Source organism: Euleptes europaea, chromosome 4 (genome assembly GCF_029931775.1).
Source record: "Euleptes europaea isolate rEulEur1 chromosome 4, rEulEur1.hap1, whole genome shotgun sequence".
Classification (NCBI taxonomy): Eukaryota; Metazoa; Chordata; class Lepidosauria; order Squamata; family Sphaerodactylidae; genus Euleptes; species Euleptes europaea.
Genome location: NC_079315.1, coordinates 49,957,986 through 50,102,164, shown reverse-complemented (window position 1 = coordinate 50,102,164; position 144,179 = coordinate 49,957,986). Strand labels below are relative to the sequence as shown.

Genomic DNA, 144,179 nt, shown 5'->3' with positions numbered 1-144,179 from the left:
AAGCGAAGCCACTTTTGCTGCACTCAGAGCCGACTCTGAGGCTTTACCCGCCCCCGTCCAATTTGCCCAAATGGACGGAAGCCATTTCCAGGGGGGTCCAGTTGATCACCGCACCATAGGGGTGGCAATGGGAATTGGTTCCCACTGGGAACAAATAGACTTCACTATAGCCCCTATCCGATTTGAAGTGGTCTTGGGAATTAACTGGATTAAAGGACATAGTCCCAGTATTGATTGGGAAACAAACACTATCTCCTTCGCTAGTCCCACCTGCGACCAGCATCGGCAAAACTTTGCTCTGCTATATCCGCCCGTTCCAGCATTAACCTCTACCGCCCCAACACCACCGGCTCTACCCACTGTATACCGGGACTTTGAAGATGTCTTCGACCTTAGGGAATGTGATGCCTTACCCCCCCACCGGGCCTCAGACTGTGCGATTGAAGTGGTAAAGGACTGTACATTGACCAAGAGTAAGATTTACCCTATGAGCGCTTCCGAGCGCACTGTCCTCCGGGACTTTTTGGACAAAAACCTCGCCAGAGGGTTCATTCGCCCTTCGAATGCCCCAAACTCGGCCCCCGCGTTTTTCGTCCGGAAAAAAGAGGGCGACCTTCGCCTGTGCATTGACTTCAGAAAGCTCAATGCGGTTACCCAGACCAACGCCTATCCTATCCCATTAATATCAGATATTTTGGGACAATTACAGGAAGGCCGTGTGTTCTCTAAATTAGACTTGGTGGAAGCTTACTACCGAGTCCGTATCCGCGAAGGGGATGAGCACCTCACTGCCTTCTCTAGCTGTTTCGGAATGTATGAATTCCTTGTGATGCCGTTCGGATTAAAAGGGGCCCCGGGGGTCTTCATGCAACTCATCAATGAAATCCTACATGACCTTCTATATCGTGGGGTGGTGGTCTACTTAGATGACATTCTCATTTATTCGAAAACTATGGACGAGCATGTGGCTCTGGTCAGGGAAGTTCTGCAACGCCTGCGTAACCATCAACTTTTCGCAAAACTAGCTAAGTGCGAATTTCACCAAAGCAAACTCACGTTTTTGGGATACATCATCTCCCACCAAGGTCTGCGCATGGACCCCGCCAAAGTCCAAGCCGTCCTCGATTGGACTCCCCCCACCAACCGTAAGCAAGTACAGCAATTTCTGGGATTTGCAAACTTCTATCGAGGATTCATCCCTAACTTCGCCCAGGTGGCTCTACCCATTACGGACCTACTGAAAACTAAGGGAAAAGTAAGCTCGGCTGCCTTGCCCTCCGCAAAAATCCTATGGACTGAGCAATGCCAAGCCGCCTTTCTGGCCCTCAAACGCCTCTTCACTTCGGAGCCGGTGCTACAGCACCCAGACCCAAATCAAATGTTCATTGTGCAAGTCGATGCTTCCGATGTAGCCATGGGAGGGGCTCTCCTCCAGCAAGGACCGGATGGTCTTCTTCACCCTTGCGCTTACTTTTCAAAAAAATTTGCGCACGCTCAATTAAACTGGCCCATCTGGGAGAAAGAGGCCTCAGCAGTTCATCATGCACTGACTCTATGGCGACAATTCTTGGAAGGGTCTAAAGTCCCCTTTGAGGTTTGGACCGATCACAAAAATCTAGCTGCCCTCACGGGGTCCCATAAGCTATCGGCGAAACAACAACGGTGGGCGGAGTTCTTTGCTCAGTTCCGTTTCACCCTGAAGCACGTCCCTGGGAAACAGAACGTTCTCGCGGATGCCCTCTCCCGTTTACCACAATATCCGGTAAAACTCGAGAGACCCACCAACTCTCTGTTCACCCCTATGCAACGTGGGGCCCTACCTATGCTGGCTGTGCAAACTCGATCCCAGCATCAGCACACCTTACCCAACTTACAAGCTCCGCCAGCTCAACCGGCTGCCCAGCCGCCACCGCAACAAACCGGAGTTCCCGCCCTTCCTACCCCTCCGACCGCCCAGCCGCCTGCAGTCTGCGCGCCGCCGCACGTAAGCACTAGCCCCATAACTGTTTCTAAGATCTCCACGGCCGACGGGGGGGCCCCCTCCAAAATCCCCATCTCCGAGTCCTTTTTAACTGTCCTTCGGGACCAGTGCCTTTTAGAACGTTCCGCTCATACCCTACCTCCTGGTGTTTTGGAACAAGGAGGATCCTGGTACAAGGACTCGAAATTGTATGTCCCCAAGGCTCTCCGGAAGGACGTTTTACATTTAGCCCATGGAGCCAAAACAGCTGGGCACTTTGGGTTTCTGAAAACCCTTCACTTATTGCGCAGACAGTTCTGGTGGGGGGGAATGCGTTCCGACATTGACTCCTTCATCCGCAGCTGTCCCGTTTGTGCCGCTGCGAAACGATCGCAGGGCAAACCCCCGGGACTGCTACAACCTCTTGAAACGCCCAGCAAACCTTGGGAAGTGATTGCTATGGACTTCATGACTGATCTCCCTCTCAGTGGGGGTAAAACTGTGTTGTGGGTTGTTACTGATTTGTTTTCTAAGCAAATACATTTGATTCCATGCGCAGGGATCCCCTCTGCTCAGAAACTGGCCCGCCTCTTCGTGACGCATATCTTTCGTTTACATTCGTTTCCGCGTAAGATAATTTGTGACCGCGGAAGTGGTTTCGTTTCTAAGTTTTGGAAAGCTTTCCTCAAGTTGGTGGGAGTGGAACAAGGGTTGTCTAGTGCATACCATCCTCAAACTGATGGTCAAACTGAACGTGTCAATGCTGTACTTGAATGTTATTTACGCTGTTATGTTAACTACCACCAGGATAACTGGGTGGAACTGTTACCTTTAGCAGAATATGCCTACAATAATGCCATGCATCAATCCACAGGTTTTAGCCCATTTTTTGCTGTGTATGGGCAAGATTTCAGTCCCATCGCTCCTGCAGATGATGTGGAGGGGGAGGGGAACCCCGACATTGCCTCCTGGGCACACGCCCTCCGTACCACTTGGCCCTGGCTCGTTAGCAACCTCGACCGGGCCAAACGTAAATACAAAGCACAAGCTGACAAACATCGCTCCCCCGGGGGTGATCTGCAAGTGGGTGCTTTGGTTTACCTTTCCACCAAAAATCTCCGTTCCACCCAACCGTGCCATAAGCTCAGTGCTAAATTCATTGGCCCTTTCCCCATCACCCGGGTCATAAACCCTGTCACGGTGGAACTGGCTCTCCCCAAATCCTTGAGGCGTGTGCATCCTGTCTTCCACATTAGCCTCCTCAAACCCCATGTTGCTTCTCCACAGTGGCATCCGGATCCACCTCCTGCGCAACCCATCATGGTGGGGGGGGAGGAACACTTCGAAGTCTCCAAGATCCTTGACTCCCGTGTTCACCATGGCAACCTGCAATATTTAGTCCGTTGGAAACATTTCCCCCCTGCCTATGACGAATGGGTGCGCGCACGGGACGTCTCCGCCCCCGACCTCGTCGACGCCTTTCACATTGCTTACCCGGATAGGCCAGCCCCCTTGCGAACTGGGAGGGGGCCTTAAGGGGAGCAGAATGTCAGGCTGCTATCTCGGTTTCGTTATTGCCTCTGTCTCTGCGCTGTATTGTCTGCCCCCCAAGGTCGCATACCTAGGCCTGGGAACTCAGCTCCTGGGAAACTGTATTCAGCCTATGCGTGTAATCTCCCGCCTTTCCTGCCTTATAATATCTCCCAGCTAGTGAGTCTCTCATAGCTGTCATTTTATTCGTTTGCACTGTATGCCTATTTGACCAGTAAAAGCCATCTGTTTGGACTCTATATGACTTTGTGGTGATTTCTGGTTCTGTGGGCCAAGGGCTGACACCAATGCCCTTACAGAGAGTAATTATGAAATACAAGACAGAAAGAATATACCACCTACTTGGCAAGAAGCAAATATGACTTTAATATATAAAGAAGTGAATGACCCATTATTACCACAATCATATAGACCAATCTCATTACTAAACATGGATTATAAAACCTTCACAACAATCATGGCTGAAAGACTTACAGCCCATTCCTGAGAAAAGGGGCTGCGCTGGTGGCTGGAGGCAGCGCAGCCTCCAAAGGAGGATTCACCTCCCAATGAAGCCAAATCTGTGGAACCGATCCATTGGGTTGCATAGCGATACGCCACCTAAAAAGGTGGCGTTTCTCCAGATAAGGGCAAAGGGGACGTTCCCGGCCGGAAAGGGCTAAGGAGGCTGCCTAAAGGCGGCCCCTCCCCTGGCCTGGTACAGGAAAGTTCCGGGAGCGCCCCTGGGAGGCTATGCCGGTGTCCCGGGGCTGCGCTGCCATGTCAGTGCTAGGAGGCTGGCGTCTGAATCCCAACGTCAGCATCCGTGCCAGCAGAAGTGGCCCGGACGAAGGCGTGGGCCCTTCCTGCCCTCCTAAGGAGTTTCAGCCACTCAGCTCAGGAATGGGCTGTAAGAAAATGTATTACAGACTTAATTCATGAAGATCAAATGAGTCTTCCCAGAGAGATACATGAAGGATAATATTAGACATTTATTGAATGCAATTAAATATTCAAAGGAGAAGAAATGGCATTTATGTTTTTGGATGCAGAGAAAGCTTTTGACAACATACCTTGGTTATTTCTAATCAAAAGGCTTACAAAATATGAAATGTGGAACAGAATTTTTAAACTAGATGCAAAGTATTTATACAGTGAGGGGGAAAAAGTATTTGATCCCCTGCTAAATTTGCCCGTTTGCCCTCTGACGAAGAAATGACAAGTCCATAATTTTAATGGTAGGTTTATTGTAGCTGTGAGAGACAGAATAACAGGAAAACCCCCAGAAACCCAGAAGACAAAAGTCAGAGATTGATGTGCATTATAATGAGTGAAATAAGTATTTGATCCCCTATCAACCAGCCGGGTTAGGGTTAGGGTTCTGCTGTCGACAGAAACAATCAATCCATCAGATTCCAAACTAGCCACCATGACCAAGACCAAAGAGCTGTCCAAGGATGTCAGGGACAAGATTGTAGACCTGCACAAGGCTGGACTGGGCTACAAGACTATTGCCAAGCAGCTTGGTGAGAAGGTGACAACCCTAACCCTGTCAGCCTCCCTCCATCTGGGGCTCCATGCAAGATCTCATCTTGTGGAGTTGCAATGATCATGAGAACGGTGATGAAGCAGCCCAGAACTACACGGGGGGAACTTGTCAATGATCTCAGGGCAGCTGGGACCATAGTCACTATGAAAACAGTTGGTAACACACTACGCCGTGAAGGACTGAGATCTTGCAGAGCCCGCAAGGTCCCCTTGCTCAAGACAGCACATGTACAGGCCCGTCTGCAGTTTGCCAATGCACATCTGAATGACCCAGAGGAGAACTGGGTGAAAGTGTTGTGGTCAGATAAGACCAAAATCGATCTCTTTGGCATCAACTCAACTTGCCGTGTTTGGAGGAGGAGGAATGCTGCCTACGAACCCAAGAACACCATCCCCACCGTCAAACATGGAGGGGGACATATTATGCTTTGGGGGTGTTTTTCTGCTAAGGGGACAGGACACCTTCACCGCATCGAAGGGACGATGGATGGGACCATGTATCGTCAAATCTTGGGTGAGCACTTCCTTCCCTCAGCCAGGGCATTGAAAATGGTCGAGGATGGGTATTCCAGCATGACAATGACCCAAAACACACGGCCAAGGCAACAAAAGAGTGGCTCAAGAAGAAGCACATTAAGGTCCTGGAGTGGCCTAGCCAGTCTCCAGACCTTAACCCCATCAAAAATCTGTGGAGGGAGCTGAAGGTTTGAGTAGCTACACATCAGCCTCGAAATCTTACTGACTTGGAAAGGATCTGCAAAGAGGAGTGGGACAAAATACCTCCTGAGATGTGTGCAAACCTGGTGGCCACCTACAAGAAACGTCTGACCTCTGTAATTGCCAACAAGGGTTTTGCCACCAAGTACTAAGTCATCTTTTGCAAAGGGATCAAATACTTATTTCACTCATTATAATGCACATCAATCTCTGACTTTGTCTTCTGGGTTTCTGGGGGTTTTCTTAATACGGTCACTGACGAGCAAAAAACAACAACCACAACAGATAATAAGAGAACCACAGCTACTACTGCTACAACAAATAATCTAAGCCTTAAAAATACATATTACATGTATGAATAGCATTTATATAAATATTGCATGACTTGGTGTGACCCCCTTAATATTTTGAGTAATAAAGTATTTCTGTTACTCTTATCCTGTCAGGGTACAACGTATTTTAATAGCTGCAGGACATAATTTAGAAGTCAAAAGTGTTAACTCAGATTTTTCTTCATTAGCTTCTTAGCCAGAAACTCATCTGGTTGGTCAGGGAAAGCGTTAAGCAAAGGGGAAAGAACCTTTGTGCAGACTTCTTGGTAGCAGCTATCACATCAAAGAAGCAAATAGCATTTTTTGTTTCCTATCCCCCCCCAAATCATGCTAGTAGTTACAAACTTTACAAGGGGTGGACTATTAATGACGCCCCAATCAAAGCTTAGCTATGCAACTGTCTTGCTAGTGACAATAAAGTTTGAAAGCTTGCACTTTCTTTAACCAAGGCCGAAAATTATCATCAAACAGATGTACTATAAAACTGTGTTTACAATCTATTAGTCTCAAATGCCACATAGTTACAAAGTTGATGCTTAGTTTGTGATTCTTTCCTATGTGGAATTATTTGCAGTTTCCTGATGCGATGTAACTCCCCACCCCATGTGCCACCTTTCCTAGGGCACATAAGAGATTGGCTAGTCTTCTTTTTCTCGGGTGTGTAGGTGTAGCTATTGCACAGAGAGTGGCACTGGTATGTGTTTGTTGCAGTAAAATTAAGCAGGAATTCAGAGGTACTTCAATGAATAACCATTTTATTCCTACATATGCTTTCTTAATTAAACTTGTGTTTTACAAAATTATATTTCACCCAATGCTTCCTGCATTTCATGCCCACTTGGCTCTGTTATTTTTTTATCTCTCCCCCCGCACTCCCGTAAAAGGTTGTGTAGTAGTGAGCCAGTTCAATGCATATAAAGAAGTGGACTTTAGTTCAGGAAAACTTGTGCTCAAATAAAATATGCTAGGTCATCTGAGATGTTCAAGGGTTTTTTTTAGTATTCTTCACATTCATGGATGTAATTTGTAGGACTGGAATGCAGATCGGTCAATGAGGAAAACTACTTGGTTTCACATCCTTTTCAGAAGGACCTTATGTCCATAAGCTAAGGGGTATGCAACTGAGCACTATTAGGGGTATTTGGGAATTTGAAAGAACATGTGTACTGCTTGTGCTTGTTTTAAGTTAGCCAGAGAAAGTATAAAGTCATGGTGTTGTGGTTGCTTTTAATGGTACACATTTATGCAGAAGTAAATCCTAGTGAGTGATTTATTTCTAAGAACGTATTTCAGGATTGCGTCCTAAGGCTCTGAACATGCTTTATGCAATCATGGGGTGATTTTCTCCAACGTCACACATTTTTGTGCAATTTGAAAAAAAAATTCATTGGCCATGTAGAGGAGGATAAAGCAAATCACCACTGCTCATGTCTTGACTTGAATGGTTGGGGTTGCCATGAGTTGGTTGTGATTCAACAGCACATTCTTCCTCTTCCCTGCAGACACAAAAGTGATACCACCTGGGTTCTTCTGAAACACCTCCTGGCTTTCCAGTGAGGTAGAGAACAGCCAGATCAGGCTCTTTCATTTGGGAAAGTGAGGCATTGTCAAAGAAACAAATGGTTGCCAGGAAATGCATCAGTTCAGCCTACCTGAGCTGCTTCTCCCAGTCCCTTTGAAAATTTTCTCCAACTAAGCTTCACCTCCGAATTCTTAAATGTTACAAGCAAAGAAAAAAAGGAATAGCATATTCTGGAACCTGCCATCATACAGCCTCTGCATTCGATTTGATGGGAAAGAGATGTAAATGTTTTTCTTTCCAGTTTCTATCCAAAGTTGGCACATCATTTATGTTTTAGGCTGCAAAATAACAGCCAGGGAACTGAACTCTGCTCAGCCAAAATCAATGTCTGTCTGCTTTGCATCTGGATTCTTTCGCAAGAAGATTAAGCTTTTTAAAGCCAAGTTGTTCTTCTACTACTTCATTTCATTGGATTTTTTTACCGTGCCTTTCTACCACAGATACATGGTTTTTAAGGCAGGTATTCCAAGCCATCAGAATACTACACACAAGTCATACAACCTAGCAAAAACCAAAATTTAGAGTGCAGATGTTTCAGTTTTCTCTCCCATATCCCCAATATTTTGCTGCTGCCTATTGTTCCCTGTAGTCATGATGCCTGCAGAGTAACTCCGGCTGGTTGGGCCTACATTCAGAAGTTTCTGCAAGGGTGGGTGATTTCCCCCTGTTCTGCTGTTATTCCGCCAGGGAACTCTTCTGGCAACTGCAGTAGCCAAAAAGACACCAGGGAGCAGATGTTTGTGTCCTCTCCCAATTCAAGGATTTCCTGCCACTGCTGCTAAATGCAAATAAGAACCCTGTTAATGAATGGTTCCAGGTCTAAGTACAGTGGAGGGGTGCCTAGCTGCAGTATCCCTGCCCTTCCCTGCTCACAGCAATGGCAGCTGGCAGGTCAACTACAAGAGAGGATATTCTATATTCTAAGGGTAGAAAGGCAGGGTATAAATTTTGTACAATGAGCAGAATAAATATTCCCATAAAGAAAATATCCAATCAAGTTTTATTTTGATACAAAACCAGTTCTGGATAAAAATCGCTTTGGACTTCAAAGGGAGAAATGGTATTAAATTTGATCACTTATTTTTAAGCAGCTCCTTTCCTTTAGGATTTGCTGATGTTTGCAGTGGGTAACTGCAATTAGTTAATTAATTTTAAAAGTAACATTGCTGGGGAGGTAACCCAGCTCAGTTGGTAAACCCAAATTGCATGTGTGTCCATCCAAACATTTCTGGTTATTGGGGGTGGTGGTGGTACAGAAATCGAGTTCAGGTGCTGCTCTGACCCTGGTTCCCTCTGCGGCACCAGCAGTGGCACCAGCTCAGGGCCCTAACTCTTCGGACCATGGCACAGCCGGATCCGTACCCCTATCCAAGGGAACACCACAGGGCTTGACGGGCTCTAAGAGCCATAAGCGCCAAGCAGAGCCTAGGACTCCGAGAGTGCTTCCTCCAAGAAGTGCAAGCAAAAACTGAAGCACCTCGACTCTCCTGTTCCGGCATCGGTTCCACCGGTCGGTTCCATGAGGCCTCAGAGCCCCACCAGAACTCCCTCCATGGGGTCAGCCTCCCCCCTCCCTTTTTGGAGGAGAAGCTAGAGTCTCACCTTGCCAACTTCAGCCTGGGTCCGTTCGAGACGCAGAATCTCCCTCTCTGGCAACAATCCCCGGAGTTTCCTTTGTCTTACCTGGCACCCGAACAGCTATAAGGCTGGATCAACTTCTGCTAGGCTCACCAACTTGATCCAAAGGGCAGATGTGCCCTGCATCAGCCCCAGCCGTTTACTTCAAACCTGCCCTTCGAAGCATCTCAAGCTCTCCCCTCCACCTCGATTCCGTTTGTTTCCGCGCAGAAGATTTTTGATTCGGACCCGTCTGTCTACAATTCCAAGTGCTGGTCAGAGTCACCACCTGATGATAAGGTGGCAGGACCAGGCTCCATTTCTCCGGCAGAGGACTCTGAGCTGCACGTGGAGCAAATGCTTCGTATCACCCAGGCTTTAGAACTGGAAGTGACCACTTCACATGACAAGCCCCAGTACAAGATACTGAATTGGCTTTACCTGGACTCACCTGCATTTGTGTCATTTCCTTTGCTGGAAGGCTTGGCTGACTTGGCTCTTCCAATCTGGAAGAAACCAGCTTCTACACCCGCTTCATCCAAGAAACTGGAAAGCCTATATCGTATCAAGCATGAGCCTGCTGATTTTTTGGCTCTGCACCCCCTCCCTCTTCTATTGTGACCTCAGAGATGCAGGCCAAGCAGAGGTTCAGCCACCACATCACTCCATCCGGCAGAGAGAGTTGTAGAATCGATACCTTGGGCAGAAAGGTTTACACCTCCGCCTCTCTAAATTATAGGATCTCCAACTACTAAGTCATTATGGCTGGCTACCAGCTTCACCTGTGGGAGAAAATTGCCCCATTGCTGGATTCGTTTACAGAGGGGTCCTCAAGACAGATTCAACAGATTCTGATGGAGGCTCTGAAGGTCTCTAAACAAGAGATTGTGGCTGGAAAACATGCAGCTGAGACCTCTGCAAGACGGATTGCTACGCCTGTCACCCTCAGGCGTCATTCCTGGCTTTGAAACACGGGGCTCTCCATCGACATTAAATCCCAGGTTGAAGACCTACCCTTTGAGGGTTATACACTCTTTTCCACCAATACCACTGAGTTTCTTATGAATATAAAGAAGGACAAGCAAACGGCCAAGACCTTGGGAGTGTTCCCGCAACAGCAATAACAACCTCAGCCTAGAGGGCATTTTGGTCAGTGCCATCATGGCTTTGCCACACCGTTCTATCAACAGCAACGCCAGTACCGGCCGCAGTATCCTCCTAGGCACTTGAAATACCAGCCTTCGTTCCAGCAACCTTTTAAGAAAACTAAATCCCCCAATAGGCCCATGTCCCAACAACCCCCCCATACTTCTATATCTTACATTTCTGACTATCCCCTCCTCTATCTGAGGAATCTGTTCAATTTGGGGATAGTTTGGCTAGGTTTGCCCCTGCTTGGGCATCTATCTGTTCGGACACATGGGTTCTCAGCATCATTAGTTTCGGTTATGCTTTAAAGTTTAAACATTTACCTGTGTGCCCTTCCGAGCAAAGGACCAAAGAAAACCCCTTCCCTGAACTCTCCACTCAGTTGGAGGAGCTTCTGCATAAAGGGGCAGTGGAGAGGGTACCTCAGGCAGACTAGCACCGGGTTTTTTTCTCCAGACTATTTGTAGTCAACAAGAAGGATGGAGGCCGCAGGCCCATCTTGGACTTAAGGCAGTTGAATAAATGTTTAGTTGTTAATCGATTCAGAATGGTGTCTTTACCTTTTGTAATGGAACTTCTTCCACCTGGTGCCTGGATGGCCATCCTGGGCTTAAAGGACACGTATTTTCATATTTCTATTCTCAGGGACCATAGAAAGTTCCTGCGTTTCAGGCAGGGTACGTTTGTGTTTCATTATATGGTCCTCCCTTTCGGGTTTGCTACTGCCCCGCGTGTTTTTACTAAGTGCATGGCAGTGGTGGTATCCCACCTCCATACCAGGGGCTGTACTATTTTTCCATACCTGGATGACTGGCTGTTAGCCTCTCAGTCACCAGAGTTCTTATTGAGCCAAATTGATCTAGTAGTCACCACATGCCTTAATCTGGGACTAGTTATCAATTGGAAGAAATCTAAGCTGTTACCCTCCCAGCGGGTTCAATCTGTAGGAGCCATACTGGACTCTGTTAGGGTTGGGGGGCTCATTGTGGGACCCATACCATCCAGGGCCAATGGCAAAAAGAAGCCTCGTACCTTCATATCAATGTACTGGAGCTACGTGCAATCAGATTTGCCCTTATCTCATTTGCACTTATTCTGAGGGGATCGTGGATCTTAGTCCAGATGGACAATGCTACAACTGTGTTCTACCTCAACAAGCAGGGTGGTACGGGTTCAAGGGGTCTTTGCCAGGAGGCCATGGGTTTGTGGCGGGTAGCTATGGAGCAAGAAATATCCATCAAGGCCATTCACATTGCCGGGATAAGAAACATCTTGGCGGATTGTGTAAGTCGGTCCCTCCAGACCACGAATGGTCTCTCAATACAGAGGTTCTCATACCCATTTTCCGAGTATGGGGGCTTCCCCAGGTGGACCTATTTGCCATGTTCCAGAACAAAAAGACCGAACAGTTCTGTTCACTAGCGGGAGGGGATCCCTGTTCCCTAGGCGACGCCTTTCAACTATCATAGAGAGGGTGCCTGTTTTACATTTTTCCCCTTCCTCCTGCTCCAGAGAGTAGTGGGCAAGATAGAGGCCAACAACACAGATTGTATAGTAATTTCCCCTTTTTGGCCCAGACAGATCTGGTTCACGGCGTTACTTCACAGATCACGGGGTGTGTTTCTCCGCCTGCAGCAAAGGGCAGATTTGCTGGCTTGGGAAGGTGTCCTCCATCAGGACATAGAGCGCCTGCACCTGACGGTGTGGCACATCAGGCCGCAGATTTAGGTTTGTCAGATCAGGTCAAGGAGGTCATCCTACCGGCTAGGAAGCCCTCGACCAGATATTCTTACAGAAACAAGTGGGATAGGCTTCTGAGATGGCTGGAACCCAGGAGGTTGTCCCCCTTCTGCCCTCTCTTGGTGGTCTGGACTACCTCCTTCAGTTGGCCCAAGAGGGCCTAGCAGTGACATTGGTCAAGGTCCACTTGGCCGCTATTTCAGCATTTCATGACCCCTTAGAGGGCTTGACCCTGTTTTCCAGTCCTGTAATTAAGCGTTTTCTGAAGGGGCTGAATAATGTGTACCCCCCCAAACCCAAGTTAGTCCCACAGTGGTCCCTGTCATGGTCTCACCTGTGAGTGACTCAGAGGGGTAAGCAGAAGAGCTGGAACAGCTGACTGCTCCTCCTGGAAACATGGCACAGAAGCCATTGGATTATTTAAAAGGGCCAGTAGAGGCTTCTACATCTAGACAGTTTGATGGATTCCAGCCATCCTCGGAAGCCAGAGGGAGGGAGACAGCTGATGAGTTACAGCAAGAAACTGGCCCCATAGAGCTCCGGAGAAAGAAGCAGTGACAGCTGCTTAGTGAAAGATGGCACTCGACTAGATTACTCAGATGTAAAAAGATTACAACGGCTGAAGACAACAGTGAGTAATGGCAGGATCATGCTCACTCCGATAACTGGCCAGATTTAAGGTGCGGCAAAACCCAGCTGAAATGTGGATGCAACGTGCTGAACTCTGGCCTCAGTACGCCCCACTCCGGTACTCTCCTGCTTGCTTGTGACCTCGGACTGACTTCGGACCCCGCCCCGCTGACTTGCTAGTGACCCTGACCTCGGACTGCCTATTTGACGCCTCTGCTGTTTAGCCTCTGATAAGTACCAGCCCCCGGCCTGACCTTTGGATTGTTTATCAGACTTTGCTTTCTCTGCTATCTCCATTGTTTAGTGCAGCCATGAAGCTGCAGAAATCTTGGCTTCTGTGCTTCCCTCGGATCCTACTCCCTCCCTCAGCTCCCTCTGCACCATGTTGCAGGAGCAGCCTGGCCCACCTGCCTGGCCAGTACAGTCCCTGTCACTGGTGTTGTCCCAGCTATTGGGTAACCCGTTTGAGCCGTTGTCTAGTTGTGAGTTGCAGTCACTTTCCCAGAAGGTCGCATTTTTAGTGGCTGTCACTTCCACCAGGAGGGTGAGCGAGTTGGCAGCCCTCAGGATTGATTCCCCATATCTGAAGTTTTTCAAAGAGAAGGTGGTTTTACACCCTTGTTTAAGGTTTCTACCTAAGATAGTGTCTAGTTTTCACCTAGCACAAGATGTCACACTGCCTGTGTTCTCCCCGGAGCCTACTTCGGAAGCAGAGAGGGCACTACACCCATTAGATGTTAAAAGGGCCCTACTTTACTACATTGATAGGGCAAAACACTTTAGAAGGGATAAGAGATTGTTTATTTGTTACGGGGGCCCCAAGAAGGGTAAAGCCGCATCTCCTCAGACAATCACGAGATGGGTGGTGTCGGCAATTAGGACTGCTTATAAGGCAGCAGGTAGACCTTGTCCTCTGGAGGTGAAGGCCCATTCGGTGCGTGCCAGAGGAGCATCAGCTGCGTTCCCCAGGAGGGTCCCATTGTCGGAGATATGTCTAGCAGCGACGTGGTCCAGCGGAGAGACCTTCATCCGTCATTATGCATTGGACCTGCAATCGTGAAGGGAGTCAGAGGTTGGCATTGCAGTACTGCAGTCACTGTTCCAGTAGAGTCGCCACCCATCTCCTACAAGGTAACTGCTCGCTATAATCCCAAATGTGGGGCTGCACAAAACCAAAGATGAAGAATCAGTTGCACTTACCTGTAACTGTTGTTCATCGAGGTCTTCGTGCAGACATACATTCCCTCCCTCCTACCCCACTTGGCTCCTTGCCTGTAATCAGGTTGGGACGGCGGCAGTCAGGAACTGAGGGAAGGGGGAGGCGCCTCCCCAGAGCATGGGACGTTTGGACGGGAAAGACATCTCCGCCTCTGGAGGAGAGCGCCTCCTGGTGGCTAGAAGCTAAAAGTCTGTCCAGTGCTAGGCCTGCATGCAGGCGCAGTCCCAAATGTGTGTCTGCACGAAGACCTCGATGAACAACAGTTACAGGTAAGTGCAACTGATTCTTCCACTTCACAGGCCCTCTTTCCAATGGAGACCAGCACTGTGGATGTGAAGTATAGGGTTCCAAACCATGGTCACATCTTGGCTTTCCATGTGCCTACACTATCATAGGCAGCTTCTACACAGGGATTTTTGCTACGTGGGTAAGCAGGACACAGAGAGAGCATCCAGATGACATTGTGGCTAATATGTGCATGATTTGTTCCTCTTCCCCCTTCTTAAAAATAAGCACTAGGTCATTACTGACCCATGGGGTAATGTCACATCCCGACATTTACTAGGCAGACTATGTTTATGAGGTGGTTTGCCATTGCCTTCCCCAGTCGTCTACACTTTCCCCCCAGCAAGCTGGGTACTCATTTTACCGACCTCAGAAGGATGGAAGGCTGAGTCAACCTTTAGCCGGCTACCTGAAACCAACTTCCATCAGGATCAAACTCAGGTCGTGAGCAAAGTGGTGGAGCTGAGCTCTGCACACACACAGCACTTTAAAGGGCTTTTAAAAACTGACACACTTTTAAAAGGGAGCTGTAGACTGGGGGGGGCTCTACAATTCACAGGCATGACAAGGAGGAGCGGAGGGGGTATGAAGTAACAACAGAGCAAGTAGTACGGGAATGGGGTATGTTGTAACCATAAGTGCTTGGACAATTCTGTTCTCACATGCACTCCTGGACCTTAGGGCTGCCACCTCTGGCTTGGGAAATTCCTTGAGATCTGGGGAGAGTGGTTTGGAGAGGGGAAGGAGCTCATCAAGGATTTTCTCCAGGAGAACTGATCCCAGTAGTCTGGCGATCAGCTGCAATGCCAGGAGAACTCCAGGTGCAGCTGTAGGTCGGCAACCCTACTGGACCTCTCTGCCAAGAAGTCTTTTGTCTGGGCTTGGAACAAGCTATACCTTTGCAGGAGGGACTTAAAATAGTAGACATTGAGGGAGACAATACTTGATTTTTAGTCTGTGTTGAAATATAGAAGTAACTTGAGAAAAATCAGGAAAACAGGCAGATTTAAGAAGAGCAATAAAATACTAGGTTTGGGAAATTTTTGAACTACTAATAAAGTCACACTAGTATTCATGAAATAAGCAATAACAAGCATATCAGATTATTCCTGCTGGAAGCCATTCCAGTCATAGTAGTTGTTGGTCCAGAAAATCAGAATGCACCCTTAGTAGAAGAAGAGCTGGTTTTTATACCCTGCTTTTTCTGTACCTTTAAGGACTCTCAAAGCAGCTTACAATCACTTTCCCTCCCACCCTCAACAGGCACCTTGTGAGGTAGATAGGGCTGATAGAGTCCTGAGAGCACTGTGACTAGCCCACGGTCACCCGAGCAGGCTTTCTGTGGAGGAGTGGGGAATCAAACCTGGTTCTCCAGATTAGAGTCCACTGCTCTTAACCACTGCACTACGCTGGCTCTTAATACAAGGAGCATACAGAATCTCCAGAGGCAGGAAGAATGGGTAGGGCAGGAGAGCAAAGGATGCAGGTTCTCTCTGAGCAGCACTTTGAGTGGAGTGATGGGACATGAGAACGCGGGAAAGAAGCTCAAAGCAGAGCTGGAAGTTTGATGAATCACCTGATCCTGCAGTCCAACACAGTTGGAGAAGTTCTGAAGTAGCAAGAGGGAGGTTCTGGGTGACAAGATGGTCTCTTTCCAGTGAGTTCAGTGGTGGAAGAGCTATCCTTGGAGATCAGATTGAAACTTACACCACTAAGTCGTATCCTATAGTGGCAAAGGAACAGTCAGGAATACAACTGAACCTAATTTGCTCATTCCAGGATTCCACCATTATACTATTTTCCCTAGGAGCCAGTGGTGTTTTTGGGTCCTTTGTAAAAAATAACAAGAAGAGAAGTAAAAAATAATAATAAAATTTTATTGTGGTCTTTGACCAGTATAACAAGAGTTAACAACAAGAAGAGGAGTATAGGATTGGTCATAAGGAAGAGGAGGCTGAAGATGATGTGTACCAGGTAAGGCTAGTGGGAAGGCAGAACATGACCCAGAATGAGATATCTGTATTGTATGGCAGGTTGATTATTAGCCTTCAAATTTTGGTCCTTAATTTTGATGAGCCCTCAGGAGCCCAAAAAATAGAGCCATTGTCAAGGGACTGTCCAAGCCCCCAGGAAGTCTGGCTACTCCCTGTGAGTCAACCTTTCAATTGCCTGTAGCCCAATCTTAATTTTTCAGCTTTAACATAAAACATGGAGTCTCTCTCACAACTCCAGGCATCATATGGCCTGAGCAGTTGTGGAGGTAGCCCCAAAACTTGGTTCCTCATCCAGGGCTGGTTTGGGGTCTATAGTGTGGATGCCATTCCTGCCTTGTTTGCTGTTGCTGAGGCACAGGCGTGCTTCTTGCGCCCTTGACTAGAATTGGTCATAGTCTGCCTTTCTGGAACTTATTCCTGAGTTTCCTGTCTCCTATACATTCATATAATTCTCCCTTTCTTATTCAATACTTTCTTGTTAGTTCCAGCATCACAGTATCATTTGGGTGTTTATTAAACCATCAGTTGGATCGAGTAACTCGTTTTTGGCTATGTGAGAAATCTTCCTCCACAGGAACCAATTTTCTCACTGATTGGATCCAACCTCCAATGCCTTTACTGAGATTAAATGCAGGTGTCTTGCACTCTTTGTAATTTTAAGTTTAGTTCAATTTACTTGCTTATTTGTTCACAAACAAGATTCATAATAAGGACATAATGCAATTAGCCAAATGTTGGCAAATGCAAGCATGACATTTACAGATAAGGGGTGGAACCAGCAGTAATTTTCCAACAGAAGGCACTTCTGTAAGTGGAACAGAATTTTCCTTCTCCTGCTTCTACTGCAGTCCACGAAACTCCTAAAAATGCCTCTACAGGAGATTCACAGGCATAGTGTATCTGCCATTCAGATGTTCCTTGTTTGAAAACTTAATGCTGTTCAGTTTCCCTAGGGGGCAGTGTGTAAGTTCTTTAAAATGCATTTGTATAGAATTGGTTTTGACAAAGATCACATTAGAATATCTGGACAAAGGTTTGTCTCTCATAGAGATGAATACATCTTGTTGTTATGCTTGCTTGCTCCCCTCCTTCCTCCCTTTTTGGGCAGAGTGCTGTTGATTACTTCCATGGCTTAGAAGTCATTAATTCATAGTGATGTCCAAATGCAAGTGCCCAAATGATTAGAGATTCCTCTCTTCCTTGCACTGAATTCTAAACTGGGGATTAAACTGAGGTTTAGAATACCAGTTTGGGGGAAAGGGAGTAACTCCATTTCATCGAGGGAACTGGAATTTGATTCAAGACTTCCCAAACCAGGAAGACTTCAGTCTCACTCTGTATTTGTGATGAGAAGTATGTATAAGCCCTACCATTAACCTAGTCTTGATTAATCACAAAATCAAAATTGGGGGGGATAGAAGTACTTTTTTTTTACTCCACAAGTGAGGCTGCAGATTATGGTTAGTGTCTTGTCTTGCTACATGATTTACCATTTGAAAATGATAGAGGAAAGGCACCTTGTGATGACATTATAATACCAAAAGCTGACAGGGCAAATGGTCCTTAAGACTGTCATAATCAATACGGGATTGGGGTGATCTGTCCCATCCAGCCTCACACAAGAGTCTTGTGTAGACAGAAATAAAATATGCTTGCATGGCCTTCCAATCCTGCTTCCCATGGACTCAGCAGCACATACTGAATGCGGGAACATAGTTCAAACTGTCTCTGAATTGCTGACCTGTTCACCATTCAGTTTAATTTGCTGTGGAATTGAATGTGTTAAGATGTTCCTGTATTTTGGCTCTGACCTCTCTCTTTTTCCCCTTTTGAAAAGGATTTAGTTCTCCACAAGCAGCAGTCAGTCACCTTAACTATCTTCAGTAAAATCTAAGGGGTTTTTCAAGGAACAACTGAAAGGTAGGCTGTACAATTCTATCTAGCCTAAGGACTGGTGGACCATTTTACTTGGCAGAATATGTTTATTGATCTCAGCAGATTCAGTGCCAAGCTTATCATTATTTGAGCTAAAAGGTGGGAGAGAAAGAGAGACGGAAGTAGTGGAAATATGCAACAATGTAGAAGACTTTTGCCGTTGAGTAATCTGTTCAGTTTAGGTAGGGAACCTGTTGGTCTTTTGGAGACTTAATTATGCAAGGTTAAAATCCTAGATAAAGTTGTCTCAGGATCTTCTCTTGCAAGAGCAGCTGATAATAGCCCTTCTTTTGTTAAAGTGCAAATCAAACGCTTGGCATTGTTCTTGAACTTCCATCATAATCTCCCATTACTTTGAGGGTTATAGCCCATGCTGCATTCATCATGAGGATGGCACCTAAAATGGCAAGTGATCTCCAACCTTGAACAGATTTTTTGTTTACTTTGGTGTTTCGTGCTATCATAGCAGTCTCCATGCCTCTGGACACAGCTACTAAGTGATAGCAGCGATCCACATCCTGAGTAATTCTGTACAGTACAGCCAGATCAGCTATCACTGCCAGCTGCTAGCCATTTTTGGTGGTATCCCTGTGTTGGATATATGTTTCAACTCTGGACTGCCACATGCCTGTAAAAGGTTTTGCCAGTAATTCACTTATTCTCCACCCTTAATGTCAGAATCCTATAAACTGTTGCATAAAGGACCCTTTGATTTGAGCAACACCCTGTCAGGCTAAGTATAAGTAGGATTAAGGTTAGATTAACATGAGATTTATTTTTATTTTTTGCATTTTTATGCTAAGTACAATTTAAGGGGTTTTATGAGGGGGAAATAAGTTTATGGCCTTGAATAAACCTTGATCTTTCTCAGGTCTGGATGTAGAATGAGTTGATCCTATTGCCTAGTTTCCATAGTGTAACTGGAAGGGGGAAGAGCAACTAGATGCCAGTATCTCCTGTAAGTAGCCCTTCATACCATTTACTAGGAAGTTGCTATAGTCAATTATGCCTTTGTTGTAATAAGGAAGGGGCAAACAACTCTATAGGCAAGAAAGAGCAACTGAGAAACAACCCTATCCTATCATGTTTCTTTAGAAGTTAAGTTTCAGTGTTTTTAGGGGATTTACTCTCAAATAAGTGTACCTGGAGTTGCGAACTAAGTGTTCAAAAGAGGTTTTAGATATTGCATCATGATGATCAGCAGCAATAAACTCCTTTTGACACATAAAGAAGTAAAGAAATTCCAAAATTCCCAGTGGATTTTTGGTTGACAGCTCTTCAGGCAAAAATGTCTCTTGTTCATGAAGGTAATACAAAGCCATTTTAAAGGGAATTTCTGTTATTGGGAAAATTATGACCACTCTGCAATGTACCCCTCTGCAAGGCAGTCATTTTACAGAAGTGAAATGTCTGTGTCCAGAAATCACGAAAGACTGCTAGAAATGAGTTGTAGATACAGGTAAAACAGATGCAAGAACCTTAGTGAGTAGCACTAAGTGGGTTTATATTTCTAAAGAGTTGACAGTTACAGTGAACCGTCCTCCTTTGCATGTGAATTATGGGGAAACTGGGATAGTGTGTCTAGTAAAACACATTTTTAGAAGGGTAGCCATGTTAGTCCGCTGTAGCCAAAATAGCAAATAGTTTTATGGCACTTTGAAGGCTAACACATTTATTGTGGCAGGAATTTTCATGAGCCAGAGACCACTTGGTTGCATGCATGAAGTGTTACATTGAGTTGGTAGAAATATTTATGCCAAAGCTACAAAACAGCAAATGTAAGGGGATGCTATGACCCAGAAAGACCAGAAGGCCTAGAATCTCAGAATGTAGATGTGCACCCTGCAATGACTGAAACACATTCTGGTCACAAAAGGATTTACTCAGAGTGGGTATGGACCACAGCCAATCGTTGATAAACTGGCAATGTAAGATGAATCTGAATCATGCACATAAACTTCAAGGTAGCTACTGATTCCAAGCCCTAGGCAACCATCCTAAGCAGGTCTACTCAAAAGTAAGTCTGGTGTTATTCAGTGGGGCTCACTCTGAGGAAAATTCAGCCTTATACTATCAAATCTACATGAAGGCCAATTTGCACATGGCAAAGTCCTCATGTTCCACATACATTGTCAAGCTACAGGTGCTCAAACCCTGCTGGTTTGGCTTATGGTCTGTTTGTCTATCGCAAACATGGGTTGTTGGGGGTGGGGGGGTTGGTCAATCTGTTTGACTGTTCTTGAACAGTTTGAGCTCATTTATCAGGTTACTTTTCACATATTGAAACTGTCCAATTCAGTATGGTACAACCAATAGTGTTTCAAGAATAGGGTAGCCAGGTCCCTCTTCACCACTGGCAGGAGGTTTATGGGGCAGAGCTGAGGAGGGCAGGGTTTGGGGAGGGGAGGGACTTCATTGCCATAGAGTCCAATTGCCAAAGAGGCCATTTTCTCCTGGTGAACTGATCTCTACCAGCCGGAGATCAGTTGTAATAGCGGGAGAACTCCAGCTAGTACCTGGAGGTTGGCAACCCTATCCAAACATGTGCATTCTCACACAGCACGCTGAAACTCCTACTTTCCCCTCCCCCAGTCCCAACAAACCTTTTGGCACTGCATGTTGTCCTCTTGTAATCACCCAGTGGTTTTAAATAAACACTGTATTTTTTTAAGCCTTAAAATTTGATGGGGGCCTCGAAGCAGAAGATGGGAGGTACCAGTTTCTTTACTTTCTTGCCAGTACTCTGTATTGCCTTACTTTCTCCTCTGGGAAAGAGGGAGAGACTGCTTCTGGTGAAACCACTTCCCAGCAGTGTTGTCCCTTCACCACTTTGCTTTGTGAGCCTCTTTAGCTATGGGAATACTACTTATATAGCATGCCAGCTAATGCTATTGCTACTGTAGTGACATTACCCTCTACATCTTCAGATCTAGTCAGGACTGCTGTGATTTTTGAAGTCCTACCAGTCCCAGTATTAAAGCAGGAGCTGTTTTGTTAGCACTTCCACGCCTGATTTTTTGTCCTGCACATACCTGTGTCGGTAAGTCATGATTCTGTGTTTGTCTGGAGGGGACATCACACAGGCTGTGCTTAACCAAGGCACAACTATAACTACCAGGGGGTGTGGGGCGGGGGAACTGAGAGGACAAAATTCCAAGGGCACCAGCTATCCTCTAGGCATGTTAATGCAGTATATTTTATATGATGTTTGAGTCGGCTCTGAGTGGTGTGGGAATTAGGAAATCTTTGTTTGGGGCCCCCAGGTGGGCTTTACCATTTTAAGGGTAATTTCTCACCAAGGCAAAAAGAGGCAGAACCAAGTCCTTTTCAATGCAAAATACAGATTGTCTCTATGCCCCTCACCCACAATTTTTCTTTCCCTATTTAAGGGTGTTTCTTATTGGCTCATTTCCCCTGCTTACCATTCACTGAGAGAGGCACAGATTGAAGAAAGGAAAGGAGGAAGTGCAGAACCGAGAATGATTAGCTGAGTGTCCGGGGGGGCTTCTCAGCTAGGGTCTGTTAACTAAAATGTGCAGGAATGAGGGGTGGGCAGAAGAGGTCTCCCTTTGAAATTAGCGCTCGATTTTGCAATGGCAGTGAATCCTCTGCTTCCTGTTCCACAAACTGACTATGTGGGGAAATAGGGTTGCCAACTTCCAGGTGGTGGCTGGAGACATCCTAGTATTTAAACTGATCTCCAGGCAACAGAGTTCAGTCAATCTGGAGGAAATGGCTGCTTTGGAAGGTGGACTCTATGGCATTCTACCCCACTGAGGTCCCTCCCCTCCCCTCCCCAAACCTGCCCTCCTCAGGCTCCACCTCCAAAATCTCCAGATATTTCCTAACCCAGAGCTGGCAACCCTAGCGGGAAAGCCACACAGGCTGCCTGTCCTCTCACATTAATCTCCTTGGTCTGTAATAGCTGCCGCCTCTTATATAGAAGTAAGTAAGATTATTGCCAGTTGAGAGGAGAGAAACTGAACCTCAGCGGAGGGGTGAGCCCATAGCTGTTTTTTAGCTCAGCAGCCACCATGTTCACCTGGAGGTCAATCTGGTTGATTTAAATTGGACTTCCTTCGTTTTTTTCTCTTTTGTTAGCTGCCTTGAACAGGTCACTGGAGAAGCATCATATAAAAGTTTAGTAAATAAATAAACTAATTTAGCTGTAGGACACATAGCATTAAAAAGATAATTGACAATATATATTGTTATGCCCACACTGCTCACCCCCAGAGGTTTGCTGTAATTGCAAAACCAGCTCAGGCCAGTCCGGGGTGTTTTCTGGTTTTCCTCCCTGTTCTTCATTTGGCTAGGAATGGAAACTCCATTGGTGTAGTTTTAACACTTCCCTCCTTTATGTTTACCTGCAACAGACTTGTTTATAGCTAGGGAAGAGGTTTTAGGGGAAAGAACTAATGAATGGCAGGACTTGAAAAAAGTGAGAAGGAAACCAGCGGCGAATGTATCTTTCCTCAGGAAAAGCAACAGGAATATGTAGGCAGATCCCAGTGCCTCTTTTGAGTGCTATATACCAACATGAATTAATGCAGATTAGTTACTCATTAACAATCCTTCCTTTCCCAATTATGTCATGAGGGTTGCTTAAGAAAAAGCTGCATTGCCTTCAGCTTTTCAATGTGTACTTATGGTTGACTTATGGAGCATTTGCCAGGTGGTGATACTTGATGGATCACATACTTAAAAACAACTGGTGGCACTCCAGATGGCTAACCCCAACTGGGGAAAGACCAGAAGGAAACCCTTGAGGAATGTGAATTGCCTTAGCTAGCTAGTTCGTTTCAAAGGTATTTGTCAGAGCAGCATAGTACCAAATTTGACTCCTTGGCATGAAGCTCCGCCAGCATTTCTATGAGAATTCTAGGTGCTTCAGAGAAGCATCAGCTGCTTTCACCAGTGTGCCCCACCCCATCTCTCCACTTTATTTCCTGCTACATCCCAGCTCACACTCTTTGCTTCTCCACCTTCAACACTCTCCTCCTTTCTTTCACTGGTATTCCAGTCCAGCTCCCCAAAAATACCTTTTGCAAAGATACCTGATGGGGATAACTGTGATTTGTTTTCATTAACCATAGCAAGAGCCACAGAAGCATTGAACACAATCTCAAATTATTCAAATGAAGATAATACAAACAAATCTGGTTATACTAATCTCCTGAAGACTGAAAGCAATACCCTACGTAGAATAACATGCCACACATTCAGTGTGGATGATCCAAAAGGGTGGATGATCTAAACATTCCAGGGCCGTCTCAAAACTGCAAAAGGGAAAGAGACTGCCTTTTGACTACCTTCTTGTCACTCTTAGCTGTCAGGTGCCCTGGGGACAAATGCAGAAATGTGGCCTGTATGGCACCCTAGTTACCTGCCTTCAAGAGCAAGCTGCTGGGCAAGTCTCCTCTACATCATAGTTCCCTCCTCAAGGTGGCCGGGTGAGGAAGCATACCCCGCCTGGAGGAATCCATTGAGAGTTTCCAAGGTCATCTGACTGAAGGGTCTGATAAGACCCACCCTGGAGGTATAAAACTGTTGCCTTCAGTTTGAAACATGTCTGTGATGTGAAGGCTCTGTTTACTCTGGTAATCCTGGTTCCTGATATATGCTAGTTTGATCTCCTACCTGGTCTTTGTGCCGGACTGTCTTGTAGATTCTGGCTCCTAGTCTGATCTCAGCTACACTACTGCCTAGTCTAGGACCCCCACTGAATCCTAACTTCTGTCCTCACCCTGACTTTCATTCTGCTGGGTACCATAGACCTTTGTCTTTCTTAGACTCTCTGGCTACCAGATCCCTGGGCTTTGGACTTTTCTCTCCTGCCTGTCTATCCATGTTTCTTACATTAGCAGGAATACATTCAGTTAGTGTTGCCAGATCCCCCTTTGCCACCAGCAGGAGCTTAGGTGTGGGGGGGGGGGTTGCAAGCACGCAGTGCACGCACACAATAATGTCCCTTCCAAGGTAAATCTGGAAGTGACGTGGTTACTAGCATGTATCTTTAAAAACGCTATGGAAACCATAGAGATTTTGGAGGAATGTGCTAAAGCATCCCCATCAAACCCAGAAGTGACAGGGATGCTGTAGAATATTCCTCCAAAAACTCTACAGTTTCCATAGAGTTTTTTTAGGGAAGTGCTAGAGCGTCCCCATCTCTTCTGGGTTTACCCTGGAAAGGACATTATTGTGCCCCATGTTCCTGCGTGCATGTTCTTATCGTCGTCCTCTTTAGCTGGCCTGCTTTCCCCCAACAGCCAGCTGAGGGGCTGTGGGCAGGCCTATTAATTGGCGGGAAATTGCCTGCCATTAACAGGCATCTGGCAACCCTACATTCAGTGCTCTGACCAATATCCATGCACCACAAGGAACATTCCCATATGTTCCTGCCCAGGAATTAAGATCACAGGGAGAGGCCCTCCTGACTCTCCCATCAATCAAACAAACTCATTTGATGATGGATACCATCTGATGATGGATACACGAGAGAGGTCCTTTTCACTGGCAGCCTCATGATTATGGAATAACCTCTCCAGGGAGGTGCACCTGGTCCCCCTCACTTTTTGATCTTTAGGAGACAGTAGAAGTTTATTTGGGACCACATTTGATTAATTTCCTAGCAGTCCAAATTGTGATATTAAATTTTGTAAAATGTTTTGTATGCATTCTGTTTTATGTATCTTATCTATATTGTAAACTGCCTTGAGTTCTGTAAGGTAGAAAGGCAACTAACATTTTTAAATAAATAAGGCAGGAATTTAGAATGAATGGGACATTGAAACATAGTGATGAATATCCTCCACTACATCCGCATCACACATTCTGGACATTCTGATATCAGTTTGTGCAAGTAAGGCAGCAAGTTGTCCGTTGGAGTGGAAAAGAGAGAAAGCCCTCCTCAACTGGAACACGACCTGTTACAAGGAGAGACAATATTAGTAGCCATGATTGTTTACTAAGTAGCACCATGGGGTGCTGATTTCAGGTTAGCTAACAGGGGCTAATCATGTTGGAAGAACATCTCTTAATCTGTTTTATAATCCTACATTTGCCACTGTGAGTTCAAATTGATAATGATTTATCCAGACCTTTGAAGAGAACTCTTGGCTCAAATGAGGTTTCTGATAGGCTCCACAATATCAATATCAAAACCTTTAATGGATTGCCACCGTTAAGCTGTGGCTTCGTATCCACTTCCGATCTGACCCATTCACCTTATTGTATGACATGCTAAGAGATCCCTATGTCTCCCTATGGTACCAGCACATTCGGCTGAAAATTAATTCCTTAGGAATTAGTTTAGACTCTCTAAATAATTGTGGTGAGTCCCAAATTCTCTTTACCATCCGGCAAAGAATTAGGGACATTGAGGAACAGATTATAAATGCAGGCTCCAATATGACATGTTCCCCCTGTTTTCACGGATTGTCGACCTATCTCCCCGGAGGAGCTCCTTACATTCAAAACATCACCAATCCACTCCATCGGCGGGCTTTTATTCTCGCCAGACTGAATGTCTTCCCCTCGGCAGTTCTCTCCAGGAGATTCCATAATATCCCGTTTAGAGATAGACTATGCAAATTCTGTCTTCTCAAACCTGATTCCATAACTCATATTTTACTGCTCGTTTCATAGACCCAATTATTATGAATTTTCCTGGCCCAGTGAAGAGGACTACCCAGCTCTTATTAGCTGATAAGTGCCCCAACTCGACTGAAGCAGTCACCAAATATTTGGCAAAAAAATTAACTATGGATCTTTGTATTGACAAGTAATAACTTTGCCAATTGTGTGTGTTACTTTGGTGTTTACAGTGAATTTTACTACTGTATTATACTGAACTCGATAAGTACTGTATTACCCTAATATGCTTCTTTTATGCCATTAAAGGTTTTGATATTGATATTGATAGGCCAGTTTGTGAGATGGGTTTTAGGGAGTCTTTTTTTTTTTTAACATGGTCAGTAGTTCAATCTAAACATTATTCAATTAAAATCTCAACCAGCAAGATTCTAGTTGTAAACCTTAAAAGAACAGAGGGTGTGCCTCTAGGCACTCCCAATATTGTTCTTAGAATTTTGTTCTGGGATGCTTTCAGATTAGGTGAACCAGGGTGTCTTCATATTTTTGTATTGCAGAGGCTTTGAATCCACCTGAGTAAACCATTTGAGTCAGACTCCTTTAAGAATAGACAGGACCTGTTTGCCACCAAAACCATTCTAAAACTTTAGTGCTCTGTATTCTGATTGCTCAGCCTTTTGTTTCCAAGAATATGTTGTTTTTCCTCTATGTACCAGAGGCGGTGGGGGGGAATACAAGGTCCAGTTGCATGTATTCATTTGGGTCACTTGGACACTTTTCTGTCTGTACAGATATCTATTTGGATGTTAACCAATCAAAAGTCAAAATGCCTTGACTGTTATTGTAGGTATGAAAAATAATAGTTGACACAATCAGCTCTGGCCATTCTGTTAATACCTGTCTGGTTTAGAATGTAATAAAGTGGGGAGGAGATAAAGGCGCGAGCAACTCAGCTGCTCTGTAACTCCCTGGGGTGTTGACCAACGAGCGAAATTACACAGATTTTTCTGCTGATGACAGACCTGGCTTGGGGAGGGCTTTGATTCTGTAGAAGCACAGTAACTCCTGCTTGCTTGATTTGAGAGAAGGGAACCATCCTGCATTTTCACAAGTCTGCCTCATCACTTGTAAAGAAAGTGCAGAGTGTTGAGTTGGTTCTGAAACAAAAAAGCAGCGTGGAGGGTGGGGAAACTTAGCCTTTGCTTCCTCCCACATCTTACCTTGCTGTGGTTCATTTCTTTCAGCACTTTTCTTCCAGCCTGTCTCAGTTCTGCTACCAAAGCCACACTGGAAGAAAAATATGGAAAGAAATGGACTGCAGAGTGGCAAGGGATGGGAGGAAGCAGGATGTGGCTTTTCTTGTGTATTATTCCATTTTTGTTTTGAAACTAACACTGATTTCCACGAAAGATTTTAATGGATGGCCAATTCCCATAATAGAAAGCCCTCATGGCTGCCATGGGGAATTTGTATCATACATGTGTCAGGAGTTCTGTGCTTCCCAGGCATGTGGCAAAGGGACTTCAACTCCCAGATGCTTTTTACAAACAGAAATTGCCCTGGTGAACTGCTAGTTGCTGTATTGGTAAATGTACATGTATGGCTACATGTAAGTTTCCCACATTTTATGTTATGTATTCTTTCTGGAGGGCCACTCCCTGCCTTCTTGGGTTGCATCACTTCCTTGTACCTGCTCTTCAAGTGAGAATTTTTATTACCTATAAAATGGGATGTTTTCTCACATCTGCCTAAAATTTCACAGGGAGGATCCTTTAGACTGAGGAGGGGGATGGAATGCCTAAGAATGTCATCCCAATTGGATGAGGGGGGAGAAGAGTTGGAGGTGGAAATTTCTTTCCTATTGAAACCAGTGGAAACAAAAACACATTTAAAGGTTTTTTTTAAAACCAAGTCACCCAAATCTAATACATTTTGGAGCACATCTTCATAAGAACATAAGAAAGGCCCTGCTGGATCAGACCAAGGCCCATCAAGTCCAGCAGTCTGTTCACACAGTGGCCAACCAGGTGCCTCCAGGAAGCCACTAAAAAGACGACTGCAGCAGCACCATCCTGCCTGTGTTCCACCGCACCCAAAATAATAGGCATGCTCCTCTGATACTAGAGAGAATAGGTATGCAGCATGACTAGTATCCATTCTAACTGATAGCCATGAATACCCCTTTCCTCCATGAATATGTCCACTCCCCTCTTAAAGCCCTCCAAGCTGGCAGCCATCACCACATCCTGGGGGAAAGTTCCACAATTTAACTATGCGTTGTGTGAAAAAATACTTCCTTTCATCTGTTTTGAATCTCTCACGCTCCAGCTATAGCAGATGACCCCGTGTTCTAGTATTATGGTATTATCTAGTATTTTTCTCCCTGTCCACTCTCTCCAAACGATGCATAATTTATAGACCTCTATCATGTCTCCCCTCAGCCGCCTTCTTTCCAAGCTAAACAGCCCTAAGCGTCTTAACCGCTCCCCATAGGACAGTTGCTCTAGTCCCCTAATCATTTTGGTTGCTCTTTTCTGCACCTTCTCAAGCTCTGTAATATCCTTTTTTAGGTGTGGTGACCAGAACTGTACACAGTATTCCAAGTGTGGTCTCACCATAGATTTGTACAAGGGCAGCATGATATCAGCAGTTTTATTCTCTATTCCTCGTCTAATTATAGCCAGCATAGAATTTGCATTTTTTACAGCAGCCGCACACTGGGCTGACATCTTCATTGAGCTATCCACTACCACCCCAAGATCCCTTTCTTGGTCTGTCGCTGCCAGCACAGATCCCATCAGTGTATATGTGAAGTTGGGATTTTTTGCCCCAATATGCATCACTTTACACTTACTCACATTGAATCTCATTTGCCATTTTAATGCCCATTCTTCCAGTATGCAGAGATCCTTCTGGAGCTCTTCACAGTCCGATTTTGTTTTAACCACCCTAAATAATTTGGTGTCATCTGCAAACTTGGCTACTTCACTGTTTAACCCCAACTCCAGGTCACTGATGAACAGGTTGAAAAGCACCGGTCCCAACACAGATCCCTGAGGCACCCCACTGCTCACATCCCACTATTGTGAGAACTGACCGTTGATTCCTACTCTCTGCTTCCTATTTTTTAGCCAGCTCTCAATCCATAAAAGGACTTGTCCTCCACCTGCCAATGGTCTTGACCTGAGGCATGGACAGGTCAATGATGCCCCCACTTCTAGGCCAGGGCTTGCCAGAAGAGCAGAAATCCCTCCAGCCAAGAGCAATGCCGCTGAAGCAAGCCTCCTCTCAGCTTCTTCTCTCAGAAGACTATGTCATATCTCTAAGATTTGTTTCTACAACTGGCCTGCGAGGCGGCATCATGATTAGCATCCCTCACTTTCTGGCAGTCATTCTGGCTATTCAAGCTATATGTGATATTCAAGAAAGATCTCAGTTGTATGCATTTGAGCAATAAAGACTTTGAGGCAAGCCTGTGCAGAGTACATTCCTTCTCACCACTGAGCATATACAGTTTATCAGTATAGACCTGTAGGCTGCATGGTGCAGGCCACCCCAGTCAACAGGCTTGATTTCAACACAGACTTGAGCCACAGCCTGGAGTGTTGGTTGATTTCTTTCCAAGGAAGCAAAATAATTGCATCTGGCCCTTACAGGGGTTTTCTAATCTAGAAGGATCATGAACGGTGGGTGAGGAGGTTTTACTGAAGTTCAAAAGCAAAGTATCTTTTGCTTGGCCGGCACCCAATTAAATGGTGTTGCTTTGCTTTGGAGACAAGAGTGCCATCTTCTGGAGCAAAAGAGTCATAATTAATACTCTTGAATTTCTTCAGTCACATTGCTGTGTGTGTGTGTGTGTGTGTGTGTGTGTGTGTGTGTGTGTGTGTGTTTTTACATAGGAGAGCTGCAAAAGAGTCTACTGACTAAATGGCACAGTAAAACAACAGCAGCCAAAGCCAATAGATTTCAGAGTGAAATTATTATGAATTTAAAAAGCTAAGTGACTCAGAATTTAACTCTATGAAACAGAATACTAATTAACATTTCTGAAACTGGGCTAAATATGAAAATAATCCCAGAAATAATTAGGGATTTGCAACAAATGTTCTCCAAGACTAAAATGCAGAACCAAATTATGCAAGGAGCAGAGCCATGTGTGTGTGTGTGTGGGTAGGCGGGGTGAGCGCTGATAAAACATCAGTCTTCCTAAAGGGAGGATCACTTTGGTGCATTCCCTTAACATCAGGGTGGCCATTTGGTGCAGAGTTGCCTGAATTGGCACAGGCAGAGGGCTGTCAGCCTCCAGGTGGGGCCAATATAGGGTTGCCAACCTCCAGGTACTAGCTGGAGATCTCCTACTATTGCAACTGATCTCCAACCGATAGAGATCCGTTCACCTGGAGAAAATGGCTGCTTTGGCAATTGGATTCTATGGCATTGAAGTCCCTCCCCTCCCCAAACCCTGCCCTCCTGAGGCTCCGCCCCAAAAACATCCCGCCAGTGGTGAAGCAGGACCTGGCTACCCTAGGCCTATAGCTCTCCTGGAATTACGGCTGATCTCCAGAATTCAAAGATCAGTCCCCCTGGAGAAAATGGCTGCTTTGGGGGGTGGCCTGCCTCTACAGCATTGGCATTAGGCCCCGCTGAGGTCTCTCCTCACCTCAAACACTCCCCTGCCCAGGCTCTAGCCCCCCAATCCAGAGTAGGCACCACTACAAAGGCAGCAAGAGTTTCTGGGTCTCCTGGGCACAAAAGCTTATGGGACTGGTTGTGGTCGAGCACTAGGCCTCTTCTCCTGTCTTCCTCCCCGGCGTTGCCCGGTCGTCTGCTTCCAGCTAAGTAGAGGGGAACATACTACAAGTTATGAGTTGGGGGGTGCATCTTTACCCCCCTGCATTCTTCATACCATAGTGGCACAGTTTCATATTTTGGACTTGGCACTAGGGTTGCCAAACTCCAGGTACTAGCTGGAGATCTGCTACTACAACAGATCTCCAGCTGATAGACATCAGTTCACCTGGAAAAAATGGCCACTTTGGCAATTGAAGTCTATGGCATTGAAGTCCCTCCCCTCCCCAAACCCCACCCTCCTCAGACTCCGTCCCAAAAACCTCCTGCCGTTTGTGAAGAGGGACCTGGCAACCCTACTTGGCACCCTTGCCAAAAACGGACTGACCACCAGTGCTTTCACAGACTGTTTTCATGTGTTGCCATTTTGTACAGTCCCAGCATGGTTCCCTATCTTTTTTTGAATTCTTGTCCTTGCCTCTTACATTTATTTAATAAAACACTTATAAGTTCTCTCCCAGATAACTGGGACTTTAGGTAGGTAGGTAACAACAATCACATCAATATAAAAACATTGTTCTGTAGGCAACAAAATTATCAACAATCATCACAGGGGAAAAGCTTTCAAATCCAAGGCATCCACAATGCCATCATCCAAAAGAGCCAAAGGATCTTCTGAAGTGTTCTGTTGGAGAAGCCCCTCAAAACTTCAAGGCAGGCATCGATCTTCTGGTTTCCACCATCACCACTTTTATTATTCTAGAACTGGAGGAGAGCATAAGATCCTGACTCCTGTCACCTGATAGGCTCTAAAAAACATTTTGGTGCCTGAGGCAGAAAATCTAAATTACACTCCTTCATGTAAGTGAAATAATATAGACACACTGTTGGCTCTGATCAGTCTCCCTTCCCCCCGCCCCACAATAGATCAAGTGGCACAGCTAACCAAATTTTGCCACAAGAATAGAGCAAACACATTGTAACTAGCAGCAAATTGCATCTGGTAACAATTATACAATGGAGGCAGACAAAATTATGAGGCAATCTGACAGGGCACTTTTATGCCTGATCCCAATTTCCCCCTCTAAACTCCTCCAAGAACTGTTAGTCTTTAGCCAAGTCTTCCCCAACCCACCTCCTCTCTTCAGCTTTGGTTTCCTAACATTTGGTTCCTCAACCCACCTTTCGCACACAGCTGTTAGATCTGCTAAGCATTTTCCCTTTTCCATTTCTTCTTTGGGGCAGTTTCTTTCATGCTGTCCAGTGTAAATGGGCCTTGTTACCCAAACATGCATTTCTTTCTTGGCCACCTTCCCTTTTCCCACTCTTGCATTGTGGTCTTGTTGACAGCCTTCTTGGGAATCAGCACAAGCAGCTCCTAGTAAATCGAGGGTTTTCAATACAATTCAAGAAGAAACGATAAACAGATTAGTATGCAGCCTTGCATGAGTGTAACATGTTCCATCCTGAAATTAGGGGTGCTCCTTATCCATTATAGCATATTTCAATGGCACTTTCCTCCACGAGTTCAGTGCCATGGAATTTAACTTAGTTTTATAACCATAATGGTAGGTATTGGTTGAGAAACAACAATTTACTGATTTCCCCATCCAAACTCAACACAAAGTCCATTACACCACACTACTTCTATAAAGTGGTCACTCTTGCTTTGGGGGTTATTTACAGACCAGCATCATGTTATCAGTAAGAGTGTCCTCCTGCAACACTTATACCCATAAGGATGCAGTTGAGGATACAGCTCTGTTTGCACAATGCTTGTAGAGCTAAGCCTTGATATTGGCACAGAAAGCCTTGCGAAATGCTGTCCTTGTTTAGTTCTGCATAAAGCGTTTCAGTCGTGTGTCTGAAGTTTTAGTTCCAGCACATTCATCCCTATGGTATGTGAATGCCTGGCAAACTGGGCTTTATTTTTCTGTCCAAGGCAATTTACAAGATGGAACAATAGTTGCAGATGTTCAGTTGACTCATTAAAGTGGAAAGGAATAATGGTCAGATGGGATATTCTATATTTTGTATTCTGTACTTTGTTCAGGACCGGGGGAAATCCCATGTACCTGGTTGCTCCACTGCCTAAAAATTTATACCAGATTTTAACGGCCCTCTATTTGCAAGATCTGAGCAAGGCTGTTAAGGAGAGGACATTTTGGAGGAGATTGATTCATAGGGTTACCATGAGTTGGAAACAACTTGATGGCACTTAACACACACACATGATTACTAATGCCCTCGTTACACAAAATATGTAATGTAGTTCAGATTGTGTTACATATGACCAGGGTTCACCTTAAAAATTGGGAGGGGGGACTGAATTGGCTTTGAATTGGAACATGATGTGGCAGGAAGAGGGGCTTCAGCTTTCCCTTTCTTCCATTTCAAAAATAGCCAATGGTTCTAGCTGATTGTTCTGCCAGATCTACCTGAAACCAGCTGTGGAACAAACAGCCCCTATTTCGTGATCATTTTTGCTGCCAAAAGCAGCATGTGATGGAAGGGTTGAAGCCCCTTCTCCTTCCATGCCAGGCTCCAAAGCCAATTTGGGGGGCCCATTAGTTTTTAATGGGAGTCCCGAGTCAGATATGTAATGCAGGTCAGGAGGGAACCCCCGATCTGACTTTCATTATATGTCTCGTGTAACAAGGGCCCAAAAGATGGAAAATGTTTGTAGTGTGGGTTTTGGTTTACATTGGTATAACATTGGAAAACATTGCACTGTTAAGGATTTTATAAGTGGGTGTTACATTGGCCATTCTCCAGTCCTCTGGTAAAGAGGCTGATCTAAGGGACACGTTACATATCATTGTTAGAAGTTCAGAATTTCCCATTTGAGTTCCTGAAGAACTCTAGGATGGATACTGTCTGGTCCCTGTGATTTGATAGTTTGCAGTTTGGGAAGATGTTCTAGGACTTCCTGCCTTGTTAGCACTATTTGCCCAAGTTCCTCATTCTCATTCCTCATTCTCCCCTTCCCAAAACCTCTGCTCAGGAGAAGGAATCTACCCTACATCTTCAACAGTGAAGACAGAATTGCAAAGTCAATCTATAAAAAATGTCTTTGCTGTGAATTCATCAAAAGGGCAGTATTTCTGCTTTTTACTTGCAGCTGATTGTTAAAGACTCTGACAACGAAGAACAAGTTTGTAGCATTACCTTCCCAGAGGGAATTGTGTGATGCTAATGCTGTTTGATTCCATTTTTATATCATGTGGAGACCGTTAGTCCAAAAGAGGCTGTAAACAAACTATTTGCAAGGCAGGCAGCCAGATGTCACTTTCTACCCATGCACAGTAGTAGTAACAGCCGTTGATTCTAATTTATCATTTTATTGGTTTTACTGTTCTGTGATTTTTAGTTAATCCTAATCAAGGCTGGGTGATGCTGTTACTGTTGGGATTTCCTCAACTGGCTTCATTGCTTCTTTAAGTATGAACATTCTACATAGATCCAGTGGGGAAAAACTTTGGAAACAATTATATACCCAGTTTTCCTCCATTTGGGTGCCGGCAGAATTGGATCTCCTGACCCATACTTTGCTAAACTTGGGGGTTCTTCTGACGAGAGTCACCAGAAGCTGTACTGCAAATTTGGTGCCTCTACCTTGAAAAACAGCCCCCGTCCAGAGCCATTGGAGCAAAACATTTTCCCAACCCCCCCCCATTGAAGTCAATGGTGGGAACTTTTCCCCACAGATGCTCAGGTGTGACATTGGCCCATTAAAGTCTATGGGAAATGGTTGTGGGGCTCCGGGAAGGGCTGTTTTTCAAGGTAGAAGCACCACATTTTCAGTATAGCTGCAGGTGACTCTCCTTAGAAGAAGCCCCAAGTTTGGTGACGTTTGGGTCAGGGGGTACAATTTTATTGTCCCCAAAATGAGGTGCCCCATCTTCCATTGGAAACAATTAAAACTCCATTGGATAGATGGGGCACCTCCTTTGGGGCCCATAAAATTGGGCCCCTTGACTAAAACGTCACCAAACTTGGTGGGGGGTTCATCTAAGGAGAGCTACCTGCAGCTATGCTGCAAATTTGGTGACTGTACCTTGAAAAACAGCCCCCCAGAATCAAAATGCAAATATCTCAGATTACTCAATCAGCTGTCTTCATTTTGTGCAGCTGTAATGTTTTGAATACAGTAAGTTGACTCAGTTGAGGATTCCAGGCAGAAGTTCAGCAACTAACATTTAAAGAGTCACCAGGTCATGAAAAATGAACTTGTCCTTTGGGCTCCATGTAGAATCTGAATCAGAACAGTAGCGGAAACTGGACTGCCCTTTCCTTTTGACTCTTATTTGACAAGGGAAAGGCTTGGCTTTGTGATGTTTATTTATTTGTGGACAGAATCAGCTGTAACAGAATAAGACAATCACCATGGTGGAGTCGCACATCATTATATTTTGTGACCTGTAAAATGGTTGTTGTCCTTTATATGTAAAAATTGTTATTGTCATTTGTACACTGTCTTGCCTTCAAGGAGTCAGAATAAAAGTTTATCTACACAATGATCCTGTAATACAATTTAGACTGAGGTGTTGTCCACACAGGGATGGACTTGTACAGTTTCCCTGTTACCACTGCAGCCACCAGTACAGCACAACTGCAGCAGGGCATTCAGGTGGTGGGTTTTCCCACATTTCCCCTCCCCTCTTCCCTGCCACAGCCATTTCTTCCCCCACCCTGCATCAACCTGCAGACTTTTTCCACTAGGTTTTTTTAAACCACTAATTGGCATACTGATATATGTTTGTACTTGCTCAGTTAGCAACTGAGAATTGGGGGGGGGGGACACCAGTACAGTAATGTCTTAGAACTGGAACACCACATTGGGCCTAAATTTTAAAGCTAGGCTATAGGACCACCTTATTGGGTTGGACTCTAGTAAAAAGCCAAACATTGTGCGACAAGGCCCCAATCCTCCTGGCCAAAGAGACAGCAACCAGGAATGCAACCTTACAAGTCACAAAAGACATATCAGATGGTGTCTGAGCCTCAAAAGAAAGGCTTATGAATTATCTGTGATAAAAGCAAAGATAAACCCCAAGCAAAAAGAGGGGGATTAATAGTATTAAAGAAAAGGTTAGTCAACCCCTCAAGGAAAAACTCTGTGAATCAGGTACTGAAAAACAGTGACAGAATCCACAGGTCATGGAAATGCTGAGATGCAGCATGCTGTATCTTAATGGAGCTAGCTGCTAGAGTTAGTGGCTTGTAACATTACTAAGTAACAAAACTCATAATGTAAAAGCAATTATAGGCATATTAGCCTTCAGACCTTGCCCAATTGAAAAGAAAAAAAATGCCACTTGGTAGCCTTTGTATGCAGAAGGACCATGGGACGTTATTAAAACCTCTGTAACTCGTTGAGGTATTGAGTTATGGATGAATGAACCCTTCTTGTAAATAAAATGACAGAGCATCATGATGTAGTAGGGATCCCATCAGAACAAGATCCCCTTCATGTGGAAGAGCCCTTAAGTTAACCCAAGATAGTTTACGCAGAGTGGGAAAACAAAATCTCTTTGGCCAACAGAGAGCTATGAGAATGGCTGTGGACCCATCTGCTCTCACTTCTGATATGGTAACGTGAAAACAATGGGAATAGGGTAAAATACAATAGAGGGAACACGACCAGCTGAGCTGGAAGGCATTCCCCAGCAATTCCTTGTCAGCCCCTGCACTGGGACAGAACAGGGGATGGTTCAAATTGGGCCTTCTGGTGAACAGGTTCATATGGGGAAACCCGATTCCTTGAAGATGGAAAGTGGGTATTGCAAACTGAGGGACCACTTGTGGGGTAAGGAAAACTGTATGTCGATGAAAAAAAACCACAGTAGTGATGTCTTCCCTTGCCCCATGAATGGCCAACAGGGAAATAGCACATTGTATGACCCAATGCCCTAACTGGGAAAGAAAACTCGGCACTGAGGGGTAGGGAACCCATACCCACTGTTTGATGAGGCAATATCTTTGCCGCTGTATAGACCAAAACTATGAACAGATGTCCTCCCAAGACAGCAGCTGAAAGACAGTCAGCCTCTGTCCATTGTAGCCCACCTAAAGGGAACTGCAGGGAAAAAACCCTCCTTATAGCGTGGTATCTGTAAATATGGTCAGATGAGGAGAAGAGATACCCCGACAGGCATGGTTAAGAAGAAGAAGAAGAGTTGGCTTTTATATGCTGACTTTCTCTGCCACATAAGGGAGAATCAAACCGGCTTACAATCACCTTCCCTTCCCCTCCCCACAACAGACATCCTGTGAGGTAGGTGAGGCTGAGAGAGAAATACTTGCCCAAGGTCATCCAGCTGGCTTCGTGTGTAGGAGTGGGAAAACCAATCTAGTTCACCAGATTAGCCTCCGCCACTCATGTGGAGGAGTGGGGAATCAAACCCAGTTCTCCAGATCATACTCCACCGCTCCAAACCACTGTTCTTAACCACTACACCACGCTGGCTCTCTCTTATGAATTTTTTTTTTGTGAGCCCCACCTCTAGAGAGACCCCACACAACTTCATGTAGTGAAAATGTATGGGAAAGGGGATCTTAGTTGATCCTGAACCTTCTAGGGAACCAATTTAGCAAACATTTAATGTGCAGCCTAGCAGAGGAGACCACTGAGGTGGTAGAAACCATCAAGCCTAGGAAGTTTTGCATGCAGATGGCAATCTAGGGACTTAAGTAGGACATCTAGCTGTCAAAGCATGAATGGCGTTGAATCCTTGAACTGGTAAGAATGCTTTGAGAACTAGCATCCAAAAAGGCCCCTATGAACTCAGCCTCTTGAGTATGGTGTAATTGAGATTTCTCAGTGTTAAATACCAAATCCAAATTGTTTAGGGTTTGGGAGGTAAAGTTGGTCATCCCCCAAATATTGGTAGGAGGAGGCCAGCAAATACAGTCATCCAACTATGGGTACACAGACCAACCCCTTGATGCTAAAAATGCAACTACAGCTGACATGCATTCGGTAAAAATACAAGGGGCTGATATTTAATCCAAATGAAACAATTTATACTCATAGTGGTTATCTCCACAGTCAAATATTAAAAACTTTCTCCACGACTTCTGGATAGCAATGGAAATATGCATTCTTTGGATGGAAGACTGCGAACTATAGGTCACCAGATAACAAAGGAAGGATGTCTAAAAAGGAGAGCATCCTAAATTTTAGCACCCTAAGATGCTTGTTAAGATGCCTGAGGTCCAGTACTGGCCTTTTAACACCATCTTTCTTGTGCATCAGAAAGAGAGCCAGTGTGGTGTAGTGGTTAAGAGTGGTGATTAGAGCGGTGGAGTCTGATCTGGAGAACCGGGTTTGATTTCCCACTCCTCCACATGAGCGGCTGACGCTAATCTGGTGAACTGGATTTTTTTCTCCACTCCTACACACGAAGCCAGCTGGGTGACCTTGGGCAAGTTACAGCTCTGTTAGAGCTCTCTCAGCCCCACCTACCTCACAGGGTGTCTGTTGTGGGGAGGGGAAGGGAAGGTGATTGTAAGCCAGTTTGAGTCTCCCTTAAGTGGTGGACAAAGTCGGCATATAAAAACCAAGTCGTCGTCTTCTTCTACCTAGAATAAAATCCTCTTTCTTCAAAAGGATAGACTAGTTGACAAATGGCTCCTTTGTGCAGTAACATAGAAATCTCGATTGCTAGGAGAGGTGAAGAAAAACTAGAAGGAAATGGCAGAGAGACACAGTGAGGAAAAGATATAATATCTGATTGATAACCAAAATTATTATGGAAAAAACACCCAGAGATCCTGGGGTATTAGAACCCAAGAATCAGTCCGCTGATGCATCAGAGATGAGACTCGGCACCAAAGTGACATCAGTTTAGGCTCAGAGGTCCTCTTAACCCTCTGTTTCACGTTTGTAAAAGTGGGCTCCAAAGTAGCCCATTTGATCGCCAACATCGAATCACAAGGTTGATCGGATTGAGCCAAGGAGACATCTTTGTTTGTTTGGTTTTTTTAGGCTGAGAGGTAACTTTTAACTTTCTCTTTGCCATTTGATCACCAATGTCAGGAGACAGCAGGGCTTTGGCGGCCAAAGTTGCACGAGCCTTTTTATGAGATATTTCCACAACACATCATTGTTATGAGACATCTTCGTCGCAGACTTGGTACACTGTATTAAAACAGTGTTATGCTGATAAAGGAAAAAAAAAGAAAAAAGGAGAATTAAAGCGCTCTGTGAAGTAAGTCCTCTCTCCACTGTGGCGAAAAGAGAACTGAGGGAGGAGCTCTGTCGCCACACCCTATCACTTAACCATTTAGGCAGGAATCGCCTTAGAGACGGCCGTGAGGGGGAAGGGGAAGCACTCCTTTGGCACTCAAAAGCTTCTAGAAGCTTGGAAGGATTATCTCTGCAGCCGGCCTACGCAGTCCCTTGTGGGACTGCACAGAAGCCACAAAGATGAAGTTTGAATTCCTTTGGAGGTTGGGATAACAGGCTTATGCTTGGAGCACAATAAGGGGGAGGTCATGGTCAGGAGTATATATTCACCATATAAAAAGCCACCTCTGACCATTATTCTTGGTGCACATCATGATTAAAGTTCAAGAATGAGGCCTCTCTCACCATTGCTCAAGTAAACATATTTGTGGAAGACACTGATCCCTTTGATTAGCCATTTTTCATTTGTTCCTTTCAGGCCTTTTCAGGGTGAGCCTTTGATCCATACCTACTAAAGCCACTAGAAGACTAAAACTTCTAGACAGCCCAAGAAAACCATGGATTCAATTCTCCCTCATTCCCCCAAAGTTTAACCTTTCCTTCCCTCCAAATAACAGGCATCCAAAGTGCTAATGGGTCCACCTAAAGTCTGCTTATAGCCTATAGCATGTGGAAGAGCCAGCCTTTCCTCAAGGTGTATACCATAAAGGGGCACTTACCATGCATGGTGTACAATTCCTGTGACATAAACAAGTTCACCAATTTGTCACAGAGTTGTAAGCTGCAGTACTGCAGACCAAGCTCTGCTCACAGCCTGAGTTCGATCCCGATGGAAGTCGGTTTCAGGTAGCCAGCTCAAGGTTGACTCAGCCTTCCATCCTTCCAAAGTCAGTAAAATGAGTACCCAGCTTGCTGGGAGTAAAGTGTAGACGACTGGGGAAGGCAATGGCAAACCACCCCATAAACAAAGTCACCCCGTGGGTCAGTAATGACCCAGTGCTTGCACAGGGGACTACCGTTACCTTTTAAAGCCCAAAACTAAGCCCAAACTGAAGTCATTTACAACAGTGGGTTTCCCACATACAAATTTCAGGTATGTTTCTGTTGAGCCATTATTTCTTCTTTCTCCACCCCCCAGCAAACAGTCAGACAGCAGCTAAAGTAAACACAATCTCTTTATTTTGTTTCATTTGCACAAAGGTGCTCATTTGGCACAACTGACAACAAAGCAGCCAGAATACAGAGCATCAATCGTTATTCCAAATACATTTCTTACCCAGAAAAAAATAGAACCAGAAGAAAATAAGGCTTGGCAAGGGCATTTCTTCAAAAAGCAGTTTCAAAAAACATTTCTGCAAAATGAGATCAGAGTGTACTGCATGTCAGCACTGTTTGCTTATTACACACTGAAGAGAGGGGCTGAGCGTTCCCCTCCCAACATTATGCTAATTCTAAATTTAGTCAGCAATATAAACCTCCCACTACCTTTCCCTGCCTTGTGCATATGCTAATTCATTTAATCAAATGCAAAGCTAAAATGGTTGTGTTCCCCCTCCCATTTTGCTGGCTTTAGTGCTACGCAGAATCTAAAAAAACTGGGGCAGCTAGCTTAATATTAACTGGCAGACCTTCATCCATAGCGGAAACTAACAAATCTGAGGAAGAAGCTACCGAATACAATACCAACCTTTCTTCCCCATGGGGGTGATTCCCCATGTTGCTTTCATTGCTTCTACAAATGCAAAAACATCGGTCACAGCAACAGAGCCTCTGCACTGAGATTTTCCCCCTTGTAGCCACCATTTCCCCTATTTGCTTCTTCCTGTCTCCAGTGACAGTAGTTAAGACAGTATAGTGATACTATACATACAACTGATTCTTTTTTTTAAAAAAAGTAGCAGAATCCCACCAATCGGGGCGGGTTGGCGGGTGCAAAAGGAAACAGGTCAAATGTGGAGGGAGGTGCAGAAACCCATACCTTCCAGCACAGACTTTTCCCAAACCCCCTTTGGTTATGATCTACCCCTCAAAAATAGTACCTAAGCAGGTATGGGGAAACCACAACAGACCCCCAGTAAAAACACTGAAGATGGCTGAATATATGACAATGTCATGCAGAAGCCTATATAAAAACCACTGCTGTTTGTGGTGCAGCATGGAGCAACCGCTCCATGTGGAAGCAACACAATACTGCTGGCTCTTCTCAGAACAACAACAACAAAAAAGAATGTTGCGCTCTTATTCCAAGCAAACCAATGTTAGCATAAAAACAGCCCATGGTCTCTAAAATCTGTGATTTCCACATAACCTTTTGGTGAATATTCCAATTGTTATGGTTATTGTTCAGCAAATACAATGTTCTTGCATTGTCATATGAAACCTATATTTCTATTCAATGTTTAGATTATTTTTACAAACAGTAGCCCTGAATTTTTGGTGTAAACCATCAGGGTGAAGCCCTTTATTTGTTTGTTTGTTGGCCCTCTTGTCTTTTAAAGCAACGTTTACATACTCAGCGCATTGGGAAGAAATATTTGCTGTAAATAAAGTGTGGTCCCTCTCCTTCATTAAACTATCTCTGCTTGCATATACTGCAGAACACAGAACACTCACAGAAGGCAAAAGTGCAGACCTCTACTTGCCACATAAAAATAATTCAAATAACTTCATAAAGCACAGCCTATATTCAGCAGCAGGCATCATTAACATCTTCAAACAGAAGGTTAACAAATGGCACAGTAAGATAAGGACAGATCGAAACATTAAAATAAACCCCATTTGTAAATAAAAAGAAGGTGCTTGTGTCCACAAAGTGCACACTGAACCAATTGCCTAGATTTTCATAATCTACCTGTCTCTAAATTTTGTTTTGACATAGGACATAAGAAAAGGAAAACTCATCAGGTATCAGACTTCATGAGAATGAAAGTGATGGAGGACCTGGAGGTTTCTCAACAGATGCTGTTCCTAATGTTTTGTCCTCTGTAGAGTTCAGGAATGGATCCTTGATGGGCAATGCAACACCCTCTGGTGACATCAGGTCTGTTTGTTGCCTGTTTATTTTACTTTCCCTTTGCAATTTACCTATATTTGCCAAGGGTTTCTATTTAGTCTATGCAACAATGAAAAGGCATGAAGGCATCATCACCTTTTCCTGCCAAGAAACACCAGGGACATACTGCATGACAGCAGATAACCTAAAAGTATCCCACAACAATATGAAAAGGATTAAAAGAAGGCACACATCCTTCCAAAAGTGCTCTCTGTCCAGGCCCAGAGCCATTTGCACCTGCCTGGCTGTCAGTGCAGATCAATCTTTTGTAATAATATATACGATTATTTTCTGAAGTGCTTTATATACATTATCACACTAATCCTTAGACCTTGACTTCTATCGCTTTTCTCATTTTACAGAGCAGGATGTTGAGGCACAGGTACAGTGGTTTGCTTAAGTTGTCCCAGTGAGTCCATGGCTGAAGTGATATTTTAACTGGGGGCACCTTCACAGCGCATGTTCTTAATATAATACCTCAGCAATTTAGAGTTTTTTATTTATCAACCAGCTTCACTGTGTATTAACCATCAGGGCTGCTACTAACAAGTAACACTAGCAAAGGACCCTTTCCCCCTCCAAATTTTTGAAAGGGAAAGTATTCCCTCTCAAATAAGCTACTGTCACTCCTGATTTATATCCCCTGATTTCTACTCACGTTCATCAAGAACTTTAGAACTCCAGAGGGCACCTCTGCAAGCTCTGAAGGTTGTCACTGATTTTGATTCTGGGTCAGAAATCTGGCTCAGATGGCACCAGGATTCTCTCACACAATTGGCTAAATCGAAAGCAAACCAGGTTGTTGGCCACACAGCCACTATCAGACTGGAAGGCTTGTTTAGGGCCAAGTGTGAGACTTTGGAAAAAAGTGCTTCCATACATTTTGCTTCCCCTGTGCCTGCAGCTTCTAATATTCAAGGGTAGACTTTAAACTTTTGTGGGGATTACAGCTTTAAAAACTTTTTTTATAGATAAACATTGCAAACCTATCATAAAAGTACACATCTAAATGTTCTAACTTTAAACATATGCTTTCAACATCTGCTGCTATAAAAGGCACATAACATGTGCAGTGTTTACACTGGGATTTACTATTTCATAAGGCATTTTTCATAAGGCCAAATTAGATACTACATGCACTTTGGTGTAAGTTCACCCCAAAATACTTTTGAAACCAGAAAAGCCACTTGCGTTGGAGCAACTGGAGAAGCACTCCCATGAGGAACGCTTCACCTTGTCTCTGCCAACTTTTACCAAGCTCTCCCATCTAAACAGCTTCTCCTCTTGCAAAGGTTTAAATACAAGGAAATAGGTATTTCAACTGTCACAGATAGGGTTGCCAGGTCCCTCCACCACCGGTGGAGCCTGAGGAGAGTGGGATTTGGGGAGGGGAGGGACTTAAATGCCATGGAGTCCAATTGCCAAAGCGGCAATTTTCTCCAGGTGAACTGATCTCTATCGGCTGGGGATCAATTGTAATAGCTGGAAATCTCCAGGTAGTACCTGGAGGTTGGCAACCCTAGTCACAGAGAGAAAACTGGCGTGGGTGAGTTAGAACAAGGAAATGACAGTGGAGAAAGATTCTGGACTTCTCCCCCTGTTACTGCTCTGATCCCAAGTAGATGAATTGGAGTTTTTTTCCCTGTTTCAAATGGAGAAGTGGTGTGATGTTACACACATAGGCACATAATGTTTGGTTTGGCCCTTAATATTTTATTCATATGAACATTTGCAACAGAATTAAGCAACATCCTTTTCATAGGCAATGAACCTACGAATACCATTGTTGAAATAGTAATGAAACTATTCAGAACTGTTTCTCTATTTTTAGAGACTACAAAATGGCTCCCAACCTATCCAGTGTGCATTCCCATTGTCTATTGAACCTATGAAGCTGCCTTAGACCATAAGCAATCTAGTAGCAGCTCTCTCAGGTTTCAAGCAGATAAAGGCCATTTTCTACACTGGTTACCTGATATTCTTTTCCTAGACACACTGTGAATTGAACCTGAGACCTATTTTATATATAAAGTATGTTTTTCTGAGCCTACTGTCCTAGAACAAGGTAGCTGCTTAGATCTGTAGTAGGTTCGGAACTGAGATTAGGGTGTGTGTGGATGTTCTTCTGCAATCTTTTGACCAAATGAGATCCATGACAATGCTAAAAATGCACAAATATTTAGGAGTGCTTTAAGAAAGAAGTAGACCAGCAGATTGTGAACTAACTGCTGGCCTTTCAACCTCAAGTGAAAGTGCTTTTCAAGGGAAGAATGAAACAGGATATTACCAAAATGCATGAAATGGTTACAAAGTAGGATTCACAGAACTGGGAAAAATCTGGCTCTGTGCTCAGTTTTTCCTGGCCTGGCACTTCTTAACCTACCTGTGAATAATTCCTGAGTAGTTTCCTGTTGTCATCAGGGATGAAAAAATGGCTTTAGGTTTTGCTAGTTTTAACTATTATATTTTTCTGTGCTCAGATAGTATTTATAAATAGAGTCAGGCTCCAAAGGGCAGAGAACATCAGGGCTGTTTGGGCCCCCTTCCCTGTGCACTCCGTGAAAAGCCATTCCAGAGGATTGAATGACCCTCTGGAGTAGCATTCACAAGTCAATGCAGCCGGGGAGAGGAATCACCCCCACCCCAATTCTGTGCACGTGCAGAAGTGCTTTCACCTCAAGTGTAATCTTGGATCTCACCCAGCGCTAAGTAAGTATTAGGATTATTAGAAAACTATGTCAAGGGTTGGGGGATGCATATATGGAAGGGGCTCTTCATAGAAGTGGGATACCTTTTTGGCACAATACTTATTCTGTATCGATATCTGTGCAAATCAGAAACATACTAAACAAAGTGAGCACAGCATCACAACAAGGCACCGCATTTTCACCCACTCCTTCTAATTGACAGTTACCACCAGAACATTATACAGAAAGTGGATCTAATCTTATACAGAACTTGAAAATGGGACCACCAGTTTGCCAGCCACGTAGACTTCCTCAATATTCCGGTCATCACCTGAAATCACACATACACACAGAAAGAGTTAGGATGATGTATACATCCCTGAACCATTATTAATCATGGGCAGAAAAATAGGAAGTAATTAAAACATTTTTGGAATTCCAGCAAGATATTTCGCTAATGCTGAACATTAATGCCTAAACTATGCATATAAGTCTTCATATGTCTTCACATATGAGTCTGCCCTAATTATGTCTAAGATGATGAACTGGGGTGCAATTAAAGCATGAAAGGGTCACATGTCTGGGTTGTGTCTATGTGCTGGACTCTATCCCTGTTCTCTACCATTACCTTTGTGGCGTGTTCCCTAATGTCTTTTCGTTCTCAACAGTGTGCCAGTACCAGAAATGAGCAGGGTGGGATAAAAGCCTTGGGGGAAGGGGAAGTATGAAGAAAATGATAACAGGCAAAGCTAGGGTACCAAAATCTTACTCATATATGTCTTTGGTGCTTTAAATTGCCACTTCTACCAGCTTCTTGAGGCATAATTGGAACAAACTATGCTGAAGACATCATATGTCTTTTGGACCTAAAGGCCAGCTCACACACAATTTTTGTCTGTTCAGGAAATCCTGAGCTTACCTATGTATGAATTTGCATGAAGAAATAATACATGAACCAGCACATCGTGGATATAACTGCAGCATTTAACATGATGGCAGCTGTACTCTTTTGGGCCACATATAGGGTTGCCAGGTGGTTTAATGGCAGGCAATTGCCCGCCAAACCATCTGCTGGCTGACAGCAAGGATTGTGTGTGCACGTGGCTGCAAGCAATGCGATCACGTCACTTCTGGTTTACTTCTGGAAAGCTGCAGTGTGACAGGATGATTTACCACTCAAATGGGGGTTTGAGTGGTAAAACGTCTCGTTCTGCTGTGGTGCTTCTGGAAGTAAAGTGGAAGTGACAGGATCGTGTTGCTCATGGCCGTGCATGTGCAATCTCCGCCCCCAAAATCTCCTGCTGGAGGAGAGGGGGGACCTGGCAACCCTAGCCACACATGATGTTGCTTGGTAAGTGTATACATGTTAAAAACAGCACAAGCAATAAAAACAGCTGCTCCTTTGGGACAAGGAAGTGTTATGAAAATATGGCCCAGAGACTACGAAGTTTTTCCATTCAACTTAAAACAAGTCAAGCTAACCTGTATGGAGTAGTTCTAGACAGTGTGCAATAGCCTTCCTTCCCATATCAAACAAAAGACTGGAATGTGTATTTTCCAATACAATGTGCCAGAACATCAGAGAATGCCTTAATAACACATATGAACATCTGCAACTGCATTCTGTGCCTGAAGATGTCCTCAGCGCCCATTCATGTGGACCCATTTACCCACGTACAGTAGCTTCCAGTGGCAATCTATACAAATCATTGGATTGACGTGTATTATTGCCTATAGGTAATAATGACAGGTTTTTTGTACAGAGCAGCAATTATACACATGCACAGTGCAATTCTATGCAGAGTTACTCCAGTCTAAGCCCACTGAAATCAATAGGCATAGATTGGAGTAACTCTGCATAGGATTCCACTGGCAATCACCTTATTATACGAAGAAACTGATTGCTAGACTGGGGTAATTGATGGGCTTATTTCAGTTAAATCATTGTGAAACACTATTTTAATTATCAACAAAATACATTATTAAGTATATTAGGATAAATTTAGTAGGTTTAAAATCTATAACTTAGAAAATTAAAGACATTTTAACTGTATGAAAACACATATTAGATTTAAAAAGAATATTTAGCTGAAGGCAGAAGAATATCTGTAATTAGGTCAAAAAACAAATATTTGTATAACTAATACATACCCAGATACAGGAATTTCTGGATAATATCCTAAAAAGAGGGAAGAAAAAACAAGTATTTTTGCTAGTAAAGCAAGCAGGTAACAACCACTATCACAACCTAATAGTATAAAACCAAACAATAAGCACACAAAATGAGCTGGCAATTCACTATTATAATAAGTGACCTTCTAATAACTCATATTATTTCTATCACATCTTCTGTTGTTTCTCACATTGTCAAATTACCCGGTTTTCTTTTCTTTCCAAGGAAGTCTTTTAAAGATAACTCCAGGTTTGAGGAACAGTAGCATGCTTGAACTAATCCATATTCTTTTGAGAAATCTTCTGATAAGTTGCCTCCAGAAATTAAAAAAAAACAACCCTCTTACTCTTACATAAGGTAGAAACCAGGGCAACAAATTCAGGGTTTTCACTGTTTACCTTAGCTGATTTCTTTGTGGTCAGTAGAGGCAGCCTTGACACATTATCCTCACAGAGATGAAGCAACCAGACCGTCATGCAGTCCAGCCCATTGGCCTGAACTGGGACCCTCCACACAGTGACAACATATTATCAAGATACAATATTTGATTACCTCAAATGTATCAGAAGCAAACAAGTCAAAAGAACTATCTGAAGCTTTGGTGTTGATAAGCAGTGCATCAAATTCTTTGCCAACCTCAAAGTTTCCAATGACACCATCCAGACCTAGGGCTGTGAAACAAAACCAGTTAATATATTAACCTATTCTCTTTCATGAATGCAAGTTCTATACACAGATACTTGATTTAACACGAGGTGCAGTATCTTCCAATGGAAAGAAAATGTCCAACTGGATAATTACCACTGAACTGTCCCCCTGTAGTTGTCTCTGATGCCATTTTCTGTTGGAAAAGGCTCCACTCTGACCAATCGTTGACAAGCTACACATAAGATTTTTTCTTTTAGATTTTAGGACTATCCTTTCTTCCAGAGATGAGTACTTCCTCCAAAACATGCAATGAGAACTCAACTGTAGTTCTTGACATTATCAGACAATCTATTTCCCCTATGTAAAATCCAGTCTTATACTGGGGAAATGTGATTGAGGCTATAATCCCTGTTCTACTAAGAAACACTTTTAAAAAAAAAAAATCCTGTCTATTCAAACTGGGGAAGGTTGGAATGACATCAGTGACAAATCAAGGGCAACTCACAGAGAAGTCAGATGGATGTTATCTGGGCTGTCTGTTATTCTCAGTGAGAAAGGTGGACTATAAATGATGAAAATAAATTCCATGAGGCAGTCATACAAAGCACTACACAATCAATCGGATGGCGTAAATATGTATCACCTGTTAGACTAATTCCTTTAATCAGAGCAGAATCAGGGGGTCAGTCAGATGTCCTAAAATATACCTATTCCCGAACTACCTCAGTAAAAGAATGCAGTGCTGACCTTATGAAAAGCAAAGGCATGGCTGGAAGGCAGGCTGGTTTCTCAACGCAAAGACACAGCCACTAGATCTACCTTGGGAATGCTGAACCACTTATCATTTTCCTTGGGGAAAGGCTATAAGTACAGAATTTTTACTCTGAATTATCTTTCTGATTCTTTCCACTCTCCCTTCAACAGTCACTCAAATGTAGCATAGAGGAGCAGAACTACCTAACTAGAAGATAAGCTGGCTTGCTTAGCATGGAAGAGCTCCAGAGTCTTTACAATCTTATCAGTCATTCTTTCGTGAATAGCCTGAGGGGACACATTTTGTCTCCTGATGTCTGAACACTCTTTGGGCAATAATGCATGGCTGTTTTGTCTTGAGATTCTCCCACGAATGTAGTGAATCTCTGTTGTTGTAACACATGATCGTCTCCCGCTTGCGGGTCCAACCCACTTCCATTGCGAAACTTCTCCTGATTTTCCAATCCCAGTTTTGTCCAGAAAGTAAATAAAGAATTGCAGCCATTTCGGGTGCTTGGTGGTGCGTGTTCCAGCACGTGGGTCCTCTCCTCTTCCTTCTGACACCCCCCCCATTGCACTTTCCCTCTCCCACTCCTCCTCCCATTTCCCTCTCGGGGGAACTCTGGAACATGTCTGCCATTGCCTGGAATGCCCGTACATTTCCCGAGTGCTCCTTCATTCTTAATTTTTTTTAAAAAAAGAATTTTTTTTGATGGTATGTCAGTATACCAATGAATTGGATTGATGGGTGGGTGGTGCTTTGGTTTTTGATAAAACAGCAATAACAAGAAACACAGAGTGGTGTGGCAGGGAGCTTTGCCATTACTCTCTCTCACACACACACCCTCTGCTGCAGCAGCCGCTGCTGTCAAGGGGCACACAATGTGGGAAGGAATGAGAGTAGGGCTCTTCACCAGGAATGAAGAAGCAGCCCTCCTCCAAGGTCTGCGGAAAAAGCCTCCCCCCTCTGGCATCGGGGCTCTTTCACTGCCCAGGATAACCAGCACCCGCCTGCCCACCTCTCTGTTTTTATTTTGCAAAGGCAGAGAAAGACAGATCCAAGAGGAGGAGGGAGGACTAAAACTATGCTTGCTAAAAAAGGGGGGGATTTTAATGCCAATATGAAGCCAATATACCTGCATGCCAGTATTAAAAAGAAACCTAAATAAAAAACAAACCTCGGCATTAGGTCAACCTTTAGCCGGCATCAGCCAATCACAAAGCAGTGATGAAAATGTTGACCACTCCCCTACTATCCTGCAGCGCTGCGCATGGTAACAGTCCTCCCTGATCTTTTGCGGGATTGATGCAGGGTGTTCACCATGCGTACAATTTTTTGATCTCGGGATAGAAAAGCAGGATCTTGGGATAGACATGAGAGGGACAAACCAATGACCCACTAGGCATGCATAAAGGGTCTTTAATTCATAGCCCCTGTTGTGAGAGGTGTCCATCATCAACCCCACCTCTTTTCAGAAGTATTTGAGTCCATATGGCCAAATATTAAGATAGTGGGGCTAAGAAAAGTATTGTCCATCAGCTTGGGGAGGGATGTCAGATTCTGGATCTGCCCCATACTGTGATCTATCCATTTGGACACTAACTGGGATCTACTAGACCAGTGATGGCGAACCTTTTAGAGACCGAGTGCCCAAACTGCAACCCCAAACCCACTTATTTATCGCCGAGTGCCAATGCGGAAATTTAACCTGAATACTACCCCCAGAGGGGGCTCAGAAGGAGAGGCTAGGGTTGCCAAGTTCCTCTTCGCCACGAGTGGGAGGTTTTTGGGGTGGCGCCTGAGGAGGGTGGGGTTTGGGGAAGGACTTCAGTGCCATAGAGTCCAATTGCCAAAGTGGCAATTTTTTCCAGGGGAACTGATCTCTATTGGTTGGAGATCACTTGTAATAGCAGGAGATCTCCAGCTAGTACCTGGAGATTGGCAACTAGTTCCTTAGTGTTTTCTCTCAACATATCAAGACAAATGGAAAAGTGTTTGGAGGATGGCTTGTGGGCACTTCAAAGGTGGAATAGGACTGCACGCCCCTCTGCCCGCGCAGACCCAGAGGGTGCCGGAGAAGCCGCTGGAGGGAAAGAAGGAAGGAAGGAAGGGAAGAAGGGAAGGGAGGGGGAAGGGGAAGGGAGGGGGAAGGGGAAGGAAGGGAGGGAGAGAAAGAAAGAAAGAAAAAGAGTGCACGCAGAACAGCCCGCAGCGCACAGGGCACCGGAAGACCCTTCCCTTCCCGCGGAGGCTCGATGTCCTGCCCCGCTCCTACACACCCATGGAGGGCTGGGGCAGGTCCTGGGTGAGGGAGAAGGAGCTGGGAGAGGAAGGGTGAAGGGGCAGGAGAGGCAGAGCAGCCCAAGGAAGGCCAACAATGCAGCGGTGTGGCTCAGGCCCACCTTCGCGCCCACCAGCCAGCCACGCCCCTCCACCTGCACAGGCCCAGAGGGCGCCGGAGAAGCCGCTGGCCATGCCGAGTGTGGGCGCTCGGCTTCTGTTCCCCACTCTCCCACCCACCTGGCCAGCCGTGCACGCTCCAGCGGCGGCAATGGCGGCGGCTTCTGTGGGAGAGTCTGGGGGCCACCGCCAATGATGTCGGAGGTTCCCCACCCCTGGGCTACAGCCTCCCCCATCCGGGGCAGGGCAGATCTGGAAAGGACAGCTGCTTGGAGGAACTGCGCGTGCCGGCAGAGAGGGCTACGCGTGCCGGAAGTGGCACTCGTGCCATAGGTTCGCCAACACGGTACTAGACAATATTTTCCCATGGTTTTCATGTTTAATACAGAGGAAAAAACGACTTCCTTTGGTATTTACTCACAAGGAATCCTTTCTATGATGCTGTTGTCTATTTGCCACTGTCAGGAGTGAGGCTTTATGCTGGCAGATCAACTGTAGAGTACTAACAGGACCCTGCATGATAGCAGGGAAAGATGATGCCACAGGGGGAAGAGGGAAAAAAGTTAATGTCTCTATGGGACACGCTGCCGAGCTTCTCTTGGGCATTTGACCAATTCCATCAGATAAAGGATTAACTTTGCTGCTACTGATGCCTATGCCAGGTTTGTGATTTTGTGCAATTGTGAGCAGCAGCTGCACTTTACTGAAGGCTGAAATTACTAAAAATGGTGATTGGGAGATGAGGCAAGCAGTGTACAACCACTCTAAATTTTCTTCAAGGTAGGGGTGGCCTCCCTCTATTGACATAAAGAAGAAGAGGAGAGTAACTTTTTAAAAAGGGCTTTAGAAACTGCTAAGCAATTGTACAAAAGCCAGTTGCCTTGTGCTGAGGTAGGGAAACACCTGCAAGTCAGAGGAAAGCACAGTCCTAAAGGGAGCTTCCAGAAAAATCTTTGATAAAGTCTGTCTCCTTCTGGTCAGAGTGGAGAAACATTACCCATCGTGGAACACTTGGGGGGAAAGTAAATGTAAGTGCTCCGTTGTAGAACTATTTTAATGGAGGTCAGTCTCTGAAAGGTATTTGTCTGTCAAACATCAGATAATCAGACTTGACCAGCTGCCAACCTATCCGCCCATCAGCAGGAAAGAGAGCAAGGAGGCCTTTTCAACTAGCCGGTCTAGCCTTACCAACTGCCTCCTGACGCCTGTGATTCCATCAATGATGAGCCACTCTGTAGAGAAAGGAGCAAAAAGTCCTCTTTTCATGGACCTATTTTCATGCCTTGTATTTCATGTTTCTTTGGCCAGATATTTTGGGTTTTGTTTTTTGTTTTTAAAAAAGAAAGGTGGCATATCAATGCAACAAATAACTAACATTTACTGACTGTAATTTATCAGATTTATCAGAGCTGTTCTCACTGTCAATACTTTTTTTCTGAATCATCTCTAACAAAAGTAACCAGTCAATCCCCCTGAAAAATCCACAGATAAACTGCTAGATAAGAAATTTCACAAAAGGGGGCCCTTGGGATTTCAAGATGTGACATGTCAGTAGAAGTGTTCCTTGCATTTGGGAAGAAAACATGAAATCTAGTTAGCTTGTATGAAGAGGTTTCCTTTATATTTACATATATTGTAAAAATAATAGCCTTAGTATGACTTCCAGAAGCACAATACCAGTCATTGCAAGACTAGGCTGTTTAGTAGATCATGGCTTACAAAAAGCCAGATTTTTTGGAGACATTTGGACTTATTTTCTGTTTTTTTTAATACTCTTGATCAAAATAAATTCCATGTATTTTACCTTACCATCAGATGAAATAAGAAAATACATTTCATTATTTTATTTTTATTATTATAATGTTGCATTTGTGGCACAAAAAATGAAAAAGAGCAATTGCAAAATGATACAAAGGAAATTATAACAACGGTGCCTTTGTAAGGTTCATCGATAGTAATTAATTAATGATTGCATTGGCAGGGCTACCAATGGGTATAATTTATTTGTTGTCTCTCTGGTGCAGTTTCCACATTGAACAGAAGAGGGAGGCAAGAGATCAATATTCTTGCATGCTAGACATGTCCAGAGAAAGCTGATGAAGTTGAGGTATACATTGCCTGAACTTTGAAAAGGAAAAGCTGCTTCTGGAGAGATGGGATCAGAAAATGTTCAGGAAGGGCCTTTCCCTAGTCTTCATTCCCTGTACACAAGCAAATCTGGCAAGATTCCCCCACAAACTCAGGACAGAAGTCTGCTTAGGATTGCTCTGTTTGGCATTTTGAATTTTCCGTTCTGGAGAAATGTTAATACTGGGCAAACAATCACATATTTCACAAATGCACATACTGAAAACACTTTCAGTGCTTTCACTTTCAGGTTTTATGTTGTAAAAGTGCTTTCTGGAAATATTTGTGCACAGGATTAAAATATTATATGAGTTTCCCCCCCCCCCAATATTTATTTGCCTAAACTGTAGTGCTCTTATCTAGAGATGTTAAATCCCAGGGGAAGAAACCCCTGGAAAAATTCAGGAAAACATTAATTTCTCCCTAATATTTTTTTTCCCTAACATAAAAATGGAAAAATTTGGAGGGACTGTGGAAAAAAAGACCTTTTGTGAAATATTTTCTTTTTTTGAATGAGTGAGCTTTTTTTAAAGACAAGGTATCAAAATATATGTGTCTGGGGCTGGCAAAGCCCTCCCCACGCTTACCCAGCAGGCCAACCAGCAGGCTGCAACAATGTCAGGGCCAGTGGAGCCTCCCCCTCACCATCAGTGCTAGGACCAGGCCAGGCAGCTGCAGCAATGTTGGCAGGTCATATGAGGCATCTGGGAGTGAGTCAGGCCTAGGGTTGCCAACTTCCAGGTGGTGGCTAGAGATCTTCTGCTATTAAAACTGATCGCCAGCCGATGACGATCAGTTCACCTGGAGAAAATGGCCGCTTTGGCAATTGGACTCTATGGCATTGAAGTCCTTCCCTTCTCCAAGCCCCGCCCTCCTCAGGCTCTGCCCCCAAAATCTCCAGGTATTTCTCAACCCAGAGCAGGCAACCCTAGTCAGGCCCCACCCCTAATTGGAGGGCACTGACAGTGCCTGGGGCTGCCCTGCCTCCAGGACGACCTTTATTACACGTGACCCCGAGGTAGCCGTGGAATGCAGGCCCAGCCACACCTAAGTAATCTGAGGGTGGGCCAATGGTTGGGGAGAGAGAGCTAAGGGTGTTGTAAATCCCCCTCCTCCCCTTTGATGAGACATGTGTCGGGTGTAGTAAAGAAAGACGGAGGATGGAAGGTGTGCCTTTCTCAGATTCCAATCCTCAGGAGATGGAATCCAACAGAATATGAAGATTTCTACGGAAGACGATGTACAGAATTATAATTCCTCTGTATACTGAAGACATACACAGTATTTTCAAGTATATATTTATAGTTCAAATGTTACAAATTTTGTCCACAGTTAATGTGTATGATGACAATATGCTATTGAAGAATTCATTTTTTTAGTGGGGGGGAGCTCACACACTCTCAGCCCTGACCCTGGCTAGTATTTGGATGGGAGACCTCCAAGGAATACCAGGGTCGCGATGCAGAGGCAGGCAGTGGCAAACCACCTCTGAATGTTCCTTGCCTTGAAAATCCCACAGAGTCACCATAAGTCAGCTGTGACTTGATGACAAAAAAAAAAAACTTCCTCATACTATCATATTCACTTGGAGCATGACTCATGGCTCCCAAGGCTTTCCTATTTACATTGGATCAAAGGAAACACTCAGTTAAACGAATTCATACAAGCAGGGAAATTAGAGATGGGTGTGGGCAGGGCTTTTGTGTAGAACAGGGGTGGGGAACGTCAGGCCCGGCATCCATTTAAGGCCAGCGAAATCATTTGGTCTGGCAGATCTCTAGCTCAAAAGAATCTAAAACTGGTAATCCACCCCCTCCCGTGGACAGGAATAATCTCTATTCAAGGCAGATGTGAGTTTGTTTTGCCGAGAAAAGGAACCTTCTTTCCCCCCCACCTTGCTGAAGAGTCATTAGCTATGGAGTTGCTAGGACCGCCCTTTCCCACCCGGGCCATGGAGAAACATATTCCCTCTGCACTACAAGAGGGCTGGGAGTGGAAGTGGCGACAATGGAGGGGTTAAAGGAGACAGGGCCAGAATGTGGGGGGGGGGGAGTTCTTGGCCAGTGTGTCCTCATTTCATCCCTGCAGGTGGAGGTAGCAGGAGCCGGCTGTAGAATCCGGCCCTGACCATGTGGAGCAGGAGCAACTCCAGCGTGCAGCTGGATGGCTATGCCCAGTACAACGGACCATCCTGTGCCACTAGGTGGGTGAGTGCATAACTGGTTGGATGCCTGCCTGCTTGCCCACGTGGGGTGGGGAGGTCATCTGGGGCAGCTGACTGCTTGAGGCTTGGTCGGCTAATTTTTAAGTTGATAATTTTGTATGGCCCGCGAATGATGTTATAAATATCCAAATGGCCCTTGGCGGGAAAAAGATTCCCCATCCCTGGTGTAGAAGGTCTACAACAGTGGTTCCCAAAGTGGGTGGTACCACCCCCTGGGGGGGCATTGGGATTACCTAGGGGGGCACTAAGAGGCAAGGGGGAAGCAGGGGGTGCTGGAGGTGGGCCCCTTCAACTGTGTTGCCTGATAGGGTAGGGGGTGCTGGGGTTGAGTTTGTGGAACCAAGGGTGTAGTGGCCCGAAAAGTTTGGGAACCACTGGTCTACACAGTCAATCTAAGGAGCGGGTGGAGCTAAGCTCTGCCTTCAAAACAGCCGAGTTCTACTTCTCATACCCATTCAGTCTTTTCTTTCCTTCTTTTTTCACAGCTGAGCTGCAGTGCACTGAGCACCACAGCTCACCTGTGCAGTGCCGGTTCCTGGGAGGGGCTAGCAGGGGCGACTGCCCTGGGCACAGGGCAGAGGGGGGCATCACTGAGCCAGGGTTTTTTGTGACTTGGTGGGTGACCCACGGTGGGGCCGGGCTTCCCATCTCTATACAGACCCCCGATTGCTACCTGCACCTTGCATGCCCCAATGTGCCATGGAGGGAAACAGTATCACCCCTGAGAGAGTGGGTGTGTGGCCATGCATGCACTGGAAAAGACTATCAGCAGGAGGCTGGGAGGAGCCAGTGCGCACAGCAGCCCGGGAAGTGGACGGCACCTTTTTCCTTCGCTCCTCCGTGGCATGCCCAAAGGTGGCAGGACAGGCAGCACCAGTGACTCCCTTCAGCTGAGCCAGCAGCAGCAGGAGATGACAGTGGCCTTGTGAGGCAGGGGGAGACTCCTCTATGCGCCCCCACCCCTTCATAGTAGGTGGTGGCTGCTTCCCGGTTCTCCCCTCCATCCTCTTTCACCCCGCCAGGGCCAATACCACTTCTGAAGGGCTCTGCCTGGTGGGTGGGGGAAACAGGATTTCCCTGCAGGGGCAGGAGGCAAGGCGATGTTTCACACTCTCCCCCCGCCATTTTATTATGTGCCCTTTTAAAAATTAGAGGTGGTGGCAGGCATTGTTGGCAGTGTGAATGTCTAGTTATGTGGGGAAATTGCTGTAAAAAGAGCAGACATTTAAATTTATTCAGAGCCATCCAAACAGCACCATTCTTATGACCAGCAAGCAGGATGTGAGCCAAACCAGGTGGTATTTGGGCATTACTAGTCTGCACACACTGAAACCAATGGACTTAGACTGAACTAATTCTGCATAGGATTGCAGTCCATTTTGTGAGTTTGTGTGAAAGTTAAAATTTGTATTCTGAATTCAGTTGTATTTTAAAACAGCAAACTCTGTGCTGGAGAGTATTAAAGGGTTTGAAAACAAATCAGCCGATATTAGAATGCGGATGGAATGGATGGATGGATCGATGGATCGATGGATGGATGGATGGAGTACTATGTGCAGTTCTGGTCACTGTATCTCAAAAAGGATGTTACAGAGCTGGAAAAAATTCAGAAGAGGGCAATCAAAATGATTAGGGGGTTGGAGCACCTTCCTTATCAGGAAAGGCTGAAGAGTTTGAAACTTTTCAGTTTAGAAAAAAGACAAGGCGGAAAATGACAGAGGTTTATAATATTATGCATGGGGTGGAGAGTTGACAAAAATAAATTCTTCTCCCTCTCCCAAAATACCAGAACTCTGAGGGCATCCAGTGATGCTGATGGGCAGTAGATTCAGGACGAACAAAAGGAAATACTTCTTTACACAACAGGTGATTAAAATGTGGAATTCACTGCCAGAGGATGTAGTGATGACCACAGGCATAGAAACCCTTAAAAGGGGATTAGACAGATTCTTGGAGGAGAGGTCTATCATTATGACTACTACTAGTCATTATGACTAAAGGGAACCTCCACATTCAGAGGCAATCAACCTCTGAAACCCAGTGCCAGGAATTAACATCAGGGGAAAGTTTCAGCCTCGGTGCCATGTTATTGGAACTCCAGAGGAACTGGTTGTCCACTGTGTGAGACAGGTTGCTGGTCAAGACTGGCTACTAGTCTGGTCCAGTAGGGCTCTTCTGATGTTTACTAGTAATCTATCTAGCACAGTGTTGTCTTCTCTGACAGGCAGTGACTCTTTTATATTATTTGAGATTCTAAGTGAAGATGCTGGAGATTGAACCTGGGAACTTCTGCATGCAAAATGGGTGCTTGGCTACTGGGATCCAGCCTGTCTAAATAAGGAGAAGAGAATGGTGTCACTTCAGTGCTTATGCACCAATGCAAAAACTGGACAAGGGGAGGTGGGGATGGCATCAATTGCTAGCAGTACAGAGATGGGATGTGCAGGCAGCATCCCCAGCTGCTTCACTCACTCCTGCTTCCACAGCTGGGACATCTTTTCACCCCTTACTGTGACTATATGAGGTGGTTTCTGTTCAAATAAAACACTTCATTTACTATGACATTTGTTTTTTATTTTCAATTTTATTTTTTCCTGCCTCTCAGTTGGTCAAAACTAAAATGCATGTACTAAGGTAGCATTGGGACCTGCACTTTGCAGCTCTCTCTTGCTCTGGGAATATTAACAGTTTTACTTGTAAACATCTAGGCATATATACTTAAAAAATTCATTAAAATACAGAGTAGAAAAATTTCATATGGAAAGTTATAAATGATGCATTTTTATACTGGTTTATACTGTAGTGTCTAGTGACTCCTTGACAAAATTATCCTAAAACGTGTCTGCTGAACTGGTATTTCCTAGTGGCAGAGAAGTAGAAGTATGTTTCATTACCTTGGCTTCCTCCAAGAGTTGCTAGTTGAAAAACTTCCTTCAGAGTTAAGCCTTCTTCATTCACTTTATTAATTTTCAAGGCATTTGATACACTAACTGCCTTTCTGATAGCATCAAACATAGAAGCTGAATAGCCACCAGCAACATCTGTAACAAAACAGAAGAATCAGCCTGTGGGAATATGCACTGTTTAAAACCATATATTTTATTAATTGTGTAGATTAGAGCCAGAGGATCATTATTAAGACACAGATGTGTCCAGAGTGAAGTTTCCACTGGAGAGAACCTCTTCTGCAACTTCCATGCCTCCTGTAGGGGTTCCCCCCGTGAATGCTGTAAAGTGATTCTGCTTTATGGAGTGTGAGCCCTCCTAAACATCAGCTATACCGTAAGGCCTGCAAACACATATGAAAACCGTCAGAACAAATCATAAGCATATGCCCGTCTTCTAGCTCTGCATTGGTCAGTCTTCAGAAAGGGTGGGCAATCATTCATTATAAATGCCTGTAGGCTTGCAGCCAGGCATACAGAATGGAAAGGCATGCTTGCTTATGAGGGTTCTATCCCAGCCAGCGTGGTTATAGTCGGTAAGATGTTAGACTAGGACCTGGGAAACTCAGGCTCAAATCCCCACTCTGCCATGGAAACTTGCTGGGTGACCTTGGGTTAGTCACATGCTCTCATCTCGACCCTGGCAAGTATTTGGATGAGAAACCTCCAAGGAATACCAAGGGTGTGATAGGGAGGCAGGCAATGGTAAACCACCTCTAAATGTCTCTTGCCCTTGAAAAACCTATGAGGTCACCATAAGTCAGCTGTGACTTGAAGACATATATATATATATGTCCATATATATGGAAGGTCTGGTCATGGTCTGCTAGGCTGGGAGATATATATATCTCCCAGCCTAGCAGACCATGACCAGACCTTCCATTATTCCAGCTAATTAGGTGAGTAAGTAGGCCCTAGGGCAAACTTACACAAGGTCCAGGATGTTTCTACCCCACTCTAGTCATCAGCACTCTAAAGCTGTTCTGAACTCCATTCCAGTCCTAAGTGTGGAATCTGGAAACCCAGATTCATGGGTTTCATCCACTGCAAAATATCTGCTAGTGCTCTTGCACAGGAAGAAATGCAAGAAAATGACCATGGTAGCCACTTGCACTTAGTCAAACTAATTTTATCCCCATTTGTACTTCTACTTTTGCAAGACATTGTGCAACCAACTTCTGGTCACTATAATATACAGGGATCAAAATGCTAGGTGTTGAACAAGACCTTATGCAAGCAGAACTGCACTAAGTTTCTGATTGCACATTGCTGGATCCAGGCTAATATGTTGAAGCAAAAGCCATTACAAAATGCATTTAATTCAAAACATAAGACAGTTTCAACTAGGGCTATCAAATACATTGTTCAAAAACTCAGTATAACACTTTACAAAAAATATAGCCCAAGCTAGGTTTGCCACGTGTAAGGCCCTATAGAAAAGTTCAATTTTGTATGCCCTTCTAAATAAGAAAAGAGTCCTCTGCAAGATGGTCCATAAAACTAGGTTAACAACTAAAAGTGCTTGGGCTCAAGAAGCAGTGAAAAAAGAATTCCATGGGAAGAGTGCAGCGACAGTATTAGTTAGATGAGGCTAACAGGTGCATGCCATGGATTCATATCAGAGGATAAGATCCTTCAGATATGTGGGTCCCAGGTCATGAAAAGTAACCACAAGCATCTTGAATTTAATGCAGAAGTGAACACGAAGCCAGTTTAAATGCTGTAAAAACAAGTGTCAAATGCTGAAAACAGGTAGTGCCTAGTAGAAAACAAGGATATGCATTCTACACAAAAGGCAGTTTCTGTAGCACTTAAAGGGTAGTGCTACATAGAGTGCATTACAGTAGTCCAATCCAGGTGTTACAGTGGCATGGATCAACATAGCTGCTATGTCAGATGAGATCAAGAAGGGAGACATCTTACATGAAAGAAATAATTGATAAAGGGCATGTCAAAATACTTCTATGCCAAAGTCTTCCTTAAGGGTGACAGGTTGGTAAAAGGCAAAACCACGAAGTACTGAAGTGTGAATCCTCGCATCCCAGGGTAACGTTACCCTCAATCCCCTGGACTATCCTGTCAGCCAGAGACCAAACCTCTAGCCCTCCTGGGTCTAAGATCAAGAAGTCATCCCTGCTATGTTGCTGGGAATAATTCCATCTCAGATAAGGCCGATTCACAGAGAACTATTCCAATATGCTGTTACAGCTGCTAGAATTTTATATGCTTCTCACTGGAAAGATAAAACAATCCCGTTTGGTCTCAAATTAATGATTCCAGTTAGAATATTTATTAGAAGATGACATTTGTTTGATTTTAAAATGGTGTTATTTTACATTTAGACTTTATCTTACGTAGATATTTTACATCATGTGGATACATTAGGCACTGTGGAAACAGCTAATACAGTAATATAGCAATAATAGGCACAGTAGACAAACAAGATTTATTCTATCTAAGCGGCTATAGCAGCTTGTAACTTTCTTATACCAACTGTATTAAATTGATATTGATGTAGATCAGCTTTGGTTTATTACAATCAGTACTCTGGGGTTATGAAAGATCAGGTGAGTTTGAGCACTGTCAATCTGTATGTTTTACTGCTTCCCCCAATCCCTTCTTTTTTCTGTACCCTTATATTGAAAAAATAAAATAATTTTTTTTACAAAGAAGTCATCTCTGCAAGGTAGGATGCTTACAAAGTGAGTTCCAGAAAACAGGTATTCTGGTAGCTGTAGCCAATATGGGCTAAAGTACTGGATTCAGACTGAAGCCCCAAAACCCAAGAGCACAATAAAGTATAATTAAAGTGATTTATTAAAAGCATGTGCAGGGATATAAAATATAAAAGCAGTGACCAGTGAGAATAAAATAATAAAACTAGATATCTCAGCTAAGCATATTTACAAGCATTGGTTCAAGATCCATATGTTACCCAGCAACACTGAGTCCAACAGAATTTCAAAGTCCAAAGCAGAGGCTCCAGCCAGCATGGACCAAAGGGTGAAGTTAGAATGCAAGATTTTCCCTTTATGCCCAACAACCCACACTGGCATGATTCTAGTTGACCAATCAAATGTATGGCCAATTATGTAACTTGACCAATCCAGTATGTTGCTACCCAGGTGACCCAACCAATCAAGTTAATTGGCTTAATGAGACTATATACTCTGCAGCAATATAGGGTCCAATCAAGCAAGCACCCATTAGACATCTAATAAAAATGTAACAGGACTAGAATTGCAGAAACAAGCCATAAATATTAATCATAAATAATTATGGAAACCCAAGAGACCAAACATGCTAGGAAAAATAAACAATTACATAATAAATTACTTACCTGTGCCAAGGCCAAGCTTCACATTGTACTTCAGAACCTTTTTTACATTCAGAAAACCACTACACAGTCTAGATTGGGAGAAAGGGAAAAAGAAAAAGAAGCCATCTTTAAAAGAATTACAAAAGACTATTGAAACAGATGCATGGCTGTGAAATTTCCACCATTAAACGTCTTTCAAGAGTGAAAGCCTATAAAGAGAGAAGAAAGGGTTTGTGCACATTAATCTCCAAAATCTTGGCCTCTAAAAGGACTTTTAAAATAAAATCACTAAGTCATTTTCCATTGCTCATTGACTGGCTAAGTGCCGCAAATAAATTATCTATCTATCTTCCATTGCTCACATGCCTTGATCTGTTTCACTGTTTGGAACTGGGAGTAAGTCCAGAACTACACAGTTACAAATGTCATGAAGATGTTGACAAAAATAGTGATTCCATTTGGACTCGGAGTTCTCCCACAACACTCATTGTGGCATGTAAGAACATTAATAATGTGATGTTTTCACATTGCCAGTTTCTCTGACCCTGATGCACATCATTCATTGCTGCAGGTAGGGAAACTCATATCATAATCATGCCACATCACAGGGTAAATGTTTATGCATGCTTTAGTTTAGAGAGGGAGAACTCAACATAGGCATGCCAATTTCAGCAGCATTTCCAGTTTGAGCCTCTCATATGGTCTCACTATCAGTGAGGAGTGCAATGGTAGGCATGCCTCCAAGGTTATGGGGAAATTTTCTAGTTTAAAAAAGTTTCCCAGCTTGGCACAGTAATGCTGTCTTGAAAGCCCTGGGATGGATCCAACACAAAATCTCCATTAATTGAATTTATTTCTGTTAGCAGAGTGAGATTCTCTGCCTTTCCCCATGCTTCTGTATCCCAGGACCACAAAGATGCAGTTGGAGGTGTGCTGTGGAAGGGTTTTTTTTAGAAAAATCCCCCCCACTTTTGCCAAAAGAAGTTTCCATGTGATCCAACCCCTTCCTTCACCTTTGTACCTGGCAATGTCTCCTGCTACCTCAGTTCAACATTTTCAGCAACCAGACATGCTGACATGCTGCAGTCCTCCTTACGTCATAAGAAGCTGCACTCACCATACCCCCTATAACTGTTTCTGCAGCTCACCATCACTTTATTTTCTTGCTGAAAGAAGTTTTTCACCAGCTTAATTTGCAGTGCATGCCTATGTGGAGTTAATCCAGTCTAAACCCATTGAAATCAGTGGATTTAGAGTAGATTGATTCAACAAAGAATTGCACTTCCAGTGTGTTAGATTGTTTGTTAAAGGTAGAGAAGCAGGGCTGTTTTTTTTTTTTTTTAAACATGTTCTAAGAACATCCAGAAATCATATCAGTGTGTTGGGGAAACCAGAAATAGATGACTCCCTCCTTCCACAATTTTTTTTGCCCTCAAGTCACAGCTGACTTATGGTGACCCCATAGGGTTTTCAAGGCAAGAGCCATTCACAGGTGGTCTGCCATTGCCTGCCTCCGCATCACGACCCTGGTATTCCTTGGAGATCTCCCATCCAAATACTAGCCAGGGTCAGGGCTGAGAATGTGTGACTGGCCCAAGGTCATCCAGCAAGCTTCCATGGGGCAAGTGGGGATTTGAGGTCCTAGTCTGACACCTTAACCGCTATACCATACTGGCTCTCTTCCTCACAAATATGTCATAGTAAATATTTCCCGTGAGGCTAGTCCTATGCTTATTCTATTTTTAAATTATGAAATTTTTCAGGTTATCTATATTGAAACTTCAAAACTGGATGAGAAAGACAACCTTTTCTGGAAAAAAATTGCCTATATTATTTAAATCATTTATAATAAATAATACTATTTTTACTTACGCCATGTTTGAATTGGGGCAATGTGCAATGGCAACTCCTCTACGAGTAAAAAGTTGCAGTTCTTCATCCGAAAGATGGCAACCATGAGCCAATATTGTCTAAAGACAAAACAGCATAATTTGCTTTTGCTGGGGACTGTGAATTGCTACAACTTTGTGCTTGTACTTAGGAAGAATATGTAACACTGGAGATTTATCTGACAGGGCCTAGTGTCATGATGAGTTTTACTGATTCACTGCTACCAATTCCATACCTGAGCAGAAGGCTGCTGTCAGTTCCTTTGTCTGTAAGCACAACCAGAATCCTACCTACTTCAGTGTAAAGAGGAAAGAACAAAATGGACAGGTCACAGCTGGAGAATGAAGGAATGAAGGAGCTTCAATGCCACAAACTCCAAGGAGAAATTCAGCAGTCCTTCACAGGATATATTCACAGGTGATAAAAAATTGGAATGTGTCACTTTTGAATGTCAAGCAGGCTAGAATAGAAAGGCTATTGTAAATTAAAGTGTCCCTAACAATGGAAACACTGAGAAAACAGTGGGAAACATTACCATCTCTCTGTGTTGTGGATTTTAATTTTAAATCACTGTTTAGGATGTTTTGACACAGAAAGCCTGAGAGTTTGCTTTAGATTCTTGTGTAAATCTGCAAACAAAATTTTTCCCTGTTCCAGCTTACTTACAACTTTCAGCCTTAAAGGATAGCTTATAAATAAATGGCTTTATGCCTAGATAAACCCAAAAACAAATGGAACAGAGTGTGCAACAGTTTTTTGGAGGCTGATACTCTAAGGTGTCTTACATTATGCTTTTAGAGAGCACAAATCAGAAGGTTTAGTAAAGTCATTCATTGGCTTCTGTATAAGCTTCCCATGCCCTGTAACTTCTGAATCTCTCAGAACTGAAATTCAGTAAAAATCTGCCCCCCTTTCTCCTAGTATGATGATATATTGATATATCATTAAAATTGAAGGGAGAGGCAGCCAAGGCTAGATTGGGTGCTTCCCCACCCCCCGCATTTGGGTGATAAGTTACTCGGGGGGGGGGGGGTGAGCGAGCACCCGATCTTAGCCCTGGCTACCTCTCCCTTCAATTTTATTTATATTTTTAATGATACATCAATATATCATCATACAAGGAGAAAAAAACAGCAGATGGCAACCAGAGAATGAGGCAGCCAGTGGGGGGGGGGGGGAAACAGCACTTGGGTTGTAAAATAGCTTATAAAATGGCACGGGTTTCTTCCACTCACCTCATCCCCTTTAAAGAGCTTGGGTTTGTTATGGTTTTCAATACATTTATGGTTAAAAGTATGGATACTTGAAAACCTGCAGCATTGATTTAAACTCCAAGTAATGATTTTGGGCTTCAAATTTGAACCTGCATGGGAAAGAATGTTTGTCTGGAAGGATGATTGGAAGGCATTTGGAAGGACCACAGAGCAAGGTCAGTTTCAATGTTCCCAAGCATCAGATGATAATTTGAAGTCTGGAATGTAGCCAAAACAAGGCTGTCAAGGTTGCTGATAGTAAATGTAGAGAAAAACACATTTTTGTGGTTTCTCTTGCTTTCAAGTCAAATATGAATGCATTATAAGCAAGTTCAATAATGACTTGTTTTGTCTTAATGGTTAATAAGCCTTGAAGATGAAAGTGTGAAAATTGAGAACTTATTTTGAGAAAGTATACTGTACCTATGTTTGGATGTTATTTCCTATGTCATCTATTTGTGTGACATGAGATCAAGGTTAGGGAAAGATGTTTGATAAGAGAAATTTTGTCTTATTATATCTTATTTTATATATTATATAATGTCAGAGAATATTGTAGAATTCGCAAAACAACTTTCCACTGATTCTCATAACAATTTTCATTTGTTCTCAAAACAGTTGACCTCTGGAAGAGTATATAAAGGGATTGTAAGAGGGTGGATATTCATTGCCAGGCATGCTTGCGTGCTGCGTGTCTGAGAATAATCCCTGGCATGACACATTGATGGGTATGTAATTCTATTGTTATTTTTCATTGTAATTTTTTTACTGTATTTAAGAACTGTAGTAACTTGTTAGAATCTGTTAGATTTTTCCATGTAATCTGGTTTTTATATGTGTTAGTGGTTTTTTTTACTTCTTTATTAATAGTATTGAAGCATTAGCAATAAAAAGGAATTTTAACACAATTCAAAGTTGTGTCATTGCTTGAAGTGGCTGGTAAAGTAAGCTAATGTATTTTTTAGTGAAATACAAGATCTAGAAACATAGCCACTTATCACAGCAATCGATCTGCTTCAGATTGTAAAATGACTTGTGAAAAGGCACTTGGGGTTCTCCGGCTCACCCTGTCCCCTTTAAAGAGCTTGGATTGCAAAGTGGCCACTTGCCAGGGGGAGAGGTGACGGGGGAGGTGACATTTTTATCACAGTAAGTATTACAGCCAATTACAAAGCAGCATTTTCAAGGGGTGGGGACACTCACACTTCCAGATTTTTGCTGGTGATTCTGCACTGCTCAGGATACTCCAGGACTTTCTTCAGGACAAACAACACTGTGCATAGCTTTTTTAGAATTCGAACCAGAAAAGTGTGGGTCAAGAGAGCGACAAACCCAAGGTAAAACTCCCATGCATAAAAGACCTTTGACTCGGATTTGGAATGGTTAGTATACTGCAAAAAGTAATTATTCTTCCTTACTGCTTTATGTATATTATTCAGATTCATCCTAATTTGCCATTTCAACAACAGTTGGGAGAGGTCCACACCCACTCTGAAGGGTGTGTTTACTTTTTTGACTGGATCTTGTTTTCACATTTTTGTGCCATCTTGTATCAAAAAGGTCACCCTCATGTGTGCTGTGTGTTTAGTTCTTACCTGATCATGTTTTCTTATGCTAAGCTCTTGAGAGTCTATAGTGGGCTGCAACACATCCCACATTTTATTGGAGCAACTAAAATTCAGTGCAAGTAGTGAACGGGAGTTTATTATATTTGTATCTGTGGTTGCTTAAAAACAGAATGCTTTATTAAACAAAGACACGGTATTTCTTGAAATAGAAAATAATGTTTGTTTCTCAGAAACACATCTTCAAAGCTGCAGTTTACCAGGAAGATATACAAACTTCTAAACTCTGTGGTAAAACCTGAATATTAGTGACTTTATTAAGCACACCATTTATTTGTTGAGTTTCACTAAAGTGAGTAACATTGTATATTCAAACTGCTAATTAACACTAATTCTACTAATAAAACGCTATGCAAATCTGAAAATCCAAAGAGAGGTTTTCAAAGAAAATCAGTCATATTCACATGAGATTTTCAGCAATTAGATATCCTGAACTACCTTACAAGAATTAAATATAAATTTATAATTTATGTCTCTAACAGTGCAACCCTAAAGAGAGTTACTAGCGTTTAAGCCCATTCATTTAAATGGGCTCAGACTGGAATAACTCTGCATAGGATTGTGCAGTAACAATGCTATTCTAAGCAGGGCTACACCTTTCTACATTCATTGAAGTTTATGGCCTTAGAAGGGTGTAATTATTTGGGATGGCATATTAACAGCAGTGTCAAATTGTATTTACAATTTACTACTGAGATTACAATTTTTTTTAATGTTAAAGCACTTCTTTGGCAAAACAATCACAAAGAACATGTATGGAAAATTCTATGTATTTATTATTTGTGTAATGTAGCTTTAGTCACCATTCAAACAAAAACTGTCTTCACAAAATGCTGTAAATGGACTTAAAAACATTACTGTTCTCTTCAGTCTTCAAAATGCCCTTACAAATCAGATCAAGCTGAATGTAGATTAGTGACCATTATACTTTTATGTTTTCCCCTCTTCTTAGGGGCAAAAGACCATGACCATTTAATTAATTACTACTTTGATAAGCAACATTTATCTCAACAGTACTTTCTTGCCTCTTAGGCAAAGAAGATTTACTCATACATTCTCAGTGACACATTTGTATTTCTTAATATACCTTGTTTGTAAGAAGTTTATTTTTATCATATAATTCTGTATAATTTTGATAGGCAGGAAACATTTTCTCTACAAGCTTGATTTCTTCCTCTGTCTCACTTACGTGACTCTGTGAAGTGAAAAGAGTAAACAGTCAGCATTTCATTTAATGCTTAATTTTAACACCAGGAAACTACATATTACATCCTGTTCAAAGTGGTTCATTAAGCAGAGCCCAGAGTGGAGTACTGTGGACTATGCACCAGATTAATAACCTGGGCAAAGAATCACATTTCACCAGCGACAAAATATCTGAGTGGTGGCAAAATTTCCCCACAAAAATAAAACAGTATCTTGGGGAATGACACCTGCCCTCCCCCACAACAATAACCAAGACACAATTTCACATTTATGGTGAAATACAACACTAATTTTCTTTTAACAGAATTGGTACAATCACATGGAATTCATGATGAAGTAAGAAATGATGAATACAAAGATTCTTTTTTGTTGCCTGTATTAAGATTTGCACTGTGCAGGGAAATTAGGGCACGCTCAAAGAACCATTTATAATTTTTAAATCCCTGTGGCTGATCTACATATGCACCACACAAGCAAGGTAATCCTTTCTGTTTCTGATCCTATGAACCTGAAAGAAACTGCTTCCATGCGATCTTCTTTCCCATGCATATCATGACTGAAGGGTCTGACAGGAGATGTGTTTTTTTTTTCTTTTCCAATTGTGATACTGTTGGTTACCCAAAAACTCCTGGCTGTTCCACTGACAGAGCAATTGTCTGCAGAGTTATTGTGAATCCCATTAATTTCCAGCGCTTTAGACAACAGTAACTATGATTAGCTCTGCACTGTAAATAAAATAAGGGGGGGAAAAACCTTACCTGCACATGAATGTCATGAGCCTTTGCCAGGTCACCAAGGCTACCAAGCATCTCCTCTGTACAGGATGGTCCAAAGCGGGGTGTTACTATGGGGTGAACCCTTGTATACTGGGAATATGCAAATAGTACAGTATAGAATAGACATTTGCATACTGTTGAACTATACCTATCAGTTTGTTTCTTTAGCAATTACAAGATTCTTGTCTATTAAAAGGGAGCAGCAAAGTAAAAAATAAGAACACTGTTTTGATTTTGCTTTGGCCAAAGCACAATATGCACATAGTAAAATGGTGATATAAACCAGCTGGCACAAAGTGTTTGGTGTGTACAAGTTCAGCATTCAATTAGTCATTATTTACAAGGAGGAGGCTATTTAATTACCAGAAGGTCTGCCTTCTTTGATTTAGATCTAGCACAAAACAATTGTAATTTAAAACGACTTGTTATTCTTTCATATATGTATAAAGATAACCACACAAAATTAAAAAAAGATCAAGCAAACAGGGAAGAATAATCAAGAGAGAATTTGCTACTTATTTGGAATAACTGAATAGATATCAATACATATTATTTATAAACGACAAAGTATTAGATTATCCTTCACCCACATGGCAATCCTGGGAAATAGCCCTCTCACATCCATACTTTACAGAAGGAAATAATAGAGAATTCAGGAACTGGCTGAAGGACAACAGTTTAAAATCTATGATTAATAATGAACCAGGCACAACCCTTTCTTCAGCTGGGCCCTAATAATGGAAATGAAACCAGCTGTGGCCAAGGTGATGGTTTAACCACCCCTTGCACACTTGGCGCATTTTGCTTTAGACCCTGGTTTACAAATAGAATCATAGAGTTGGAAGGGACCACCAGGGTCATTTAGTCCAACCCCCTGCACAATGCAGGAAATTAACAACTACCTCCCCCCCCCACATGCCCAGTGACCCCAACCCTTCCCCCGCCATGCAGGATCCCATAATCAAAGCACTCCCAACAGATGGCCATCTAGCCTCTGCTTAAAGACCTCCAAAGACGAGGACTCCACCACCTTCCGAGGCAGCACATTCCACCATCGAACAGCCCTCACAGTCAAAAAGTTCTTCCTAATGTTTAGGTGGAATCGCTTTTCTATTAGTTTAAATCCATTACTCCGTGTTCTAGTCTCTGGAGCAACAGGGAACAAGCTAGTTCCCTCATCAATGTTTGAGTGGATCAGATCTACATTTAAAGAGATGGGTCTGCCATGTCTAGTCAGGCCCTAAGTTCAAACTTGAGTTCAGACTAGGCTTGCCAGATCCCTCTTTGTCACCGGCGGGAGGTTTTCGGGGCGGAGCCTGAGGAGGGTGGGGTTTGTTTAGAAGGGATAGACAGATAAGGAAGGGGGGAGGAGTAGCATTGTATGTCAAAGAAGTGTACACTTGTGAAGAAGTACATTAATCTGAGCATGGTAGTTCAGTCGAAAGTCTATGGGTAAAAATAAAAGGAGTAAGAAATAATCGTGATATTATGGTGGGTGTCTGCTATCGACCATCAAACCAGGCAGAGGACTTGGATGAGACACTCCTAGACCAGATTACAAAGTTCTCAAAGAGACGGGACACAGTGGTCATGGAAGATTTTAATTACCCGGATATCTGGTGGAAGTCCAACTCTGCTAAAAATGCAAGATCCAATACATTCCTGACTTGTCTTGCTGACAACTTCATGCTCCAAAAAGTGAAGAGGGAAACAAGGGGATCTGCTATCTTAGATTTGATTCTCACCAACAGGGAGAAACAGGTTGATGAGGTTAAAGTAATAGGCACCCTGGGTAGTAGTGACCATGTAATCTTGGAATTTACAATCTTGGGGAAAGGAAAAACTGTACGTAGTCAGACATATACGTTGGACTTTAGGAAAGCAAATTTTAACAAGCTTAAATTTATGCTAGGTAGAATCCCATGGTCAGAAATACTTAAGGAGAAGGGAGTTCAGGAAGGGTGGGAGTTTCTTAAAAATGAAATACTGAAGGCCCAATCACAAACCATTCCTAAGAGAAGGAAAAATGGGAGGAGCCTAAAGAGGCCAGGGTGGCTCCATAAACAGCTTTATAAAGAGTTGAGAAATAAAAAAGACTCCTTTAGGAAGTGGAAGGAGGGCCTTATAACCAAAGAGGAATATAAACAAATAACTTGTGCTTGTAGGTAGAGTGTTAGGAAAGCGAAAGCTCAGTATGAGCTTAGGCTAGCGAGAGATGCTAAACACAACAAAAAAGGCTTCTTCACCTATGTACAGAGTAAGAATAAGTACAAGGACTTGATAAGCCCACTGTGGGGACCGGAAAGTGAAATTGTAATAGGAGATGAAGAGAGGGAAGAACTCAATTCCTACTTTTCCTCAGTCTTTTCTTGTGAGGGAAGCGGTGCTCAACATGGCATAAACAGAACACAGGGAACACAGGGAAGGGATTTGCAGCCTAGGATTGGCATTGGGTTAGTGCACAAATACCTAGTTTCTTTAAATGAAACAAAGTCCTCAGGGCCAGATGAATTGCATCCAAGAGTACTCAAAGAAATTGCAGATGTAATTTCTGAGCCTCTGTCCATGATTTTTGAGAAGTCTGGGAGAACAGGTGAGGTGCCAGAAGATTGGAGGTGGGCAAATGTTGTCCCCATCTTCAAGAAGAGGAAAAAGGAGGATCTGGGTAACTACCGACTGATCAGCTTGACTTCTATATCAGGAAAAGTTTTCGAACAAATCGTCAGCCAGTCCTTGAGCGTTTAGAAAGGATGGATCCGATTACTAAGAGCGAGCATGGGTTTCTCAAGAATAAGTCATGTCAAACTAATCTTATCGCCTTTTTTGAGAAAATCACTACCTTGCTGGATCAGGGGAATGCTGTAGACATAGTTTATCTTGATTTCAATAAGGCTTTTGATAAGGTTCCGCATAGTATTCTTGTTGACAAATTGGGAAAATGTGGTTTAGATCCTATTACTGTTAGGTGGATCTGTAACTGATTGATAGATCACACCCAAAGAGTGCTGGTTAATGGTTCCTCATCCACTTGGAGAGAAGTGACTAGTGGAGTGCCTCAGGGATCTGTCCTGGGCCCTGTGTTGTTCAACATCTTTATAAATGATTTGGATGAAGGAATATAGGGGAAGCTTATTAAATTTGTAGATGATACTAAATTAGGAGGAGTACCAAATACGATCGTAAACTGACCCAGGATACAAGAGGATCCTGACAGGCTGGAGAACTGGGCTAAAACTAATAAAATGCACTTCAACAAAAATAAATGTAAAGTTCTGCATTTAGGTAGAAAAAATCAAATGCATAATTATAGGATAGGGGAGACTTGTCTTAGCAGTAGTGTGCGCAAAAAGGAGACCAAACACTGAACATGAGTCAGCAGTGTGATGCGGTAGCTAAAAAGGCAAATGCGATCTTGGGCTGTATCAACAGAAGTATAGTGTCCAGATCAAGCGAAGTGATGGTATCACTTTACTCTGCTCTGGTTAGACCTCACCTAGAGTACTGTGTTCAGTTTTGGACACCACAATTTAAGAAAGATGGAATGTGCCCAGAGGAGGGCAACAAAGATGGTGAGGGGACTGGAGACCAAGTCCTATGAGGAAAGGTTGAAAGAGCTGGGTATGTTTAGCCTAAAGAGAAGAAGACTGAGAGGTGATATAATAACCATCTTCAAGTACTTGAAGGGCTGTCATATAGAGGATGGTACCGAGTTGTTTTCTGTTGCCCCAGAAGGTTGGACCAGAACCAACGGGTTGAAATTAAATCAAAAGAGTCTCCATATAGACATTAGAAAGAATTTTCTTACAGTTAGAGCAGTTCCTCAGTGGAACAGGCTTCTTTGGGAGATGGTAAGCTCTCCTTCCCTGGAGGTTTTTAAGAAGAGGTTAGATGGCCATCTGTCAGCAATGCTGATTCTATAACCTTAAGCAGATGATGAGAGGGAAATTATCTTGGCCATCTTCTGGGCATGGAGTAGGGGTCACTGGAGGTGTGTGGGGTGGGGAGGTAGTTGTGAATTTCCTGCATTGTGCAGGGGGTTGGGCTAGATGACCCTGGTTGTAAATTTCCTGCATTGTGCAGGGGGTTGGGCTAGATGACCCTTCCAACTGTATGATTCTATGAATGCCATAGAGTCTAATTGCAAAAATTGCCATTTTGTCTAGGTGAACTGATCTCTATCAGCTGGAGAGCAGTTGTAATAGCAAGAGATCTCCAGCTACTACCTGGAGGTTGGCAACCCTAGTTCAGACCCCCATGCTCAGCATTTATTCTATTAGTCTATATTCCAGCTGTTCACAGCTGTTTGTTAAATCCTGTTTTCTAAGACACTTTGAGTCCCCATGGGACAAGAAAGGTAGGATATGAATATTTTAATGAACAGCAGGTGCCTGGGCGAAACTGAGCTTGCTTCCTCTCTACAAACCAGGGTTTAATCCTTACTTAGAATCTTGGTTTGTGGGGAAGAAATAAACTTCTGTTAGCTCAGGTGCTTTATTTGGACAGTAGGGTTAACTGGGGTATAATGAAAGTGGAAGTGTTCACTCTGCCTCATGTCATGCAAAGGGAAGGGGATGGAATGTGCCAGCCAGTAACATGCCAGGCATGTGTTCATTAAGAGCAACACTTGTTCATGATGTCTGAGTAGGGCCACAGAAAAAAAGCATGTATTTATAATGCAGCAAGATTAGCTCTGTGAGGGTGAGAAGTGCAGTTCTACTTACTTTCTTCTCTAGGAGTCCTCTAACAAACCTGAGAAAATTGGGAAGGGAAATTAAAATACATAAATAGTTTGGTTTCTGTATTGTATTGTTTTATACATGCATATATGTGTTTGTACAAAAAAGAAGTGTGAATACACAATAAATAAGCACTTTCATGAAGGTTAATAAGACTAGGATTTTGACCTCAAAAATGCACAAGCAGATAGTAATTAACAGCAGACAAGTGGTCATTACTCTGCTTCCTCTGACATCTAAACAGATAGCATGCACAATTAAGGGAAGGCATAATTATATACTACAGTGGCAGCATTTTTAAAAGTAAAAAAGTCAATTTTGCCTGTGTATCACAAAACTGAATGTGTGCTATTTTGGTAGGCCTATTTTTCTGATTGCATTAATTTATGCTTCATTTATAGTACTTATGCATAATGAAGATTTAAGTGACTGATTATGGGAAAAGCCCATAGTGGAGTGTTCACTTTGCTGACCATATAGCTGAACTTTTGTAACATCCAATACTTTTTAATAGCTACCTTTTACATTCCCATTAAAAAGCAGCTATTTATATTTCCTCCAGAGATATTAATATGTCTTCTATGGTTTTCATTCAAAGGACTGCAGTATATTGTACTGAAGTGTGGTTATTTTTATAACCATCAGCAGTTGCACTTCTATGAAAACATTAAAAGAATGACAGAGAAATGGCAATGAGGGTGAAGACTCCTGAACTGCAGGTGACATGGAAATTGAGGGATAGGCTAAATCTGGTCATAGTTTCTAGGAAAATAGAATTTAGGAGAGGGTAAACTTGAATGCCTCTTTAAGCACTTTGGTTGGACAGATGATTCATAAATAAAATACAATTTTAAAAGTTACATATCATCTCATTCTCCCCTTTTACCTCTTGCTTCCTGTTCTAGTGTTCTGGTCCTTAATAAATCATAAGCATGCAGGCAGAGTCGTAGGGTTGCCAGCCAGTAGAGTTGGGAGCGGGGACAAAGGGGTTATCGTCAGTGTGCTGGCTGATGTTACATCACTTCCAGGGAAAACCTGGAATTGACATCACGCTTCTCTAGGGAATCACAAGAAACTCTTTCCAGCAATTTCTGGAGATGTATGAGATCACTTCCAGGTTTCCCCTAGCTCTTAAAGTACAACACCACAATATATTACGTACTATATACTTACATGTGCTTATTCAGGCCAACATGGTTTCTAACAGCTCATTCCTGAGCCTTGCGGCAGCCGGGGACAACATAGCTGAGGCACCGCCACGGCGCCTTCAAAAAGATTTCCCGGCTGCCTCAAGGCTAAAAAAAAGCATTTTTAAAGTTAAAAAAAGAAAACGGGTCTTTTATCCCCATAGAAAACAGCAATTGCTGGAGGGGGCATTCCTGGGCTGGAGGGGCTTTGGAAGCCGATTACCAGCATTTCTCTTCTGGGATTTATGTCCTGGATTTATGTCCTGGAAAGTGCAGCATCGGAGGAGCAGCGTGCAGCTCTGTGGCACCCAGGTGCCAATGGAACTGCCCTCGCCGCCAGTGTCTTTATTCTGTGATAAGAGGTCACTTACGCTGGTGGCGGGGTCATGCCACCTCCAGAGCACTTCTAGCCCCCCACCTCAGGAATGCACTGTGAGTTTCTTTGATTCTATCCCATTCATTTTAAAAGCCTTATTTTGGCAAAGTTCTTTGAGAACATTAAGAGGTCAGAAATAAGTCCTAAACAACGGAAATTACTTTTTCCTACTGATCTAAAACAGTCACTTAGAAATAAGGAAAATAGAAACAGGAACTACTTGCTTTAAAAAAAATATATGAAAATATATTCAAGAAGAACTATGTCATTAATTTACTTCAGTGGTAACTATTCAGTTGGATTTTACATGGGTATAAAAATAGTTGTAGCAGTAGAATCAGATTAAATCTATTTCTCACAAAACTTTCAGTCTTTCCATTTTGATAAGTTCCAGATACTACACCTCCCATTTCATCACATTTAAGAAAAATATACTGCCAAGTGTGTACAGGAAGGATCAGTCACATTAGATTTTTACCTTTCAGTCTCCTTGATGGATTCTGAGGTGGTCTCTTTATAATCTGGACAACACTCATTAATATCCATGCAAACTTTACCCACAAATGCCCTTTGTCCAAATTTATCTGCGAGGAATGAAAGAGAACAAAACTCAGATGAATGTTTTCCACCTGTCTTGCTGGCAAGCCCTTCTTTTAATACCATGCCAACAAATTTGCCCTTGTAAGCCTGCTTCATTCTGCAGCCACCCACACAAATAGGGCTGTCAGCACTAAGGTGGCCAGACCCCTGCTGGGGGTGGGGATCCCCGCCCTTGGTACTGTCCCGGCCCTGGCCTCGTTGGCATGACTACATCACAAATCACATTGACAAGTTTGAGAGAGACGCTGTGGTATTTGGGCAAAACTCTATGGTAAAAACAGCCTCTACCATAGAGTTTTTGCCCAAATACCAGAGCATCTCCCTCGACGTTGCCGGTGTGATGACATCACTTCTGGAAGTGATGTCGTCACGTTGGCGCTGGCCCAGTATCCCCTAGGACAGTGATGGCGAACCTTTTAGAGACCGAGTGCCCAAACTGCAACCCAAAACCCACTTATTTATCGCCGAGTGCCAATGCGGCAATTTAACCTGAATACTGAGGTTTTAGTTTAGAAAAAACAACTCCTGCACAATGCAGGAGATTCACAACTACCTCCCCCCCACACACCCACCCAGTGACCCCCCCTACTCCACGCCCAGAAGATGGCCAAGGGGACCTCCCTCTCATCATCTGCTTACAGTCCTCATAAAAAGGCGCCCAGGCGCTGGCCGTCTTGGCCGCCCTCTTGGGCACTTTCCCCAGCTCTGCAACGTCTGTTCTGGGAAAGGCCAGGCGGGCCAATGGCGGGGGCCCCTTGGCAGGGGCTGAGCTGCCCCCCCCGGGCTGCAGCTGCCAGCTGCAACGGAGCCCAGGCTGGGCCAGGAGCCTCTGGGAGGAGGAAGAAGAAGGCAGTGCTGCAAGGGCGAAGTGGTGCACGGCTGCTTGGGCACAAGTCCTGCCGGCTGCCACCGCAGCACGCCCCCCCCCCACTGCACGGGCCGCTCCCGCTCCCCGGCGCCGCTTCCCAGGCCGCTCGGCTGGGCTGCGCGCTGGACAGAACCAGGGCGGCGGCGGCTCCTCTTGGCCGAGCGGGGGAGGCGCTGCAGGTGACGGCCCGGCCTTCAGGGGCCTTTTGCAGCGGGCAGGCGGGCCTGGCCTCCCTTGCAAGAAGCCATGTCCCTGCAGCCCCCGGACTGCTACGGGTCGACGAGGCCGGGGTGGAGCCTCCTCTGCCGGCACGCGGGTAAGTGGATCGGGACGGGACCAAAAGTCCAGACGGGCGAGGCAGCGACGAATGGAAGAGGTGGAGAGAGAGCAAGCCCGCTTCCCGAGGGACGGGGCGAGGAACCGGCAAGCCAACAGCCAGGAGAAGACGGAGCGCAGAGACGCGGCGGCACGCCGCCGCACCCCAGCTGTAGCCCTGCTGCCCAGTCGCGCCTCTGCCAGTCAGAGGACTTGGCTGGGGGCGTGGGGAGGAGGGCAGAATGTTCCAGCCCTCCCTCTAGTCCCGCCCCCAAGACCTTATTAGGGCTGGAACATCCTGCCCTCCTCCCCACGCCCCCAGCCAAGTCCTCTGACTGGCGCAGGCGCGACCGGGCTACAGCTGGGGTGCGGCGGCACGCCGCCGCGTCTCTGCGCTCCGTCTTCTCCTGGCTGCTGGCTTGCCGGTTCCTCACCCCGTCCCTCGGGAAGCGGGCTTGCTCTCCACCTCTTCCATTCGTCGCTGCCTCGCCCGTCTGGACTTTCGGTCCCGTCCCGAGCCACTTACCCGCGTGCTGGCAGAGAGGGCTACGCGTGCCGGGTCGGGCACGCGTGCCATAGGTTCGCCAACATGGCCCTAGGAAAACATTGCATGGGTGGAACTCAGACCTAACTAGATGTTACACTGTCTTTGAGAGTTGTGGCCTGGTTTGCCTAAAGGATTTTCAGTTAGATGTGCGCTGCAAATCCCATTTAGAACTTAATTCCCAGGCACACACTACCTGATTTATATTGGTCCCATGGGGACAGGGAACTTAAGCCTTCCTCCCATGTTATTTTCCTGACCTTAACTAGTCCCAGGCTTGTGATATTATGCTTCTTCCTCTTTGTTTCATGTCTGCTCTGTTAAGCTGTTCACTGTTTAACCTCAATACCAACTTTAATCCGACTAGCGAAACAAACCTTTGCTTTAAAAGATTGGCTGAGAAGAAATTTTATGATGTAATTTCAGAACCAGCTTAGAATTGTAAATAGCTACTTCCAAACAGGGAAGCTTTTCATGTGTCTCTTTTTAGGCCATCAATGTAGACAGTCATATAGGTATACATTGATAGGTGGGTAAGCTAGCTCTTTAGACATATTGTGAGGCAGTGACATTTGGAGTGAAAGCTTGTAGCATTTTGTGGTTACATTTTTGTAGCTTGTTAGAAGAGGCTCAATGTTCCTTAAAATCTATGGAATGGAGCATTTTTTTCAGATCTGGGACTATTACTGTAAATTATCCCTACCCATGTTCATTGCTGCTTTTTCCTGATGCAGACTAAACTGGTCATGTGGCAGGTCCCTTCTGAAAGGCTGGGTTTTAATTGCTAACAGGCAGGATAAAATGTTGCAAAATTTTGGCAGGGTGCACCAGACCGGGCTCACTGTGAGAGTTCACAAAAATCTAGGGTTGACATTGGGGGAAGCGGGCCCAAATTTTTAGTGTGTGGTGTGGTGCTGAGGGACTATTGCTTGGCCCCTTGGCCTCTGGCCAGCAGAGTCCTGCAAGGTTCCATCTTGGCCCCCATGCTTTTAAACATCTATGTGAAGCCAGTGGGAGAGGTCATCTAGAGATTTGGGCAGAGTTGCCACCAATATGCAGATAACACTCAGCTCTGTCTTGTGCTTCCAGAAAATCCCAGGGAGGCTGTGGAAACTATGAACAGGTGTCTGGAATGGATGCAGGCTAATAAACTAGAAGTGCTGCTGGTTGGGGGGGGAGGTCTATCCTGAGAATGGGGATGTCTCCTGTTCTGGATGGGGATGCACTCCCACTAAAAGAGCAGGTTCGTAGCTTCAGGGTGCTGCTGAGCCAAGCCTCCTGTTGAATAAACATGTGGCAGGAGTCCCTTTTGCCAGTTTTGGCTGGTGAGCCAGCGGCAACCGTTCTTAGGCCAGAAAGATCTTGCCACTGTGGTTGATGCCCTGGTAACATCTAGATTAGATTACTACAATACATTCTAAATGGGACTGCTCTTGAAGACTGTCTGGAAGCTACATCTGATACAGAATTCTGCAATTGCTACAGAATGCAGACTGAAGTTGGTCATAGGAACCATATCATTCCAACCTTCTTCCACCTATTGTGGTTCCTAATTTCACATATAGGTTCCTCCAGCAGGGCTAACAGCACCCTGACGTAATAGAGAGCCAGCATGGTGTAGTGGTTAAGAGCAGTGGACTCTAATCTGGTGAACTGGGTTTGATTCCCCACTCCTCCACATGAGCAGCGGACTCTAATCTGGAGTGCAGGGTTTGTTTCCCCACTCCTCAACATGAAGCCTGCTGGGTGACCTTGGGCCAGTCACAGTTCTCTCAGAACTCACCTCACAAGGTGTTTGTTGTGGGAAGCGGAAGGGAAGGTGCTTGTAAGCTGCTTTGAGACTCCTTAGAGAAAATGTGGCGTATAAAAACCAACTCTTCTTTTTCATTTTAAGTTGGGAAAACATCATGGAAAGAAGGGTTGATCAGCTCTCCCTGTGTACTATGGTCTCAATCTGAGTTGGGCTCCTGAACATCTAGGAACAAAGGTGTTCTTGTAATTCATAGTACACATCTGACTGAAAGTTCTTGTTGCAGACTAAAGGACACAAGGTATTTGATGGCCTTATTGAACTATGGCTTTGGCACCTCCACTACCATTCAATAGAGGAAAAAAACCTGATAGTTCTAGAATGAACACTGGTATTTAATTGGCATTCAAAATGAATTATGTAAAAAAAAAAGGCACACTTTTTGGCCACCATAGCCTTCCTGGTGTTTGGGCTACAAAGGTCTCTTGGACTTTGAAAAGGGCAATTGGGCCCCATGAAATCAGCTATTTGAATAAAGTTTCCCAGGCAGTTCAAGTGGATTTTAACAATAGCTATAAAGGTATAACTAACTCTGCTTCAACTACAGAGTAGGGACATTCAATAACTTGAAATGAAGACCTGTCTTCCTCCAGAGCTCCAGACATAACCACCGCACCTGGGACTGAGTTCTGTTCCCCACCCAGCACTTCTTCAACACATGACAACTTAGCATGCAACTACAACTAGGGTTGCCAAGCTCCAAGTGGGCAACTCCTAGAATTACAACAGATCTCCAGATGACAGAATTCAGTCCTACTGGAGAAAATGGCTGCTTTGGAGGGTCAACTCTATGGCACTGTACCCTGATGAAGTCTCGCCCCTCTCCCAATCCTGCCCTCCCCATGCTCCACCCCCCCCAAATCTCCAGGAATTTCCCAACTCAGATTTGACAATTCTACAGAAAACACTCCTCTTTTCATGGTTGTCTGGACTGGTTATTTATGGGATGATATGGGTCCGTGCTTTTTTAAAAAAAGGCATTTTGTATTGACTTCTGTTTTTTAAAAAATATTTCCTTTTTTTTGATGTACAAACAATTTAATTTCCTAAGATTGTGAATCCTCTAGGGGGGCAGAAGTATTTTGGACAGCTAATATACAATAATATGAGCGTGCGGCATACAGTGTGATAGAAACCCAATAAAATAATCAAATAGTCTTCAGTTCAAATCTCATCTCAGCTATGAACTCACTAGATGGTTGTAGGCAAGTCACTATCTTTGAACCTCCGCATCCCATCTGCAATATGAAGACAATGACCATTACCCATCATACCAGTGGTTGTAGAATTTACTGTGCTAATGACCTTTGTGATTTGATATCTGAAGGGCTGTTTCTTCCTGTACAAACTTGTGCAATAGCTTCATTATCATCTCAGGATCTCCTTTTCATCTCCTCCATACAGAAGCAGGGGTGGTGGTGGCTCATTTTGTGGCTTTTTCACTGGTTGCGTTGATTCTTTGGAGCAGCTTATTTCCTCCCTACTAGGTTTTAGTAGTTTGTGAAATTGTTTTGTTTCAAAGAGCTTTCTGTTGATTTTCTTTTTGAGGAGTTTGGCTATTAATGTTTTAATAGTATATATAGTTTTAGTAATTTTCACTTCTATTGCTTATGTATCACTGTGGTGTTTTATATTGTAAACTGCCTTCAGCTCCTGTTGTGAACCCTCGCTTCTGACAAAGACTTGGGTTCAAGGGGGGGGGGATATGGTAACCCTGCTTATGAGGAAAGTTGCACTAGAAATATTTTAAATAAGTAAATGAATGATGAGTGAATGAATGAACATCCCAAAGCTATTTAAGTGATAAGTATTACTGGTGGGTTGAATCCTTCTGCTAATGGTTCTTTCCCCAGCAAAAGAAGAGCTATTTTTTGCCAGTTACCTCCTCCCTCCCACAGACCCTCATTTTGCAACTCAATCTGTTCTTTAGGGTCCACCAATCCCAGAAGCACTATTTTAGATAACACAGTGGGTTGCAATGGGAAAGATCAACTGGAAAGATCAACTCATGGCCCTCTGGATCAAACCCACTATAATGAACACATACCAAGAGGGACTGTGGCTCAGTGATAGAGCATCTGCTTAGCACACCAAAGATCCTAAATTCAATCCTTGGCATTTTCAGTTCAGACCAGGTAGTAGGCGATGCGAAAGACCATGACATGAGATCTTGGAGAACTGATGCCAGTCTTAGTAGATAATTCCGACTTTGATTAAACAATAGTCTGATTTAGTAGGAGGCAGAGTCATGTGTACATTTGTACAGTTACAGAATCTTGGTGAGGCTACTAGCTTAAAGCTGAGCCTGGCTTTGGCCAGGGAGGGCAGGCTAGAAATCTCAAAACAAACAAACAAATAAATAAATATGTTTTTTTTAAAACGAATTAGACAAATTTTCCAAGAATAGATATGTCAATAACTATTAGGTATGACAGGTAAAATATTGGTATTGTCATGGGGCAGCCTGCTGAGGCTTCCTCAGATGAGAAGGACCTTGAAGCAACAGGTAGTGGAAAAGAGGAACAGCAGCAGGCTGAGCGGTCACAGACAGATGCGTTCCCCCCATGCCTACAACCATCCAGAACAGAGAACTCACCTGTGTTAGAGGGCCAGCTGCAGGCAGTGTCACTAGAGAGCCAACCAAGCCACTAGAGCAGAAACACCAAAGGTTCAGAGCACTCCTACATGAGTGCAGAAGGAAAGCTAGACTGCAGGCCCAGTAAAGAGCATTCCGTTCTGACTGTGATGAGGCTAGTGAGCTGTACCCAGCAGGGAATGTGGAGTCAGAGGAACAAGCAACAGCTGGTTCACCCTCAGCCTTTTTAAGCAGGCACTTGAATCCATGGCAAGTGTGGGAACAACCTGTTACCAACACCCTGTGTTCTTGGTGGACTCTTACTATCACCAGATACTCTTGTGGCCTTGACTTTGGGATAGACTTTGACTTGAAATTTGGACATCGCCTCTGACACTAAGACTCTTGTGACTTGGACCTTGGAATGGACTTTGACATGGCATTTGGACTTTGCTTCTGATACTGACTTTGAACCCAGACCTGGAACAGCCGGGTACTGACCCTGGAACTGCTATTTGACTACGCTACCTACCTCTGACTCTCAGGTCTACCAGCATTCAGGACATTTTGTTTCCACCACAGCATGCACACGTGCAACTATGAAATGGAGGCAGATGCTGTTGCAGCCACCCTGGCCACCCAGAACCAGGCATTGCTTGACCAGGTTACCCTGCTTCCAATGCCTCGACTCAGCTCCTGCAGCAGCAGCAGCCTGCACCAGTCATGCCATTCCCTTCAGGGAAATGCCCAGTAAGTCCACCAGATAAATTTGGGAGAAGTACAGAGGACTTTCCAGCTTTCCTGGCCCAGTGCCAGCTATATATTGAACTCCGAGCTCATGACTTCTGCAATGACAAAATCCAAGTCTGCTTTATCATTAGGCTTTTAAAGGGGCAGGCAGCTAAATGGGCTACCCTCTTGCTACTTGGTCAGTCTCCTCTGTTGAGTGACTTCACAGGGTTTCTGACCCACATCAAGGGAGCCTTCCTAAATCCACGAAAGGCAGAGAACACCAACGAAGCTGTGTCCAGGTACACCACTGAATTCTGGTTGCTGGCCCAAGAATGGAATGAAGCAGCTCTTATGGACGAGTACCTGGAGGGACTTTCGGATGAGAGCCTTGATGAACTGGCACAAGTTGACCACCCTGCAACCCTCCAAGCCTTGATCCTATTGTGCCTCCGCATCATTGGGTGGCTGGAGGCCTGGAAGCAGGCACTGGAAGAAGCACAGTAGCAAACCAGGGTCCCAAGAAGCTTACTCAGCAGTTCCAATAACTCTGCTCCAGTACCCACGGCAAGAGAACCTGGAAAACCTATGAAATTGAAGGCTGCTTGACCCCACCTGCTGGCCACAGAGAAAAGCAGGCAGCATACTCAGGACCTCTGTACTGTGGAGCCTCCGGGCATTATGCCTGGCAGTGCCTGGAGAAGCAATAATCATGCCCACCACCAGGAAATGGCCAGCCCCAAGTCAGTACAGGCCAGGCAACTTGGGAATGGAGTCAACCCCAGTGGCCCCGACAACCCCGGAGCAGGGCAGCTCCTGGTCCCAGTAGACCTGATTTTGCTGAATGAGCATTGTCTCCAGGTCAACGGCATGGTGGACTCGGGTTCATTGTGTTGCTTTATCGATGAGACGTTCACAGCACAGCACCAGGTCCCACTGCAGGCCAAGGAGGCTCCGATCCTGGTGGAGGCTATTGATGGTTGTCTCCTACTATTGGGCCCAGTGACTCAGGAAACGCAGATGCTCCCCTTGCAGATACAGCACCACCTGGAGCAGCTCTGCTTTGATGTGGTTCAGATTCCCCACTTCCTGATTGTGTTGGCTGTGTCCTGGTTATCTCTTCATGATCCAATTATCTGGTAGAGGCATCAGGAGCTCCAGTTTCAGAGACCTTGTCCCCATCAGATGCCAGGACTAGTCCTGGGGGCTGCACCCCATCCAGAGTTACCTGGCCTACCAGCCCCATATAAGGACTTTGCGGTCACATTTGGAAAAAAAGGGGCTGACCGATTACTTCCGCATCAGCCTTATAACTGCACCATTGACCTGGTCCCTGAGGCTCCCTTATTGGCGGGATGCCTATACTCCTTGTCTGAACCTGAGCATGAGGCCCTTCGGGAATTTCTGAATAAAACCCTGCAACAATCCTGTTACGTGTGCCGTCGGGCAAAAGGCCTGCCAGGTAAGCTGCAAGGACTGCTACAGCCCTTACCCACACCTGTGGGGCCATGGCAGGCAGTATCTCTAGATTTCATCACAGACCTACCAAGTTCCCAGGGATATACCTGCATCCTGGTGACTGTGGATCTTTTCAGCAAGATGGCCCACTTCATTCCTTGCCACGGCCTCCCCTCTGCCCATGAAACCACCCACCTATACCTACAAGTTTTCCAACTGCACAGGCTACCAGAACACCTGAACTCAGACGGGGTGGTGCAATTCACATCCCGCTTCTGGTGTGCACAACATTCCCTACCGGGCACTCAGATGTATCTCTCCTCCACTCATCATCCTGAATCGGACAGCCAGGCAGAACGGACTAATGCCACACTTGAGCAGTACCTGCGGTGCTAGGGTAACCAACAGCAGTATAACTGGGCTGCTCTACTGCCCTTGGCAGAATTTGCTTGTAACACCATCCATGCATCCACCCAGAAAATGCCATTCATGGTAAACTATGGGACTCACCCATGATTCTTCCCACAGGCAGTTACAACCTCGCCCGTTCCCGCAGGTAACGAGTTTTTCCAAGAACTGCAGGTGCTCCATCAGGTCCTCCGGGAGCAGACAGAACAGGTCAAATGGGCCCACAAGGGGGCTGCCAACCAGAAACTCAGGCCAAGCAAAGACTTGCACATAGGAGACCAGGTGTGGCTGTCCACCTGCCATCTCCAGAGCCACCAACCCTAATGAAAGTTGTATGCCCAGTTCATTGACCCTTTCTGGATCACAGAGTGCATATAGCATACCAGCTACTCTTGCCCCCATGGATGCACATCCATTCTGTCTTCCACCACTCTTTGCTGACCCTTGTGGCTCCTCCACATCCTTTGTGAACCTCAGCACTAGCCCCATGCCCAGTCATCATGGAAGGTCACGAGGAATACAAAGTAGCAGACGTCCTGGACTCCCGACACCGGCAAGGACAACTGCACTACCTGGTTGACTGGAAGGGGCACAGCCCAGAAGAACGCTCCTGAGAGCCCGTGGACCACCTTCACGCACCGGACCTTCTACACAGCTTCCACCAAACCTACCCCCAGAAACCAGATCCCACTTCATTGAGTGGGGGGGGGGCTGAGGGGATATACTGTCAAGGGGTAGCCTGTTGAGGCATCCTCAGACAAGGAGGAACTTGAAGCAGCAGGCAGTGGAAGGGAGGAACAGCAGCAGGCTGAGCAGTAACAGACAAAGGAGTTCACCCTGTGCCTATAACCATCCAGACCAGGGGATTCACCGGTGTTAGAGGGTCAGCCACAGGTAGTGTCACTAGAAAGCCCCCAAAGCTACTGGAGCAGAGGCACCAAAGGTTCAGAGCACTCCTATGTGAGTGTAGAAGGAGAGCTAGACTGCAGGCCCAGTGAAGAGCACTCCCTCCTGACTGTGATGAGGCTAATGAGCTGCACCCAGCAGGGAATGCTGAGTTAGAGGATCAAGCAATAGCTGGTTCACCTTAGGCCTTTAAGCAGGCACTTACATCCAGGCCAGTGTGGGAACAACTTGTTACTACCACCCTGTGCTCTCTTTGGACTCCGATATAATAGGATACTCTTGTGGCCTTGACTTTGGAACAGACTTTGACATGGCATTTGCACTTTACTTCTGATACCGACTTTCGATCCAGACCTGGAACAGCCCGATATTGACCTTCAAACTGCTGTTTTGACTATGCTACCTGCCTCTGGCTCTCAGATCTGCCAGCATTCAGGACAGGTATTTTCCGGGGTTTTTTTACTGGGGAGCCGAAAAGCGGATCTTGAATCATGCAAAAAAACAAAATTGCATGATTTGGGCTGCTCTGACCCCACTGCCCTTTTTTAAAAAAAGAATCTGCTCCCCCTCCCCTCACTTACCTGCTAGTTGGCTCCACTGCTGCAGCTTCCGGGTTCCACATGAGACTCGGAGGCAGCCACCCCCGGCACTGGTGATCAGGTAAGTGAGGGGAGGGAGAGGTAGGGGTTGGAGATGGGGGGGGGGACTCGGATTTGGGTCTAATGGACCCCAATTTTTTCACGAATCCTGGATTTTCCGATATAAGAGTTCGGAAATGTCCAAGATTCCCAAAAAAATTCAGGTCCATTAGATCCAAATCCAAATTTTACTGGAGGTTTTTTTTTTTTTTGAACACCTGTAATAACAGGTTCGTGGACAAACATGAATATTTATGTTAACTCTTGTTTGTGAACTTCCCAGAGAAACCTCACAAGCCATTGCAACAGAATATGAGTGACACACAGCACAATTCTATACTGGTCCACTCAAAATCCCACCAAAGTCTATTTAAAGGGGCTTACTCCCAGGAAAGTGTTCTTAGTATTGCACTGGTAGTCTTACCCAATAAGTCAGATCTAGTGCTACTAACTACATAGAGAAACACATGACCAATCTGAGAGGGTTCTAAGGAAGAGTGGGTAAAAAAAAACTTTCGTTTCACAAACTTCTGCAGATGCAGGCTTCCCACTCCTTTAAAAGACAAAGATTATTTGCCTTTGATTTCAAACCGTGGTACTTTTCCAAAATCTGTCCAAAGACTACTTTTGTCACAATTCCATTTGCACTGCATTAGGCAGGGTCACAGACACAAAAGCCTTCTGTATAAATTGTTACATTGAAGAAATATGTGATATCTAAGTTGGCTTCAGCTAACACCTGTGCCTTTTGCAATACCTTCTAAAAACCTCATATCATTTTACCTATAATATCAGCAAGAAGTAAAGAGGCATCTGTGTGAATCGTTGCAAAGTAGCAGGCTGTAGTTGTGCCATTCTTGAGAGTTCGTCTCTGTAAAAGAATTCAAAGTTTAATTGTTTGCAGAAACAATTATGCAGTGAATGGAGTTATCAATATACTCATCGACTATTGCAGGAGTCATCACTGAGATATCTATTAAATTAGTGATCAAGTAGTTTGAAGACTGCAATCCCTGACTAAGGGTTCTCCATAGTGTATTTATCAGCACTATAATCTTTGGTAAACAAGTACGGCAGATTTCTGTAGAGTATCCAAAAATTTTCAAGTCATTTTTGGCCAAAGGTCACAATCGGAACAACAGAAATCAGCGTGAACATGGGCAGTGATGTCTCTGTTATATCATCTGCAACTTTATAAAATTAGTGTCTCTTTCCAACCTGTATGATACTTTCAAAAGACACCTCTAGGCCACCAAGTTTTCACCTTCTGGCTTTTTTCTCCCCTTCTGCCTTCCTGCTCCCTCTTTCCTGGTCAGTTTGTTCATTTTGTCTGCCCTTTCTTGATTATACTTCCTTCATGTCCTTTTATTCTTTTACTGCTGCTTTGTTTTAAAACAAACTGACCTAATGCACAACTTTACTCGTTTCTTTTATGTGGCTTCATTTTTAAAAAGAAATTTGCTTCTTCAGTTGAGTCACAGGTTCTATCAGAAAAAGTTACTTGTTCTTAATAACCTATTCCACCGAAGATGATGCAATTATGCAAGCAAGTGAATTAAGCTAAACTCTACCAAAGAAGGCAATCAGGTTTATCCCAACCCCCACCCTAGCAAATCTTACCGAACAAAAAAATCCTTCCCAACCTCCAAGCATGATTTAGAATCTATCTACTGCATCATTCCAAAAAATCACTCCCAAATCTTTCTTCTTGTTTTTAGATATGCTAGTCTTTACCTTTCCAGAGTAAGGAGATAGAAAAGTCAAAAAAGTTCTCAAATAACATATCTTAGGGAGGCAAGGTTTGTGAATCAACCCTGAATCTTTTAACCCACAGAGAACACCAAAGTTGAACAGGCAAAGTTGAACAGTTTGAAGTACCATATTTCAAAAGGAAAGAAGCAAATGCATGCATAACTCTAATATTAAAATCATGGGTAAAATGGTCAGTATTTCTGCCAGAAACAGCATCTCACTGTTGAGTAGAAGGTCTGACCCAGGACTTAAAGTATTACCTGTTCTGGATGGCATTGCATTACTCTTGAAGGAACAGGTCTGTAATTTGGGGGTTCTCTTGGACCCAGGCCTACTGTGGGATAAGCAGCTGGCAGCTGTGGCCAGGAGTGCCTTTTACCAGCTTCAACTGGTTAGCCAGCTGTCGCCTTTCCTGGGCAGAAAAGACCTGGCCACTGTGGTGCATGCCCTGGCTATATCTAGATTAGATTACTGCAATGCACTCTACATGAGACTGCCCTTGAAAAGTGTTTGAAAACTTCAGTTGGTACAGAATTCTGCAGCCAGGATGTTGACTGGAGTGGATCATATGGACCATATCACTCCAGTCTTGGCCCATCTACATGGGCTCCCAATTTGGTTTTGGGCACAATTCAAGGTGTTGGTCATGACCTTCAAAGCCCTATACAGTTTGGGACCAACATACCTGAAAGACTGCTTACTTCCTTATAAACCTACCCAACCACTACTGTCATCTTCTGAGGCCCTGATTCAGTGTCCCCTGCTGTCTGAGATCAGCTGGGCAGAAATCTGGGAGATGGCCTTCTCAGTCACGGCACCTAACTCTGGAAATCTCTCCCCAGGGAGACTTACCTCTCCCCTTCTGCAAGCAGGCAAAGAATTTTTGTTTCATCTGGCTTCCCTCAGTGATCCCTCCTTTCTGTCCTATGTTTTAATTGTTGTTTTTATGTTTTTCTATATGTATTTTAGCTTTGGTTTCTTTTCTGTTTTAATTGTTTTTTAAGAAGTGTTTTTATTATGTATATTTTAAACCTGTTAACTGCCTTAGTGATCCTAATCATGGCAGAAAGGCAGGATATAAAATTTTGCAATAAATAAATAAATTTTGCAATAAAATAAACAAACAATTTCCCCCAAAATAACATCATCTGTCACTTCATTTATTTTACTTAGCTTTCTTTCCTACCCTATCTCAAGGAATAAGTGTAGGTTATGTTATATAACAGTTTGGCCATAATCTTCCTTATTAACTTAAAAGTATGAAAAAATATAGTAAAAATAAAACTTAAATATATTGGTGACTCTGATGAACAAAGAGTCAATCTTTGAGAAAAGCTCAGAAAAAACTGGCAGGGAGTGTGCGGAGCTAAGCAGCTCACTCTCTCTTTTCTGAAAAAGGGAGGGAGTCTGTTTTTGGTAACCTGCGTGTTAAGTAGCTGTTTTTGACTCTCGGAACCTGAGGGTTCAGATTTGCCTAAGCGGTTGGAAAACAGCTCCTGTGGAGTGACAGGCAGAGGTTGGGAGGAAAGGGATCCTTTCTCAGGTCACTGAAAGGAAACAGGCTCTGAGAAGGAGATATTCCAGATACGGGGTTTTGTTAAGGGATTACTGCCACAAAAGTGGGGTAGATCTATAGAGAGAACTGGAAGAGAGATCTGAGGAACAATCTCCATGCTTCTTTGTTCTGTGCGGGAGAGAGATTGTATAATCTCCAGACTTCCCTGTTAGCTAGGCAGCAGAGTCTGAATAGGAATATCTATAGCAGGGGTGTCAAACATGTGGCCAGTGGGATGGATTCAGCCCCTGGAGGGCTTTTATCTGGCCCGCGGAGCCAAGGCACCTGGTCCCACTTTCCCCCCTCCCCCAGCCTTTTCTGGGCTTCCCAGGGCCTGTGCGTGGCCGGGGAGGGAGTGGGGAAGGCGTCTGCCCAGTTGCACAGGGCTGTAGGCCGGGTGAGGGGCGGGGTCTTCTGATGGCTGGGTGTAGGGTGGGGGCTTCGCCCAGTCACTCAGGGCCGCAGGGCAGCTCGCGCAGCCGGGTGCAGGGCAGGGTCTTTGGCCTGCTTGAGCAGGGCCATGGGCCTGCTCGCACGGCTGGGTGAGAGGCAGGGTCTTTGGGCGGCTCGCTCGGGGCCACAGGGTGGTTTGAGCAGCTGGGTGTGGGGCGGGTCTTTGGCCTGGTCACGCGGGGGCGCGAGCCGGCTTGTGCGGCCGGGTGAGGGGCAGGGATTTTGGCCCGGCTCACACGGCCAGGTGTAGGGGGAGAACGGTTTTTCTCTTTTCTCCCTCTTTTTCTGTCTTTCTCTCCCTTCCTTTCTTTCTTTTTCTTTCTTTCTCTGTCTCCTTCCGTCCTTCTCTCTCTCTCTCTCTCTTTCTTTTCCTCTCTCCCTCCTTTTCTTTTTCTTTCTTTTTTTCTTTCTTTCTCTCTCCCTCCATCCCCCCTTTTCTTTCTTTCTGTCTGTCTGTCTGTCTGTCTGTCTATCTGCACATGGCCCGGCCCAACCAAGTGCCATTTACGTCATATCCGGCCCGCCTAACAAACGAGTTTGACACCCCTGATCTATAGGAAGTTATGTGAACTCTTTGAGTTCATGGTCCTTAATTTAAGAACTTAATTTAAGAATTGTATTTCTGCATTAACTAAGCCATGTAAGATCTATGCCTTTTCTGTAGTAAAACTTATAAACTAGCTCGAAGGGACTGAACCCTGAACTTTCTTGTGGCACTTCTCAGTACCCGAAAAGGAAAGGCTGCAGTCTTTGGTCCCTGACATTTGGATGCTTGTGTGTATAGGTATTCAGCATGTGGTTCAAGGTGCCGTTAAGGCCGTTTGCCTGCAGATGGTATGCAGTTGTTGTCAGGTGATTGATGCCATAAGCCTGCAACAATTCTTTCATGATCTAGGATGTGAAGGTGGTTCCCAAATCTGTCACGATTTCTTCTGGAAATCCTAGCTTCGCAAAAACTATCAACAACTTATCAGCTATGGTCTTTGCCTCAATGTCCCTCAGAAGTATTGCTTTTGGGTACTTTGTGGCATAGTCCACAGTAGTCCACAATAGTTTCCTCTTCTGGTTACTCTGGATATTGGCCCAACAATGTCCACTCCAATCTTAGAAAAAGCTTTGGTCACGATTGGTATGGGTTGCAAGAGTCCCTTAGTCTTGTCCTGAGCTTTGCCCACTAGCTGGCATGCTTCACAAGTCTTGCAGAAGGCTCTAATGTCCTTTCCCATACTTCGCCAATAAAATCATTCCTGTACCCTGTCGCTTGTTTTGTTGATGATGTCTCATGAGCTAGCTGTAGTATCTGTAGCCTGTACTTTGTTGGAATTACCAGCAGATTTCTTTTCTCCCAGAGCACAGTACACTTTCATCCCCTAGCCCCGTGTTTACGGTTCTTAATTTAAGAATTGTAATTCTGTACTAACTAAGCCATCTAAGATCTATGCCTTCTCTGTAGTAAAACTTATAAACTAGCTCTGGCTCTATGCCTTCCCTACCTACTATTTTCCCGCCAAGTCTATCCCTTGACACTGTTTAATAAATCTGATACTTGGTTGTTACCTTGAAAAAGCCTCTGGTGTCTCATTTCTACTGAGGTAAAATAAATAAAGAGACTAAGGAGAAAAATTACAACTCAAGTTGAACATTTTGGAAAGCAGTCTCTCTCTCACTCGGTACCCACAGATTGTGATAGTGACTAACAGCATGATGGTCCAGGTTAGCCTAATCACATCAGATTGCAGAAGCTAAGCAGAGTTGGCCCTGGTTGGTTCTTGGATGGGAGACCACCAAGGAAATCTAGGGTTGCTATGGAGAGACAGACAATAACAAACCACCTCTGAACATCTCTTGCCTTGAAAACCCTATGGGGTTGCCATAGGCTGGCTGTGACTTGATGGCACTTTCCATCACCAACAGCATGATCATATGCATGCTCTCTCAAAAATAATACCCACTGAATTCAATAGGACATGTTTCTAAGTAAGTGTACATAGGATTTCTGCCTTAGTCTCCTATTTCTTATTAATCTGATTACTGATATTAGTATAGAGCTCAATAACATTAGAAGTGACTTTAGAGTATACTTGGTACCTTGGTTGCTAGTATTATGGCCATAGTTCAATTATGATTTCCAATTCAGGCTTGCAGGAAACCTATAGTTTGCTTTGTATTAATGTATGACACGCTGTGACTCAGAAAGGGAGAGGTGGATTACAGGTGGAGGTGAGAGGAGGTATGACAGCCCACAGTTCACATAATGCCGAAACATATTCTGGTGTTATGTCTGTACTTAAACTTATGAACATAATATGGGCTGCAGTGATATAGCAAAGTACTAATGTAGGGAGGGGCGTGCTGACAATAATGCATACCATCATTAAGGTGGGCAGAGAATTTACTTACCACAGCTCTAGTGTACACCTCTTCAGCAAAATCACTGTCTTTGTATTTGGTTTCTATTGGATAAGTGTATGCCTTCAACCACTGCAAAAGAGACAGGTCTACCCGTGTTCCTGCAAAAGCATACTGTGGAGCATGGATGTGTGTGTCAACCAAACCAGGCATGAAGAATTCACTGAGGAGGAAAAACCATGGAGAAGCTGTTTCAGTTTCTAAAACATTATTAGTATAAGAATCTTATACCCTTGACCCGTGTCTTAATAATATACTTATGCAACAATCCTCACTATGACAGTATAGTAATAATAAAGAAGCTCTAGAATAGTCACCATATAAAGATCAAGCTTTAATACAGGAATGAAGGAATTCCTTTTTCACCAGAAGATAGATCACGACGGGTAGCCATGTTAGTTTGTCTGCAGCAGCAGGACAGAGCAAAAGTTCAGTATCACCTTAAAGACTAACAAAATTTCTGACAGGGTATGAGCTTTTGTGAGTCACAAAAGCTCATACCCTGCCAGAAATTTTGTTTGTCTTTAAGGTGATACTGGACTCTTGCTCTGTCCTGCTTTTTTTACCAGTTCATTTGGGCAATGACAGGCTTTTAAGGCTCAAACTAGTCTAGAAGTAATGTAGAGGTCTCATAGTTCAGTCTTAAAAGCAATTGAGCTTGATGAAGTGACTGAGTGGTGGCACAAGGCCTTCTGCAATAGTGGCAGTGTGCACAGACAGCGATTTCTATCTGCCATCACTGACTGGCACCTGAGGAAGAGGCAGAGCAATGGGGGAGGGGGCTGCCAGTTCTGGGTTTAGAAATACCTGGAGATTTGGAGGGGTTGGAGCCTGGGGAGGGTGGGGTTCATGAAGGGACCTCAGCATGGAATAATGCCATAGAGTCATCCTCCAAAGCACCATTTTCCTAGGGGAATTGATCTTGGTAAATAGTGGGAGATCTCCAGGTGCCACCTGGAGGCTGGCAACTGTTGGGAGGGGAATATTCTAGGATGCCCTGATCACCTGGGGTCTATGTAGCTGAATAAATCATTTGCCCTTGAAGGGCAAATGAACAGAGGCATAAAGAAATATGAAGATTGGTTGTGAAAATATATGTAGTATAAAAAGAAAGTTTCATTGCAGACCATCAGTATGTGTGTTTTCTAGGGTTGCTAACATAGGTTGGAAAATTCTTGAAGGTTCATGGGTGGAGCCTGGGGAGGAGCCTTTGGGAAAGGGAGGAAGGAACTCAGCAGGGATGCTTTTCCATGGAGTCCACTCTCCAAAGGTTCAATTTCCTCTGGGAGAATGGAACTTTGTAGTCTGGAGATCACTTGTAATTGTGGGAGAATTTGAGGCCCCACCTGGAGGCCGGCAATCCTAGTTGTTTTCTTCTCTCCTCATCTCTTCCCTCTCTGTATCACCCTTCCTCTTTTTCTTTCAGGAATTCCTGCTTATACAGCTACCTCTTCGTGTATGGACATACAGCGCTAGAAACATAAAAGGCTAAAAAAAATCAAGGCTTTAATTGCAGGGACTCATATGGGAGATATAAAATTGAGAGGGCTACGTTGAAGGACAAGGAGAAATTGGTGAATTAAATGTAGGCACATAGGCATTTGATAATGATTAGCTTACTTAAAGATAATTATATTGGTTGACATGCATTAATAAAATATAGTTGCAATTAACAAAAAAAGCAATGAAGTATTACACCTCTAAATCTTCTAAGATACAACTGTTCAGCTTCATTACATAATAGCATGCCTATTATCCAGAACAAGTACTCTTTTTTTCCGTTCAGGATCAGCTGTGCCTATAATTAAGCAACTTTAAAGTTCAGGTCAATTATCACTCAGGAATAGGTTCTGTGTCCTATGTCCCATTAAGTTTGCACTACCAAGTACAGTTTTGGTTAAATTATCAGCAGAGAGGTAACAGCAAAGGCTCTGAATGTGCAAATTCACCTTGATTGAAAAAAGTTACAACAAAATGGAGATGTTATCTCTAGAAGACTTTCCATGTAATCCTGAAAGAGGGGCGAATGCCCATAGGAGCCAGCATAACCATACGCTGGTGTAAGTACCCCTTTGCTCCATGATAAACTGGCACTTATGCAGGCAAGGAAGCATTTATGCTGGCCTCCCTGGATGCTGCTGCAGCCTCCTGGCAGTGTTCCAACAGCACAATTCCATGCGCCGGTGTCCTGGGAGGCATTCCCAGGGTGTTCTTTGGGGCGGAGCTGCCTTTAGGCAGCTTCCTAACCCCTTTTGCCCAGGGAATGCGCCCCCCCCCCATGCTGCGGCATTACTACACCAGCTTTTTTGCTGGCGTAGCATCACTGAAGGCAATAAAAAAAATTTTATTTTCCAATTTTTGGGTATTTGTATTTTCCTTTTTTCTGTCCGGGAAGCCTCTGCGATGGCAGTGTGGCTGCACCACTCCCAGCCACCATCTATATATGCCCCCTTAGGATTGGGCTGCCTGTGTCCTTTATGATTTCTGCAGAGTGAGACACAAGAAAATGCTCTGCTGTGCTTACAGAGCCCTTCCCAGCCAGGAACAGAAATGTGATAGAAATGTTTTAAATAAATCAAAATATATGTTTGTGTATGTGCACATAGGGCAGAAATTGTTTGACTTCATTCTGTTATATAGGACCAAGGGAAAAACAGAATGAACATCCCATACACACTTCTGCTGTGATGAAGCTTCATCTCTGTCTATTACTGGGGTCCCAAACCTTTTCCAGCCTGTGGACACATTTGAAATTCTGACATGGCATGGTGGGCGCAGTAACAAAATGGCTGCTACAAAACGGCAGAGGCAGAGCCAGCCACAAAATTTTGGGGTATTTTTATTTTCCTTTTTTCTGGCCGGGAAGCCTCTGTGATGGCAGTGTGGCTGCACCACTCCCGGCTACCATCTATATATCCCCCTTTAGGATTGGGCTGCCTGTGTCCTTCCACAAGAGGCAGAGCCAGCCAGAAAATGATTGCCACAGATTAACGTCAGTAACACTACCAAATCCTTCTGCTATGGTGGCAGCCACATTCCAAGAGAGGATATGCAGATTATGAGGTTTGAGTCAGTCTTGATTAATTTTATCAGGAGTACTATCAGGTAGTGAAACATTCTCTTTTGGAGCTGGTCTGCATTTGTTTACTACAACAACCTTTGGTTCTAAAGGGACAAGAGAACATGAAGCTGTAGGACTAACTCTTAAAGAGGAGTTTGGACTTGCCTAACACTACCGGCGTTTGGGTGTCTAGGAGTATAGAATACATCCTCAGTTGTACCACCTTGAGTTCTGGCCTTTTGTTGGATAGCAACCAGTTGTTGTTGGAGAAACTAGAACATTTGGACTAAGTTATGTGCTCTGTTGAAAAGAAGTGTTGAAAAGAAAGAGAAAAGGTCTTCCTCCACTTTGCTCAACACCAGATCCTTCCCTGTTTCTGGAGGTGATTACTCTTTGGGCTGCTTGGCAGCTCTTGGGATTTTCTCAATCTTTTTAGAGATCTCCACACCTACAAAAGAGTTGACCGTTGGACACAAATCAATTAGTATCTTCTCTCTGCTCTCAGTAGAGGTTTCTGCTAGGAGTGTTTCTTTGGGTTTAGAATAATTAGTACTTTCTTTAGCAGCTCCTTCATTCGTATTAGCAGGTAACCTATTCAATGAAATCAAAGGTTTGACTTCCCCATTTTTGAAGTATCTAAAGGGAAAAATCCCAAAATGCTGCAGAAATTGATGTTTTTCCAGTATCAAAGAAGGAATCTATGAGGTATTAAAATGTAATAGAATATGGTCATGATAAATTGGGCCATGCATCCTTTCGACAAACTTGAGATTAACATAAGAGAGTACTGGCAAGTAAGATACGTATCCTCTTGCCTTTCATTTAGAGGACCTATCTATCCATTGTCCCAGAAGTTTATAAAGATCAAGGACTATAACCTTTGGTACTAAAATCAAAGAGGTGGAGAATTGATGGGCATGTGATAATCTGGGTTGGTTCTCTTTTAATAAATGAGGGGGTTGACTCCGTAAATTGTTTACAGGATGCAATTCTCCCTGTTCTCCCTTTTTTGGAACTGCCCCATGACACAGAGACATGGGAAAGGGAAGCAATCTAATCAGGAGAATGTTATTAAAAATGGCAGTTACATATCTCATATTGGAATAGGTTCAAACCATAAAAAAGGAATTATTGCACTATATATAATATAGTATATGGAGTATATATGACTGGAAGATGCAAACAAATGTATTTAGAGAGTGTGGTTTATATAATTTTAGTAAATATGGATTTGATTTTAAAAATATCTGTACAGTATATAAACTGACTAAACTGATGCTATCGTACTTTGGTTGCATTATGAGAAGACAAGAGTCACTGGAAAAGACAATCATGCTAGGAAAGGTTGAAGGCAGCAGGAAAAGAGGAAGATCCAACAAGAGATGGATTGACTCTATAAAGGAAGCCACAGACCTCAATTTGCAACCTGAACAAGGCTGTTAAAGATAGGACATTTTGGAGAACATTGATTCATAGGGTTGCCATGAGTTGGAAGCGACTTGACGGCATTTAACACACACACAGTATTTTGGTAAGTAATTTTTTTTAATGAACACAAACTGGAACCCCCAGTTCAAATACCAGCTCAGCCATAAATTCACTACATGGTCTTTGATTAACTGCTATCTCTATCCCTATCCCTATCAGCAGTACAGGGATAATGTATAGCTCATTACCTTTATATCCTACTATTCATAGGATCAAAGAATTCAGGGCAACATACAGAGTTCCCAAGAGGCTCGTATCCAGATCAGACCAGCATTGTATAGTGATTAGGAGCAGTGGACTCTAATCTGGAGAACCAGGTTTGATTGCCCACTCCTACACATGAGCGGCAGACTCTAATCTGGTGAATGGGGTTGGTTTCCCTGTTCCTACACATGAAGCCAGCTGAGTGACCTTGGGCTAGTCTCAGTTCTCTTAGACCTCTCACAGCCTCATCTACCTCACAAGGTGTCTGTTGTGGGGAGAGGAAGGGAAGGAGTTTAATTCTCCTTAAAAAAGGCAGAGAAAATCGGCATATAAAATCCAACTCTTCTTCTTCAGGAAATCTGCTATATCTGGTGCCTTCTAACCATACTCCGGTAAAAGAGATCCAGTGTGGTGCAGTGACTAGGATATGAAAAATAGGAGTTTGACCACTTAGAATCATAGTTGGAAGGGACCACCAGGGTCATCTAGTCCAACCCCCTGCACAATGCAGGAAATTAACAACTACCTCCCCCGCACATGCCCAGTGACCCCAACCCTTCCCCCACCATGCAGGATCCCACAATCAAAGCACTCCCGACAGATGGCCATTCAGCTTCTGCTTAAAGACCCCCAAAGACAGGGACTCCACCACCCTCCGAGGCAGTGCATTCCACCATCGAACAGCCCTCACTGTCAGAATCGCTTTTCTATTAGTTTAAATCCATTACTTCGTGTCCTAGTCTCTGCAGCAACAGAGAACAAGCTAGTTCCCTCATCAACATGACATCCCTTCAAATATTTAAACATGACTATCATGTCTCCCCTCAACCTTCTCTTCTCCAAACTAAACAAACCCAACTCCCTAAGTCTCTTCTCATAGGGCACTTGGGCCATGAAGCTCTCTGGCAGTTTTTTTTTTTTTAAATAACCTACATCACAGGGTTGCTCAAATGAAAATAATAGGACCATTCCATCCATGTACATCCCCCAAGCTCCTTGGAGGAAAAGTAGAATGTGAATATGAGGAATTAATAGTATCAATATATTTTATAGGATTTTTGTAATGGATCAAGGAGAATTAGTAAAGCACTTTGAACATTCAGGAACAAATTTGTTGTTGTTAAAAGCATACAGATGAAAATACATGATGACAAAAGGAAATTAAAAAAAACACCTACTTGTTACTGAGATCCCGTATTTCAGATGCTTTGAACCCCCACTTCTTTGCCAGTTTCTCCTGTTCTTCAAATGGTTCCAAAAAAGCGATCTGAAGAGGGGAGAAATAATACATTTCATACACATTTGCATGTGTGCTTCATATTAATTTAAAACATTTAATTAGATTGATTAGGTTAGATTAGCAGTCTCACTTGATGGCTGTGGTAAATCCTCTACCCTTCAATCTCAATATCCCACCTTCAGTATGGGGGTATTAATTGCTACCTACCAGAGTGTTGTAGAATTGATTTAGGTAATGGGTGTAATGTGTTTTGTACATCCTAAAAGTGTAATGTAAATATTAAAAATTATATTGGCTTGAATCCATCCAACTATCAGCAGAAGGCACTAACAGATATTGATTTAACTACATTCCCTCCTCCCAGATGTACCTGGAGTTGCTGAACCAACACAGACAAAAATCCAGGAGAAGGGGGTTATGTGTGGAAAAGGGTAAAATAACTCCTCCTCCCTCTTCTCTCAATGGAACCACACTTGCAGATGGAGGCTGGTTTTGCACCTTCTTCTCTTTAGTGTTTGATGGCTTTTTGTGCAAGTGGTCCTACAATACTAGGAATCATCTTTCCTGGGGCAAAAGAAATTACTGGGGAGCACACGGAAAATTGGAGCATCTTTTGCTAATGGCTGATTGGATACAAAGCATTAGCTTAGACGGCTTACAAAAGAAATTAGACAACTGGACAGTGGATACATCTATCAGTGGCTACTAGTGACAAGAGCTAAAACTTCTGATAGACACAGCTGGAAATAGAATGCTGGGCTAGACTGACCTTCATCTGACCTAGCAAGGTAATTATTGATTCATGTGACATTTACAGATCTGAAAACTTATAAAAAATCTTACACAAATAAAGAAATTTTAGTAGATTAATAACATGAAATTTAATCAGTTAGTCAACTAAATAGCCTGTATTTCTGAAGAAAAAGGCATTCTCTTTAGATGATGCTTGCATATGTCACAGTGGATACCATCTTAGAAGAGGCATTTCCTTTTGTGTACCTTCCTCCCTGGATACGTGGCAGAGAGTTACTGAATCCACAGCGGCAATACAGTGTTCATATTACAGGGATCCCACTTCATTCAAGTATTCAAACTATTTATTATCTATTAAAGTAATTGTGTATCTATTTCAACGGTAGCCATGATACAGCACAATGGTTACACATGTAATAACATAATCGTCATCATTGTTGCTGTTGTTATAGGAATGTATATGCCCCCTTTCCAGATACATGCTTGATAAAGTACCAAAGTGTTACACATAAGCTTCTGAATGTTTACATGCTAGTCAGCAACTCACAGTGACATGTTGCTTGGCTATTTATGGTAATGTATCATGTGCAGCAGAATCAGAATTGGACATATGAATTCATTGGATTCCTCATGTGAGCTGTCCTGGCTTGCACATTATGAATATGATTCATTTTCCGATGATGGCAACATAAAGCCACTGCTGTAGAGACAGGTTGTCGATCTTCCACAATAGTGATAGGCTGTCAAGGCCTGCTATAGGCTTTGACGTTTATTTTCGAAGTCATTTTGACTGTGGTGTGTTACTGTAATAAAAAATGCTATATATTCCAAACATGATGAAAATACCAAAGATTTCATTCTCATATGTGCTAGCTTTTGTTAGAGGGGCTGTGCCTTAGTGGCTCAGCATACATTTTGCACGAAGACAGCCCTAGGTGCAATTCCTTTGTCTCCATTAGAGAAAAAGGAATTGGGAAAGACCTTCTAAGACCCTGGAGAACTGCTGGCAATCAGAACAGACTGAGCTAGAACGACCAATGGTCTAACTACATATAAGACATTCATATGCTTGGTGAGCTACACAGGATTTCCTCTTCATGACCTGTAAACAAATATTTTCACTGAAATTTTGCAATACGTCAACATATTTACATTTAATAAAATCAAGTCATCAGACCCATCAAGTTCAGACCCACTGCATATTTAAAAACTGGTCAACAGCTCACATTTGTATTTATTTCCCACCAAATCATTTGATTTTTCTCTTAGCACTGCATGATTGTTAGGAGGTGCATCTTATTCACCAAATCTTGTTTTTTAAACAGTTAAACCTTTCTTCAGGTGTTGAGTTGGAATCAAATATAAATATTTGTTGCTGATCATACTAAATAGAAACGCTGACATTATTCACTAAGCGTTCATACAAGTCAACAGCTTTGGGTTAAAATTATTATTCAAAGTGGAGTGTTTTGGCATATGCATCCACACTACCTAATTACTTAATAGATGCATATGCTTTATAACTCAGATTTTCTGATGAGCAATAAAAGAAATGCCACAGAGATACAGAAGTCAAACTGGAAGCAGAATGACTAACACCACTTACTGAACACAAGCAAGCTAACTAGAATAAGTGAAAGAAAGACAAGTCATGCCAGATAGTAAGTCCTGGAAGTAGGCTTGTTGTCATGGAAGAAGGGATGCCTAGAAAGTATTCATAGCAAGGTGTGTTGCAATGTTTCAGCTCTGCAGTTGCAGAATTGCTATACCATGATAATGAAAATGCCATTTTGGGAACAAAGTCCTATGGGGAGCAGTTAAGATGTTTAGGGCTGTTTAGCTTGGAAAGAAGGCGGCTAAGGGGAGACATGAGAGGTCTATAAAATTATGCATGGTTTGGAGAGAGTGGACAGGGAGAAGTTTTTCTCCCTCTCCCATAATACTAGAATGCGAGGTCATCTGTTTAAGCTGGAGGGTGAGAGATTCAAAACAGATAAAAGGATGTATTTTTGCACACAACACATAGTTAAATTGTGGAACTCCCTGCCCCAGGATGTGGTGATGGCTGCCAACTTGGAAGGCTTTAAGAAGGGAGTAGACATATTCATGGAGGAAAGGGGTATTCATGGCTATTAGTTAGAATGGATACTAGTCATGCTGCATACCTATTCTCTCTAGTATCAGAGGAGCATGCCTATTATATTGGGTGCTGTGGAACTCAGGCAGAATAATAATGCTGCAGTCGTCTTGTTTGTGAGCTTCCTAGAGGCACCTAGTTGGCTACTGTGTGAACAGACTGCTGGACTTCATGGGCCTTGGTCTGATCCAGTAGAGCCTTTCTTATGTTCTTATGTTAAAGACAATAACAAACAACCCTTGTATGAGAACAATAACCTATTCCGGATAATGAATCAGAGGTCAGTTCAAACATGCATGCTAAACATTGCTTGGTTTCTTATCACTATATTACTCAATGTCTCATGTCTGGACATGTGAACTAACCCCACAGAAAAACTGTGGTTTGACATAGTGGTGTGAATATTCTGTATCTGATGTTTGGCAAGCAATCTACTCAGGTCTACTCAGAATCACACTTTTCTGCTGGCAATAACCCTACTGTTAGGGTCTCATTCACATTCAGCCCCCATTTGATGCTGGAGTTATACATGAATGTGAGTACCAGTCCAAGGATTGCCAGATTCCAATTTATGAGCTTGTAAACTAATTGTATTTTCAGTAACCTGAAGATGTACCGTATTTTTCGCTCTATAAGACGCACCTGACCATAAGACGCACCTAGTTTTTAAAGGAGGAAAAAGAAGAAAAAAAAATATTTTTTAAAGACCCGCTGCATCTTTAAGAAAATATATTTATCTTCTTTTTCCTCCTTTTTCCTTCTCTTTCCCCACCGCCCCCCTTCCCGGGACTCCCGGGAAGGGGGGCAGTGGTGGTTTAAACTGCTCTGCGTTGCCTGCCCACGCAGCGCAGAGCACTTTAACGTCTGCACACACACACCCCGCGCTTCCCGACCAACAACTGAGAGGTTATTATGGCCAGGGCTGGGTGGAGGGATTACTGCACTCCACTTCCAGTTTCCTAGTCCTGCTCTGTGGAGCGTGCGCACAGCAGGGCTAGGAGGAAGACTCCAGCCTCCCTTTCCAGGCTGTAAGCCCGATTGGGACCAGTCAGGCTTGCAGCGTGGAAAGGGAGGCTGAAGCCTTCAAAGCCCCACTGTGTGCACGCGCTGAGAGATCAGAGCGTGCGCACAGCGGGGCTTGAGGGAAGGCTCCAGTCTCCCTTTCCAGACTGCAAGCCCGATCGGGATTAGTCAGGCAAGCCTGATCAGGAGGGGCGGTGGGTCTTTAAACTGCTCCTCCGCACACACACCCCCGCTTCCCGGTCCCGAGGCTCAGCTGAGCCTCGGACCAGGAAGCAGGGGAGGTTAAACTGCTCTGCGCTGCTTGGGCAGGCAGCACAGAGCAGTTTAAAGACCCCCCCCCCGCGCGCGCGCTTCCCGTTCGGAGGATCCGCCCAGCAGCTGAGCCTCGGGACCGGGAAGCGGGGGGGTGGGGGGAGGTTAAAACTTCTCTGCCCTGTGCTGGGTGGCTGGGAGGGGCCTTCCAGCTGCAGCTGGCGTCGTCCCAGCCGGCTCCCGGGGCGGGCGGCGCTGCATTCGCACCATAAGACGCACTGACATTTCCCCTCACTTTTGAGGAGGAAAAAAGTGCGTCCTATAGTGCGAAAAATACAGTATTTATGAAAGAAGTTCCTCCAACGGAACAGTGTTTTGTTTGTGGAAAGGCAGGCAGCGAATTCTAACAAGTCTCTCTCCTACTGTAGACTCTCCTCCCCACACTTTACCCTCTATACTGACTCTCAAGACCAAATTCCAAGGGTCTCAGGGGGCTGCAAGAAGAGGAAGAAATGGCAAATCCCCATTTTGTGAAGTTCTATGATGGCTGAGTACACAACACTGTTTTTATGATTTTATGACTTCTATAGCTATTTTAGTTTGTTGTACGACTCTTTGACTACTAATCTATTTTATGAAATGGCCGAATTGTTAAAATGCCTAGCATACATAAACCTCTGGGGCACAGGAAAGAGGACTTTGGAACTGAAAGAACCTGGAGTGACATGGCAGAGACCTCAGGATCGATCCAATCCTAGAGGGGTAGACATGTTAGTCTGTTGCCACAAAAAAGGGGTCTTGTGACACCTTAAAGTCGAACATTTACTGAAGCATAAGCTTTTGAAGGCTAGAGCCGACTTTAACAAATGAATAAAATAGATTCAAAATATATACAGGAAGATGGAAAGGGGAAAAATTGAAATGCAGGTTGTGACTTTTCTATGAAAAACTCATAACTATATAAGTAGGATGACAATTCACACCAGCTGTAGTTGGTGATAACCTGTTACCCTACTTATATCAAGTGATTTAACACCTGAAGTGGCTAAGGAAATTGTGAGCTCTTTTTAACTCTTTGTTGATAGTTAAACCTATTGAAGAATTCTAAATCAGCATTTTCTCTTTAAAGTTTCTTTGCAGAACAATGGTTACTTACAGGTCAGTAAAAAAAAAATTCTGGTATACTGAAATGTTTCCCCACATTTCTTAATTAGCCTTTTAATGCTTTTCCTACGTAGATCACAGATCAGCATTGTTGACAGATAATTTCATATACCACTTTAGATGAGGAAGCAGCCCCCGATGTTATGGAGGACATTGTTAGTTCCTGTAATAGTGTGGCCTGAGTGGATCTATGGACAAAGCTGGAATCTAAGTTTATTTCAGGGTCTGGTACCTGGGCTAATATTTCTGTTAGACAGCCCACTGAGAAAATTTCTGTTAGGAAGACAGTAAGAGATAATAAGGCTAAACTATGAGAGTTTAACTAGGGCCATACAAAAGGAGGAAATAGTGGGGGGTGGAGCATTCTGGAAGAAGACCCAGAATTTGGTTTTCATCCATATAAAAAATTGGTTTTCATCCAGATGTGGTTTTCATCCATATAAAAAATTACACAATTGACATACTTTTCCTTGCATCTTGAGATCTTATCAGGATTCACCAATGGAAAATAAAGAGGTGATTTAAACTGCAGGGCTGAATTTATTGTAAGATGTTGCACCCAACATGTCCAAAAATGTTCTCACGTTTGTACAGATAAAGGATCATGTCCGCACTGCACGTTTGCCGCTCCGATTTCTGCGGAGTTTCCTTACATGTTCGCACTTCATCTCAAGCAAAGGATCTCGGAGATGTCTTCACAGCACAATTTCTCCATGTTAAGAGGATCCGCTTATACGGCGAATTAATAAAATGAAACGTTTTCCTTACGTGGAGCATTGAAGTGCGAACATGCATCAGTCTTCAACCCACTTCCAACTGCCAGTCCACCCCCCAGCTCCCCATCCTTCCTAACCACCCACACTCGTTCCCCCCACTTTTCCGCTTTGCAATCTTTTCCGCGAACAGCCACCGTTTGATAACGCAGTAGGTGGTGTTTTTTAATAGTTTGCGCGAACTGAGGTTGTGTCACGATTACTGTAACGTGTGCGGCATGTGCTTATGGCCACGTCATGTAATTTGATGTTTGGGTCATTGTGCGACTTCTTGTAATCTGTGACTGCCGTGAGAGGGTGGTAAGTCTATGGTGGCAAGTTTCACTTTCCCGAGGTGGAACTCCCGTACAATTATCTGGTTTTTTCTGCCTTTTTTGCCGCCATTTTTAAAACCGTCTTCCCCGCTACCGTTATGAGGTGGCCCGTGAATTCTCCTTTATTATCCCTGGACCAATCCCCGTCCTTCCTTCCAGCGCAGACTGGGCATGCGTAGGAGACTACCACGTGTCCCTTTGCTTTGCCGAGAATCTTGCACGCCCAGGCTTCGTTTGATGTTGGTCTTCCCTTGCGGCGTGGTGGGAATAGCAATCATGCGAATTTAATCGAATAATGCGGAGAATGGCGGCGCGGTGGGAACAGAAATTAAAAGTCATTTTGGATGCTTGTGTACTCGACACGTATAAATAGCGAGGTAAGTTGCTGGTGCGTTCACGGGCAAGGTTGTATAGATCACTCCTTAATTAGAATGCATTTAAGCCACTATTTAAAGTTAGATAAAATTCAAGTAAATATTCTGGCAGAAAAATATGTTCTAAATTGACGTAAATATTTGTTTGTAAGCATTTTAACAGCAGTTGAATTATGAGACAACTCGCTGAAGAACATAAAAGATGTTGGGATGGAAGCAAAGGTAAACACCAGAAAGAAAAAAGACAACAGATGTTTCTAACTTGCAGTTAGTTTCTCTCTTAAACTATGAATACAGCCCTTCTGATCATAAGTATCTGGAAGTCCCACTGATGTTAACAGCACTTCCCAGTAACTGTGCCTTAGATTTTGAGTTCTTATATCTGTTTTCTCTTCAGTAATCCAAACTCAGACATCCTTGAAGACCTTCTTTGGTGACACAGGCTCAAGGTGAAGAATTTATTACCTCCTGATTCATTTCTTGGTGGTATGGAGGATAAGAGAGGCACTCTAACATTATGTCCAGCACTCTGATATTCCCACTATGGTTGTTGCTGTGCTTATGTGAGCCACAATGAGTCTTGGCACATGAATGATGGTCCAACATGTCTAACTTGTGAGGATAAATCGGAGGAAATGAGTATGTATACTGCTCTGGGTCTTTAGCGGGGGGGAAAGAAGTTTCAAATGGGAATTTTTTTGAGGAGGGAATACAAGCTACCCACCATATACAAGGTCAGAACAGCAAAATGAATTTTCTCCTGGAACTGCAATACAGCTTAAACTGGCTCTCACTATCACTCCTGTGAAAGACAGTTATCCTTAACACAGTCATCTTATTTGTTTAGGTTCTTTCTATGCTCCTTTTCAGCGTCCTGTTCAAGGCGGCTTAATGATTCAAACAATGCAAGAATGTAAAAACAAGCCATTAAAAAACAAGCCATTGGACAGAAATAGTGCAAAAACTATCCATTAAGCAGAAGTAAACCATTAAGCTGGTAAGAGAAAAACCTCTAATTAAAGGCCTGGGTAAAAAGACACATTTTGGCTTAACACCTAAAACGAAGTAATGAAGGTACCAGGTGAGCCTCAAGGGGGAGGGCATTCCAGAGGCAAAGTGCCAGAACAGAAAATGCCTTATCTCTAATTGCCACCCACCTCAGCTCTGAACATGGGAGCATGGAGAGCAAGACTCAAGAGGCAGATCTTAACTGACAGGCTGGATAGTATGGGAGGAGATGGTGGTTGTGACTACCATTCTTTCGCTCACACACACTTGTGTTGGCCACTGGAGGCCAAGTGGCACATCTCCAAGGAATGGTTTTGGCCCGAGGACAACCTGTTGCTAATTTTCATTCTAGCCTATTAAAGAATAATATATGATAGTAAGGAAAGCCAATTTGCAAAACACCCTTTACACTTGTAGCAGAAATAAAATGTGTGATGTGAGATAAGGAAGAAAAGGACTATTAAATATTCTGTAGAACCAAGAGCTACAAAGCATGGATCAGGTATCATTGCTATGCTAAATAGACTAATTCATTAGTCCCTGAAATTGTGTTCTCTGCACATATTGGAAAATGTATAGTATGCACAATAATCCATTGCATTAAATTTTTAAGTACTTACTTTTTTAAGTACTTACTTAAAAATGAACATGGAACATGGAACTGCACAACTGATTAAATGAGCATTTAATTAGACAAATGTTTGCTGGTTCTAAGAATACATAAGGCCAGATAGCCACAGCAGCAAAGTCTGCAAGCTTTAAGTAATATTATGTGAGTAATGGCTCAGCAAAAATTGTATTTATAGGTTCAGGAAGTAGAAGTAGACATCTTAAGTATTGTTGGAGAAACTGAGATGCACAAAATGGCACTCTTCAGCATATTACAGACAACAGAACATAACATTAAATGTATTATTACAGACAACAGAACATAACATTAAATGTATTATAAATGTACTAGCTGGAATTTGAACAACACAGACGAGCAGAGCAGGGGTGTGCCATTTACAAGGCTGACCGAAATTGTGTATTCTGTGATGTAAATGTACAGGTTTTTTTTGAAGGCAGTCTTATTGACATGTTTTGTAAGCCACCTATAAAAAAATCTGCAGATGAATCATATCAATTTATTCTTAATTTGGAAAGCGGTCTCAGGAAAGAATATGATTATTCATAGTTACAGATAAGTTCAAATCCATTATACAGCAGGATATTGTCAGGGCAGCTGTAGCTTTATATTTCAAATCAAATGAAAAGCAGATCTGCCAAAAATATGGAACATAATTTTTGCTTTTAAAACTCCACTAAGCATGTTCCATTCAAAGATTATTAATATAGAGGCTTTTCTAGCATTAGTATATATTAAAGGCATTATGTTTATATAAATTATCTCTATACATCCCAAGCATATGTGGTCAGTATTTATGGCAAACAATGGTAATAAATCCACTGACTACATTTTATATCCCAACAGAAAGAAAACCCTATGCTGTAATGTGAGAGCCTCTACAGAACACAACAGCACACTGGCTAATCTCTAATAGTTACAATGGTAGCAGATTCAAATAGGTCACAGAATAGATAACCAATAACAATATAACATTAACATAAACAATAGCAAACTAGCTCAGCTGCCCTCAGTGGGCAAAATATATCACAAGTCCAAAATCCAAATAAGTGACAGGGAATAGAGTCAATCACTGAGAACTCGAACCCAGGTCAGCCACTTTATCATCAGGCAATGACTCCCAACAACTCTCAGAACTATAGACCGAAAGCTCCGGTTTGTAGATTTTCTTTCCGGAACCGAAATGTGCCAAGGTGGACAGGAGTACTTGTACAGAACCGCAAGGTAGGTGCAAAGTAGGCTGGGGCACCTGTTGCTCAATGCGTCTGCCCACCAGATCAAGCTGGCGTGACTGGCAAAATTCGACCCAGTCCTGGATCTGTTCAGATGCTAGGTAGGAGAGCAGAGGCTCAGGAGGCTGTTGCCAAGGGGGGAAATCCTGAGACGCAAATGGCCCTGGGCTGAATAGGGCCAGGCAAGAATCCAGTTCACCTTCAAAAAAAGACAGAGGAGAAGCTGACCCCATTGTGGGGGTTCTGGTCGGACTCCGAGGCTTGTTGGAACTGACGGGTGGAATGGGTGTCAGAACGAGTGGTTCCATATGTTTAAGTTTCTGCTTATGCTTCTTGGAAGAATCCTCAGAGGGGTGCTTCATATCTGCATGCCGTTTTTGAGTCTTAGAAATAACCGATCCTTGTGCCGCTCCCGCAGGAGGAGGTGTAGGCCGGGAAGGACACGGATCCAAAGGACCCATACATGAGCCAGACAAAGCCAGAACTGCAGAGGGAACCAGGACCAGAATGGAACCCGAAGGTAAGTTCGCTGGAGGAGGCTTCTGAGAAAGAGAAGCCGAGAGAGCCCTCTTCTAGAGTTCAGCTTTGAGATGGGCCTCTCTATCACCCTTGGCCTTGTTACTGAATTTTTGGCAGATCTTGCAGGCCAATACATTATGGGCCTCGCCCAGGCATAAGACACAGCTCTCATGCTCATCTGCTTGGGGCATTTTCATGCTGCAACCGGCATACTTCTTGAAAAGGGGCTTTGGCATGGCAAAGTCACCCTTAAATATCAAAGATCGAGAAGAAACAGTGGAGGTTGGGTGAGTCAGACTACCCACACACTCAGGTAAATGAAGAAGAACTTGAGATATATTTTCCACCTTGGGTATGGAAAAAGTTAACAATAGTCCCAGCCCCTAGTTTAATTTTGTTGAATACCGCTTTTTGATGAACATTCCAGTTTAAATTATAAGAAAAAAGAATACTGAGATAAACAAACTCCTTAACTTGATCAACATCAAAGTGGTCTAGTACCCAACGGAAAGAAGGCAGTTTTCTCATCTTAGAGAAGATCATGATCTTGGATTTATGGTGGTTTATTTTACGATCTTCCCTAGAGCAATATTCAGAAGAAGTTTGTAGGGATCTTTTCAAACCAATTCTTGTGCCGGACAGAAGAACTGCGTCATTGGCATAAAGTAGGATTGGGATACTATGACTTGCAAGCTTTGGAGGATGACAGGACTCTGAAAAATTCATTGCCATATCGTTCAGATATAGGTTAAACAAAAGAGGAGCAAGGAGACAACCTTGTCTAACTCCCTTGGCCAAAACAAAGGACTCAGTTAATTCTCCTTCGTCACCACAGCGAACCTGAGCTGTAAGGTTAGTATGAAATTGCTGTATAAGCCATAATAGTCTCCTGTTCATACTAGAATTAGATAGTTTTGTCCATAGTCTTTCCCTAGGAATGGCATCAAAGGCTCCCTTAAGATCCATAAAACCAGCATTTGGGGGATAGGACTATTTCTCAGCTAAGTGAGCAAGTATTAAACAATGGTCCATTACAGACCAACCTTTTCTAAAGCCAATCTGCACCCAGCCAAGGATGTCATTACTCTCAATCCAATCAAGCAACTTCTTTAATAAATAAGAGGAGTACAATTTGCCTAAGCAAGACAGTAGACTTATTGAACGATAACAACTTGGGTAAGAACACTGACCCTTTTTAAAGATTGATATGTCTCCATGATTTTGGAATAGCTCCCGATGCGCTAATTTGTGTAAAAGCAGGAGCAAGAATGACAGCCCACCATTGACTGTTCACTTTAAAAAGATTGTAGGGAATTAGATTGGGGCCTGGGGCTTTTCCTGGACAGAGACGGTCAGTGAGCAGTTTGATTTCACCTGGAGACACGTCCGGCCAAGAATTCAACAGAATAGGAGGTGCTACAGATATAGGTTCTTGTCTATCCAAGGAATAGGAGAAAAGAGTCTTAAAGTAGGTTACCCAGATCCATGAAGAGATACAGGCAGAGACTTTGCTTGAAGAATTTTCAATCTGCCAAAAGGTTGAATTATTGTTGTTGTTTATGGCTGTAATCAAGCTCCTTCAACATTTATAGAAGGCCTCCTTTTTCCTCCAATTGATCAAATTCTTATAATTCTTTTTAAGAGTTAGCAACTCCTTCAGTACAGAAATAGTGTTATTTCTTTTGAATTCTCTGTGTTTCCTGGATATCACTCGTTTGAGAAGTCTGCACTCTTCATTGAACCATAAATTTTGTTTAGGTAAAGCAAGTAAGTTTGAAGTAGTTTTCTTAGTAAAGGCTCAAATAAATCAATTAATCTAAAAAAAATTAGAACAGTAGCTGCAGACTCTTGCCCAAGAAGGTCTGCTTTTAGCAAAATCACCTCTAAATAGCTGGGGAAAGCTAAAATAGTATCTATAAATATCTATAAATAGGAATAGTTAGAAATAAGAATAGGAATAATTGGAAAAAGTTAGGTGTGGCTGTTTAAGATTAAAGAGTGTGATAAAATGAAATAGTCCTCATCTAAGATAAACCTTATTAAAATAGCTTAACTATATAAGAAATCTTTCCAAAACTTGGCAGGAAATTGAAACAAATAGAAAAAAGAAAACAACTAAAACGGAAATGAAACCAAAAGCTCTGCGTTCTCATTTCAAGTTTGAACAGTAATGGAAACCCCCCCCCACACACACACACACACATACACTCCTTTTCTCACCACTCTAACTCACCAGTTTCTATCAAGGGAGGTAGGAGGTAAGGAATAGGTTTATACAACAAATTCTGAATTCTAAGCTCCAAGTTCTAAATTCTCAATTGTACTCCTCGCTTATTCCCCACCCCAGCGACTGCATAGGCATCGCTCAGCTTTTTGCTTCAGAGTTGAGCTCGTGGGCACGCAGAGGCAAGAAAGAATTTGTAGGGAGTCAGAGAAACAAACCAACTCCCTAATAGTGTAGGCACCAGCCAGCCAGTCGGCTAAATGCTAAAACATAGGCCAAACAAAGATAATAAAACTAAAATAAAAGTAAAATAAATGCTCTGTGGAGAGGAGCACAGCCACAACACTGTTCACAGCTCATCCGGAACCTTTGCAACATATACTCAAATATTCTCACAAAAATATATAACTCCACTTCAGAAACCCTAGCACTTATTTATGCCTTTCAATTAATAAACACTATTGTATCTTCAGACTCTCTGAGAGGGAGTTCTCATAAACACTTACTGTAGAAGAGGTAACTCTTAATGAGGATTCATGTCAATTTCCTAACTTGTGTACTTATGTGTATAAGAAATCAGGATCGTAAAAAAGTTGTAAAACAAGTCCATGTTTCATTATTTCAGTGCATATTTATCCAGTCACATTTTTAATCTGTGTAAGCATGCAGGCTCAGGCAGCAGCAACATTTCTGCTTTTAAGAAGCCACAAAAAAGGCTGCATTAAAATAACCTCAGATACGTAATGACAGATTTACTGAATATATATGAATTATCAATTCATATTCCAAACACATGTGGCCCACATTTAGGACAAACAATGTCCAGAAATGACCATTTCTATCACTTTTCCCTCCCCCATGCATGTGGCTTCTCCCTGCCTAAAACAACCACTCACAATGCAATAAACCTTTTTTAAAAATAGAATTTTTATTGACTTTTTGAAATAAAAAAATTACAGGAAGGGGAAAGAAAGAAAAAAGATTTTAAGCAAAATTAAAACAAGTTAACAGAAATAACAAAAAATAATATAGAATAAAAAGTAAAAGTCCCCTTCCCTCCCTCCTGTTACGTGCCCACCCACCCCCATTGTGACTTCCGGAGAAGTACCCCTTAACTTTATATCATCCACTATATATTTAGTTTCCCTTTCTTTCACAATCTTCATAAAATCACTCTTTGCTGTGTTAGCCCAGCGTACAAAGGCCTTATGCCAGTCTTTTTTTAACTCTTCGACATCATTTCCACGTAGGCTATTCGTTAATGTAGCCATTTGTGCAAAATATATGACTTTGTCTCTCCAATCGCCAACGCAACAAACCTTATCCTGCCTTCCGGGACCATCCCGAGACGCCTGGGCACAACCTGTGCTCTTTTGCATTGGGCACAATCTCCTTTAGCCAGCCTGCCAAGGTCTCTCCGGATTGCCATTTTAAAACTGTACCAGGCTGTGTTGGCCAGCACGCAAGCGTCCAGCAACATTTGATTTGCTGTCTGTCTGCTTAACACAAAATCTGAAAAAGGGTACTGTGACACCGAAAAGCTAGCCTTCTGCTATGTAGAAAAGAGCAGGAGTCCAGTAGCACCTTAAAGAGGGACAGGGTAAAAGCCGGAACGGGCCGGAAAGGGGCCGGAACGGGAACGGGCATTACACAAATAATACCACATCAAAAAGCAGTGGCATGCCTTGCAGGGGCTCCAGAACAATATTTTAGAAATCAAAACGCGGAGGAAGGGGGGGGGGGAGAGAGAGAGAGAGAGAGAGAGAGAGAGAGAGAGAGAGAGAGAGAGAGAGAGAGAGCATTTATTAACCCTTTCCAGGCCAAAAAGCCTCCAGAACGGCACAAAATGGCCCAGAATGGGCATTAAACAAATCATACCACAGCAAAAAACAGTGGCATGCCTTGCAGGAGCTCCAGAACAATATTTTAGAAGTCGAAACATGGAAAGAGAGCGCATTTATTAACCCTTTCCAGGCCAAAATGCCTCCGGAGCGGCACAAAATGGCCCGGAACGGGCATTAAACAAATCATACCACAGCAAAAAACAGTGGCATGCCTTGCAGGAGCTCCAGAACAATATTTTAGAAATCAAAACGCCAAGAGAGCACACATTTATTAACCCTTCCCTGGCCAAAATGTCTCCGGAATGGCACAAAATGGCCCGGAACGGGCATGAAACAAATCATACCACAGCAAAAAACAGTGGCATGCCTTGCAGGAGCTCCAGAACAATATTTTAGAAATCAAAACTCCGAGAGAGAGCGCATTTTTTAACCCTTCCCAGGCCAAAATGCCTCCGGAACGGCCCAAAATGGCCCGGAACGGGCACGAAACAAATCATATTACAGCAAAAAACAGTGGCATGCCTTGCAGGGGCTTCAGAACAATATTTTAGAAATCAAAACGCCGAGAGAGAGCGCATTTATTAACCCTTCCCAGGCCAAAATGCCTCCGGAATGGCCCAAAATGGCCCAGAACGGGCACGAAACAAATCATACTACAGCAAAAAACAGTGGTATGCCTTGCAGGGGCTCCAGAACAATATTTTAGAAATCAAATCGTGGATGGATTGGGGGCTGCCATGGCAATCCCAGACCCCGGGGAGGGTTGTGGGAGCCCATTGAAGGGGCGCTTCTTGGTGGCTGTACTCTTGTGAGGCAGAGATTCAGTGGCTGGACAGCTCCCACATTGGCTGCAAAGCCAGAAAAGAGGTCGCGAGGGCAAGGGCCAGCGTCGCTGCACTGGCAACTCCCAGACACCTTCGTGGACATTCGCATGGAGGATCCACCGTCCTTTTGGTTTCCGAAATATAGTTCTGAAGGGACTGTAAGGCATGCCACTGTAAGCCTTACAGACACTTCAGAAGGGTAATAAATGCACGTTCTCTCCCCGTTTTGATTTCCAAAATATTGCTCTGGAGGCCCTGCAAGACAGGCCATGGTTTTTTACTGTGGTATGATTTGTTTAATGCCACGCTCTCTCTGTGTTTTGATTTCTAAAATATTGTTCTGGAGTCCCTGAAAGGCATGCCACTTGTTTTTGCTGTGGTATGATTTGTTTAACGCCCCTTCCGGGCTGTTCAGAGCCGTTCAGGGCTGTTACGGAGTCATTTTGGCCTGGAAAGGGTTAATAAATGCACATTCTCTCCCCGTTTTGATTTCTAAAATATTGTTCTGGAGCCCCTTCAGGGCATGCCACTGTTTTTTGCTGTGGTATGATTTGTTTAATGCCAGTTCCGGGCCATTTTGTGCCGTTCCGGAGGCATTTTGGCCTGGGAAGGGTTGAAAAATGTGCGCTCTCTTTCCATGTTTTGATTTCTAAAATATTGTTCTGGAGCTCCTGCAAGGCATGCCACTGTTTTTTGCTGTGGTATGATTTGTTTAATGCCCGTTCTGGGCCATTTTGTGCCGTTCCGGAGGCTTTTTGGCCTGGAAAGGGTTAATAAATACGCTCGCTCTCGCTCGCTCTCCGCGTTTTGATTTCTAAAATATTGTTCCGGAGCCCCTGCAAAGCATGCCACTGCTTTTTGTTGTGGTATGATTTGTTTCATGCCCGTTCCGGGCCATTTTGGGCCATTCCGGAGGCATTTTGGCCTGCTTTTTGTTGTGGTAGGATTTGTGTAATGCCCGTTCCGGGCTGTTCCGACTTTTACCCTGTCCCCCTTAAAGACTAACAATCTGCATACCACACCTAATCCCATCACGCCTGCTATTCACATTTACATACTGTGAACATTTACATACTAATGCTTGTCTGAATTCACTCTCTTCGACTTAAAAGACAGATGGATTCACATTCTAGCTGTATCTGAAGAAGTGAGCTGTAGATCACAAAAGCTCCTACCCTGCCAGAAAATAGATTCTTGTTAGTCTTTAAGGTGCTACTGGACTCTTGCCCTTTTCTACTACTGCAGACAGACTAACACGGCGACCCACTGTGAATTATCTTCTGCTATGTGTGATTGTGCGTGCGTGAGAGAGAGATGCTGGTTCCCAGAGCCTGTCTCGATTTCCTTGCTATTGGAAGAGGGGTGGACTCCCTGTCTCCCAGGCCTACAGGCGTTCCAGTCAGGCCCCGCCTTCCCTCATCTCTTTTCCGTCACACCTCCACCTCAGCGTCGTCTTCCCCCCCCCCCTCACAGCCCAGTCTTATATAACCCTCCCGGCCCCGTTACGCTTCTCGCCCCCTCCTCGCTCGCCGCGCGCTCTTTTCCTCAGCGTTTTTACGCAGCGCTTTTACGCATCGAGCAACCAGAACCCCCCCCCCTCTCATCCATCCGCGGGTTATATAACCTCTCCTCCTTCTCCCCACGGCTTCCTGCAGCCCCCCCCCCCACACACACACACACACGGCTCCCCCTCCGACTTCTGCCCCCGGCGCCGTCCTGCCGCCACCCACGCGCTCGTGTTTGGAGAGGCGCCTCCGACCGCCGTCCACGTGCCGGAGGCTGCGGCCGCCTCCCCGCGCGCCCGGCTCTCACCTTCCCGCTCTCCTCCACCCCCAACAGGTGTCCTTGCAGGACGTCCATCGGCGAGGAGCGGCTGGAGTGCACAAAGCTCCCCCGGAAGACGTGCGCCAGCGGCGCGAGCGGAGCAGAGGCCATGGCGCGCGCGCGGCCCGGGGCAGGGCGCGGGAGGTCGCCGCCGGCACCTGCCGCCGCTTCGGCCACGCGCCTCCGGTCCCCGCGGCTGCTCCCAGGAGCCGGCGGCCGTCCCCGTGCGGTGCCGAGAGCAGCTCTCGCAGCACTTGTCACCATCTCTCCACCCCCACCCGGAGACTTCCCCCCTTTGGGGTGTGGTTATATCTCTGAGAGGGAAGGGGCTAGAGACTTTAAAAAAAAAAGAGCTGGGCATTAAGACAACCCGCTTAAACGCGAGGAAAAAAGCCCACTCAGAATCGGCATCCAGAAAAAAATCGAGATAAAAATGATCTCAGAAGAGCTGCGGGGGGGGGGGGACCAGCCCCGGCAGGCTCCCCTCCCCCCGCCTCATCCCGCCCAGTGGAGTCTGTCGCTCACCAAATTGTCGGGCTTGAACCCTGTGGAGAAAGCGGGCGTGGGGGAGGGGAGGGGATGGGGGGCGCAGCGCTCCTTCGCCGCGGCCTGTCCTGAGTGAGAGAAACGCCACGCGGCTCTGCCTCGCCCGCGCCTTCTGGAATAAAACCCCCTCCCCACGCTTACGAAGAAGCAGCCCTACAAATAGCTGTTTTCCAAGTCCAACTGCAAAAATCAAGCAGTTCTCTTACAAGGGAATTTCAAAGGGAGTTTGGAAAGAGAAACTACTGAGTTACAGTTGATATTCAAACTAAAGTCAATGCATTTACCTGGCTGAATAATGACCTTGCATTCATGGCTGATTTCCCCACACCCATCTCTCCCCTGGACAGAACAGACTCTTCTGCATACCACGCCTAATCCCATCACGCCTGATATTCACATTGACATACTGTTAACATTTACATACTAATGCTTGTCTGAATTCACTCTCCTGGATTCACATTCTAGCTGTATCTGAAGAAGTGAGTTGTGGCTCACGAAAGCTCATACCCTACCAGAAAATATTTTTGTTAGTCCTTAAGGTGCTACTGGACTCTTGCCCTTTTCTACTACTGCAAAAATCAAGATAAGCAAGGAGTAGCAGTCATCAGAACTGGAACTGATGGGGCCCAGTTTGCACACACACACCCCAATTTAATAATAATGTCTACTTGGACTTGATGGCCCTGGTGGTCCCTTCCAACTCTATGATTCTATGATAAGAAGGAGATTCTATAGTCCCCACTGTCTAGGAACCTGAGAAGAGGGGACACCCCTTTCTCTTTACTTGTCGGTTTCCACTCCTATGGATAACAGGAGATGAGCATAAATGACCTGTCCTCTGTAACAACATCTCAGGATCCTGGTGGCCTCATGATCTGGGGGTGGGTGGGGTGGAGACAGAATTGCCATCCAAGATAGGGTGTAGCCCAGTTACAGACGCATGTCTGGGAGCTACTTTGATGGGAGGCTGCCTGGCCTGGAAACCATGCATAAGCTCTTCTGGGCTCCTTGAAAAAAATAGTGGGATACATAGGTAACAACTTTTAATGAAGTTAATCAAATCTCTGCCTGAAACTTTTGAGAAAGCTGCAAGACAGTTTGGGAACTAGTTGGCTTCAATTTAGCGCAAGACCACTTCTTCTGTCCCAGCCAAGAGTTGTCCATGCTTTGCATCAAGACAAGAGAGGTGTGTGTGTGTGTGTTAAGTGCTATCAAGTCACTTCTGACTGATGGTGATCCTAAGAATTAATGTCCTCCAGAATGTCCTACTATTAACAGCCTTAGTCAAGTCTTGCAGACTGAGGGTTATGGCTTCTTTTATTGAGTCGATCCATCTCATGTTGGGTATTCCTCTTTTCCTGCTGCTTCAACTTTTCCTATTCCACTCTCAAACCCTTCAGGTGAATGGAAGACGAGGGTGTTGCACATGCAAGAAAATGAAGTGGAGGAATGGAATACAACATATAAAATTGCAGGTGGAGGATCATGGAGAATCACATTGAATATTCCCCTCCTTTTTTAAAATCCCTGAAAATAAATAACTGGCACAGCAGGGTGAAAAAGAGGACAGAATCTTTCTCCCTACTATGCTAGTTTTCTATTTCCAAAGAATCTGAGATAAAGGCAGTCCATTCTAACACTTCAGGGCTCTGCTTTGCCTTCATGTGCGAACCATGCATAAATGTTCACCCTTCCAACAGTAACCCCCCCACACAATGGACCAGTTATGAGACATCAGGGATGATGATAGATCATATCATCTATATAAGAGAGAGAATAGCTGATTCAGGATCTGAGATCTCTGGACATCTGTAATTTCATACAAAACTGTTAAGGCTCTTGGATGGCTGCTGTTTTTTTATATATAAGTGAATTGCTCCTCAGTTGCTTCTCTTAATCCCAATAGGGATGAAAGACAGGAAATATCCCCATTCAAACATAAAGCTATCAGAGCTAAGTGGGTAATTAAAAAACAACAACAATAGCATGGAGGTCAGAGGGGCTACACTCTGCCCCATCATACATTTTACTGTGATGCTTGAAACATTTTCCCCTATCCAGGCTCTGATGCAGGAAGAAAGCAGAGCTGGAAGAAAACTTCTAAAAGAAGTATTTGTAGTGAGATAAAGTGCGGGGGGTGGGGGGAGAGTTACCTCTCATCTACGGTTTGCTAATTTGCACATTTTTATTTTAAAAAATCAACAACAAACCAAGCCACGATTCCCCGCTCCCAACATGCAGGGGTTGCTTGATAATCCCAGGAAAGGAGGGAAAACTCCCTTATAAACTTGTGCTGCAAGTGACAATGTCAATGGATTATAGAACAAAGGCACTTTCTGCTATGTGACTGAAATTTGGGAAAGAGAATCCCCTAGGTGACAGGTGGTCCCAGATAATTTCATCCCAGTGAGAGAATATGTTTTCCACTGAAATAAATGAAAATTATTTTTGTATTGATAAGTTTACTTCCAGGACTAAAAATGCAACTCAGTTTTTTTCAAGTGACATATGACCCAACTTTGGATCTCACTCTCTCCCCCTTCCTATCTGTAGATGATGTCCATCCAGTCTCTTGGGCATGCTGGGGCTTTGTTCAGACCAGAAAGGCTGCTAAAGTGAGAGATGCTGGTCTGCTATACAAAACTAGATAAAAACATATGTAGGGACAATGATTTATTAAGGGAAATGGAAAGCATGTCTGAGTTGTATGTTGCAGTTTTAGGGCAAATGTACAAATGTATACAAACTAGACCTTTCTAGTGCATCGATTAGTTTGTTACCAACAGGGATGCTCATACGCCTACCAGTTCAGTTCATGTTGTACTCACCTATTGTGAGCAGGGAGTCCATTTTTGATGGACTGTTCTGCTGCCAGTAAGGAGCCTGACCTTTTTGTCTGTTGTAACAGCATGGTACGGTGCAATGAAATCAGCAGCACTTTGCCCAAGTATACTGTCACTCAAAGCAAGTCTTACTCTCCCCCCCACCCACCACCCAGCACAGGCTCAGCATTGCTGCTCACTGCTTGGCAGCCAGCCCCATGGAGATAGTCATAAGATCAGTCAGTTGGCCAGTGTTGCAAATAAACATTGGATTTCTTAAGAATGTTCTTTGTTTGGTTTCATCTTGTTCTATGTTGTTAATGAGGCTTGTTTCACTCATGCATACGTTCACACAGCCCCACGGGAAGCACAGCACATGCACACACACATACTTACACATCATTCAACTACCTGTCCAGACCGTCCATTACCTCCAAGGGGAGTCAATGCCACCCACTGTGCAGATGCAGTGGCGGCTTGCAAGGAAAAAGAGGTAGAACTGGACCATCACAGCCACTGTCCAGCCAAAGAGCTGCACAGCAAGGCTGATTGTGATGAGGCAGGGAGATCCAAGGCTTGGCCTGTAAGCAGCCATAGGCATCAAACATGGTTGCCTGCCAAACCTGTTTGTAGCAAGGTTTGTGGCATTCCTAATTAATAGATGCAACAGATAACATATGTATGGAACAAAGTACTCACATCCTTTTTATGACAGTCAAGGCTTCAATTCACAAAGCAGGAAGAAGTCTTCCCTAAAAAAGCACAAGTAGTTGTTGTCCTATCATAACACCCAACTCCTTATACATTCTTAAATATGATTCTTTACTTTGGTAGAGAACAAATAGGATTTTATATACCAAACACTTTGAGGTTTTGTGTGTGTGGGGGGGGGGGGGGAGACTGCAGGGAACACCATCACAGTTCTGATTCAGGTCCACAGTGGGTTGGATCCAGACAAAAATTTCCAGTGTCAGAATGGAACTTTCCTGCCTCCTTTTCCTTCCGCTGCAGCTCACCGATCACCATGTAATGCTGCCACTGAGTCATAGGGGACTCTGGGGAATGTCATGAGGAGGATCTGCAGCAGGAAGGGGAAATCAGTGGAAACTGCCAATTTAGTCTCCATCCAGCCCAGCAACTTGCTCCAAGACTCTTAACATCAAGCCCTCTAATCATTCTACCACACTGGCATTTATAGAGCTGGTTCATATCTGATGTCACTTTCCCCATTTGGTTGCCTCAGGCTTGTGTGGGGTTGCTGCCGAGTCATGCTGAAACAGAGGCACCAGTTGGATGAATTGGCACATCTGCATGGGGTTTGTATATGTAGCCACTGTGATTTGCCTTGTTTATTTAAGCATTTTTAAGTCAGTTTTCTCCCAGGAGGGACCCAAAGCAACTTACAAAATGGAGAAAGGGAACAAATTACAAAATCACATACACAAAGAAAACACAATCACTGAGAGTTGCGAAAGCTGTTACTCTGCCACTCTGCAAAGCCACCATGTAGAAGCATCAGTTCATACTATTAGCCATTGCGAGCAGAGGGCAGTAAGCTTCTGAAACATAGTGCTAGGAGGCAATGTCAGGAGAGAGCTTTGTTCTCTATGCTCCATTTGTTGGTCCTCCAGAGCACCTTGTTGGCAGCTGTGTGAAACAGGATGCTGAGGGGACCATTGGTCTGATCCAGCAGGGTTCTTCTTAGAAAAGGCATTCCATATATAGAGAACCTGGCTTCAAGCTCAGCAAAGACCTTGCATGTTCTCGGGTGCTCAAATGGGAGTGGTCACCACCGAATATAAACTGGTGGACCAATACATCTAAATCCTTCCATGTTGCATTTTGAGATGTCAGCATGACTTAAATTCCTGAATGGTGACTGCAAATCAATAGTCAAATAGAAGTGGCGCCTAAAGAATGGTTCTGTATAGTACTAAAACCCTGTTCACTTTTGCTAGCATTACTTAATTAATGAATTTAATGATTAACTCACAGGATATGGAGTTGTATATTTTCAGGAGGTTTTTTCCTTCTTCTTCTTCTTCTTCTAGGAAAGTACTTACTGCTGTTTAGCTGGGTTGGGCAGATTGCTTTTGGTGATAATAGCAGTTGAAGGTTTATTTCCTAGTTTTCTTGGAATTAAGGAGAGTGCTACCAAGGACAGCTCTGTCAGTCAATGAACAATGCATTTAAGGCCAGGACATGATTATAGCAAGTAAATAGTAATCCAGTGCTTCATTAACTTAATACAGCTGTTTGGGGGCACAATTCAACCAAAAATTTGGCAGAAAATTTTATACACTAAAATTGCAGAGGAAGTGCACCTCCAAGTAAGTGTGCTTAGGATTGTACTCTGAGTTTAATGCATCTTGATTTGTACAGATCACCAGCTGGCTGGCAGTACATAGTTTAGGGTTGCCAGCCTCCAGGTGGTAGCTGGAGATCTCCCGCTATTACAACTGATCTCCAGGCAATAGAGATCAGTTCACCTGGAGAAAATGGCCGCTTTGGAAGGAGGCCTCTATGGCATTATATCTCACTGAAGTCTGTCCCCTCCCCAAACTCTGCCCTCCTCAGGCTCCACCTCCAAAATTTTCAGGTATTTCCAAACCTGGCGCTGGCCATCCTAACATAGCCACACCCCAGCACAACACATTGTAGAATTATATTCTCTGCTTTAGCCCTCAGTTAGGAAACCTACAAAAGCTAGAGGGATGTGGTAGACCTCAAACATTTAAATTCAAATCTTGGCTCAGCAATAGGTTTGCCATGGGCAAGTTGGGCAAGTTAGTATGTTTCTTATATAACATGGATTTTATAGACAGACTTTTCAAAGTTGTAACATGGCCATGCCGCATGTAAATGTAACATGGAAACTATGACATGTTCTAGGTGCACTATGAATGAGATTCAAGATTTCTGTCACATTACTGTTTATGATTACTCTTATGGAACAGTTGTATGGCTTACCAGTCTCCTGAGTAATGTCTTCACATTTTTTGGTGTGGCAGGAAGAGTTCTGTCTGGAACCTACTGTGGTGACCATATTATTCCAGTGGTTGCTGATTTGTTTTCAGACAAAATTCAGAATGCTAATGTTGAGCATGGCTTGGAATCAGTGTACTTGAACTACTATGCCTGTCAGTATGAGTCTGTCCATGAGTTGAGGTGATCATCTATGTCCTGTTAAGGAAAGAATGGAGGATGCTAAGCTTAAGTAGCAGGGCACTTCCGGTGGTGGTCCCCAGACTGTGAAATCCCATGCCCCAGAAGGTTGCATCACCCCTTTGCTTCTGGCTTTTTGAAAATTGTTCAAGTCTGTTTTGCCTTTAATGGTTTTGTGCCTTGACCCACTGGCTTTTAGCTCTGATTATTTTATACATTTTATGGATAGCTTTTCTTACATTTAAGTTTGTGTTGTTTGCTTTGAAGTCAACCTTTAGTGGGATGGCAATGTTTTCTTTTACAGCCACTTAAATCTTAATGAGTAGAAATAGGTTTGGTGTTTTCCCCCCACTAATGAAGTTCACATCTGAAAGTGAACGGAAGAGGAAGGCCACAGCTTTACAATATGAACTGTCATTTTACCCTTTTCAGATTTTTCTGTACATTGTGCTCCTTTTTTTTTTTTTTTTTTTGAAAATTTTTATTGGTTTTTATAATATAAATTTTCCATGTTAACAAACAACAATAAAAGTAATATAAAAAACTAAATCATAAGTAATGTTGTTATAGTTATTTAAGTGCTAAATAAAAATAAAAAATAAAGGAAAATTTATTGACTTCCCCATCACCTCCGTCCGCCTCTTAATAAAGTATTCTATCCCATCGTGATATGGTCTGATCTTAATTATTCTTATATCTCAATTAAGTTTCAATCACAATATGCTATTAATATAATTGATTACACTTCTTTATGTTAGCAATGTCATCTAGATCAGATTAAAAGGTACTCTTCCATTTTCCCCAGTCCTAATTCATATTCACAATATTTCATCCAAGCCTCCCATTCCCCCATAAATTGAACATTGTCTTTTTGATTTAAAGTAGCTGTAAGTTTTGCCATTTCCACCAGTTCATTGTGCTCCTCTTGCTACGGAGAAAGTTGATTTTAATTCATTGTTTATAGAACATTATTTTTCTTTAGAATAATAAACCTGAGTGCTTTTAATGAAAGAGATTAAATACAAACCCTACATTGTTATTATATTACTGTGTATATTACAGATGTGAATTAATGATAGCTTTTTAGTATACAATATTGTTTGTTTTTCATAGGAAACAGAACAGATACTATGAGGCATGGACTTGAAAACATTTGCTCAGAAAGTACCTGTTAAGAGAGTTACGGTAATTATTACTCCATTACACAGGTCACAATTTTATATTGTATGGCTGAGTTGAGTGGAAAATACTAGAAAGTTACAAAATGATTTGACTTATCCATTAGCAAAAAGCTTTTATACAATAATCACTGGATTCAAACATAAGAGCATCATATAAGCAGAATTTCTTTTGTTATCAGGGAATAAAGCCAATGAAAGAATGAACCCTATATAATTCATCAATTCATGAACCAAATGAGAAACGTGTATGCAAGTTAAAGAGGCTAAAGTAGTATTTTACAACAAAGGCAACAGAAAACACATGTATACAAAATAATTCTCCCTAAGGCCTCCTGTAGATTAGCTTTAACCAATGTGTCTGCCATTTAAATGTGCTGCACACAACATAATCTACAACCTATCACTTCTATACAGTAAACTACACATTCCTTGTAAATGCAAGTGATAGTTTTGCCACATGTGCATATAACAAGACACAACTTGTATACATAGAGGCTGTCTACAGATCTTTGTCCAGGTATTCCCTGAACATGTATTGAAGATGTGGTATAGAGTACACAAAATGAATATACAGTTAATAAAGAGTTAAGGGTGGGAGTAAAGACCATCTGCCCCCTGGGGGAAGATGGCAGGAAGGATCAGGAGTAGGTTTTTAATGATGGCTCCTGAAGTTATTACAGTTAGGAATGCTAGGCTCAAGTATAGTTGCTAACTTCAGCTTTGGAAACCCCTGGATGTTTGAGGCCAGAGCTTATGGAGAATGGAATGTGGAGAGGAGAGGGAGTTCACTGTGGATGAGGCCATAAAGGCAATCCTCGGAAGCTGCCATTTCCTCCAGGGGCATATTGATCTCTGTCGCCTGGAGTATTAGGGTTGCCAGGCAGATGCCAGGCAGAGTTTTAGCGAATGCTAGAACAGCATCCCCAGCATGATGATGTCACTTCTGGATTATACCAGAAGTGCTGTCATCATGTCAGGAATGCCAATTACATGCCCTCCATTTGATCTACCACTTTCCTCCTGCCACCCAGGCAGAAGCAATGTGTGTGTGTGTGTGTGGGGGGGGGAGAGATCTGCTACCAGCAGGCATTTGGCAACCCTATCTGGAGAGCTCATGAAATTCTAGGAGAACTCCAGCCCCCATCTTGATAAAAACCCTGGGCCCAAATTGCATATTGAGCGAAACAAACATGGTGGTTTCTTTTATGAGAGGAAAGAATTGCTTCTTTGGGGGACTTGGATGATCTTTCTAAATTCCATTACAACCCTTCTCATTGTGTATAAAAATCTTGCTGGCTGAGAATTAATTTCATACACTTGACAAAGTGAGCTCAAGCTCATAAAACTCATGCTACAATGTCAATCTTTAAAGATTCTTCCTGTAGGATTCTTTCTTTTCTTAATTACTGCAATACAGTAATATAGGGAAGTTATCCCCAACTAAATTTGTAGCCATTGTGAAAGATACACTGTACATAACTCAAGGGCTATTCTATCATAATAGTTTAGTTTCTATAGTACTCTCAGAATGATATGGCCAGGACCAGCCCAGGGATTTTGGCAAGATGATGCCTGTCTTCCTTGCACCCTGTGCCACAGGAAGGTGCTGCGGGAGAGGCAGGAAGATAGCACTTCCTCTCCCCACCACACACAGGACAGGGAGGTGGGAAGATAGTGTCTGCTCTCCCCTCCCTTTGGTGCTGTGGGGAGGTGGGAATATGGCACCCATTCTCCTCTCTCTGCATGGAGGGGGTGGGAGGTGGGTAGATGGCATCTGCCCTCTTACCCCCATACTGTGAGGAGGTAGGAAAATGTCACCTGCTCTCCTTGCTAACCCCCATGCCATGGGGATGGGGGGGAAGGCAATTAGACTGTCTGCATCCCGGTGAGAAGCCGTAGCCCACCTCCTTGCCTTTCCCCACCATGGTCAGGCAACGTGCAGTGAAGTTAAGGAGGAAGAAGGCCAGGACTGGCCTCGCTGACAGAGAGAGGGAAGAATGGAGCAGATCACCCATGGGAACTGGGGGGCACCTCCAGGGAAGACCCCAATGTTGTGGGCAGGTGGCCCAGCTGGGAGACAGCCAGGTGGGGATACAACAGAGCTGGATGGTGCCCCCCCCCCACTGACATCCTAGGTTATCACCTTGGGCTACCTGGTGGATGGGCCAGCTGGGTATGGGTATGGCCATGAAATAGTCTTTTACTCCTTAATCCAATGGATCAGACATGGATTGTCATACCATCTGTGTCTGCCAACTGACGTAGCATTGCTGAAACTACGTGAACATGTGTTTAGATATGATTTATTGAAAACACTGGTTTTCCAAAACTCAAAGCAGCTTACAAAATAAAGAAAAATTACAAGGGTTCAGGACTCACCTTCGTGGGATTCCCCCCCCCCTCTTTGTACACTATATTATTATCCAGTGTCAGGAACATTGTTCCAGTATATTGCTATGGGGCTTACGTGTTTTATTTTTCCAGTGTTTTCACTTTCAGCAGAACCTAGCAGCCTCCTTTCATGTTCTATTTCACATCTATGTTTGTCAGGCTTCTATTTTTATTTCAGCATTTTTACTGCTTGGGAAAGTCAGATTCTGAACACTCACATTTGCTTTCAGATTATTTTGGTATTTCTGATAAGTGGATGAAAGCTTTTAGAGACCTGATGTCATGGTTTCTGTGATGTTGCTTGTTGATTTAACCTATGTCTTCTAAAGGTGATAAACTGTAGATCCTTTCTAATAGAGCTAAACCATAGTGAAGATATTCACCTCATCTAATGATCGGTGAAATGGTGCTCCATATACTCCAATTTTTTTCTGGAAATAAATCCTACTTTGACGTCATAGTAAGTGGAAGGTGCTGATGGTCCCACATCTTCCTTGCTTTCTTCTGACCTGCCCCAGCAGCTATTTCTGACACCAGGACAAATCGGTTGGTGGACTGCAAGGAAGGCAAAGGGGATGAAGACACACTTTCTGCCTGTTCTGTCAGTGGAGCTCCATTGATGAAAGAGGCAAGAGGGAGCAATTTTAACCCCCTTCCTGACTGCAGCCCACCAACCAGTGGTGCACCCCACCAACCAATGAGGCTGTTACTCTACAGGGGTCCCACAACTGTGGGAATTAACTTTCCCAAGGTTGAAAGGGACTACTGGGAGGAGGCAAAAGCAGAGAATATATGCAGTCTTTGTACTATGAATTGCACTATGTACTATTGTACTATGGGTTTTCAGCCCAATGTTGTGCATGAGAACTTTCAAGTAAGCCCTAGTTAGTCCAGTAGTATTATTTCCAATAAAGCATGCACCATACTGCAGCTTCATGATACTCCTTTAGTTCCACCAAATTCAGCATCACTTTCTTCAGAGTACATATGACGTGGGTGTACTCTGGGTTGAACCTAACTTTATTTAAGAATGGACTCAAAGAAACCCTGAAGTCTATAGATACAGCTTTAATAAGGAAAACAATGCATATCCAGGAAACATTAGACATAAGAGTTAGACATGATATATAGCATCTGCGCGGACAGGAGAGAGCTGGCAGCTCAGTATTTTATAGAGATCAGTAAAAAAATTCTATTTGTTATGAAACCCAAACCAGACTGGTTCTTGTAGGTTATACGGGCTGTGTAACCGTGGTCTTGGTATTTTCTTTCCTGACGTTTCGCCAGCAGGCCTGCCACAGCTGCTGGCGAAACGTCAGGAAAGAAAATACCAAGGCCACGGTTACACAGCCTGGATAACCTACAAGAACCAATGAACTCTGACCATGAAAGCCTTCGACAATATTCCAAACCAGACTATTACTAAATGACCCCGTGTCATTAAAAATGGCTAGAAGCATATCTAAAGTTGATCTCCTGGCAGGCCCTAGCCTTGGCAACCACTACTGCCAAGGAAGTTCACTTCCCAGAAATATATTTACTTGTTCCAACAAGGATGTTGTAACAGGATGGAAATATGTTATGAGGTTCATGGATATAGTTGCTTCTAAATACTTTGGTTCATACAAAGCATTCTGGATTATGGATATTGTTTAGGCCTTAATGTCAGCCTTCCCCTTCACATATACATAGGACAGAATTATAACAGTGCAATCCTAAATAGAGTATTACTGGTCTCGGGTTGGTCTCAAATCTATTAATGGCATTTTTAAAGAGGGGGGAATAGTCTCTGTGCTCAGTTCTCAATGAATTTGCACTGTCCTACTTGCCGTTCAGTTCTGTGTTCTAATGTGGTGAAGGGGCAAACTCTCTGACATACACTACACGGCATACTTGGAGAGTAGAGACATCTTCAGGGATTTCTGCAAACTGGGAGGGGGAACACAGGCAAACGTTTACTCCCCGAATATGACGTGTGTGTGTGTGTGTGTGTGTGTGTGAGAGAGAGAGAGAGAGAGAGAGAGACCAAATTAGACAAGAAACAAGAGGTCTTTGTTCATGAGAGCTCATGATGTTTTTAATTTTACTTTAATTTTAAAAGGACATTATTTTCAATGGACGGTGCTATTCATTTTTTAAAAAGTATTTATTTATGTTTGACTAATCAACTCTTTTTGTGCATTCTCTGTTTAATCAACTGGTGGCAAAATACAATAAGGCAGTGGTGACAAGTGTGTGTATGTGGGGGGAGATGTACACAGTGGGTGCATGGAAAATTATCTGGTGAACCACCTAAACATCTTGCTGAACTATCCACTCTCTGCTTGCAATAAGTGAGCAAAATGTGGACAAGCTTTTGACCATTCCTAGCATCTCCCAGTTGCTGGAAGCAGGTGCATTGGCACCCCCCATAATTGTCCCACCCAAACAGTTGCTCGTGCACAAAGCTGTTCCTGGTCACATCAATCAATGGCACTTTAAAGATGCCTGATTTAAAAAAAGAGAGCAAAAATGAGATTATCACCAAAGGATATTTCTATGACTCATAATTGCTATGACTCACAGAAACTTCTGAAGTGTATGTATGTTCCAAACCTGAAATAGCTCAAGCAGAAAAAAGCGGATGAGCAATTAATTCTCTATGAGAACACTATCCTTGGGCATGTTGTATTCATTCACAGGCTTCCGGTGTTAAAGTGCTCTTTTTTTGCAAGGAGTTTTGCTCAGGTACAAAAGATGCACAAAAAACAAAAATAAAACCTCAGTTTTCATTGGAGACAATTACCCTACCAAAGCAAAATAGATACAACTAGCTGTGTAGCTGTGGGAAGACACTTTGTCTAATTCATCTATGTTCCATGATTCAAATATTTTTCTAGAGGAGAAAAATATTTTAAACAGGGATTTATAAAATTTGTCACATTGAATGAGTTAAGTGCGTGTGTTTGGGCCTGCTCCATGCCATATACAAAGAAAGGTTGCTTGCTTGTACGTGCGGTTTCTTGAGTGGTCATCTATGTAGTCACACATGTACAGGATTGATGTTCTGTACCTGATGTTTGGCAGGAGTTACAGAAATATACTTTATGAGTCACAGGGAGCAATCCTAAGCAGGCCTATTCAGACCTAAGTCTCATTTTATTTAACAGAGCTTACTCCCAGGGAAGAGTTTTAGGATTGCTTCCTCAGTAACACACATTAAATAATGATCATGGCCATGTGCAGTGGGCACTTCCAACCCCCAACTTGACATTTCTTGAACAACATCTGCTAACTATAGGCATAAGAACTCAAACAAAGGAAGGCTGAATGAAATAAAAATGTGGTGTGGGCTAAAGGAAAGTAAACAGAAAGGAAAAATGAGGGACATAGACTAGAATCAAATCTTGGATTTGTAATTTGGATTCAGAATTGTGTACCTTTGGATTTGGAATTCTATTTTCTACTAAAAAAAAAAAAGACCACTTTTTAAAATGCTTCCCTTAGTCCCTGACATAAAGCCTGGTGCTCACATATGGTAATTACACGGTGTCAATTACAAGATAATAGTAAACACTCTCTTGTTGCGTGACAATTTAGCTGACATGTACCGCAGCTACTGACTCCTACATGCCCATAATACCTTGATGACCACTCCTACTCATGATGTTGACTACCATGCAGTCAATACATCTGTCATAAATCCATCCTGTAATTTCTTAATGAATGAGAGCCCCGTTCTCTTCTGTTGTGATGATTTTAATTTTGATGTGATACTTAAGACCTTCTGAAGATTAGTTTTCCACTTCTCTAGTAAGTTACTTTTTGGCAAATACAGCTGAGGAGTTTTCATCAGAGGACTTTCTACAATGTCCCTGAAGAACTTGCCTATGAACATCTTGTCCTCTTTCAGTTACTTCAGGTCAGTTATTTAGCCACAAGAGAACAGGCATGTCCCCTAAGAGCTAAAAGACCATTACACTGAACAAATCTCTATAACAACTTCTGCCCAGTAGCCAGATAGTGGAAAAATCTGGACAAAGTCACGGAAATGGGGGACTTGGAGGAAGCAAAATTCAAAGGGCCCTTGTCACCCTAGAAACCTATGGAGCTGGGAAAGATGTGCTTTGTTTTTATATGATGTTTGAGTTGAGGAAAATATTTTTCTGTGGCCAGTTGTGATTCCCACTGGCCCTGACACTAGAAAGAATGCATACGTCTGCTAGCTTTCTATCTTTTAATTGCTTTATTAATTGAGTTCTCAGTTGGTATCATAAAATAAGGAGGGTTTTCTTTGCTACCACTGATGTTCAACTGAAGGTAGGATGCACATATTTAAATTGCATCCCTGATCTCCAGCCCCTGTAGTTGAACTTCCCCAGAAATCAAACTTTTGCATGACCCTCTTAGCAGACACTATTATGATTGTCAGCTGCTGTTGCTGGGCTTCTCTGCTTAAAAGGGAGTTTTTGCAGACCAATGGAGTCCCAAAAATCACTTCAATGCAACATTGTAAAAATTGGAACAATAAATAAGAGGGGAAGGAGAATGCAATGATTTGGGAGAAATGTCATGCTGAAGCTGTAAGCTTGCAGTCAATTGCATTGGTATCAGTAATAACATGTATTGCATTGGTTGTAAATGATTTCAGTCTACATCTGTTTAGCAAAAGAATTCTGTATTCACAATTAGAATGAAGTTCTAAAGTTGGATGGCAGTTGCTATGCTAAAATGATTGCACCTGCTTAGCTGAAATGCATATTTAATATGGATAATGGATCAGCATGCAATTTCTACAGTTCATCACCTCTTTTTCTTGGGTTTTCTTTGAGTTTCAACTTTTCTAATGAAATGGCCTAGGGCTTTCATTTTTAAGATAGCTTTTGCTCCCGTATACAAAAGGCTTCACTAAATCATAGAATTGGAAATAGGTTTAAATGTATCCCCAAATGTCTCTGCCCATTTCTCCTTTGATCGTGATCCAGTTTGCTCTTTTGTATAGGATCCCAAAAACCCTCCTGCACTCCCATATATCTGTCTTGTCTGAAGATGTTTCAAGGCTGGTTTGCATATTATTCTCTTACTGTTGCATCAAAATGCCCAGAAGCCTCCCTGTCTCTATAGTTGTGACAGCCACACACATACTTGAGGCAGAGCCCTTCTGGCAAGGATGGAGCTGCTGTTGCCATTGGTCACTTATCCTCACAGCAACACCTCAGTTTATCTAATTTTTTTTTATATGGAGCATTTTTAGCTTTCCTTTCTGTGAAACTAGACTGAGTTTCTTGGCAGAAAGGAACAAGGAAATTGGGGCCCTGGATATTTTCTTGTTTCCTCTGGGAATAGCTGGTTTTTCTTGTTTTTCCCCCTTCCAACTTCAAGAACAAATATTATTTATTCTTCATACTTCTTAAGAAAACACCTTTAGATATAATTGAAAGAAATTTCAGTATTAAGATATGTGGTGAAAAATCCGCTAATAAATACTTCCATTTATCCTGTGTATTTATAAATTGTGTGTATTTCCTGCCTTTTCTTCCGATTATTTCACCATTATTAAAATGATAACAAACTTGCATTGCGTGGAACGTTAATTTGATCTGTGATCTGTGATCATGGTCCAAACAGCTGGATTTGTCGGGAATTGATGCCACTTTGGCCAGTTAAGATGGAGCAGTTGGTGTACTGGGACAGCGATGCATACCCCCTGAAACAGAAGATTTACAGATGGGGCCCAGGTCACCAGCACATTTGACCAGCTTTGGCTGGTTTGTCAGCTGTCTCTCTTTCCTGAGAGGAAGGATCTGGCCATGGTTATCCATGCTCTTGATGCATCCAGGTTACTATAATGCTCTGCATGTGAGGCTGTCTTTGAAGACTATTTGGAAGCTTTAGTTGGTACAGCAGCGAGATTCTTCACTAGCTCTGCCTATTGGGAACATATTGCACCTCTTGTGAAAACTTAGTTTCCAACTGAAAGTGTAGGTTATTACATCTTAGGACCAGGATACTTACAGGACAATCTGTTCCCACATAAACCTGCTTGCTGATTGTTGTCCTCTTCTCAGGCCACTGTTCTATGTGCTTCCACATTCAGAGACAAGGGGTGGGGGTGGCCACAAGAGACTGATGAGCATTTTCTGTGGTGGGTGCTCAGTTATGGAATGCACTCTTCACATCTGTTTGGTTGGCACCAAGCCTGCTGATCTTTTGGTATCAAGTTAAGACACATCTTTTCTCTCAGGCGTTGTTGATTTTTGTTAGGTACGTATGTTTTGTAGTGTGGAACCTGGCATAATATTGGTGGTTTTTTATACTCAACCTTTGAATGACATTGGTTACCGCTTTATGTATTCCCAGCGATGTATTAAGAGTTTGAAAATGTTATAAAAAACATCACTTTAAAAGGGTTTTTGGATGCTACGGCTAAAAAAATGGTTGGAAGACGTCTTCACAGCTAAAGGGGACAAACAAAGTGCAAACAGTGTTTTTTATAACAGTTTCAAACTCTTAATACATCGCTGGGAAAACACAGAAAGTGCGAACAGTACTTTTTATAACATTTTCAAACTCTTAATACATCGCTGGGAATACATAATGCGGTAACCCCCATTGATAGTTCTCTTTTTCTGTTATTAGTTGACTTAAGTAGCTGAGTTTATTTCCATTTTAAGATTTTAATTGATAATTTTACAGTGTAACCCTAAACAAAGTTATACTCTTCTAATCACATTGACTTCATTTTTAATATGGCATTAGCCATCTCAGGTAGCACATTGGTAGAGTGTCTGGGATATAAATCTTCTAAAACAGGCAAAAGATAAATAATCTCAGAAGAGCAGTTATCTATCTAACACAGAACCACATAAACACAGGTCTAGAAGAAAACAGACTGCAAGTCTGACCCTTTGCCACAAAGCAGAAGCTCTACCTCTGAGCCCCTCCAAAGTTAACCCACAAAACCTAGTCTGGTGTGCTACAAACAATGGATAGTTTCTAATGAGCAAGTGAGTCCAATTCATAATATAGGGGATAACCCTATACCTTTTATCCCACTGTTCCTCCAGTGAGCTCAAGGTAGTGGGCCCATAGTTTTTCCCTCCTCCATTTAATCCTCACAACAACCCTGAGAGGTGGGTTGAGAGAGAGAAACTTGTTCAAAGTCACCCAATTTCATGACCAAACAAACAAATTAGGGATTTGAATGCAGGTCTTCTCAGTCCCAGTGGCATGCTCTCTGACCACTATGCCTCACTGGCTCTTGAGAGGCATTTTCCTCTAGTGGTTAGTGTGCTGGACTAGGGCCTGGAAGAACTGGGTTGAATGACCTGGCAGTGACCTTGGCCTATCACCAACCTACCTTATAGAGTTCTGGGGATAAGAGAGATCTGCATTGTGAACAAGGTGGTATTAAAAGACGCACAAGCCCTGTGCTGAACCCTTCTAACACCTGATTTCTAGCTTTTATACTAAAGCTAAAATTGTTTTGTTGGCATAATATTTCCTACCTACTTGAACAAGAAATACCAAAGTGCTTCAGTTTACCTCTCCATTATCTTGGATCATTCACAGGTCACTGTGTTTCTCTATAGATCTGTGCATTTTGCCCACAAAAGATAAGTCTTCTGTTGTTTATAGGATCATTATTCCCAGGGTGAAAGAGATGTCAAGAGACTCTAATCTTGCTAGCAACTGCTTACTTTCTTTCAAGTGCAAACAAAGTACAAAGTACGTGGCTGTAGAGCAAAAACTAATTACATGATCTTAATTTATTTGAACAAGTTAACACACACACACACACATATATAACCAGTTTCACAGAGGTCAAAAGTCCTCCTCAATTCTGTAAACGTTCTTTGAGATAAAATTTGAAATTCTTGGCAATGATACGATGATGGGCTGCTAACTCGCTCCCCGTTTTGAAGTTGTCTTCCTCAGAATAATTCTATATAACAAAAATCAAGTATGTTGTCAAATAATACCTCATCCAATATACAACTCTCATTATATATGACAAAAAGATAATACCAACCTTGCTTATCCATAAAAGAATACCTCAGTGCATTATCAACATTCAAGTAAACAATCATAAAATCCTCCCAGTCTGAGGACTGTTGAACTGTTATATGCATTGTAAATCTACTCACATGAATCAACTGCATCCTTCTAACATTTTCAGTAAGCCAACTACCTCTTAAAGAAACAGTGGGTCTTAATGCCAGTACCTCAAATAAAAACAGTCAGATAATATTTTTCATTTAAACCATTTGTAACTAATGATGGTAAAGTATATATCCAATAAGATTCTCAGTGTTGCAAACCCTAACATATCTTTCTGTGTGAATGCAGGCAGAATGGAAAGGGTGGGGGGTCTGCACATGTTGAGCCCCAGAATAGGGTTCAGCATAGGACTTAATATCACGTTGTTCATAATGCAGATCTGGAACTAAACTTGTGTGCAAAAATTAGAAAAGACATATAGATTCTATCACTATAAATATGCGAAAGTGAGACTGATCACAGCATCTGGTACATAAAACAAATGAACACTGGTTTTGTCTGGAAGCCCTTTCTAGCTATGGGCTGACTTGTAGCGATAGCATGGAATGTTCTTATACTGTCCAAGGTAGATAATGCAGCTTATTTATTTAAATATTTGTACTTTGCTTTCCCTTCCAAATGGATCACAAAGCAGTCAACAACAATGTCAACAACGGATACAAAAGACATCCAACTAAATCAACAACATCTTGTCCATTCCTGGATTCAATGGCACAGTCTATGAACCATGGGGAAAGAGCCCTTGGGCTCTTGGCCTTCAGCTCCCACTTCTGGCTACATCCAAGCTTTATACCTGCAATAGGAAAGGAAACACAAGTGATCACCAAAGATGGTCCTCCTAGCCTTTCTCTTTCTGTCCTCACTTCTTTGAGGAATGTAAAATATTCTTTTGACTGGAAAACTCTTGCTCTGAGCCTGAGTGCCAGTTTCTAGGAAAGCAAGAACTGCTAATGGGCAGTCAAAGAAGCTTTAGAAGTTTGGGAGAAGGGCTGTAATAGGAGTTTCAAGAGGGAAGCATTTCATATACTGGCTTTAATTACTCAGCCAAATCCTTTATCTTTTCTTTAGTAGTAAATACTAACATTAGGCCAAGGTGATGCAGGCTATAGCCTGCAGCTATAAGTGTCCCGGGAATCACTGTTCCTCCAGCTAGTCACATTTATAGTGGGGTCAGTGCAGTTCATCTCATACCTCATTTCCACCTCCTCTCACCATATGTTTCTTGCTTGAGCTGTACCCTGTTCTTTTGAACCATGTGATTGTTTGGCTTTTGGTCCCATGGTGGCATTGACCTATGGGCCAGTGATCCCTTTAAAGCAAGGATTCATTTCAGTTTACTAGCATCACACCCCATATTCTTTGCTCTAAATAAACCCAATAGTATGAAAGAAGGAGGAAATTAATTAGGTAGAAAAGTGGGGCCAGTAAGGAACACCGATAGTGTTGGAGCATGCAATGCTACCTTTCTTCAGAGAAGTGCAGCTAGTGCAACCGCTATGGTTACAAACTCTGCCAGCCAAACATAGCGACTGCAGTGCTTCTGGAATATAACTGGGCTGCCCATAATTGTGAATTACTATTTTTGTTTTTTGCTTCAGATTTCTTTACTGATTATCAATATTTCAGACTTCATAGATACAGTACCAACAACACTAGGGGAAAATCAGGTGTGAGAACTCGTATTCAGGGCATGTAAATGTCCTGCTGAAAGGGGGGAGAGGAAAAAAGAGATTGGACCATGACATGTTGAATTCCCACTCTGCCATGGAAACTCTCTGGGTGACTTTAGCCCAGTCACACATACTCAGCCTCACCTATCCCACAGGGCAGTTATGAGAATAAAATGGAGGAGATGAGAATGATGTAAGCTGCTTTGGGTCCCCAGTGGGGAGGAAGGTAAAATACAGATGAAGTCAAATAAATAAACGCCTTCAGCTGTAGTCATTATCTAGTCCAATCTCCTCTGCATATATTTTGCCAAGACCTATAGCAGCACTTCAAAGACCAACAGGAACTAACACCATCTCCTTCTGCTAGACAATGGACACTGCTGCAGACGACTTGTGGCACATTCAATGTCTGCCAACAGTTTATATCATAAATCCTGGTGACTAGCTTGCCTTCAAAAGTCCTGGCAATTTTGCCTGGATCAGAGATAGTCACATAATCTACATGCAAACCAGAGTGCTGTAGTACTATGTCAGGTTTGCAGTGCCACCCTAAGAGGAGTTACATATTTGAAGGCTGAAGGCTGGATTGTGCCCTGTTTCTTTTGTTTGCATGCCTGAGTCTAATGCAGACATCATACTGTTGTAAGTTTGGAGTCTGGTTACTGTGAATGGGTACATCTTAATGGACTTGACCTAAAGGGGCATGCCTCAGATGAGCCAAAGCCCATGACAAAAGAATGTTGAGGAGATGGGCTTTGTCTTGGGAATGCCTTATCCAAGCATCCATAGGGGGGTTAGAAGCAGTGACACACACACCCAGTGCCAAGGGACATATACTTCACCTGTGCTCTACCTGTATATTTGTTTATAAAACAAACATTACAAAAACACTATAAAGTTTCAGTGCCTTTTCTTCAAAAGGGAACCCACCAAGGTAAGTGCTACCCCACAAACTTCTTCCCACTAGGCAAGGTGGGGAGTATGTACCAATATTCACCTAGAACATACTTTTACTGAGATAGTTTGTGAAATGCTTTGAATGTTCAAAATAATAGATAAATGTAAAGCAGCAACAATTACATTTTGCATGATTTACATTTTATCACAGTTGATCCAGTCTGTATTTTTCTCTCTTCTGCTCTCTATTTAGTGCTGCTAATTGCTTTTTCAAATAACTGAAACTTGACCCTTTGGAATCAATAGTATTGCTCCCCCTCCCCATTTGGTACATCAATGTACACAGATAGATCCAGTATGTGTTACTACCAAGAAATTTACAATGCAATACTAAGGAGAGTTACTCCAATCTAAGCCCATTCATTTCAATGGGCTTAGACTGAAGTAACTCTGCATAGGATTGCTCTGTTAAACAGGGAAACCAAGCAGATTTTGCTATTTCCTGTTTGCAGAGGGAGTAATTTGAGTGCATAGCAACTGTGAAGGCCATAGTGGAGCATGCAGCAGGGTGTGATTACAAGAACAGTTTCATGTACACACATTAAGTGGAATTTAGTTAGGCTGGACAAACTTTTACAAAGTCTCAAGTTGGACCAAGGTTATAAATGACTGAGTGTGCTCTACCCCCAGAGATAAAAAGCCACATAGTATAGAGGGGCTGCAATGAGGAGGGGGAATCAGACAAAACTGTCTCCACCGCTTCCATTGATGCAGGAAGTGTAGCAGAACAAAAGCAAGGTTGAGCAACTTCCCCCTCTTCACTGCAAGTCCATATGCTCAGTGACTTTTTGTCTACTGGGCTACTATGATCTTTAGCAATGCCTCTTTAGAAAAAGGAAAGTGGGAAAAGATGTGCTACCATAAGTACTTCTGCTCAATGTTGACAGGATATAAACCACAGAGTATGTGGCTTTTCCTATGTGTTAGGGTTGCCGACTCTGACTTGAAAAGTTCCTGTAGATTTGGGGTGGAGTTCGCAGAGGATGGAGTTTTAGAAGGGGAGAGAGCTCAGCGGGGATATCATCCCATACAGTCCCCCTTCCAAACCTGTCATCTCCTCCAGGGAACTGATCTCTGGAGTCTGGAGATCAGTTGTAATTCTGAGAGAATTCCTCACATGGAGACTGGCAACCTCATATGTCATGTATGCATGTTGACTTGCAAATCTGTTTATTTATTCCAGAACACATATGCAAGATGACCGCTGGTGTGTTGTGGCACAATATAGAACACAAGGAGCACAAGGAAAATATGCAGAAAGCCAGTCCCAGTAAGGCAGTGTGCTTATTACACAAGTGTCTAGAATGAAGATGGGATTGACATAGTTTATTTCCAGGTAAACTATCAACTTCTCCTATTAATTTTTGCTGCAGTCTATTTATCTATTTTGAAAATTTGGATGACACCTCTCCAGAGAACCTGCTCAAGGAGGCTCACAAAGTAAAACATGCTGAAATAATAAAACAGCATAAATATCATTAAAGTATAAAAAACCCAGCCACAAAAATACTACCCTGAGCATAAAAATAGCATAAAACATTTATCAGCCTGAAATTATTTTGCAAAAGAACGGCAGACCATAAAACATTTTTAAAAGACCAAATCACTAAGATGTTTGAGCCTAGCACCTAAAAGATTAGAGTAGGCAGCAGGCACACTTCTAGGTGAAGGGCTTTCCACACACAGGTGAGGTGACACCGTGTCCCTGGTCACCACCCACTTCACTTCTGCAGGCAAAGACTTAGGTCGTTAACACATGGCCATTTTGTCCTGCAATTCTCCCATGAATGTAGCGAATCTCCACAGGCAAAACGCATGCTCGTCTCTCGCCTGCAGGATCAACCCACCTCCTTCTGCAGCTTCCCCTGGTTTTCCTATTCCTGCTGTTTCCCAATTTAAATTTAAGAATCACAAGATTTGCATTTGCTTACTGATGCATTTCATTGCTTGGGTCGACTCTCCCCCCCTCTCCTCCTGCCTCTCCTCCCCCCCTTTTTGCTCCTTGCAGCAGCAGCGGCAGCACCCTTTCAAGCTGGGGGTGAAGGAGCACAAGGAACCTCACTGTCACGGGCAGGGGAGGTGGCAGAGGCAGAGCGGTTCCAAGCAGTGGTAGGGCCTGGAGGCTGTGGCAAGAGCAACAACATGGTGGTGGCCGAGCTGGAACAGCCGCCTCCTTCTTTATCCTCCTCCTCTTGCTGTTCCCTCTTCCCTTTTCCTGGCCCCAGCGGCGGTGGCCACTGCAACTGCCACACTGAGCCCGGAGCTGCAGAGAATGAATTGCAGGAAGCAGGCGAGTGGGGCAGGCAGATCTCTCCATGCATTCAATTTTTTGAACGTGCAATGGAAAATTGTGAAACATAACAAGAACAAACCACAGGGATATTAGTCATGCATTAACAGCCTTAGAGCGCTTGTAAGGAAGATCTTAAATGGCAGACTGGACAGTGTGGGAGGAGACAGTCCTTCACATGTTCAATTTTAATTTGGTAGTCGTTTTCATTAGTTTCAATGAGAAACATTCCCAGCTTCCCAACTCCTCTACCCCCTACACACAAATACACACACCTGGGATGAAATTTTCAGGAATTATACCACTTAAGCAATTATTCAATTATTGTTGCCCTGTTTCTGTCTGTGTCTAAAAAAGGACTAGAGAAGGAAAAGGGTGGGAGGGACCCCCCCTCCTTATAGGTACAGAGGCATTAATAATTATTGCCATACTGATCCCAATGGCCAGCATTGCTCTCTTGTCTCTGAAGGCTTCTCCACTTCCCAAGCACACCCCATTGATCCTCTGGGCAGCAACAGAAAGCAATAATCTGCTGCAAATGTTTACAGTGGCTGCCGTGTGTCCTGGGATGGGATTATGGGGGGTGAATTCAAAGGTTTCTGACCAAAGGAAGGGGTAGCGAAAAGAGCACACACACCAATTCTGGATTTCTGCAAACTATTCTGCTTTTGATTTCGGCTTCGCTTTGAATAATAATAAATCTGCAGGCTTTTTTTCCATGTCTCTCTTTTTATCTTTCTCTCTTTCCTTCTCTCTCTCCTCCCCCTCTCCAAGTCCTATGAGGAAAGAGGGAGACCAAGTCCTATGAGGAAAGGTTGAAGGAGCTGGGTGTGTTTAGCCTGAAGAGGAGAAGACTGAGAAGGGATATGATAACCATCTTGAAGTACTTGAACAGCTTTCATATACAGGATGGTGCTGAGTTGTTTTCTGTTGCCCCAGAAGGTCGTACCAGAACCAACAGGTTGAAATTAAATCAAAAGAGTTTCCATCTAGACATTAGGAAGAATTTTCTAACAGTTTTCTAACTGTTCCTCAGTGGAACAGACTTCCTTGGGAGGTGGTAAGTGCTCCTTCCCTGGAGGTTTTTAAGCAGAGGCTAGATGGCCATCTGTCAGCAACGCTGATTCTATGACCTTAGGCAGTTCATGAAAGGGAGTAGGGGTCACTGGGTGTGTGTGGGGGAGGTAGTTGTGAATTTCCTGCATTGTGCAGGGGGTTGGACTAGATGACCCCGGTGGTCCCTTCCAACTGATTCTATGTCTGTCTGTCTGTCTTTCTTTCTTCTTGTAACCAGAAGTTACTCTCTGTTCCTGCAAAGAAGTTTGACCCCCCCTGCTTCTTTTTTTTAGATCAGTTCACTGGGCCAAAGATGATAAGGAAATGATAATGTACCATCCCCCCACCCTTGGGTTGATTTAAAATTGCATCCTTAAAGGGGATATAAAGAGTCCCACTTCACTTCAGAATCAAGCCAAAAAGATCATTGAAACAAACTATTCCACCAGTGTTATTTTGTGTTATTTTGCACAGAATTCTGTAACTCTGCTTCCATTTATAAGCCTTTTCTTACTCTTTCTTCCTGTGTGTATCCCCTCCCCTTGTTAGCTAAATTTCTTATGTATTTAATGTAAAAACTGTGCAAAAACCAATTGGGAAGGGATTTCAAAAGTGACGTTAAAATGTTGTCTATACTAACATATCCTACTTCTTCCTTTCCAGATTTTCTTTTCACAAATTAATTGAACTAGTTAGGAAAATAAAATAAAGTAACTGGCAGCTATACTTTCTGTACAAAATGAGCCAGATACGCTCCCAGGTATCTCCAGTACCTGGTATTACATTTTGTGGTATTTATTTATTTGGTTTGGTTCACATGGCCCGGCCCGACATTTATGAGAAGTTGGAGTTTATAATAGATTATTTATCAAATTCCCCGAAAAAGATCCTATCACCTATAAAGAAGTCTGACCTAGTTTGTAAGGAAGAAAGTTACCCTCAGGAGCAAAGTTTGTTTGCAACCTTTAGCCATCTCCCAGCGTAGGAACAGCAGCATATTGAACAAAAATTGGGAAAATTGCAACAAACTCTTCCAGAGATTTGGCAAAATGAGAGTAGGATTAAGTTTTACGAAAACACGAAACATAATAACTTGACTGGGCATACAGCTCAAGTAATTAGAGCAATGGAAAATGAGGATGCTGATGTAGTGGTAGAAGTGAAGAAAGTTAATGGTTTGAAGTGGGCGGGGCTGTGGCTCAGTGGTAGAGCATCTGCTTGGCATGCAGAAGGTCCCAGGTTCAATCCCCGGCATCTCCAGTTAAAGGGACTAGGCAAGGAGGTGATGTCAAAGACCTCAGCCTGAGACCCTGGAGAGCCGCTGCTGGTCTGAGTAGACAATACTGACTTTGATGGACCAAGGGTCTGATTCAGTATAAGGTAGCTTCATGTGTTCATGTGAAGTCAAACAGGGGAAATATTTTAGGTAAAACTAGAATATGCTCAAATGTGAGTGTTTTCTTGGACCATGAGATGGAGTCTTTACATCTGCCAAATAATGTATGACTTAAAAATCAGCCCAAATCTGTGTTGAAACTGTTCTCATGGAACATTGCGGGACGGACCAATATAATTAACTCTTTTGAGGTTAGAGAGTATTTATCTCAATTTAACATCATACTTTTACAAGAAAGTCTGGCAATAGAAGATATTTTTCTCCCTGGTTATGTTTCTTTCTGCTCTCCAGCAATAAAAAAGGGTCAAAAAGAGAGAGCCAGTGCGGGTTTGGCATGTTTTGTGGAGTCTGATCTGGGGAACCGGGCTTGATTCCCCACTCCTCCACATGAGCGGCAGAAGCTAATCAGGGTGTCTGTTGGGGGGAAAAGAAGGGAAAGTGATTGTAAGCCAGTTTGACTCTCCCTTAAGTGGTAGAGAAAGTCGACATATAAAAACCTTCTTCTTCTTCTAAAGGGAGTCCTGGGCGTGGCTAGTGAAAGTGTTACATTCAACTGGAAGTGAGAAGTTCAGCTCACATCCAAAGTTCAGCAGGGAGAAGCTAGTGGCAGCTGTCTGCTGTGTGAGGATTAGTCCTCTGGAGGAACACGGTTTTAAGTTGTTTGATTAATACAGAATCAGCAACCGGGTCATAAGGACGTTAACTCGAGTGAATAGAGTGCGTCTCAGTTTTGACACTGGGAGTTGGCTCTGAGGGAAAAGAGAGTTCTCAAAAAGCAGGGAGAGGGACGTCATCTCGGGTGCATTGAGTGATCCCTAAGTAAGGTTGAGGAGAATTAGTCTCCAGAGTCCTGAGTAATCCCAGTCCAGTTTAGGTGTTAAACTGGTGAAGAGTGTCGTGTAGTTCCTCACTCCAGAAACTAAAACTGGAGTGTGTTTTAAAGTCAACTCAAGTGAAATCTAAGCAAGAGACTGACAAACAAAAACAAGCCTCTCAGTGAAAACAAGGATCGAGCATCCTGAAGTGAATTTAGCCGTACCATCTACACTGGTTCCCAACCGGGGGTCGGCGGAACCCCAGGGGTCCGCGAGAACTAAATTAAGGTCCGCGAAACAAAGTTATAAACCCATATTAATATTTTCAATTAAAAGTTCTCTATTATAAAAATATATATTCAAATATTATTCTAAGTTTAATGTTTAACTAACAGTTATGATTAAAGTTTATTTTCAAATATCTCGGAATTTTTATTTTGAACCTTGGGGTCCCTGCACCGAACAAAAAAGGCCTAGTGGTCCTTGGTCAAAAAATGGTTGGGAACCACTGATCTAGAAGAACCAAACCTCTCTTGTGTAAATACATATTATTGTGAAGCGCCTACTCTCTCTTTTTGGAATATCCTAATACCTTTCTTAAATCCAAGTTTACCTGCCTAAACACTCATCCTGCCTTTCTGTTATCAATAAATTCCTGTTGTTTTGAACTTTTACAAGTCTCTGTGTGCCATCAAATTTCTGAGAGACCTAAGTTCCCTGAAAAACCAAGTCTTCTTTTGATTCGTGACAACAGGACTCTCGAAATGCCATAAAGCCATGAACCTTGCTGGGTGACCCTGGGCCAGTCACACACTGACAGCCTAACCTATCTCACAGGGTTGTTGTAAGGCTAACATGGAGAAAATGTAAGCTGTTTTACTTCCTCTTTGGGGAGAAAGGCAGGGTATAAACAAAGTGAACAGACAAATATATAATATGTGAATATGTTGTATTAAGTGTAATATATGAGTGCAGCAACAATAATTAGGCTAAGATGCTGAAAGAGAAATTTGTTATAAAGAAGTCCTAGAAATAAAAGTCCAATAAGGTTTCTCAAGGTTAGCATCAGTGGCCCAGAATATCATCAAATATTTAGAACTTTTTGATATGCTGTGAAAAGCATGTGTTCTCACGTTGCACATGTTTTGTCCATGGAGATCCATGGTGAGTGGATGGAATATGGGTCATTAGACGGGAACTTGCAAGACTGTTACATATGTAAAACAAACAAGTTGGGCTGCAGGAGGCCCTAAAGAGAATTTTGGCCTCCATTAATCTGAATAGTTAACTTGGAGAACAAGCCTGCCTACCTTCATTTCAGTGACATCTAGTGCCTAAATGAATCTCTGCACAACAAACATTATGACCACGGATATTAAATACAAGTACCCCTTGTGTTCACATATGAAAAGTACACCCCATCAGATTTAAAAGTCGTTTTTAAAATTGCTTAATAATACACCTAGCAAATAAAAATAGCTATTTTTGCATATAAGAACATAAGAAAAGCCATGCTGGGTCAGACCAAGGTCCATCAAGTCCAGCAGTCTGTTCATACAGTGGCCAGCCAGGTGCCTGGGAAGCCCACAAACAAGATGACTGCACAGCACCTAATGTAATAAGCATACTCCTCTGATCCTGGAGAGAATAGGGATGCATCATGACTAGTATCCATTTTTACTAGTAGCCATGAATACCCCTCTCCTCCATGGACATGTCCCTCTTAAAACCTTCTAAGTTAGCAGCCATCATCACATCCTGGAGCAGGGAGTCCCACAATTTAACTATGGGTTGTGTGAAGAAATACTTCCTTTAATCTGTTTTGAATCTTTCACCCTCCAGCTTCAGCAGATGACCCCGAGTTCTAGTGTTATGAGAGGGAGAAAAGCTTCTCCCTGTCCACTCTTTCCATGCATACTTTTATAGACCTCTTTCATGCCCCCCCCTTAACCACCTTCTTTCCAAGCTAAACAGCCCTAACCATTTTAACTGCTCCTCATAGGGCAGTTGCTCTAGCTCCCTGATCATTTTAGTTGCTCTTTTCTGTACCTTCTCAAGCTCTGTAATATTCTTTTTAGGTGTGGTGACCAGAACTGTACACAGTATTCCAAGTGTGGTCTCACTATAGATTTGTACAATGGAAGTGCAATAGTAGTAGTTTTATTCTCTATTCCTTGTCTAATTATGACCAGCATGGAATTTGCCTTTTTCACAGCAGCTGCACTCTTGAGTTGCACACTGATCAAGGCAGCACAACCTGATGGGTGTGTGTGGCAGCATCAACTTTTGTTCTTCGGAGAGGTGGCAGCAAAACGCTCCCCTCACAGTCTGAGCAGCAGTGCTATACACCTAACTACTACAGCACTAGTCATGAGGGCAGGGCTGCAGGTAATTACTGGGGGTGGGAGCAGAAGATGACAATACTAATCTTTCTGAAACATTCCCAGAGCTGAGTTCTGTCCCAGCCTAGTTAGACTACATCCTGCTTTTGGGCTGAAGATGGGAATTTGCCATGCCAAGCAAATTGATCTGTTAAGCCACCTCTTTTCATACATGCCAGGGGATTGCTTACCTCTGGTATATATGCTTATTTTTTTAAGGTTTAGGTATTCCCCCCCCCCGTGGTACAAAGGCAACATATATGTGCACACAATGGATGCACATTTTTTTTTTTTAAAAAAAGCAAAATCCATTGAATAAAGTACTCACATTAAGAGTGCATGTGGATCAGGGGTGTCAAATTCAATTGTTACGAGGGCCGAATATGACATAAATGTCACTTAGTTGGGCCATGCCTCGCCACCCCATATTGAGAGTGGGGGGTGGGTGGATGCCTCAACTGGCTTGCGGGCTGGATAAGAGCTCTCAAGGGGCTGGATCTGGCCCTCAGGCCTTATGTTTGACACCCCCAACTTAAATTATACATGCTAAGAGCTTATTTTAGCCTAAAGGTAAAGGTAAAGGTCCCCTGTGCAAGCACCAGGTCATTCCTGACCCATGGGGAGCTGTCACATCCTGACATTTTCTAGGCAGACTTTGTTTGCGGGGTGGTTTGCCAGTATATATAAATTTTGAAAATATAATGTATTAGAAGCGCTATGTCAAGATTAAAATTGTTTACAAACTTTAAAACAGCACAATGGCATTTCCTAAGGTTGATATCTATAAAGACATGCCAAACACGTTTCGGCCTATATGGCCTTCCTCAGTGGTCTATTTGAAAACCATGTAAAACATGCACACATTTATGGATATATATACATATACAGACAATATAAAACAGACCAGGCATGTAATAGGTTGCATAATATATTACCAATAACACAAACATCTGGTAAGATTGTCTCAAGTTGTTATGGTAGGTACTAGTTCGAAGTGCCAGATAGCCCAGCAAGTAATTAAGTAGAACTAGCAAGGCTTTTTATGCCACCTCAGTATCTGTTTGGGACCATATGACAGCTGAATGTAAAAAATTAGGAAAGGCTATTCTTTAGCCACAGGAGTGTATCAAAATAATCATGTCTTATTGTACACTAGGAGAATGACAGATTAGGTCTGGAATAGCAGCTTCCTAGCATTCAGTTCTCATTAGAACCGAACACAGCTAATGCAAGCAAACTGCCTGCAGGTGTGATTTTCAAACTAGATGCCATCTTGCCATGAAACATTGCACAAGTCCTCCTGCACCACTCTCCTGGTGCTAAGCACTAGTCCTCCTCCCTGCCCCCTCCATTCATCTCTGTGCAGAATGCATAT

At 43.5% G+C, this 144,179-nt stretch overlaps 1 protein-coding gene across 1 annotated transcript; it reads right to left on the bottom strand.

Moving 5' to 3' along the window:
* Nucleotides 1-44,616: 44,616 nt before the first annotated feature.
* Nucleotides 44,617-114,205, bottom strand: GDA (guanine deaminase). Its single transcript, XM_056848542.1, has 14 exons — nt 114,083-114,205; nt 97,140-97,228; nt 91,200-91,371; nt 85,823-85,910; nt 74,667-74,772; nt 72,611-72,638; nt 67,872-67,979; nt 66,995-67,102; nt 63,012-63,109; nt 61,161-61,228; nt 57,770-57,916; nt 47,275-47,393; nt 46,701-46,728; nt 44,617-44,880 (listed from the first exon to the last, which is right to left on the bottom strand). The coding sequence occupies exons 1-14, from the start codon at nt 114,203-114,205 to the stop codon at nt 44,810-44,812; spliced, it is 1,353 nt and encodes a 450-aa protein (XP_056704520.1). The 3' UTR covers nt 44,617-44,809.
* Between the last annotated feature and the right edge of the window lie 29,974 nt (nt 114,206-144,179).

Coding starts and splice junctions, on each gene's coding strand:
- GDA (XM_056848542.1), bottom strand. CDS start 114,205: ATGGCCTCTGCTCCGCTCGCGCCGCTGGCGCACGTCTTCCGGGGGAGC. Junction 47,394..57,769: donor AACTCTTGGAGGAAGCCAAG/GTAATGAAACAT, acceptor TTTGTTTCACAG/CCCTAGGTCTGGATGGTGTC. Junction 44,881..46,700: donor CCAGAAATTCCTGTATCTGG/GTATGTATTAGT, acceptor GTGTGATTTCAG/GTGATGACCGGAATATTGAG.